General features: G+C 39.3%; 3 protein-coding genes across 4 annotated transcripts; 2 read left to right on the top strand and 1 right to left on the bottom strand.

Moving 5' to 3' along the window:
* Positions 1–4,963: 4,963 nt before the first annotated feature.
* Positions 4,964–7,212, bottom strand: LOC116412224 (TRAF2 and NCK-interacting protein kinase-like). The gene is made up of 2 exons (XM_031905967.1): positions 6,716–7,212; positions 4,964–6,176 (listed from the first exon to the last, which is right to left on the bottom strand). Exons 1-2 carry the CDS (start codon positions 6,984–6,986, stop codon positions 5,878–5,880), a joined length of 570 nt encoding a protein of 189 aa, XP_031761827.1. The 5' UTR covers positions 6,987–7,212; the 3' UTR covers positions 4,964–5,877.
* Positions 7,213–57,455: 50,243 nt separating this feature from the next.
* LOC100493805 lies at positions 57,456–94,827 on the top strand. 2 transcript variants are annotated; one of them, XM_018095992.2, is made up of 12 exons: positions 57,456–57,628; positions 63,240–63,296; positions 64,601–64,729; positions 71,966–72,028; positions 73,626–73,716; positions 75,455–75,592; positions 76,270–76,328; positions 81,948–82,128; positions 84,589–84,732; positions 89,385–89,505; positions 91,492–91,604; positions 93,872–94,827. In XM_018095992.2, the coding sequence occupies exons 2-12, from the start codon at positions 63,250–63,252 to the stop codon at positions 93,977–93,979; spliced, it is 1,194 nt and encodes a 397-aa protein (XP_017951481.2). In that variant the 5' UTR covers positions 57,456–57,628; positions 63,240–63,249; the 3' UTR covers positions 93,980–94,827. The 2 variants fall into 2 exon arrangements, with proteins under 2 accessions (XP_017951481.2, XP_031762007.1); XM_031906147.1 differs by having other exon boundaries at positions 57,456–57,596.
* A 24,192-nt stretch (positions 94,828–119,019) lies between these two features.
* Positions 119,020–121,449, top strand: LOC101735049 (the record flags this gene model as incomplete). The annotated part of the gene is made up of 1 exon (XM_004916115.3): positions 119,020–121,449. A coding segment is annotated over exon 1 (2,430 nt), but the record flags the coding sequence as incomplete, so codon positions are not given.
* Positions 121,450–129,176: the final 7,727 nt, after the last annotated feature.

Below are 129,176 nucleotides of genomic sequence, written 5' to 3' on the forward strand. Positions count from 1 at the left end.
GTGAAAAGAAATATCTAGGGAATGTTATTGTAATTAGAATCTAAATAGGAGTTTATTTGTAACATTAATTGGGTATATGAAAAAACTGCTGCACCAACACATGCCCACAAGGTGGAGCTCCTTCATCATATAATAAAAAAATATTAAAATCTGAGCAAATATGTATTTTCCAAATTGATATTTAGGAAGGCAAAAAGCTCTGCATCTTTTAGCTGTTCAGACGTGACCGCTCATCAAGTATATTTTTTTTTCTAGGCATAAGCTTATACAGTGGAAAATGTCAAATGGGATTCCATTTGACACAGATAATTAATGAGGGAAATTTACCTAATCCAAGCTTTTTGACACAAAAAGGAGCAATAAGTGATGGGATTTAGCAAGAAATTGACTAGTCAAATTATACAGAAATTAAAATGCCTTGGTGTTTTGATGCTAAAAGATTCTCTGTCTCTAAATATTAACTTCACATAAAAGATAGATGTGCAGTGCCTGGATAAAGACCCGTGGTTTAATTACCAACGCCAAAGTAAGAAAAAGGGTGTTTTTATAAATCGGCAAATATGATTGTAAGACTTCTTGCACCAGGCTTCAATTAATGTCACGGGGGATCTAGAAAAGGACGTGCAAGCTGTACCAACATCTAGGAAATCTTGAGCTTCACTGCAATATACACAGCTAGTGTTACTGTATATCTCATAATGAAGATGAAAACCAAGTCTGCAATGTGATCCCCCCAAGGAACCCTCCACCCTACTATAAAGAATGCTTCCCAGTACTGACCCACATACAGGGAGATGCTTACATTTGTATTTGAACTTACCTACGCCATCTGCTGCCCTAACACTACCCAGCATGCTGAGGGAAATGTAACTCTCAGTCTATAAATGAACCTATCTGTGAGGTGCTGTTTAGGAAAATAGGGGAACACCTAGAATATACAAAATTAATACCCCAGGAGTACATGGTAACATAAAATTACTTTTTTTGCATGCAGTTCTTACGTGCAAAGTAATAAATTAATCCTGTCAATCTTTTTTTGTAATATTTTTCCAGTGTAATAGCTGGAATAATGAAACCCAGCGCACAATGATTCCTACATTGTGCCATACTGAAGCAATTGTATACCTACAATATGGTAGTAAGATGCCAAAGATGCACTTGTTTTACAAATGGAACCAAAAGTGGGGTTCAAACACATATTTATAAAGCACCAACATATAAGAGAGCACCCTGCTCAAAAGAACTTGCAATTAAAATACAATACAGAGCAAACATGCTTGGCAGTTCTTATGTGCAGCGCTGGCTCCTTCTGAAAGCTCAGACTCTGCCTACACACCAGTATTACAACAACAACAAAAATACTTTATTTATTGGTTCAAGAATATTATTTTAAATTGTAAAATGAATTATTTGCAATGTGAACAGTGCAAAATAGTAATAAAAATGATACCATAAAATCATGACAGAAACCCTTTAAAGTGACTTTTCATACTGTTTAGGACTTCATTCTCTGCCTTCCAACCCTAAACCTCAGATTCAGGACTAAATAAAAAAAGGACAGCACAACAAGTGCAGCTACATACCAAACATAGAAGGAGTCTTTAGGCATATATAGTTTCATTTAGATTCCTCACTTGTATAGATCAAAAACTCCCAGCAGTACACTACCAAATTCCCAAAGCACTGATCAAGCCCAAAAATTCCTCTAACAGAAGGTTTACCCTAGAAATTTATAACATTTTTTGAAAGAACAGATTATGGCGAGTCCAGAATAGGTAAAATCTGTCTACTCCAAACTACCAAGTTGCAATGCTTTCCTAAAGTTATCGATTTTTATAAAAAAATTGTGACATGAAAAATCGCTTCAAAGTTTCCAGTCTATAGCATCTTATCTCCTACAGGTCATAATGTAACCAAATAAAACATCTTAAATATGAATGCCAAGGGTCAACCAAAATTGTACAAATCAATAAACTAATAACATAAGTCATACACCAGCATAATTAGTGGTCAAAATACCCGATCCAATATTGAAACTTCCAAAAAAACACAGTTTTTAGGGGAAAAACAAAATAGGCCAAAATAAGAAAAAAGAAAAAATGTTTGTGTGTGCTTGTGTATACATGTAAAAGCTAAGGAGGGATGCAGAGATCGCTTGGGGGTCCTGGAGGGTCTGTCTCTGCAGAGCACTGCGCAGCAGGAAGTGAGTGGGTGGCACTGGGGGAAGCAGGAAGTAGGAGAAGCAGCACATACAGTCAGGCTTGGACTGGGATTTCTGGGGCCCACCGGGGCTGCTACCTCAAGGGCCCCCACCTCAGTTGCACACCCTGTTCCTTACACTTGCTACCAGCAAGCCGCCATGCATGTGTGCAGGTACATAGCGCACCTCTGGCCCACGTGTGTATGAGCACACATTGCATCTCCTTACTTTTATTTCAGCACAACTTCAAGGCATGGAGCAGACCTGGGCCGGCGGGGCCCACCAGCTGTTCAACCTTATATGTGGGTATATACAGTACAGGTATGGGATCCCTTATCCCGAAACCCATTATCCAGAAAGCTCTGAATTACAGAAAGTCCATCTCCAATAAACTCCATTTTAATCAAATAATTCAGAACTTTAAAAATGATTTCTTTTTTCTCTGTATTAATAAAACAGAACAATCCTATTGGGTTTATTTAATGGTTAAATGATTCCCTTTTCTCTGTAATAATAAAACAGTACCTGTACTTGATCCCAACTAAGATATAATTACCCCTTATTGGGGGCAGAACAATCCTATTGGGTTTATTTCATGGTTAATTGATTTCCTTTTCTCTGTAATAATAAAACAGTACCTGTACTTGATCCCAACTAAGATATAATTAATCCTTATTGGAAGCAAAACAATCCTATTGGGTTTAGTTAATCTTTTATTGATTTTTTAGTAGACTTAAGGTAGGAGATCCAAATTATCCAGAATACCATTGGTCCCAAGCATTCTGGATAACGGGTCTTATACCTGAATATCAGTGTTGGTAAATATATTTGTTGTTGTGTATAAGTACACAAATATGTCCTCTTGTCACACAGATGCATCAGGTTGCAGTTGCAGCAGGGCGGAGAGGCAGCCAATCAACTGGCCACTGTTATTACTACTATTATTATAGAATAATGCTTTACTAACATGACAAGTCCTTAGGAACGCTGCACAGAAGCTGACCAGCACTTAAAGGAGAAGGAAAAGCTAAGTCACTTGGGGGTGCCAAAATGTTAGGCACCCCCAAGTGACTTTAATCGCTTACCTTGTACCCCGGGCTGGTGCCCCTGTTGGGAGAAAACCGTACCAGCCCGGGGTACCTGCAGCGAGCGTCTCCTCTTCCTGCTTCTGTCATTCCCTAATGACTTGTCATTTTAGTGAGTCCGAAGGAACCAAAATGAGTGAGCATTCCAGTAGGGCTGGGTGGAAGTAGTAATGTCTAAGACTTTTCTCCTACAAGTAACATCCAATGGAATGGAGACATGTATAGCTAGTTTGGGCTTTATTTACATTTATTTAATATGCCTTGCTGTGTAAGGAAAGGATCTATAGGCAACATCTTATAGCCCATAAGATGGGCTATAAGATCATCTATCATCACTGTATCATAAATAAACTGCTGTCTCACTGAGCCCCACTGCCCAACTGGTGAATAAACGATTACAAGGTATGTATCCTATTGCTTTATACTGCGGGGTAGCAGCCTCCGGCCCCTATCAGTCACTTCCCCCACAAGCTCTAGTGGTTGTTTCTCCGGCAGTAATGCACTGAAAATGCGTGCTGCTCTCTATGCTATGGACACAGTGACTGATCACCCGGGGAACATAGAGCAGGTATGGCCAGAGAATCTCACCCCAGTGGCCCCACCAAGCACATAAGCGCACCAGCTGCCGCAGCTGTCACCAACACCCATTATAGCTTTCACTCTGGTCCATATGGTGTCATTTCAGGATTATTCCTTTGTACAGAGTGCCGCCAGGGCTTCCCCATTGTCTGCTGGTTAAACTGTCATACAGCAAAAAGGGAAAGTTGTGCTCACCACTAAATTTTAAGCCATTAGGTGGGGTGATATGAGTCTTTGACCACAAAAGTCATACGGAGACAAGAGGTCCTATACACTGACCCATTATCGATATATATAGGACATTAAAACATTCTGTGCATTAAGCTACTAAAAAATGCTCTCAGCTTCATCCATATTTTACAGAGGCCCAAAATGTACTAAGCACAGTGACATACAGTATTAATAAGTCTGTACCTCCTAAGCCTCACACTGTTCTAACCCCAATGATATGTTTATATAAGCTATATATTGTTTATATAGCAATTATTATAGGTATACAGGTTTGGAATCCATTATCTGAAAACCCATTATACAGAAAGCTCCGAATTATGGAAAACCCATCTCCCATTGACTCCATTTTAATCAAATGATTCAGAATATTAAAACTGATTTCCTTTTTCTCTGTAATAATAAAACATTACCTTGTGATTGATCCCAACTAAGATAGAATTAATCCTTATTGGATGCAAAACAATCCTATTGGGTTTAATCAATGTTTTATTAATTTTTTAGTAGACTTAAGGTATGGAGATCCAAATTACGGAAATGCCCCTTATCCGGAACACCCTTGGTCCCGAGCATTCTGGATAATGGGTCCTATACCTGTATAGTGATATTTCTTAATTTTTGAAGTCTCCCTCGAGGCTTCAAGCACTGACCAAAATCCCTGCCTCAGTCAAGATCAGTAACTCTGGGCCCAGACATGACTTATTCCCTGCTTTTATTTCTTCAATATTAATATCACTTTTCACCCATTTCTCCCTCCCCTGCCCCTTGATTGCACCTTCTCTTTTCAGTTACCCTTTTCCCTTGCACTACAAGTGTCCGTCATCTCTAACACTCCCTGGCAATACTATAAAAAGGCAAAAACACCAAAAAATATGTATTAAAGCTTTATTTATAAAATAGATGTTATTTGTTTGTATTAAATTTTAGTCTAAAAGAAACCTGCCTATTTGCTAGTTGGTCCAAAGGAAGGCGAAAAACCACCATCTGAAGCCATAGCCAATTTGCCTCAGAGGGGAAAAAATTCCTTCCTGACTCCCAAAAGGGCAATCGGACAAGTCCCTGGATCAACTTGTACTAAGGGTTTATGTCAGTGTGTATGTGAGGGGATTAGAGAGGAGGTGTCGCTGGCTCTACAGTGGGAGATTTGAAGTGTGTGAGGGTGGAACAGAAGATAAATGGAAGAGACTAGCTGAAGAGAAAAAAGAGATTAGAATAAGGCAAAGAGCATGCTGGTTGAGGAGTAGACAAATAAAGGGAAGGCAGGTGGTGGAGCTAAAATTAAGAGAAGAAACCTCGGGTGGAGCTATGGTAATTTTAATCTAAGGTCCCACTGGTGGAGCTGTGGTGTTTAAAAAATGTGAATGCCACTGGTGAATCTGTAGAAATCTGTGGTGAGTATCACTGTTGCTGTGGTTGTTTGAAATGAAGATATTAAAGGAAAGACATAATTGGTAGAGCAGTGGTAGTCTGAGATATGATGACAGATAATGATGACAGATCTACAGTTAGAAAAACAGATCTGAAATGCAGATGTTAAAGGCAGAGACTGCTGGTGGAGTTACAGTTATTTAAAGAGGAGACGCCACAGTGGAGGAGCTGGGGCAGCTGCAAGGGATTGTGTTGATGAAGATACAGATGCTAGAGGTGTGGTAGTCTGAGGAAAGAGCCTAGTGGTAAAGGAGCAGTAGAAGAAGGAGAGATGGTACCTTTCTCTGCAGATGTTCTTTCTCCTTGGATGGTATACAGGAGACTCACCCTGGGCACTTGATGTTATTGGCCACAGGATCACACACAGGCAAAACCTTCCAGGGCCATTTGCTGAGCCTCCTTCTGTTCTGGCGATGTTTCAATTGCGCAGAAGTTACAGGCTCGCCGTAGATGTTCCATGGCACAGCAAGGCCGTAGATGTTTCCTGGCCTGCCGTAGCTGTTCCCTGGCCCGCCGTAGAGGTTCCATGGCCCGCCGTAGAGGTTCCATGGCCCGCTGTAGTTGTTCCCTGGCCCCGCGTAGTTGTTCCCTGGCCCGCCGTAGTTGTTCCCTGGCCCGCCGTAGCTGTTCCCTGGCCCAGCGAACTGCTCTCAATCCTATATAGATAAATAAAATCACAGTAAGGAAAAAAATTAAAATGAATCCCTGGGACGGCCTTTCATCCAACTAGTCTGAACTACTGAACCCATTTCACTACAATTACCAGCAGATTTGACATGGCGGTAGTTCCATGATTCTACTACGAGTATGCTGCGTCTGCTACTGACTTGCAGCAAGCGAATTGGATGCAAATGCTGTTACTATTGCTGCGCAGAATGAACTGCAGTTTACAAAAGCACCTACTAACTAGCGCATGAATTGCTGCAGGCACAACAGTTGCTAGAGTAATGGCAACCAACTAGCACTTGAGATTTATAACAGGAAAGCTGCAAAATAAAACTTATATGATTCAAAAGCAACATTATTTTACATTATATTATTGTACTAAAATGTAATAATAAGGTAAAGTACCCCTCTAAAAATATGTTTATTATTCCTAGCACCACTATTACAATTCCAGCTCAAGCAGCTTCTCATTTTAGTAAGTTAAGTGATGTGACAGTACAGCCATAACAAATATAATGGATTCCCTCACCTTGTTTGGCCGGCCGGTTCTGCACAGCCCGAAGGTGTTCCTCGATTTCAGCCCTGATGGTCTTCGTAGGGGGCAGTTCAGCAATGAACGGGTGCTGCAGCAGCTCTTCCGCACTCCATCTCCGGGAAGGATCCTTCTCAAGGCATGACTCCAAGAAGGACACAAAAGTTTGAGACCTGGAAAAAGGAAAAGATTTGAGCAAGAAAAACAGATTTATTGCTTTAATCGCTAATATGCCAAGGTGAGAGACACAGAGTTGCAGTATCAGCATCGCACAGTGACATGAGCTGGGAAGGACTCACCAGGTCCTTGATATGAGCCTCGGAGAGTCGTTGTTGATGATCAGGTCCGACACTAGTTCCTGATCGGCGTATGCTAAAAGTTAAAAACATATATATATGAGTCCCTTCAAACATGACGCTGAAGTATTGGGGCTTATTTGCTATTTCCACCATAATAGACATTTTGCTTTAGAATAATTATAACAAACAAACGATACCCCTGCACATAGAAACACAGGCATGGCCTGCAATTCTGAATGTAACAGATGACTAAATAAAGGCTCTTTGCCAGACTGGGTAACAATTCCTTGGTTACAATGTACAGAAACCCACAATTGTTGTGATTTACTTACGTGTTTTTCCCTCAGCCATTTCGATGGCAGTGATTCCCAGGGACCAGATGTCACACTGGAAAAGAAGACACCAAAGAGCATTAGGATAGAATTGGTTTAGCGTATAATTTAGTTACTTGTTACCGGGGGGTTCCCAATGGCTTCATGTTTAGCACTCATGTAACTGAATTAGCCTTTACTGAATGCAGCACCCATTTGTGCAGACACATAAATGCCATTGGGTCCTCCTACTGCTTCTACAACATACTTTGGTGTCGAATTCCGGTTCCCTGTCCCTCCTCCTAAAGGCCTCGGGCGCCATCCAGTGCGCAGTCCCATCAGCCTGGTTGCACTTTCCTGTCTGTGGGTCCAGGTCCCAGCAGTTTCCGAAATCGACTGAAATGACAGATTAAACATATAAATGGAAAATTCATTCATTTTAAGGGCAATAAGATAAAAACCTGTATCATGATACCCTCTGTACTTTATATCCACAGAAGCTTCCCCCCATCCATTCATCTTACAACTATAAGTTTTACTCACTGAGTTTGATGTTCCCCTTCTTGGTGAGCATCACGTTGGGGCTCTTGATGTCTCTGTGAACGGCCCGGTGGTGGTGAATGTGGTTGAGAGCCTGGGGAGATTGAGATGTAGGTTATAAGAATATAACAGACATTTGGCTAAATATTCCTAACAAAGAGCGTGTAACACAATGTAGGATAATGTAAAGTAAAATAATAGAAGAGTCTTTAAGGAGTTAATCCAAGTTTACCTTCAATACCTCCCTGCAGACATAGCCAATCCAGGTCTCCTTCAGGGATTGGCCTTCGGTGCTGTTGATCAGGTCGTACAGGGAGCCGCCGCTGCAGTACTCAAGGACAAGCTGCAATAGGAAGGAATGATTTCAGGCCGTGTATGTATTTTATTGCCTCCAATGGAGATCTCTTTGGCACATAAAGGATGAATGTGATGCAACAAACAATTTCTTACCTCCAGATACTCCGATGACTCCTCGTTTGGAGCAGGGTGGTGATAAGCTCCATAGTAAGAGGCGATGTTCCTGTGCCTGCTGAACTTCAGGAGAAAGCTTACCTCTCGGCAGACTGACTCCTCATCCTGGAGAGGGAAAATAGAAACCCTTTAGCTCACATAGGCAGCCACACAATAAGAATGATATGGAGAAAGGAACTATAAAGAAACCTTACCCGAGTGATGTTGGCCATCTTGACGGCTACCTTACCTCTTTGATGGTGATGGCCCTGTAACACACACAGAAAGGTGTAACTGACATTCAGTATTAGCTGGAAATATCAAGACTCATATTGGGAACAAACTGACAGAAATATTAAGTTATGAAGGAATGTAATCATGTGCATAGCAGGGATAGTGATAGCACTTTCAACTTGCTTTCAGCTCCCCCTGCTCTCTAGGAATTTGGTTGGTCCCTTACCATGAACACGGCTCCAGTGCCGCCCTCTCCGATTTGCGTCTCCTTGGTCAGCCGACCATCAGGAGGCTGGGAAAAACAGATAAATAGAATTAAAGGGGAATTTTATTGATAACATAATATTCAACAGGGTAAAAAATATGTATTAACTACAATGGGGGCAGATAGGAAGGAGAGGGACTTTTGGGAAGGAGGGGCATGAGAAACACATGAGAGACAGAGGCAATTGGCAGGTGTGAGGTTCATAAAACTGGGGGGGTATCACAAAACCAACACCCAAATTCCATGCTCTAGCAGCCCCTACAGGGTGTTGGTCATGGATGTCACCCTCTTTCCTACTCACCTTATAAATTTCGGAGAGGCATCCGAATTCAGCTGTTCGCTGAGGGAAAATTTAAAGATTTTGTTAGTTTAAAGGGTCATTATTAGGCCCAACACTTGCTGAGTAACGAAATGGTACTACCCCGTGTGCCCTTCCACTAAAAGTGGGGTCCCATAGCAAATTCACTTTAGGGCCTTTGAACCTTGGCCAAGAATGGGACTTTATTCACAAACCAACTTATTAGTCTTTGCCCCACTGTGCCCCCTACACCCCCTGGGCCCCCAGCAGTCACAGGGTCTCCTTTCTCTATAGTTACACCCCTGGATAGTAAAGAACTGTCTGATAAAGTGTCTGATTCTGAGATAAATTGGCCCCATATACAACCAGATATTTATTCAGGCTCATTAAAGAGCCCCATATGGGCAGAACACTGCTCTGTGTGTCACTGAATGGGTTAACAGTCTATACTTTACAGCAAAACCCGTCAAATGAAATCCATAGCAGGAGCCTTACCTTCCTCCGGGGGGCGCAGAATGGCATTGCGCCCTAGTGGTTTTGCTCTTAAAAGAGCAGTTGGGTTTAGAAAAAAAAAAAATCAGCTGATATCAATGGAAGATGTTTTTTCCAAAGAAAAGCTGAAAATTTCAGGAAAATCACTGAAAATCGCTCTGAAAAAGCTTTGAATTCGCTCAGAAATCGCTCTGTCGCACAGAATTTCACTGTATGGGGGGACAGAAATGAAAAGATATAAATTCCATGGTCCGGCCCTCTCTGCTATACAGATCAGGATACACTGCATTATATTCACATTATTATATTCACATTATTCCCCCCCTGACCAATCCTTCCATTTTACCAAAAAACTGATATTTATTCTCTATGATATTTTCATTCAAATTTCTGAAATCTGATTTCTGTGTAATGTGACATTATCTCAGGTTAGCAAAAATCATGCTGCTGGCTTCTGCAGCAATAACGGCATTAAAGGTGAAGTTCCCCTTTAAATTATGGTGAAACAGGTTGCAGCATTTCCCCGTATTTGGCTCCATCCTTCCTTCCTTCTATTAGAACATAATGCCCAGTCCCTGCTGCAATGTTATCACCACCATATAACTAAGGCCCAATGGTGGGAGAGCAGATAAGGATGCTGGGAGTTGTAGTTCTGCAGCAGCTTGGGGGCCATATGTTGGGGGACTATGGATAATACTGGGAGTATTCTATCCCTTAGGTCAGGAAAACTGGCATAGGCACCTGCCCTGTTATACTACAATTCCCAGTATCCAATGTAACCCAGTGCCGTCATGCCTGGCAATATACATAGCACCCAGGGGTAAGGAACACACATATATATACATAGCACCCAGGGGTAAGGAACACACATATATATACAACTGCAAAAATCCAAAAATAGGAAAAAAAGCTCCAGCAGATTAACTGCAAAACATTTATTATGGGTAGTGGTAACACGACATGTTTCGGGTTAATACCCTTTATCAAGTGTACAAAGACCATAACCATGTGGTTATACAAAGTTCACCAATAATTTTTCATTTTTGAACACATATATATACATAGCACCCAGGGGTAAGGAACACACATATATATACATAGCACCCAGGGGTAAGGAACGGCTGACAGTGGCAGATGCAGCCCAGTAACCACTGAAAAATCTATGCCATGTTGTACTGACCCCCTGCTTGTGTTTCTTAGTTCAGAAGGCAGCTGCAAAGGCTTTCAGGGCATGCTGGGAGCTGTAGTTCTGTGCTAAATAACTATGGGCAAAGCTCTATATAACATAAAGCCCTCAGATGTTACTAGGCATCATCACCCCCCCATCACTTGCACCAGTCCAGGTGATGCCATCATTACTAGCATAGGATACTGAGATTCTGACTGTTTAACAGGATGTACCAATACATGGGTAGGGGGATTTCAACTTGCACAGAAGGGAAATAGCAATAATGGCAGCTCTCAGAGCAGAGGGGATCCCATATAAAGGAAGGGAGAGGATTACAGGTACTTGGATTTCATGAAAGAGAACAGTAGTTGGATTGGGAATGATGGAGCACATTAATGTATCCCCTGTATGAGTGTCTGTATGCTCCACTCACCTCTATAGTAAAGATTAATATACCTAAATAGGTTGCAGCCAATCACATTTGAGTTTAAGATTTTACCTATGACTGGCTACCAAGATCCAACATGTATATAAATAATGCCGAGCTGAATGGGACCCTAGCAACCACAGGACAAGGGCCACAAGCTGCAGGTCTGATAGGGGATGATGGGAGTTGTAGGTCAGTGACAGTAACAGGACTACAGGCTGAAAGTATGATAGGGGATGCTGGGAGTTGGGACAAGCAATGGCTGCCTGTCATTAACTGCCTCAGACAGCATCAGTGGCCCATTAATGCCTGCAAAATGGCAACTCTGAAACTTTATGCTTAAAAGCTTTTTAAAGAAGGCAGTTTTATGTACAAAGTAAGAAACAGAGAGAGAAATATGGATATTAAGAGCATTGGAGGCAGAACCTGAACACCAAGTGGCCAACTGTCATCCCAAACGCTGTCAGACTTTGCCCTTAATAATTTCCAAACTTGTTTTAATACAAAGCAAAATTAAAAACAACATAAATATTAATATTAGAAGAGGAATCTGAATCCCAAATGTTATTTTATGCTTTTTGTATTTATTCTGAGAGGTCTGTAGCCTCCCTGCTCCCCTATTTATTCCCCCAACCACTACTCTCCAATAGTCATGTTTTATATGTATGTATTTATGTATTAAACTTGAAAAATTCTATGCAAACCCAAGGCTAATATCCCAGGCGGTACCTAGTGATGCAATTAAGTAGTGATTTTCTGCATTTATGTCATTATTTTCCTAAAATGTCCCCCCAGCGTGTGGCGCACTCCACTTACCTCTGATCCCAGAAATGAAAGTGAGAAAAGCCGTTAATAACGGACACTCTAGCAACCAAATGACAGTTAAAACGGTTAAACTTAAGGGCATCACAATGGTTCAGTCACGCATCAGGCTTATGGCAGTGTCACAGTGACAGTTGGTGGCTGTGAAATAGCAGCTTTGAGACTTGTAGCTTAAAATCATACAAACCAGACACTTTTAAATACAGTGTGACTTATAGTAAGCAATGGGAATATCAATATATTAAAAGAATGTGGATACCAAATGTTATTTTATACTTCCATGTATACCTGTATATGCTGAGAGGTTTGTAGGCTCCCTGTCCCCAATTCTTCCTACCAACCCAGCTCTCATAATAGAGTTTTATATTTATTAAATAAAAGAATATGTGTAAAACCAAAGCTAATACCCCAGATGCTTTATTTCATTTCTGCCATTATTTTCTGCCATTATTCGTCTCCAGCGATGGGCTCTCCCACCTGGGCTGAACATTTCCATCTTTCTCGTACCCCTGAGCAGAAACATAAAATTATAAACACCATTGGATACCCCTGTTTGAATCACAGAGATATTAGAGTTACAGTAAAGTGAAATAAACCATATTATTTATATTTGTGGTTGTGGCGATTATTTTTTTTTCTATTAAACAGACCAACTACAGTAAGGTTGCACTTTGCAAAATACTTTGGGGATGATTTACTAATCCACGAATCCGAATCTGAATGGGAAAAATTCGGATTGGAAACGAACATTTTGAGACTTTTTCTGATTTTTTGCGAATTTTTGTCGCCGTTACGACTTTTTTGTAAATTGTTGCGAGTTTTTCGTAGCCGATACGACTTGCGCAAATTGTCACAACTTTTTCGTAGCCGTTACGATTTGCTCGTATATTGTCGCGACTTTTTCGTATTGAGCGCTCGTAAACGGCGGGCAAACCTTTGCGACTTTGCATGAGTTTGGAAGCCTCCCATAGGACTCAATGGCACTCTGCAGCTCCAACCCGGCCCAAGGAAAGTCACGATACTGAAGCTTGAATGAATCCGAAACTTTCGTACTCGGCGCGGCGGCTACGAAAAAGTTGCGACAATTAGCGCTAGTCGTAACGCTACGAAAAAGTTGCAACAATTTGCGAAAAAGTCGTAACGGCTACGAAAAAGTTGCGACAATTTACGAAAAAATCGCAAAATACCGATCATTACGAAAAAAATGCATTCGGACGCTTTTCGGACGTTCGTGGATTAGTAAATGTGCCCCTTTGTGTTTATTTACAGCTACATCCCTGGTGCCCTTACCTATGAATATGATAGTTATGCAGCAATATATATTGTAACTGTGGGTATTTTGCCCTTGAATGGTTGGTGAGATAATAAATCCACCCGCCAGCATCTGAGTGTCTGTACAGCCCTATAGGGTTACATGAGACACAGTCATGGGCAGCGCCCCCAGCTTAAGGGGCTAAGGATTAAAAGCAGAAATACATCTACATTAGCCACCATGTAGGTATTTTGCCTGCCTGGCTGCTAACAGTTACCCTCTATGTCACTGTCATTAATCGGGAAGAAAGATAACACAGACAGGAAGGCTTTGTTCCTCCACCAATTACAAAGAGATGCAAAATTTGGAGTAAATGCTGGGGTAACTCAGGTAACATAGGCACATCAGAGCTTTAATACATGGAATAAATGCCAAAGGGCAGTGTTAATTAGTATAACATTTGCCTGATATGCCTTTTAAAAATCTCACGTAAAAGAAGTGTTTTAATAAATACATTTTAAGTGGTTTTATAATCTGCATTATTGGAGATTAAAAAATGCAGTAGTCTGGGACTGGCACATTCACACTATAGTAAAATGTTTGTAGTTACTATACACCACATGTCCTGGTCTTGGGCTGCTGCAATAAATCCCTGGAAATAAAGTAAAGGTGGCAACACATGACAATTTTCAGTGAAGCGAAACAGGACAGATTCACTCATCACTAATGGAAACCAATCAGATTTTTGTTTTCACTATTCAACCAGCAATTGACTGAAAAAATGCAGTCACTGATACTTTGCTACAGGTTATTGCCATATGCACATTTGCCTGGTATTTATAAATGAGCCCCGACAAGTTGTGTGTATTTGTTGTTCTAAGCCTCTATACTGAATGTGTATTTGCATGTTGTATAAAGTCACCTCACTAGATTTACTATAGCAGCAGATCACAGGGCCAAAGATGCAAAACACATTAGAAGTGATGGTTGTTTGATTGTTTAAATGGCACCCAAGTCTCCATGATTTCATAAATATCCTTATTTTATTGTGCCATAGAAGATGTATTAAAAGCCACGTCTTTCATTTTTGCTGAATCTTTTATCTTCTTAGTATTCTTGAGTTCTCACATTTGCGGATACTGGTTGGGTTTAGTAGGGCTCATTGGAAATCCCCTGTAAGCAGAGCTGCTATGATGTACAAATGGGATGAGAACATTGTTTTGAACTGAGTCTGACTGAGAGTTGGGGAAGGTAAGAGATGGGGACTGATGGCCACAATAAATTGTTGATTGATGCCACTAGGATTAAAGCCTGCAGGTTGGGTGCTGAGGAATAGGCCTTGAGGGCACAGAGAGACAAGAAGGTGGGCTACGGGCGCAGTGCTGCTCAGTGATGTGGATGGTGGGTACAAGAGTCTAGCTGGCTGTCCTGCAATGGGTGAGCCTCCTTCCAGATGTGCATGTAGGGCATTGTGGGTCAGGCTACCATGTGGAAGGGTGATTAGAAAGCGTGGGTTGTATATAAGCTGCTGCCCCATGTGTAGTCTCCATTCCTTTCCCGATGAGCAGATTCAAAACGCTGCACCTGCCAAACAACAAGGGAAAAGGTCTTTTACATTCCATATCCAGGGAACAGCAAGAGGTTCTATTCATATGCAGAGATGGGTACTATGGGAAAGAAATAAATACTGGCACAAACCGACTGCTAGCAGAATTAGGTAGTGTTTAAATTAAATCTCCACCTTTATTACATCTTCAATATAAATGTCTTAACTGCACTAAAGTTGGTCCCTTTGCCTCAGGCATATTTCCCCAGGGCAAAGGTAAATGAGCCCCATTATCATTCAGGACTGGGAAATGTATGGTTCTGTGCACAGAATACAGACCAGCGGTGTTCAACTATCTTCATTTAGCATCTTGCCCACAAGCCTCCAGGTTGGCCAACACTGATCATGAACATTTGTAGCACCCCTTCTGCACAGTGATATGTTAGGGGTTGTTATGGGCTGACTATATAAAATTGCTTTGTGGAGTCTGTGACGTCTGCTGCTCTACAGACTTGGCAACCCTATGGTTGTACTCAGCAAACACTCATAGGAACATGTATAAGAGCACTGCCCTTTATATGATTTTCAGTGCAAAACAAAAGGCACAGGAGATTTGTGTTGCACATAAATAAGTGAATATTAAAAACTCAACATTGATTCCATCTCCTGTAAAATGATGACTGACATGCTGAAGGAATATGGAAGCACCTACTTTACTATAATTCAGAGGCAGTTGATGCTGGAATGCTGATGGCAGTTTCTGGTGACGACTCCCCTATGAGTTTGGATGGTTTATCCTACCAGGCACGGACCATTGTGCAGTGTGCAGTAAAAATATATAATAAGGTCCTAGAGAAAATATTAAATACGTAATACATTCAGAGAAAAGCAACCAGATCAATGAATTTAGAAATCAATTTTTTAAAATTGGAATTTTTACTTTAAAGAGACAATGATCATTATTTATAAAAATATAAAAAGGTCAAATAAAAAAGTTTATGCTCTTCTTTTTGGACATCCAATTGAAACTAGGGGAAAGGAGATTATATGGTCAGTACAGGAAGGGTTTCTCCACTGTCAGGCCACTCACAGTCTGGAACAAACTAACAAGAGAGGAGGTAATGAGTGATTTGGGATTTACTGGTGAGAATCTGAGGTCTTTGGATGCCTTTAAAGTGGATGAAAAGTCAAAAATAATGAACACAAGGTTAGGGTATACCAGTGATTTCTCTGAGTGCTTGCTTATTGATTGCAGCTTCTACCACAATTTATTAAATAATTATTATATCATTACTACTAATACAATTAAATAATAATTATTGTGTCCAGCACCACTTTGCTTCCATTATTGGAAGATGCAAGCAATGGGGAGCTCTAAGGCACAGAAATGAGTTCTAATGGGTCAGATTTAATGTGACAGATGATTTCCTTCTATTAAATGCAAGCCTGATTAATATTTCCTGTAAATGATGTGTAAGAGACTGCCTGCATGTTAACTGCCCCTGGGTGTTTATGGGTGTCTGGTCTCTGTGACCATTTTTTCCCGTCTTGAACTCTCTATGAGTTCTTAAGTTTGGACCTTGGCCTACTACTAGCTCTGATTGGTATCCACTTGTGTAGACCTCAGTCTGTCTTTTGTGTCAGGGGTGGATTTTAAATGTATTATTTATTAAAGTATCAGACTGAAAAAGAAATACCAGTGCTATATATATAACAAATAATAAAACAGCCCCTATGCTAGGTTATGGTTACCACTGTTTTAAATGATTTTTACTGGTTGGTGGGGGGCAGGCAGTGATATAAAGGGGTGGAGCAGTAATGTAAAATGGGCAGAGCTACAGCTGTTGAACAGATGGAGAGCAGGTTATGGACAGAATCACCAAAGAAAAAAATTTGGGCAGATTGGGGTGGGTCAGGGTGACCCAGGGGCTCATCTTAACAGTATTAAAAATTTACCAGCAACTAAATTGCCAGTAAATTTTTAACACTGGCCCAGCCTTGGCAGGTTCTTTACTGGCTAGGCCGGTACAATACTGTCCAGCTGGCAAGCCTACTGCTAGTTTAAAAGAATTTGCAAAACAGGCCTTTGTATAAGACACATCCATAAGGGGCACCAGCTCAGTATTTGTTTGTGTCATTGATCTTTATTGCCCTTCAGTTGTACATTATACCCCCGTTATCACCTGAATCTATACTGATGCACAGCAAAAGCTGTTATTTTGCACAAAAGATATTCAAGCAGGTCTTAAAAATGCACTATGGGCATTTGCATTGTACAACATGCTAAACTGTCTAATGAACAATATAACAGTATGAAATTCTATTTGTTATTTTCATTTTAGCTATTTTTTCTGACTTTTATTGCATTTCATTAAAGAAAGCACACACAAGTTAACTTAAACGCACACAGCCTACAAGATATTAGAGGGAACTTTGAGCCAGACTGCAAGAAGACAGAGAACATTATGTACTAAACAAATAAGAACAATGCAGGAGACTATGGGCAGAGTCACTGTCAGAATGTTACATAATGTGCTGGGCTCACTGTTAATACATTGTGTGCAAAAGAACCTTATATTGGAACTTATACTTTTCTTTTGAGATATTATTGTCATTATTAGACCCTTTGGGAGAAATTTTTTGACGTAGGTTCTGATTAGCACCAATCAGCAGTGAGTTTTGATCAGCCAAGAAAATGAAAACAAAAATGTGATTGGTTGCTATGGACAACTGCCCTGGTAAAATTTAGCACCTATAATAATAAATTAGCCCCTCTGTTATCAGTGTGAATCATTGTTGAATAAGTGATGCTCTTTGTTGGTCTGTGTTATAGACTTATGGAGCGATTGTGGATAATGATAGGCACTTAAGGTGGCCATGCACGTTTGGATTTTAATCTTCTTCCGACGAACATTCGGATATCGGTCGTACGTTTAAATGCAACAATTTTAAACTAACATTCAGACTGAAATTGTAGGATAAAGCCCTTAAAATAACAAATGGGAGGATGTTCTAAACAAGAAATAGTTAGCAGGCACCAATCGTACGAGTAGATTCCATGGATATTTCATGGATATCATCCGATACACAATACATGCACAGATTTTATTATTATACGACACCAAATTTTATAACTTGTCCGATCGACTAAATGAACCATCACCATGGTACGAAAATTACCAGGACAATAATTTGGAGCCCACATACGGTCCAAAAATCATAGGAAACCTAGTTTCTATCAGTACGTGTATGGCTAGCTGTTCACTTGGCCAGATGCAATTCAGTGAGAAAAGGCTTATCACACTTATTGATGATATTTAATTTGAGATGCAATTCAATTCAGAAAGACATTTCTGTTTTCATGTGAAATCTTTATCACATGGAACTCTCCAGCAAGTACAGATGCAGCATAGTTCCTTTACCATTTTGTTGCATTATGTCTCTAACTGGTTGTCGTTGCACTGTAGCACCATCTAGAGCAGGGATCCCCAACCTTTTTTACCCATGAGCAACATTTAAATATAAAAAGGTTGGGAAGCAACGCATGCATTAAAAAAGATCCTGGGGAGACCAAAAAAAATCTATAATTGGTTATTGTGTAGCCCGTATGTAGACTGGCAGCCTACAGGAGGCTCTTTTGGTAGTACCCATGGTCTTTATGCCTCTAAAACTTGCCTCCAAGTTAGACATTTAAGAATGAAGACCTGCTTTGAGGCCACTGGGAGCAACATCAAAGGGGGTAGTAAGCAACATGTTGCTCGTGAGCCACTGGTTGGAGACCACTGATCTAGAGGCAGGACCTAACACCCAAAAAATGGTGTCTGGAACATGGTGAGACAAAATGAGAAAACTTGCTGGCTGCATTTGTAGGTGAACCAAAAGAGGCTATACACGTGCGCTTCCCTGTTTTTAGAATAGAACACTGACATCTACAAGCCAGTTACTGAACTGCCAGGGGAACACAGAAAACAGCTTCCCATCTAAACTGTAGGGCCACACTCTAGGGGACTAGAGAACCAGTGTCAGACTGGGCCTCCAGGGGCCCACCTTAGAGCCTAGGCCCACTCTTCAAACTTTTTTTCATCCTTTCCTCACCCAACCTCTACATTCTCCTAGTCTCTTTTATTTACATGCTAGCATCTATATTTCCATCTATTTCTCCTCTTTGTTTCCATTCAGAAATTGTGAATGTTCATGAAGCAGGCCTAATGGTCAGGCAGGAGGGCCCAATGACACCTGGGCCCACCGGGAGTTTTCCTGGTATCCTGGTGGGCCAGTCCGACATTGCATACAGTGCGATCACATCTGCTGCTTGGAAGTCCGTCATGCATCGATCGCATTGCAGAACCAACATTGCAGGACCAACAGCTTGTGTTACATTATTTCAAAAGCCAGAGCCACCATAGCAGAGAATATAAAAGAACAGACAAACACTGTGTTTAATAGCAATTATTATTCCATTGTATTTTTTTTTTTTCAACTTAAAAAAAGATAATTTTAGCAAGATTGGAGGTATTTTACTTTGTCTTTACTTTCTACTGTGCAATGGAATGAACAGGTGGCTTAGACTAAGTTTAAGGTCAAATAAAGCTGTGACCGACCTTTAGTCACATATCTGTGTCTTTTCCATTTATTTGGCTGGGGGTACACATCGTGGTCATGAGGGGGGAGGAGCAGTAAACCTCCCAGTCTCTCCCCCCCCCCCGCTGCTTACTCAAACTACGGCCTGCTCCAGCTCCCTTCTGCATCCTCAAACTACGCCTCACTCCCGCTGCATGCTCACCTCTCTCTGCTGAGTCCTCAAACTACGGCCTTCTCCTGCTGCCTGCTCCCTGCTGCATCCTCAATCTACGGGCCAATCCATGCTGCGTTCTCCCACTCCCCCGCTCTCTGCTGCGTCCTCCTGCCCCCCCGCTGAGTCTTCCCGCAACCTGCTCCCCCACTCTCTGCTGCATCCTCCTGCTCCCCCACTGAGTCCTCCCTCAACCTGCTCCCCCTCTCCCTGCTGCGTCCTCCTGCTCCCTGCTGGGTGCTCACGTCACCGTGATGAGGCAGACAGGTAGTAGCCAGGGGGGAGGACACAGCAGGGGCCAGGTAAATTACCTTGGGGGGGCCAGACTCTATGAAGTCTACTGTATTAGGCATTAGGTGTATTTGACACCCCAAGCCACATTTCAAAGCTCAATTTCTGGAGACATTTTTTTAATTATTTACCTTTCTATTCAGCCTTCTTATTTTCTTACTTCGGTCTTTGATTTAAACCACTGTCTGTTTACTAGAAGAAGTGTTACTCTAGTTTCTAGATGAGAGTTTAAATTACAAATTGGAAACCTGTAAATCCAAGCAAATGATTTAAGCAACATTAAAAATGAAGACCTATTGTAAATTGTCTTGAACTTTACCATACCACAAAATGCATTTTAAGGTAAACACAATAAATAATTCAATCTAGTGTAATAGCTTTGGCTGTCCTTTATTAAATGGGCTTTCATAATTATTTGTCAAGACACATTTGATATATGCTTTGTAGGGCTCTGTTTAATGCCTACTTTGTAATGGACCAACAGTATATGCAGACAAGAATAAATGAACCTTTGAAATCCTATGGGTTGTTTTGTTGAGTGATACCTTTAGATGGTGCAACATAATATGCATTCATTGATGGAACAAGAAGCTTTTATACCAACTTAGCTTTCCTATTTCAGTGTTCATGGGCTGTTGCACTTTAAACCATTTAATTAACATTAATAAAAACAATCTATTAGTTATAGTTTGGTGGAGACAGAATTCTGTACCCAGAAACATTGCTGAAATTCTGTTTATATTTTAGGTATATTTCTATTGGTCTTTCTTGAACTGTTTAATAGTAGGAAAAATCTCCTATTGTTTGCATATATAAATGTTGTCTTATTTTGTGTGTGTATAAATAAAGCAAACACTGCCTTAATGTTCCTCTCAGCCCATTGTTAATCCAGCAGAGCATTAGTTTTCTCTCTTGTTAATACCTTTTAGAGCCTGCAGTTTGTGCCTACTCTACTGTACCTTTATCCTTCTGTATGAATAGACATTTTATGCAGTTAAATCAGCATTTCTTAGGTCTTATTCCCTATTCAAACTTTGTGGCAGCAAACAAAAGAAGCTGAAACATTTCCTTTCCAATTACAGCTGTCATTTTTTTTCCACTATTCGCGGCAGCAATTTTAGGCAAGAAAACATTCAAATCACAAAGGTATTGTGGGTATTTAGCACACCACTGAGATCAATAGTGAGTAAAACATTGCTGTGATTACTGAAGTTGTAGGAACAAGTTACCTGCCAATGCAACTGCAGCTGTTAATCACCAACACTTTGTGTAACTTCTTTTTCTAAATACACATATTGAATGAGTCTTGCTTACATTTATTTGCTAAATTATAATCATTATCATTGTTTAATATTTTTTCTGTGTACATAACATTTTAATTTTTGTCAGTTTGAAAAAAAAGATTGGGATGCTAGGGTCCCTTTACATAGTGGATTTGGGTTGGGTCACTCTCAGGTCTTTCAGTAAAAAACAACAAATATTTTATATATTTTTAGATAGACATATAGAGGATCAGAGAACTATTTCCCTTGGTGAAAAGGGAAGGTTCTCTGGGGCAGGTAGCGCTACCTGGGGGGAGTTCTTGGGGAAGGGACTGAACTGGAAAAATGTTTTTTGTCAAAGTTGCGGCTGGGCACCTAAAGAGATTGTGGGAGGAGTGGATAGACTGCAAAGGTTTCTGAGGGCAGGATAATCAGTTATCCATAAAGTTGTTTTTATTCTATTTCAACTGTTATATAAAGTTATCCTTGCTACAAAGTGTGTTTCCTAGTGTCCACTAGGTGGAGGCACTGTGCTAAAATCCCAGTTCCCAGTACCTTTCACTATCGCAAAGAGAACTAAATCTCCGGCCTAAGGAAGTAAATACAGCCCAAAGAAGTGAGTGTGCCAAGAAAGTGTTACAGACAGATAGATAGACAGGCATATACAGAGCTATCTTTTTTATTTTTATACATGTTCAAACTATATATAAAGATACATACACTAAACAAACTTGATTTTATCAACATTGTACATCATTTGGCAGTTTGCTGCCCAGTTAACCAAATTTGCTCTCCAATGTGTCAGCAACATCCTCCATGGAGCTTATTGTTTTGCACTATTTAATATCATTATAAAAAAACAGAGACAGTACTTCCAAAGCCAATCACAAGGTCATTAATAAACAAATGAAATAGCAAAGGGCCAAAGACATACCCCTGTGGCACCCCACTAACAACATTCATCCAGTTATATAATGTTCCATTTACCACCACTCTTTGTAATCTATTCTTTAGCCAGTTCTCTATCTAAGTACAGTTATTATGATACAGGCCATATTCCTTAATTTAATCAGTAACCTTTTGTGTAGTACTGTATCAAACATTTAGCAAAATCTTAGTAGACAGACCACACGCACTGCCATCGCAGAGATTAGGTTTCTGACAAGATTTGCATACATTTCTTACTCAGTCATCCAGTCATCAATAGGGGAACAGTTAACCAAAACCTATAAATGGACATCATTAATCTATTTGTTGCACCCATAAGCTTCAAGCATATGTAAAATTTGGATAATCTGTACAGTATCTAATTAAATTTAAAAAATGAAAGGCTAAAATAAATATTGTCAAGAACAATTCTGTTATAGAATAGATTTTATCTTTTTGCCTTTTTTCCCATTTCATAAAAGAGACAAAATCCCAAGGGGCTCACAGACTGCTCCAAACACTAATATTTAATAATAATTTTTCTTTGAGACAATGCTCCAGTTGAAGATATGATATCAGCTTTCACAGCTCCTTTTATGTGATTAATGTGACATCCAGTGGCTGGATAGATTAATAGCCAACAATAAAGTCAGTGGTGTGCTGAGTCCTGCAGGTTCCTAGCTTCTCACCCCTGCTAGTAGCTTCCTTTCCTTTTTACTTGCTGTTTCAGTCTCTAGCTTTTTATGTTTTATATTTGTTTATTTACTATGAAAATTGACTTGTGTAAGGTTTTTATGAAATGAAAGCCACATTATAAAAATATATGAAATTGAAATTAGATTAGAAATAAAGTGACACATATATTTCAATCTAGGGACTCTACCCACTTACTTGCATTACTAGAGAATGGCCATTTAATAAAGCAGAAGTCCAATAATCCAATTGTTAATTTGCTGACTTTTATGGAGTCCTTGCCATGTAGTCAACTAAAGCCCTCCAAGTATTTCTGCTTCAAAAGAAAGATGCTAAATAATAATAACAATAATAATAATTATCCAAACCACTTAAATTAACAGATGGCTAGTAAAACTCCACTGCAGGAAGCCACATTTCTATTTAATTCCTTATGGCAAATAAGAAAAAAATAACTACAGGTTATATGTGTGTATGGGTCCTGCCTTTAAGGCACTGATTTATGAGGGATCAGGTAAAAAAAAACCTTAAGTGATTTCTTTGTTTCTTTTTTTACTTTTTTCCTTGCTCAGATTTTTTTATGTGTTTTTTCATCAAAAACTGAAACCTGGTGAGCTTTTCATTCATTTTAAAGAAAAGGTGCAGTCAGCAAAAAAAAAAAAAAAACCTGAGGCAAAGAAGTGTGAGTGAGATAAAGAACCAATAATTCTAACAATAGTCAATTTGACAGTATCTCTCTGTGTAGCCTACACATAGGGGGAGATTTATTAAGACACGAACGTTCCAAGCGTATTTTCACAAATTTTTTCGCGCTTGCGCATTACAAATTTGCTTTTTGAGGAGTCAAAATTAGGAAACTTCATCTGTGTATCTCAAAATATAATATATGCTTCAAACTAAAAAGTTATATTATTATGCTCTGCACTATCCAACTTTATTAAAGACTACACATTTTCTCAAGGTCCAAATACAAACTTAATTTTAATACTGTTGTTTTTAAGGAGAAGGAAAGGTAAAAACTAAGTAAGCTTTATCGGAATGTCTATGTAAATACAGCCATAAGCACTCACAGAAACGCTGCACTGAATCCTCCATCAAAAGAAACACTGGATTGCTTGAATTCTTTGGTGTAAACATGTTCTTTGGTAACAGACTTCCTCTCTCAGAAAAATCCTTCATTCCCGGGTCGTAATCTGTGCAGGTCTCTCCCTTCTCCTGCTCCCCCTTCCATGTGGGATTTGCAGCATGGAAGCTACTGAGACCAAGCTAAAATGGTAGCTGCTATCTTAAACAAACAGATGGAGATTCTAAGGCTAGTTACTCAGTTATGGTAAAGCTTTCTGCTGGATAAATATATTGTTCTAGGTGGCACTAATGTGGCTAATCTATCGGCAGTAAAATGCCAAAATGACTTTTCTTCTCCTTTAAAGGACCAGGTATTATATACACAATAGCAATATTGACCACCATGCCTTGCATTTTTAAATAAATCTACCTGAAAATGTTTGATATTTTGCAGGAATTGAGGGTTTTGATGCCCATGAATACATTAAATAGAATGCTAGAGAATGTTGATGTTGATCTATTAAAATGTTGCTTTCTGAAAATAAGTGTTCTTGCTAGTTGTTGATTCTTGCTGGGCTGCTTATTATGGGCTACTAACCTACTAGGGAATGCATGGAGACATAAATGACAAGAAACAGCATGCCATAATAGAGAAGGATTTGAACCTGCATTGTAATAGTATGTTTTCAACTTTCTGTGCCTGTGTTTTACGTAGCTATGCTGGAACATTAATTGTGTACTAAAGTTGACAGTGGATTTTTTTACCCAATTTATTTAAAGCCACATAAATGCAAATTGCTTTATTTTTGTAAGAATGGTTCCTTTTCACCAGCAGGTGTTTTATGAGTATAGTCATTATGTGTGCATTAAAAAGCTAAGTGCAGATCCACTTGTTAGAACTCTGAAAAGCAATATGATATTATGTCGAAAATGATTTAGCACTTAACCTAAAAGTGTAGCGTTGTCTAACTTTGGAGTGGAAAACACATTTGGTTCTACTTTATGAAGGTTATAGGTGACATCCTTTTATCCTAAAAATCGACTGCATTTGCACAACCTTAAGCTATGTGCGGTGGGTAATCATTGCCAATATTTCTAAAGTGAAAATAATGTGTATCTGAAAGAGGACTCTTAAGAGAGAGAGCTAAAAATGTGCAAAAGCTCTCTACAAACTGATCAGCTAAATACCTTTCTATGCTGCATGCACGCTGCCATTTATAAAGGACATTTACCTAAACATAAACTTTTAGAATGATGTAGATAGTTGCATTCAAATTAACTCCTATTGGTTTTTCTTTAAATATTTGTGCTTTTTAATCAACATTTTAACCTTAGCAACAGACTGTGGCTTGAATGAAAGACTTCAGATAAAAAGTAAAGTGCCTTATAGGCAATCAGGGATTAAGGGGGTGATTTACCAACGTTCAAGTTCAAAAATTCCTGGTACTCATTAAGTGTAAAAAAATTTTTAAACTGAAATATAAAAATTTGACATCTAAAAGCTTGCTTTCTGTAGAAGTCAGTGGGAGCTGTCCTAGGCAAAGTTTATTTAAATTTGAGGTATTCGAGTTTTCCTTATTAATATATAAGCGAATATTCGATTTGTGAATTTATTCGATTTAGAAAAACAAATTCGAATTCACAAACTCGAAAACCGACAAATAATCCCACAAAAGTCTGTTTGCAGGTTCTCCATTAGAAAATAAAGCAATATGCATTTATTTAAAAAAATCTGTACCGTTTCTATAAAAAACAATCTTCTTCCTGTATATTTAGTTTCGTTTCAGATTGAATATACTGGGGTTAGCAGCAACACAGAGAATTTCAGAATTCTGATATTGGAGAGGCTGAATAGAAAGGTCATTAAAAAGTATATAAAAAAAATAAAACTAAAGTTAATTTTGTCACTTCAATCTTTCCTTTATACTAAAATTTAATTCTAACAGCAAACTTGCCAGAATCAGAATTTAGAGTAAACATGATTTAAAACGTCTAGGGTTTTTATGTTGTTTATTGAAAATGTTACAAAATATAATTGAGGCTTGTGAAATGCAAATAACATCCCAGTCTGATAGCTCAATATACAGTATACAGGAATCATAGCTATGAACAACTTTGTTAAGTCTTAAATTGCAAAGTCTTTATATGAATGTGTAGGTCAGCTGTCTTTTTAAGACTTTTCTACTTTATCCCCCTAGTAAATGCCTTTTTCACAACCACCAAAGACTCTCCCAAGTACAGGAACATTGTAGAGACCCTGGAGCTATAAGCACAGGGGCTGCATGACAAGGGATCTGAGCAGCCAGATTATGTTTTATGTTTAGAGATTGGCAGAACTAGGTTCAACTGTGATTAGTTGAGAAGGAAAGAGTTAAGGCAGGAGAAAGCCATACTGGGGGGCAGAGAAAGAGAGGGACATGATGTCAGGAAAAGAAGCACTCACTTCATTATCTTCTGAACAAGTAGAAAGTGCCACGCGGGCTCCCCTTTTTGATCCATTATCTAGTAGAATTAAGTCTAAAACAACTGGACTTTTCTGAGTTTTTCTTGAAAACGTTTCACCACTCATCCGAGTGGCTTCTTCAGTTCAAATGACTGGTAGGGAATTCCCCGGTATTTAAACTCTTGATGGTAGTAGAGTCACAGACATCCAATCACAATGGTTCCATTGAACTTGTTCAGTTAGGTGTTAGCTGAAACTGACAGGTGTAAGAAGGTATGATCCAATCACAATGGTACCAAGATTCTCATTGATGAAGGTGTTAATCCTTCAAAGTACATGACTGGAAGTGTGAACTGTTGTGAAACTGCCGGGGTAAGGATGTCAACGCGCCATTGTATGTTGGTGACAAGCGGTGTCTCAGGCCCCCTCCTCTGTTCAGGGATGGTTTTTCCAGGTTGGCTAATGGCCTCTTTCACACCTCTTTCAAACCATCTGTCCTCTAGGTCCAAAATATGCACATTACTGTCCTCAAAAGAGTGACCTTTTTCCTTGAGGTGTAGATAGACCGCTGAGTCTTGTCCTGAGGAGTTTGCCCGCCTATGTTGGGCCATTCTCTTACAGAGAGGTTGTTTTGTCTCCCCAATGTATAAGTCTGAGCACTCTTCACTACACTGGACAGCATAGACCACATTACTTTTCATGTGCTTGGGTGTTGGGTCTTTCGGGTGCACCAGCTTTTGTCTCAGGGTGTTGCTGGGTTTGAAAAACACAGGAATGCGATGTTTGTTGAAAAGTTTTTCCGATGTTCCAGCAACATATGGGATGACTATGTTGTTTCGCCTGCTGTGTTCCTCCCTTCTGTTTGTAGGTCTGGTCTTTCTGTTGGTCTTTGATTTGGTTTTGATGAAGGCCCAGTCTGGGTACCCACAAGTTTTCAGAGCTCCTTTTAGATGTTTATATTCTTTCTCCTTAGCCTCTGCATTGGATGCCACAGTTTCGCTTTTTGATCCATGTTTCCAATCGCCATGGGGATCAGAAAATAATTTTTGAGGCATAATTGGCACTGGCTTCAGGTTGGGCTTTTTCCCTTCCTCTGGATCAAAACAGTGATATATGATAAAGTTTTTCAAGTTTTATTTGCCACAGAAGTGGTAGGACCTTGCCAGAGTACTGCACAGGAAATTTTATCAGAGGGAGAAAGGAGGTTCTCTCCTGTGACTGTGACCTATCATCGAGACTGCAGATCCAGGGCTGGCAGCAGAGCTGCTGAACTTCTCTCATGGTTGGTGATGCAGCTCCTGCTGGTAGCAGAGTTTGGGGCCATCCTCTCTGTAGGTAGAGGCATCTAATACTCAGTGGCAGATATAATGACATAGTGCTGATCTCAATGGGCAGCTATGGAAGTAAAAATTAAGTTTTTAGTGATGAACGGCAGTGCATCATAGCAATTTCTTCTGTCTTTGGTATATTGTATTGGGTTAGCCTGGCAAGGTTCTATTTATTTGATAAAATGTTAATAAATGCTGTCACCATTTTACCCGTCTCTCTCTGCTGGTGTTTCATTAAGTTATGTAACAAGGGGGGTTCTGTGGATTGGCCTATGGTGGAGGGTCAGTTGAGGGGGTCTCCTTGTCATATTTAAGTAGTGTGTAATATTCTACAAAAGTAAGGACAAAAAAACAGCCAGCCAAGAAGCATGTCTGTGTCTTGACTACTTTTATATTTATTGCATGGGATCTGCAGTAGGAACGCACAAATGTCCACTAATGAAGTAAGGTATGTAAAGAATTATTGCTTGGCCTAACTTAATCCTGTCATCCCTTCATCCCATACACACAATGAATGGGATATGCAAGTGATGGTACAGTATGATGTTGGATGTAGCTCTCCAAGGAATTTGTGCTGAGGGTTGATAGACTTCACATTATTTTATAAACTTCTCAATACAATGTTGTCAATGAATGTGGTATTTTCACATTTTCAGATGCCCGTTTGTGCATGGGCGTGCATTAATTTAGATGGAGCAGACTTGAAATAAGATCTTTATGCTCCAACTCAAGAGTGTTTGGGAGAGTGATGTATAAAATTAATAATTGATTTAAGCCTTCTCTATCTTTTGTATATACTTTAAGTAACTCTGTTTGACTGCACATTGCGGCTAAAAAATGCTTTTTTTTCTTTAATTGTTTTATAAATGTTCACGCTTGTCATCAGCATTTTACTTTAGGCTTTATGTGATCATCATTGTTTTTCTCCAGCATTCATTAACTTGTTGTGAATTTAAGTTAGAAAGGCTAATTGTTCATAAGTACTTCCTGTGGATTGTGTATGCAAAGAGCTTAATACTGTAATTATTATTATTTATTTCATGACAGTGTAATTGCTGTTTCTGTATGGGTTCTATTACTTTTTCATCAAATGCTGTAAAATAATTAATTGATCAGTCATTGAAATCATGCCACCTCAATTTTTTAAATGTGCTTTACATTTTTATTGTTTTGTTGACATAATATTTTAAAGGAGAAGGAAAGGTATAAACTAAGTAAGCTTTATTAGAAAGGTCTATGTAGATACAGCCATAAGCACTCACAGAGTCCTGAGTTCTCTATTAAAAGAAACACAGGATTTCTTGTCTCCTTTTTTGTAAACATGTTCTTCTATATCTGACTTCCTCTCTCAGAAAGATCCTTTTATTTCAGAGGCCAGAGTCTACAGTTCTCTCCTCTCTCCTGCTCCCCTCTCCCACAAGAATGCTAAGAACTCCCTCCCCCCACCCTTAGGAATGTGAAATGTAAAATGTGAGCTATAAGGGCTAAAGCTATACAGCAGGAAGCTATGACGACCAAGCTTAATGGCAGCTGCAATCTAAAGCAAACAGAGAAAGCTTCTAGGGCTGTTTACTCAGGTATAGTAAAACTTTCTGCAGAATAAATATAGTGTTCTAGGTGGCACTGATGTGGTGAATCTATTGCCAGTAAAATGCCAAAATGACTTTCCTTCTCCTTTAATCCTCTTGATAAAAAGTACTCAAAATTATCTTGCAGCTCAAAGTGAGGTTTGCTATTATAACACAAAAGGATATCATAGATTGGAATAAACTATCTGGTCTCACTTCTCCTGATGTCTGAGCATGACGCCATCAGGAGGAGCCAGACCAGAATGAATGCTAAGGGAAAAGATGCCACCTAGAGCAGTGTTTTTCAACCTTTTTTGGGCAAAGGCACACTTGTTTCATGAAAAAAATCACGAGGCACACCACCATTAGAAAATGTTAAAAAATTTAACTCTGTGCCCAGCAGCAGTGCCCCCCTAGTACACTGGTGCCCAGCAGCAGTGCCCCCCTAGTACATTGGTGCCAAGAGCAGTGCCCCCCTAGTACATTGGTGCCCAGCAGCAGTGCCCCCCTAGTACATTGGTGCCAAGAGCAGTGCCCCCCTAGTACACTGGTGCCCAGCAGCAGTGCCCCCCTAGTACATTGGTGCCCAGCAGCAGTGCCCCCTAGTACATTGGTGCCAAGAGCAGTGCCCCCCTAGTACACTGGTGTCCAGCAGCAGTGCCCCCCTAGTACATTGGTGCCCAGCAGCAGTGCCCCCTAGTACATTGGTGCCAAGAGCAGTGCCCCCCTAGTACATTGGTGCCCAGCAGCAGTGCCCCCCTAGTACATTGGTGCCAAGAGCAGTGCCCCCCTAGTACATTGGTGCCCAGCAGCAGTGCCCCCCAGTACATTGGTGCCAAGAGCCAGCCCCCCTAGTACATTGGTGCCCAGCAGCAGTGCCCCCATAAGTCAGTGTGCCCCGTGGCCCCCCCTAATACATTGGTGCCCAGCAGCATTTTACTCTTCGGCGGCTTCAGCAGCATCTTCCCCTCACGCGTGCCGCCTCTGCACTTCTGCCTACACGCGACCGCACACAGGCCCTTTTATAACGTTGCGCCCCGTGCGTACTGACGTCACCCGTACACACGGGGCGCAACCAATGACAGGGCCCGGATTTTTTTTTTTTTAGTAAAAATTGCGGCCCTGCCTACGGCACACCAGGCAACATCTCGCGGCACACTAGTGTGCCGCGGAACAGCGGTTGAAAAACGCTGACCTAGAGAACCTTTCTGTATAGATATGAATAGAGAAATTGTTTCTAGGGCTGTCTGGCACACTTCTTGGCTGTGAATTTAACCTTTTAAATGACTGACATTTCTAACTATAAATTTACAAATTTGGAGGTGAATAGTGATGAGCGAATCTGTTCCGTTTTGCTTTGGCGAAAAATTTGCGAATCTTTCAAAAGATCCGCGAAGCGGCGAAAATGTTGTGCGACAAAAAAAATTGTCGCGCGCAGCTATTGTTTCGTCGCACGCGGCTATTATTTTGTCGCGCGACTATTGTTTTGTCGCACGGCTATTGTTTCGTCGTCCGCGGCTATTGTTTTGTCGCATGCGGCTATTATTTTGTCGCGCGGCTATTGTTTCGTCGCCCGCGGCTATTGTTTTGTCGCACGGCTATTGTTTCATCGCACGCGGCTATTATTTTGTCGCGCGGCTATTGTTTCGTCGCCCGCGACTATTGTTTTGTCGCACGGCTATTGTTTCGTCGCACGTGGCTATTATTTCGTCGCCCGCGGCTATTATTTTGTCGCGCGGCTATTATTTTGTCGCCCGCAACTATTCTTTTTTGACGCCGGCGACAATTTTTGGACGTGCGGCGAATTTTTCCGCAGCGAAATTTTTCATCCGTTTCGCGAAACAATCCGCCAATGGCGAAACGCGGAAATTCGCCGCGAATCCATGCCTGCCGAAACTTTTCGCCCATCACTAGAGGTGGTGCATGTTTACTACTAAATACAACAACAAGTTATATTCTTTTGTTTGTTCAAATCCTCTTAGCTTCAGCGCTAGAAATTCACATTTTGTTCATCTTGATATCTGTGTATTATGTAGGAAGCATTGGGGAGATTACGTTTTACATATTACACATTATTATTTTTCTAAACATAGGAATGGAGCAAATTACAAAATTAGAAATATAATCTCCCAAATTCTAGGAGCACCCAGGTACTGATAAACCCTTTCTTATCCACACCCTACATCAATGAAATAAAAATTAAAAAGTCTGTTACTAGCAACTGCTACATCATTTACAGGTGTTTTCCTTTCATGTCAAAGTCAAGCTGAAATGCGTGAGCGCCAGTACCCTCATTAAAGCCATCAATTTGTTGCTATTAAAACACTGTAACTTAGCTTTTATAGACCTTTACAAAGTTACATTTACCAGAAACCTGGTTTTATACCGTGTATTCAAATAATGCAGAAAGAGGAGCTCAAAAGTATATTTCACTGTAGGATTTAGGTTGCTACCTTTTAAGAAAAATGGTAAATACAGTATATAGCCTGTACAGTTATGGCAGTGTTTTTCAACCTTTTTTGGGCAAAGGCACACTTGTTTCATGAAAAAAATCACGAGGCACACCACCATTAGAAAATGTTAAAAAATGTAACTCTGTGCCCAGCAGCAGTGCCCCCCTAGTACACTGGTGCCCAGCAGCAGTGCCCCCCTAGTACATTGGTGCCAAGAGCAGTGCCCCCCTAGTACATTGGTGCCAAGAGCAGTGCCCCCCTAGTACACTGGTGTCCAGCAGCAGTGCCCCCCTAGTACATTGGTGCCCAGCAGCAGTGCCCCCTAGTACATTGGTGCCAAGAGCAGTGCCCCCCTAGTACATTGGTGCCCAGCAGCAGTGCCCCCCTAGTACATTGGTGCCAAGAGCAGTGCCCCCCTAGTACATTGGTGCCCAGCAGCAGTGCCCCCCAGTACATTGGTGCCAAGAGCCAGCCCCCCTAGTACATTGGTGCCCAGCAGCAGTGCCCCCATAAGTCAGTGTGCCCCGTGGCCCTCCCTAATACATTGGTGCCCAGCAGCATTTTACTCTTCGGCGGCTTCAGCAGCATCTTCCCCTCACGCGCGCCGCCTCTGCACTTCTGCCTACACGCGACCGCACACAGGCCCTTTTATAACGTTGCGCCCCGTGCGTACTGACGTCACCCGTACACACGGGGCGCAACCAATGACAGGGCCCGGATTTTTTTTTTTAAAGTAAAAATTGCGGCCCTGCCTACGGCACACCAGGCAACATCTCGCGGCACACAGCGGTTGAAAAACGCTGAGTTATGGGATCTGTTAGCCAGAATGCTCAAGACCTTGCGATTTCTGGATAAGGAATTTTTTTGTAGTTTTCATCTCCATGCTTTAAGTTTACTAAAACAATCGTTTAAACATTAAATAAACCCTAATAGGATTGTTTTGCCTCCAATTAGGATTATTTATATTTTAGTTGGGATCAAGTACAAGGTACTTCTTTATTTTTACAAAGAAAAAGGAAATAATTTCTAAAAATTAGAATCATTTGTTAAAATGGAGTCTATGGGAGATGGCCTTTCTGTAATTCAGAACTTTCTGGATAATTTGTTTCCAGATAGTGGATCCTAAACCTGTACAATATACATAAATATTTATTCTCTCTATCAATCTATCTATATATGCAGTGGATAATGTACTCCCTACTGTAACTTATAAAGTTTTATGAGTTATAAAAGCACAAGTTGAATTTTGATTACATTTCAAAATTGACTATTCTCTTTGAACAGTAAAAAATGTAAAGAAAAATACCCCAAATTTACATTTAAAAAAGTAAATGCTTTGTACTAGATGTGCCATTCAACTGGTATATGTCTTTAAAATAAAGAAAAATGTAAATCCCTTCTGTGCTTCTCAGATATCCATACAGACAAGATCAATAATTCCAAAGCATCCTATCTTCTGCCCATTAATTCTTCCTTCAATCCTTCAGCATGTATTGACCAGTGTTTGTAACATCTGTGCTTTTTCAAAATAATTCCTACTGTTATTTCACCATCAAAGCCTCTTAAAAATGTATTTGCCTCTATAACGTTCTGATTTTCAGAGCCCAACACTGTTTCAACTCCCTAGTCTTTCTTTTTCAAAGCACAAATACACATTTGAATAACTCGTGATTTAGTGAACTTTCACCACAAGACAGGCAAAATTCAAAAATCCATTGATGGTAAACACACACAGCCTTGTCACAAACACACATTAATTGATAGGCAAGTACTACATTCTTAGGCATTCTTGGGAATATAGCATATGGCATTATGGACATCTGGGGAAGAGCCACAGTCATGAGCTCACCCTTCTCTGCAAGACAAATGAGTAACAGCTTTGCCTATGGTGCTGCTGTCAGATACTATTTTATGGAAGCCAGGGAACGTGTTAGTGCAATTTGTTAGTAACACAACTCCTGTACAGTATTCCGCTCCAGTTAATGCTACTGAATAAAAAAGATATTCTCATGGCAGTAAGGCCTACAATTCTCACAGACAGAAAGTCTATGCTGAGGTGCCACACACAGTACTTGACATTATAAGTAGACTTTATAATTAGAATGGAGAAATTCCTCTATGAGATTAAGGGAACTCTCTTTAGCCAAATATTTACTGAAAATGATATGTATATAAATCTCAGATAATGGTTAGAATATATTGATGAGAATCGGGATACTAACATTATGGTCAGCAAATATAAATAACCAGCACATTTAACACAGTATAGTGTCTACCTGCCAGTGTTCTATGAACAATATCATCTGTAACAATAGTAACCCCCCCCCACCCAGCCCAAATCTGTTGACTTTTTATCTTTTAGAAAAATGTGTAAGACTACTAAACACTAGGTTAGTGGAAACACTAAACCTGCCACATAGGTTTTTCATCATCTTTTCAACTTGGGGGCAATGATTACCTGCCACAAACTTAAAATAATCTTTAAAACTAGAGCTCAGTTATTCAGAAATGACATATTGCCATCTAAGTGCCATTTGACCTAAGACTATAGGACTTGTTTACAAAGTGCAAACAAAACTGCAGTCGCACAAAGATCACCACAGTCATTGCTCAAACTGATACAATCACTTGCATCCAAAACTGCTCCATTAAATCATATATACAGTAGTAGCCCTGAGCATCTGTTTATTTGTCTACCCCATTACGTCTATTGACATTGGAGAAAACAGGAGCTGCCTGTACATAACCTGAACATGGCCTTGCTCCAGGGTTCAAGGGTTTACAAAGAATCACACAGAAACACTGTTTTAACTCCACATGCCTATAGTAACACCATCCCCGTTATGAACATTTTAGCTGCAACTGGCACCTAATTTCTAAACTAATGCTGATGCAATTGCATTTGTTTGAAACACAATAGTGGTGAATGCAAGGCCGCACATAGCCACAGAGCCAATGATACTGGAGTCATGGAGGTAAAAATGTTACAGTCTGTGTAAAAATCCTGGCAAATTGTGCCCAAAATTGCAGGAGTGAGACTGGCAGATAAGAACCTATGTGCTTGGTAATGTGGTGTTTCCATGTTTGTTGCTTTGAAATGAACCAGGACTAAGCAGTAGTGATGAGCGAATCTATCCCGTTTCACTTTGCCGGAAAATTTGTGAATCTTTGAACTGATTTGCGAAATGGCAAAAAAATCACAAATTGCAGAAACTGGCAGGTTAAAAAAAATGTTGCACGTGTCAAAAAATTGACAATTTTTTTTTTTGCACTGGCAACTTTTTTTTCCATGGAAAATTTTTGTGCCTATTTCACTGCGAATTTATGCGTTTTGCCATTGGTGGATTTTCTTATCCACCAATGGCAAAACGCAGAAATTCGCAGCGAATCCATGCTTGGCGAAAAATTTTGCTCATCACTAATAAGCAGCTGTGCTCAAAAACAAAAAAAATCAAGTCCAAATGAAACAGAGAATAGGCAGTAAGTTGAAAAATGACTGTACAACTGGGCAAGAGGTTTAGATAGGCAGCAGATAAATCTGTTCCAACAGGGCAGGGGTCAAGCCAGCATCAGATATTAGCAGAAACTCATGAATGGGGGACAAAAAGGTAAATCAGGAACACAGACACAAGGGGGCTAGAACACAGAAATGAATCAGCAATAAGAGGCAGGAAGGCAACAGGCACTTGATGGCAAGATTGTTGGCACTTGGCCTTAACAAGATTATAGCTAGACACTGCAAGGACAGCAGAGGGAGAATATGCGTAGGACGATTACCAGCAGGGGACAATTCCAAAAGCCCCCTCATTAGGGAAACACATAGGCAAAATATCATTGTTCAAAACCTTACAGCTTTTATATAATGCTGCAAAACAGGCAAGGTTGGTGAATACTGTTATCTGTAATTACTTGCCACAACCAGAAAGGCAGACTACAAAAAAAATTTATAAATAAAAAAAAAGTGTATATATAATATATAATAATATAATGCTCTACTGATTTTTTTTCAGTATCATGTGAATATCTAAGTTATAGCAAGTAGCTATAGCTAGTCTAGCTAGTAATATATACAGAATTAGCCCAAATTCTTATATACTAGAAGCATTTTATGAGAAAACATAGATCTTTCATAGAATGAAATCCCAGAAGAATCAGGGCTGAAATACAAATATGTAAAGAACTGTCACCAATGTCAGAGTTTTAACCAAGTCAATTTAAATTGAGAAAATGGGCAAACAATAGATATACAGAGAAAATAAATAAGTGTAGAATCAAATAAATGCAAGATACAGTGAGATGGTTCTCCAGAGGTCATATGTGAACAGACATAATATAACTTGAAAGATACATTTAACAAGATGTTCTGTGTTCATAAACAAAGTTGAATGGTGATTTTAAAATTGGAATCTCATAAAGAGAAGGATAGGTACATTTATTAGTGGAATATTGCTTGCAAACAATATATGCGTTGCACCAAAATATGTATAGACTTATAGACAGGCAGCACAAGTAGAAAAGAATTCAAATATTTATCTGGTCAGTAACAAGACATGAGTAGGGAAATGTCTATGGAGTAAATGAAAGTTATACAGAAGATGCAACATATCTTGAGTAAGCAAGAGGAAGAAAACAAAAGATAAATTGCAGCCAACGGAAAAACATGCACTGTTTGCTTATCTACAAAAATATCTACAAAAATCTCTATAAAACAGGATCTTTTAGAAAGTTTAGCTATAGATATAAATAGATATAGACAAATAGATGTTAGATACAGAGATGAGCGATTTTTTTCGGCAGGCACGGATTTGTTGCAAAATTCAGTTTTTTTGTCGAAAGTGCTGCAAAATTTTCGCAGTAGGGTCAAAAATGTTATGTGCGTAAAAAAAAGTTGTGTGGTAACCGCATTTCACAATTGTTTTAGCAGTTTTGCAAATTTTTCCTGTTATTAGTAAGTAGTTAGTACAATACCATTTTAGTTCTCTCTTTGGTTCAATATTACGGATGAATATCCAAAGAAGTAATGTATTCGGAATTTAGAAAATTTTAATGAAAATTTATGGCAAAAAAAGTAAGTAGTTACATAACATATTTGCAAACCTTTATCCAGAAAGCTCAGAATTATGGAACGGCTTTATCTTATAAAGTCAATTTTTAAGCAAATAATTCTACATCTATTTTGAAAAAAGAAAAGATTCCACTTTGTACCTTGCAACAAAACACATGAAAAATTAAGAACATTTTGTGTACCCTTTTTATTTACAGGAATGGTAGTCATACAACTAAAGATGATTATATTGTGAAGGGCCATGATTAAGTGGGTTTATGTATAAATACAAAAAACACCAGCTTTCTCCTTTAATTGAAAAGGACCATTGATCTTGCTAGCCTTTAGCTGTAAACCTGACAATGTTTGGGTTTTAACACAACAGGTATGATAAGACATTTCCTTCTAGTACATTAGAGCTGTTTCTTTCCAAAGTCTTAGGAATGGCTATCATAGTGTTTGCTCTAGGGATACCTTAGAATTCATTTAGCACTTATTTCATGAGATGCATTCTCATAACAGCAGAACTGAAAATGTAAAACAAATGCTGATCTCTGGTTGGAGATATTACATTTTTATATTCTGGTTTATGATGAGCCCCAATAATGGCAAAGTCGGCGTCTAGTTGGAATTTAACTACTCCTATTTTGACGCATGTGCGACTGTTTTCGACGTGCAACAGATTTTTTTGCGGAAGTTGCACAAAACTATTCGCCAATGGTGAAATGTGGAATATTGCTGTGAATCCATGTCTGGTACAAAAATTCGCTCATCACTAGTAATGATTTTATCAGTTGTAAAAAGAAAAATGAATGAATACTGTAAAACAAAGAAAAAGCAAATTAAAAGGAGATGTATGAATGATTTTCTTTTAGATCTATAAAATTTCCAGTTAACAACAGAGATGTCGCAGTAATTTCCTTCTCTTACTACAGTGATAGACATTTGCTTGATGTAAGCAAACAAACCATATACAAGAATACTAACAAATACTGGTGCTCAAAATTACAGCCTGAATGGTGTGCAGTAGTTTACGTTTGAAGGTTGAAAAACAAGTATAAGAGCTAAGAGGAAGGTTGCAGGTTAAGGTTTCTTAAGCTATAAATTGTTATATTCATCATTAAAGCTTGTTTTGTATTTTATATAGTGAAGCATATAAAGAAAGAGGGGAAAAGGTTTCGACAAAAAAATTAAATAAGTATTGAATTGCCTTTGTTGATAAGCAGCTCCCATGTGTCAGGGAGAGACAGAATCCTAATTTTTCACTAGGAAAAATGTAGTAATTTTGGCACCACCCAAGGTGCTCAATAACAGGACCACCGCAATAAGGGGCAAATGTACCAAATGCCATTAGGAAAAGAAATTTGGGGGCTATATGCACAGAAATAGTGAGACACCCTAAAGGAATGCATCATCTAATTGTGTTTACAAAATAAGTCCTAATTTTAAGATCTGGTCATTTAAAAGTCACAGAGGAGTTCTCTGATTATATTAAGGTACAAGGCCACAGGCTGTGTTTTTACACAGGTTATAGAACCCCAAGTTAATATCCTCATATTTTACAACAGGAGGTGTATAATTTTTTAAGTTTTATTGAGTCATGTGACACAAATTACATCACTGAGCACCAAATATAACTGAAGATATTAAGCACTGTTTATAAGGATATAATTTTCTGAATATTCAGGAATCTTGAGGATGTAAGTTGATAAACCTGGGGATGGGGGACATCGGCAGTTACTTACCTTTTTCATTCATATGCACATATTTCATAAATATGTAGGTAAGGCCTTAGAAATAAAGCTGGTAATCAATATGATTTCAGTCCAGCAACATCCAACGGAACTACAACTTTCCAAAGCCCTTTGACAGCCCTCAGCTTTGGGGTGAGAACATATTTTTTTATTAGAATAAACCCCTCTTGTTTATCTGATGAAAGATTCTAATCTGTACATATTGCCTGCACAATGACTTTTAGACTGTAGTCTATGCTGCCTGAGCCTCTGTTAATATTGCTGTGCTTCTACAATGGCTAGGCATATAAATGACATCCTGGCTCTGTTCCAGCTGCTGAAACAAATAATTAAACTAAAAGAACTTCTATCCAACCTCTAAAATGACCGCTTACAGTGCAAGAATATTTGCTGAAACAGAATAATGTGGATGTCTGATTCATCTGTGGTAATAGCAGGTTAAACTGCTAGGGTTGTTCTTATGTCTGTAGTAATAGACAGGGCAAGGAACAGACCTGGTCTTCCTGCTTCAATGACTTTGCATAATAAAGTAGAGTTGGATTCAGTAAGTTATCTGCTTATATCTATGCTACTATTCCATGTTTAACTATTGGAGTCTGAATTGTGCTATTATGAGATTATGAGAAAGCTAGGAGCACTATACTGGTAGAAATCATGCATTAATTGGTCATAGATTTGCCTCAAGTAAGATTAAAAAAAACCTGAAACAAAGCTAATAAAACAAGGAAACTCAGCAGTACAGGCAGGGTTCAGATGCTAATCCACAGCAAATATTCAGCAAGGAGAAGAAGGCCATGCTTTTTGTACAAGATACTGGTATGGGATCCCTTATCCAGAAACAGAAAGTTCAGAATTACGGGAGGGCCATCTCCCATAGACTCCATTTTAATCAACTAATTCCCATTTTTAAAAATGTTTTCCTTCTTCTCTGTAAAAATAAAACTTTGTACTTGATCCCAACCAAGATGTAATTAATCCTTATTGGAGGCAAAACAAATATATTGGGTCTAAATGTTTTTTAAACTGACAAAGTATGGATTTCCAAATTAAGACTGCTTATCTTGAAAACTCCAGGTCCTGAGCATTCTGGATAATAGTATATATACACACCCACCCACACATACATGTATGAGCACCCTGGGTGGTGCCAAAATTACTACATTTTTCCTAGTGAAAAATTAGGATTCTGTCTCTCCCTGACACATGGGAGCTGCTTATCAACAAAGGCAATTCAATACTCATTTAATTTTTTTGTTGAAACCTTTTCCCCTTTTTCCTCTGGATCAACTAGAAGTTAGGTAGGTATATATAGGCATTGTGTTTGAAAGTGATGGACGTATGTCTTTTTTCAACCCAATTTACTATGTTACTATGTAAAGAGGGACAAAAAGGGGGGGCGGAGCCGCATGCCGAGCTAGAAGGCAGCGTGGAGAGATAGCTCCGCTAGCAATTATCCTGAACAGCCATATACAGACCCAGAAACAAATACTTCAGGCGACGTGACCCACTCCTGATATCCCCTGTATCTGAGGGAAGGCACCATGGGGAAGCACACGCAAAGAATGCGCTCAGAAACGGCCGCAAAACTAGAGCAATATGCGCGCACCACAAACCAAGATGGCGCCCGCAGCGCCCCGCCGTCTCCCGAAAGACAGGTACAGCCTGAACAAGACCCGGGGCCCCAAAGTCCCCCAGCGCCGACCACGCAGGACATCCTAACGGCAATCACTACCTGCCAATCCACCCTCACGGCCACGCTGACTGCCAAGATAGAGGAGGTGAAAGTGGAACTGTCGCTACTAAAACAAGATGTCCAAAACATCCGGGACAGAACCCGAGCGATAGAGGAGCGGGTGAGTACCCTGGAAGACTGCACAACCCCACTGCCTAACGAAATTACCCAACTCCATAAACTAATAAAGCAGGCCACAGAGCGTATGGAAGATATGGAAAATAGGCAGCGGCGCTCTAACATCAGAGTGGTGGGACTCCCAGAGAGGAGTGAGGGCCAGAACCCTGAACTGTTTGCTGAAAAGTGGCTCCAAGATATGCTGGGAGCAGAGATATTTTCCAAACAACTTGTCGCTGAAAGGGCCCACCGAGTCCCCACCCGAGCCCCACCTCCGGGAGCACCACCACGACCGTTCCTCATAAAGCTTCTCAACTATAGAGACAGAGATGCAGCACTCCAGGCAGCAAGGAAAAAGGGAGACATCCAATTCCAAGGGGTCCGTGTTTCACTGTACCCGGACTATTCAGCAGCCCTTCAGCGCCAACGCGGTACCTTCTACGGGGTCAAAAAACGCTTACGGGACCTGGGAATCAACTACAATATGCTATTTCCAGCCAAGCTGAGGATTATGGAAGGCGGTAAAGTCCATATTTTTGACCAACCGGCCGGGGCCGAAAGCTGGATCGACTCCCGCCCAGCACCTTCACGGCATAGCCCCCAGCGCGCCAGCCCTCCACGCTCCCCACAGCCACCAGATGCCCAAAACAAGCCATGAGGGTGCCGTAAGTAAATAGCCACAGGGCCCATCTTATAAAAGGGGCATCAACTCCCTGTATCGGGAGAACCAGGGGTGGGCACTACTGCCCTATACCACGGGACAAACTCTGCAAACAGGGCCCTTGCAAATCTCCACCGATCCTGGAAAATAGACTGGGCACAGTAAAGGCCAAAGAACCCCATTAAGCTCCCATATGTAGGGTCCAAAACGGAGAAAACCAGCGGAGCAAACCCGCACTCCCCCTAACAACATGCACTGTTTACGTTATCAGTTTACTAAGACAGTAAAAGGGAACACATCTCTTGTTCTAGCAAGTCACGTTGACTTGTTATATGATAAGGTTGATCGCCCGGATACAGCTCCAGGCTCTCACCCCAAGAAACCAGTTATGGGAATAATGTATCTCCAGACGTTCTCTGAAGGGATACCGGGTGGGGGGACAGTTGGGGGGGGACTTGTTCAATGTATGTCTATTTGTTATTTCTCAATCTCACTAGATAAAAACCTCTCGGTGGATGGGCGTCCACAAAATGTATTTTGTTATTTAAGTGCCAGCCTGTGGGTTACTAATACGTGCAATAGGGACATAATATACCATGGCAGGAACTAACCTAAAATTGGTCTCCTGGAATGTTAGGGGGATGAATGATAAAGTCAAAAGAGCAATAATACTAGACCACCTTAAAAAACTAAAAGCAGACATAATGCTACTCCAGGAGACCCACCTGGTAGGACAAAGAGTCCGGTCTTTAAACAGGTCCTGGCTAGGCCCCGTATTCCATGCAGAGTACTCCACATATTCAAGAGGGGTCGCCATTCTCTTTAGGAAAACAACTGCACCCAAAATTGAAAAGATAATTTCAGATAGATACGGGCGCTATATCATCCTTAAGATCACCGTGTACACAAAAACTATAATATTGGCCAATATCTACTCACCCCCTCCGGGTGATTTAACTATACTACAAACCATCTTGGGGAAAGTGGCAGAGCTGGGAGACCATCCCGTTTACTGGTTGGGGGACTTCAACGCAGTCCCGGACCCTACACTAGATAGACTTAGACCTCTCAAGGGAGACTCTAGGGCGCTAGGTGAATGGCTAAATGCCACTAACCTAACGGACATATGGAGATGGTCGCACCCCACGGCACAGCAGTATACATGCTACACGGCAGCCTCATCGGCCCTCTCTCGTATAGACTTAGCCCTTGCCTCACCACTAGCACTACAAATGGTGGCCAATATCTCCCTAGCCCCTAGAATCTGCTCTGATCATGCCCCCCTCCAGCTGGAATTGAGACTGAGAGAGGGAAAAGGGAACATGCAATGGAGACTACCTCCAAAATGGATCACACATAAATTTATACAAGAGGCCTATAAAACCCAAATCAAAGAATTCTGGGAAATTAACGCAGGGACAGCTACACAACAAGTAGTATGGGACACTAGCAAAGCCTATACAAGGGGAGCATATATATCTTTAATAAAGGAGGCCAGGCGCCTACAGGACGCTGACTTAGAATCCCTCCGTAAAGCTCAGGGAGAAGCCGAAGAGGCATATACCAATGACCCAACTGACCCACGAGGAGAGGCCCTTGAGACCGCCCAAAGAGACGTAAATTTAGCCTATGTTCATAAATATACCCAATGGGAACTCAAAAAAGCAGCCACATGGTACGAAAAAGGGGACAAATGTGGAAAACTCCTAGCCATTCTAGCCAGGGAACCCACACACATAACATCTATTCCTAGATTAATCTCTTCCCGAGGCCAAGAAGTCCTCAGACAAGACCAGATCACAGCTGAATTTGCCCACTATTATTCCACACTATATGACTCCAAAATAAACTACCCACCTGAGACCCTGACTCAATATCTAAGTGAGACACCAATACCCACTCTAAGCCAAGTAGAAGCCGAGGTGCTTAATAGGGAAATCAATCTAGAGGAAGTCACGAAGGCCATAGACAGTTTCCCTAACGGGAAATCCCCTGGACCAGATGGGCTCCCCATAGAGTGGTACAAAACTAATAAAGATATTGTGGCACCCCAACTTTGCAACCTGTACAATATGATCACACAAGGAGCCCACCTACCAGAAAGTATGAGAATGGCCACTATCACCCTGATTCTTAAACAGGGAAAGCCCCCTGAGAGATGCGAATCCTATAGGCCAATCTCACTGCTAAACTCAGATGTAAAAATACTTGCTAAAGTCTTAGCCAATAGACTCAAGACAGTCATAGAACTCCTAATCCACCCGGACCAAACCGGTTTTATGCCAAGCAAAGCCACCGACATCAACATCAGGCGCCTGTTCACAAACATATGGGCCAAGCACGATGTCACAGGGGAAAGAGTGGTTGTAGCTCTAGACACTGAAAAGGCGTTCGATACAGTGGAATGGTCCTACTTGTGGGCCCTTCTCGCACGCTATGGGCTGGGGAGCCAGTTTATTAGCTGGGTGAAAGCCCTATACGAATCACCCAGTGCAAGAATCATGGTCAACTCAGAACTGTCCCAGGCATTTCCTCTTAAAAGAGGTACAAGGCAGGGGTGCCCCTTGTCACCCTTCCTATTTGCACTGGCCATTGAGCCCCTAGCCATCAAAATACGTAACAACGCAGGCATACAAGGTCTCAAATTGCAAAGGGTTGAGGAAAAAATATCGCTTTATGCTGATGATATGTTAATCTATTTGGCCAATCCGAAACAACCCCTCACGGAACTCCTAACGGAGGTCATAAGGTTCGGAGGATTATCCGGCCTCAGAGTTAATTGGGCTAAGTCATTGGTGTTCCCCATAGACAATGAAGCGGCCAGAGACCCAACACATGGACCCCAACTACAATGGGTCACATCGTTTACATACTTGGGCATAGTAATCCATAAGGACCCTAAGAAATTTACAGAGAGGAATCTGACACCCCCACTCAAATCCCTAAGGACTAAACTACAACACTGGGCTAGCCTGCCACTTTCTTTGCCGGGCCGCATTAATATTCTAAAAATGATTTGGCTACCCAAGTTCCTTTACCTATTCCATAACGCCCCAATCCTCCCTGCCAAAAAATGGTTCAGGGAAATTGATGTCTGTGTCAGAGAATTTATCTGGGCGGGGGAACGACCCAGAATAAAAATGCCAATGCTAGAAGCCCCAGTTAAAAAAGGGGGACTTGCTCTTCCTAACTTCCTCCTGTATTTCTATGCCAGTCAACTGGTGTATGCAAATTGGTGGTTTAACCCAGACCCCAATAACCAGGCCACGGTACTAGAAGCAGCGGTGGTCTCCTCTTTTGAAGCACTGGCAAACCAAATATATAGAGGGATACCATCCATACACCCTCTAACCCCACCCATTAAAACCTTAATCCAGGTCTTTTCTAGAACGGTAAAAGCAACACACCAAAAAGCAAATAGCTGGTCCAAATGGACACCACTCTGGGGCAATAATACTTTAACGCAATTTAAGACCTTCCCAGATGCAGGGGTAAAGCGCCTACATGATGTGGTGGAAGCAGGAGGTATCAAGCGATACGCTCAATTAAAGGAGGAATTTAACCTGCAAAACCACATGCTCTTCAGGTACCTCCAGTTGAAACATGCGTTCCAGATACAGTTCCCCAGGGAACCCCCCATTATTACCGAAAGCACCCTTGAACGATACTTACATAGACCCAATCTGCTCAAGCCCCTCAGCTGGTTCTATGCTATACTACTGCAGGGGAGTTTTGACTCGGTAAATCATATTAGGCTGAAATGGGCCCAGGATTTTCCCCAGCTAGATAATGAGGTCTGGAAAGACATACTAGAACAAATAACGGAAACCAATATAGCAACAAGGGACCGCTATATACAGGTCAAATTCCTTAACAGAGTGTACCTAACCCCCCACAGGCTGGCACGTATTTACCAGGGCTACCCAGACGTGTGTGTAAAATGTAATGTAGATCAGGGCAATTACATCCATGTATTCTGGGACTGTCCTAAAATTCAGCAGTACTGGACTACTATACTCACCTTTATGGGCTCCTCGCTGGGACTCCCAAATATCAGGACACCTGAATTTTGTCTACTAGGCCATACTGAAGGTCTTACTTTGCCCTCCGGGGACAGGATATGTCTGCAGCAACTCCTACACTATGCCAAGAAAGCTATTTTGCTGACATGGAAAAATATGGAACCGCCAACCCTGGGATTCTGGATAAAATTGGTGGATGATACACTCCCAAGACAGAAACTTACCTACCTGGCCCGAGGATGCCCGGCCAAGTTTGACAAAATATGGAGCTGCTGGCTGACAGTCCCACGAACAAATAACGTAACCCACTAATACCTCAATAAACCCTAGATAAGTAGCTAGGCACTGTTACAAAGGAAAGTTCTTCAAATGTAAACGCCCACCACCGAGTATTACCATGTATGAGTATTTCTTTCTTTCCTATTCTCTTTCACTTCCTACTTTACTATCTTCTTTTTGTTTTAAAACAAATAAAGAAAAACTTTCAAAAAAAAAAAAGAGGGACAAAAAGGGTTGGTGTGTGTAGCGCAGCAATTTTTTTTTTGGCCACTCCCATTTTTGTGACCACATCCCTAAATGTGTTATTACAGTTTTGCTAATGAAGGTGAAATTGCCCTTTAAGCTTAAAATCTCAGTTCCCCCAAGAGACCTGTTAAGCTTATTAGTTACAATTGTATCTAAGTGCAGGTGCCAAAAGCCTACTTATTTAATTAAGCTTGAGAAACTTTGCATCTTTTTTAGTGTTTAGTTTAAAGAGAAATGAGGGACTTTTCAGTAAGAATCCAGGACTGTGGGCTGAGCTGTTAAAATCTGGACTATCCCGTGAAAATCGGGACAGTTGGGAGGTATGCATATATATGTGTACACACACACACACACACACATATATATATATATATATATATATATATATATATATGTCTAATCCTTAGAAAGCACTCACGGCATAAAGATCTCCAAATAAATCAAGTCCTATATTCAGACATAATAATCTACACGTTTCGATCCCCATGAGACCGTCATCAGGCTCATATGCATATACTGTATATATATATATCCATATGAGCATATGACACAGACCTCTAGGGAACCCTGGAGAGAGGGCAGGCCCGGACTGGCAATCTGTGAATTCTGGCAATTGCTAGAGGGGCTGCTATAAGATGCTATAGACAGTCACTATTTAGTGGGCTGGTGGAGGGCTGTTTGAAATGCCAGGGACTATTTTGAATTCCAGTCCAGACCTGAGAGGAGGATGGGATGGACCAAGTAGTGCCAAACACAACTATGCGGTAATTTTATCTACCACATACCTTGGGAAGAGCAGACACGTGTTAAAGGAACAGTAACACCAAAAATTGAAAGTATATAAAAGTAACTAAAATATAATGTGCTGCTGCCCTGCACTGATAAAAGTTGTGTGTTTACTTTAGAAAGTCTACTATAATTTATATAAATAAGATGCTATGTAGCCATGGAGGCAGCCATTCAAAGGAGAAAAGGCACAGGCACATAGCAGATAACAGATAAAACACTATTGTATTCTACAGAACTTATCTGTTATCTGCTATGTAACCTGTGCATTTTCTCCTTTTTTCCAGCTTGAATGGCTGCCTTTGTGGCTACACAGCAGCTTATTATATAAACTATAGTAGTGTTACTGTAGCAAACACACCAGTTTTACCAGTGCAGGGCAACAGTGCATTATATTTTTTATTACTTTAAAGCTCTTTCATTTTTTGGTGCTACTGTTCCTTTAAACAGTTGAATATTAGCCTTTTCTTTCACAAGTATATAGCCACTGAAGAGTGGAACAAGGCTACTACAAGTTAAGAGTGGCAGAAGTGCTGTAAGAAGTCCAACAGTGCAAAATCAGCAGGCAGAAAAGCAAGGTCCAGAAACAGGCAAAAGGTCAGTGCACGCAGCAAGGATTTAAATATTAAAGTCAGGCCAAGATCAAAACATCAACATCAGCACACAAGCGATGATCAGTTTGCAACACTAGGAAGCTGCAGTGTCCTTCTATTCCTAGGGCACATGCCCATTTGGACAGGAGTACTCATCACAGCATGTGTGGCAAAGTTGACACACAACAACAACAAAGCACATAACCATGGCGAAAAATGCAGAAATCAGCCCCATGACACAGCCACTTTGGAGCATGCCTGACTGTGTCAAGCTTTGGCAAGTGTTGGCAGCTGCACTCTTAAATGAGTTCTATAGTCCTAATTTGACTCATAACCAAAGGTATGACCATGCCTTGCTCACATGCCAGCCTTTCCCTCACTGGTGCCAGCTGCATCTATCTGCACAGACTTTACTAACTGGCATTATTATTATTTTTTTTTTTTGCAAAATGCATCAGGAATTCTGGAAACGAATGTTACAAAAACATGGGTAATTGAAGCAATTTTTGCACTTTCGGCTATAGGCACACATGGCTAACGATTGGCTGCAATGCACTTCAATCTGCTGCTTCTTATAAGTGCACTGACAGTAGATACACAAAGAGAGTATTTTTGCATTAAAACACTAAAGTATGTATGTTCATGCTGAAATCTGCTCCATGTCTCAGTAAACAGATTAATGATGTGTCTATCAGTCTTCTCTGTTAGCAAGAAATGATAAAGTAGAAGTACAAAAGAAGCAGGAAGTGAAAAAAGAAATAGTGGAATAAAGAAAAGAAAAAAAAGAAGAAATACAACAGGAAACCTGATTTTCCCAATTATCCAGCTTCTGCAGGGAAGGATGCACACGGATACAACATTTTACAGATATCAAAGCACCTTGACTGAAGCTTCAATTTACATTTCACAAAGGCAAGACAAGAGAGGAAAAAAGAAAAAGATTTTTCAACCTTTTTAAGAGCTAGTTGCACTGGAGAGGATTGGGATTAAGGGTTGGCCCAGCAGGAAGCCTCTGATGAAGGGAAATAGCAGGGTATCATTCTTATAATAGCATCTAAAAAGGAACATGTGCAGAAGTTTTCCCACAACATTTGTGCGTACATCTGAGTTTTGTGATGCCAACATGCAGTACCGTATAAATACTTTTTTAGATAGCCAGATAAAATATATATATATAGATTCACAGTTCTGCCACTTCTCTGCCTACACTGCTATATTTTTTACCATGCAGGATGTTGTGCTATGTTAGCCAGAATTATCAGCATAACCAAATACCCATATTCCAAACAGAGCAGTCCAAATTCAAGTTTATGCTCTAAATCAGATTTCTATAATATCCAATCAATGTGAATATATTACCACATTCTCAAAGGAGTACTGGAAGTATTTAGTAAGATCTTTGGACTCATTTATATACCATAGGTCCCAGTTATCAACATTAGTAGTCTAGTAAGTGATCACCACGCCATAACTTGCATACATATTTAGTTTCCAATATGCTTTTTTATTAAGATTTGTTTCACATCATTCATTTCTAAAGTAAAAAAAAATACCACTAGGACCAGGTAGGTCTCTGCTTACCAATATGTGTCAGATACTCATAATTTGCCAATAATCTGAATTTGTCTCTCGGGTGGGAGGTATAGGAAGGCATTGTCTATCTGGTCTTTTCATATGTATGATATGCATATATGTGTTAATTTCTCACTTATCATGATGTAATTTCTTCTGTAAACTACATTCTTAGTATCCAAGAAAGGGTATATCCAACTGGTTACAATTTCTGAAACACGTTGGATCAACTTGCGGGTAGATCTTATGTAAGGTTTTTGTTGTGAGGTAGGCCTTTATAGTACCATTATGGCCCTTTCCCTCAGGCATACTTATTTGTCACTGTGTTATGGATTGTAATGTAAACTGCCCGAACTAACCTTAGGTGTAGCAGGAGTTCCCTGCCAACCCTGGTTTTCAACGTAGCTTTTTGGGGCCCCAGAACTTTCCGCAGCAGAGTTGACAGGCCAAGGTTAATCTGAATATGCAGTACCAAAATAATCAGGCAAAGGCAAGGTCAGAGTCGAGCAAAGGGTCAGAGTTAGGTAGCGAAGATTTGTCAGCCAGGGGCAGGCAAGAGTCAAAAACCAGAAAAAAGAGTATGAAGAAAGAGAAAGTAAGAAACCCAATGCACTTCTCCTTGCACCAATCTCTCAGCCACACAGTCACTGTCCTCAATTTATTGCCTAGTTTTTTTTAAAATCATTCTTAAGGACTTCCCCCCCTCCTCTAATTTTTTCATTGGTACCTATGTGTACCAAGTCCGCTGGGTCTTCCCCAGCCCCTCCCAACAATTTGTCCACTCGTTCCACTCATTTGCTTGAGGTTTATGATATCAAATGTTTATTCCTGTTGTAAATAATTTTGGAAATTTATGTATTCTTACAGACCTTTCCAGTCCAAGCTTTCAAAAGCTTTTTCTGTATCCAATGCCACCAAGCATCCCTTAAGGCCCCTTGGTTGTACACTAGAAAAGGCAGGAAAGTGTTTAACCTGTCTGCTAATATCTTTGCCAGGATTTTCTCATCCTGGTTCATTAAGGTGCTGCATGACAATGTTTAGCTTCTGATATATTTTTATGAAGTTTTGGGAGCATTACTATGCTGACTGCATATGCCTCAGACAGCATAGTTGTTCATTTGACGTGACAAGCAAATAATGCATCAAGATGAAAAATCGTGAGTGTTAAAAGAGTGATAAACCAGTTGCCCCCAAAGGTGTGTTGTGGGCTGTTGGTGTCAGGCTGAATTTGCTTTCCAACCTCTACACATACCTTCAAGCCCCAATAGTGACTGGGCTGTGCCCCCATTTCAGAAAAGAAGTGCATTGAATGCAGGTATATACACTGGTGCACTGGGCCAGGTCAGGTGCAGGTTCTGGCAGCATGGGTTAGGGACAGGTGAGTATTGAATATTTTTTCGACCCCGCACATCTCTGGTATCAATATATCTTTGTAAGTACATGTATGCTTCCACATGGGATGTACCTATTCACTAGACCTCAAGCTGATCCTACATATTTTAGGACTTTCCACCATGCAACAACATGAACTAAAAGTAGAGCTTGGGATGACATGGACAGTGATATATGTTGCAAAAATCAAATTCAGCATTTCCATTTAAGGATGGAATAGAGCAATAGAGCCGCACTCTCAACCAATGTCCAATCGAAAAATATATATAGGGGGAGCACAAGACAAAATGCAAAATTTCTGCAAAAAAAGTGCTTTTATTTTTATGCCATACACGACATGTTTCAGGCCCCTTTCGTGCCCTTTATCAAGTGTACATAACAAAGCAGTTAGTGAGATTTAAACACAATCATACCAACCCCCTTCTTTTGGTAGCCAATCAATTCAAAGCATACTTATACTAAAGAGTTAAGCCCTTTTTTTGCAGAAATTTTGCATTTTGTCTCCTGCTCCCCCCTATATATATTTTTTTTATTGTAAATTATCTTTTTGTGATGTTTAGCTGTACAGGACCGGTCCAAGATCTGAATCAGAAAGACAATGGTCACAATTCTTGCATCTGGGAATAGACAATGGAAAAAAAGACAGCTTCAGTATATGTGGACTGTGCAGCTTGACTTTCCTTACAGCTTTGCCCAATCACAACCTCCCCTCTAGATGATCCATATATGTTTTTGTGTGGGACAGACAAATACAGCTCAGATACCACAGGACTCTACAGTGAACTTTCCTTTGTGGACTCTGGTGCCTCCAGTGTACACATATCTAACCATGGGATAGAAGGCAAGCTTTATATAACAATGAGTATATGAATGGCATTTAAAGCCTCTTTTTTATTTGACTGAATGTCGCCAATAGAAATAAATATTTCCCAATATATAGCACAATCCAGCAAAAACAATTTACAATTTAGGATTTTTTTAAGAACAAGCCTTAGTCAGACAGCACCGTAGCATAGTCAGCTTCTTTGCTTTGCAACAAAGGCCCTAGAAGTCTAACATGTTATTTTCTTCTCTGATAAAATACTCTAATCCTTTAATCAGCTATTACAGTGTCTGCAACAGAGCTGCTGTTATCCAAACTATTTTAAGCATCTGAAGCCATTATCCTTGTATTGTAATCAGCAGTTACTGTAAAGTGAGTACCTGCCTCTGCTCCTAGAGTATATCATTAATAGATTAACAGGTCCTGCCGTAACAGGGAAAGCATTCAGTAAAAGGACATCATGTTGCTGGCTGCTTCAGCCCAAAATTCAGAGCTGTACATATGCCTAGTTTGGCTTAGATTTTTTTGAAAAAAAAAATGCATTTTTTGCTCTTGAATTGTGGCAGTTGGAATCATAGAGCAAAACCTGTTACTTTAGCACTGACAAGCCCTGGAATCTCTTAACAAGAACTTTTTTTGCAGTTCTCACGCTTTCGGGACCTCTAATCTCTTGTGCGCTATATTTCTATAAATGATGTTCAGGCTTTGTGGACTACTGCTGAGCGTGATGGCGCTTTATAAATAAAACGTAATAATAATAACAGATAAAGTGTCCTGCAGTAACAGATAAAATGGTTGGTTACAGTAATGGAAGCCTATTCAAGCTGCTGAAACATCTGCTTCAATTACCGAAATTGTTGGTTGCAAAGCTGGAATTCCTAGTTTGGCTGCAGAAGCAGATGGCAAACATAACTGGACCTCTGTTCACACCAGAAAAATGGCCGATTACAGTAAATGTGGTAGGGTCAAGGTAAGCAGTTCCAAATTACAAATGGACTGTAAAGGTAATAATGCTTCTTGTTACATCTGCTAAGACAGATGGGAAAAGTAATGTCATCGCAATGGCTTTGCTGCCAGCAGAAATGGTTATTATTATATTCAGGATCATTGCCTGTTCAGCTATTAAGGGTGCCAAGGTTCCAGTTCCAACTATCAAAATGGCTTGTCAAGAAGTGAAGTTAGTCTTACTGCCCATGAAACAGATGGCTAAAATCATGTTGTGGATCACAGATAAACATTGTTAGATAAGGACCTGTGTCTCTAGATCAGTGCTGTCCAACTGGCCCGCGACCCCCCTCTGTGTGGCCCCCCACCTGTCTGGCTGCTTTGATGGCTTACTCTTGTGTAAGCTTTAAATGGTATCAGTACTGTGATTAACTGGTCCCCTGCATGGTTCTCACCTCAGATTCAGGCTGTAATCCCTCTGTATTGTTTAAACATGTAATCCCCTGTGTTGTTCACACCTTTTAATCTCTGCATTGTTCACCCCCTGCAGTGTTCACACCTCAGGCTCAGGCTGTAATCACCCACATTGTTCCCCTGTTCACACCTCAGGAGCAGTAGAAACCCACAAATAATCCCTGCACCCTACAAAAAGAACATATACTGAGGTGGTACTGCAATTAAAAAGTTTTTTAATATATAGTTATTGTGCAGACTGTAGGAGCAGTGCCAGCATTGTGTCACTGTAGGCTGCCTGTGTGTGCCATACACATAGGCAGCATAGGGCAAGCAGAGTATGGCACACACAGGCAGGGTAGGGAAGGCAGAGTATGGCACACACAGGCCAAGTTTGGCACAAACCAGCCAAGAATGGCACACACAGTGAAAGTATGGCACACGCAGGCAGGGTAGGGAAGGCAGAGTATGGCACACACAGGCAGGGTAGGGCAGGCAGAGTATGGCACACACAGCCAGGGTAGGGCAGGCAGAGTATGGCACACACAGGCCAAGTATGGCACAAACCAGCCAAGAATGGCACACACAGTAAAAGTATGGCACGCAGGCAGGGTAGGGCAGGCAGAGTATGGCACACACAGGCAGGGTATGGAAGGCAGAGTATGGCACACACAAAGGCAGGGTAGGGCAGGCAGAGTATGGCACACAGGCAGGGTAGGGCAGGCAGAGTATGGCAGGTTTTTGCTGTACTACAACCATTAATATGGGTATGGTCATGTGATAACATGGGTGTGGTTTCAAGTGGGGGCGGTTTCAAAAAGGGGAGTGGTCAAAACTGGCTTCCATTATCGGCCCTCCACCACGTAGGTCTGAAAAATTCCGGCCCTCGGTACAACAGAAGTTGGACAGCACTGCTCTAGATGATTAAACATGCTGGGGAGAGTGCTTCTCTAAGTACCTGGTAGACAAGTCTACTCTTCTCAGTCTCTTTTCTGACAGCTATATGGAAGACATATAAAATCATGGTAATCTAAAAAATCTGTTCATAAGGCACAAAGACACAAAATATATTTTTGGCAGAAACTGGCTTATACCTGTTATATGCATCTGAAATGCCAATAATACTTATTGTTCTAAGTGAAGTGATTCAAATAGCAATTTAGTTTTTTGGCAAAGTAATAAAGTCCTCAAGTTTTAGAAAACCTTTGTGAAGGGGCTGGTAATCAAACAAATATAGCAGCCAAATTCCTATTGTTTCTAACTCGAAGGCTAAATGATGGGCCCCTATAACAGAGGAGAGAAAAGCTTTGTCAACTTAAACTTAAGCTGGACAAGGTGATTTTTCTCTTTGCCACAGTGACAGCTGGAAAGCCCTGGCCTGTGTTCCAGATGCACAGTAAGTGAAGTAATAAGGTCCCTGTTCCATCTTGTGGAAAAACTGGCTGCTACAGTGTAAGTTCTGTGTCTCCAGGAGAAACCATGCCTAGGTTTCTGCTAATTGAAATGATGTTGAGCATAACAGGCCCTGGCAGCTCCACCTATGGGTAGCTAGAATTCTTTTCCAGCTGTCAAAAGGGTTGGCTTGGGTATAAGGCCCTGTGTGTCACCTGCCAAAAAGGATGTTTGTTGCACATAAGAGTGAATTTTCTTGCAACTGGACCTTTGCTCCTGCAGTCAGAATCAATGACTGGTGTAACAGAATCCATGTTCATGCTCAGTAGGAATTACTATTTAAATAATAAAACCTGTTTTCCATTTGCTGGAATAATTCTAAATAAAGTAGCTTCTTAATGGTTATGGAATGCCATTCTAAAGGTGGCAAGTCAGCAGCTAATTGGCCCTTGTATAAAAAGTGGCTTTTGAATTAAACATACAGGGTTATCTCTGGTTGTGTTGAGCCTGTCCTGCCAATTGCTTTGTCTGCTTAATTCAAAGGTCTGCCGTTCCCCTAAAACGTGCAACAGGCTGCAGCTGGAAAGGAAAGGCCAGGAAGGGCTGTAGAATCTGTTCTTACTGGTCACTGGTCCCGATAATTATGTCATCGACCTCCAGAGGGTCTTTTATCAAATGCTAAGTAGTGATGGGTGAAATAATTTAGCAGTCATGGATTTGTGGCGTATTTACGCGTTTCGCCATTGGTGGATTGTTTTGTGAAACAGGTGACAAATTTAGCGGCGGAAAAATTTGTCATGCAGCAAAAAAAGAAAAATTTGCAGCGCAACATTTTCACCATTAAGTAAATTTTCTCTGTTTCCCGAATCTTTTGCAAAATTTGCAAATTTTTCGGCAAACCGGAATGGGACAGATTCGCTCTTCCCAAATACTAAGGCCACATTTAGGGTCAGATTTATAGGAAAAGTAACACTAAAATTTTTAAAGTAAAAAATCTATTCTACTCTGCCACAATAATTGCCCTATCCTGCACACCATTTATTATTTTGAATGCTTTAGTACAAAATATCTGCTAAAACGTCTGGTCATTTGAAATAGGGCGATACGGAGATGCAGGGCAGAATCCACTATGCGACAATCGATTGATCGATCCTAGCCTTCCTTCTGTATAGGCATGTTTGTTGTTCAGCTGCGTCTTTTTTTGACGCCTCCACGACTTTTTTTGACACGCAACAAATTTTTTTGCGGCGGATTTTCACAAAAGTTTCGTAAAACAATTCGCCAATGGTGAAATGCGGAAATTAGCTGCAAACCATGCCTGGTGAAAAAATGTACTAATCTCTAGAGAACAGCCATTATCAATGTTATAAAAATATGTGAGCATCATTGAAGACAATTTAATTCAACTACATGCAGATTTTCCATATTTTTATACTGATATCTCTTAGCCAAAATGCTTTATAGGAAATATTCCCAAGGGTCATTTTATCCATTTAAGAAAATGATAGTCCATGTGAAGAAGTGTTTAACTGTTATGCTTTGTTTGGTAATAGAGGCTGCAGGGTTTTCACACACATTCATCCTGCACAATAAATCATTTGAGAGTTGTTAAAATACAAAGACTCTCATTAGTAACACTTTTTTAATCAAAAGAGAAGTAAGCCTGATGTTACATCCCATTAAAATGATGATACGTTTACTGTTTTCTACAATAAATCCGAAGGTACTTGCTGACAAACAAATTAAATGATTTTGACAAAAAAAGTACTGGTGCATATTTATAAGAAAACCTTGTGACCCAGCAAAATGAATGTTTGTTTAGTGGTTTGTAGTATATGGCTTGTTCATATAGTCCAATACATGCTAACAGGTGTATGATTTTTACTGGAAGAAGAAAAGATGTGCTAAACCTTTTATAAAAACCCTGAGCCCAGAATTTCTTAAATACTGTACCCATAATCAAATGTTCATCAATGGAACCTGATATAGCAGTAAATATTACTCAGGGACTGAGAAGAAGGTGCAAGCAAGGTAAAAATGGAGTTAGGCAGAGTTTGTGGCCACAGTCCAGGCACAGATCAGGGCAGGCAAAATTTCGCAATAGGTGAGATAACAGGCCAAAGTTGATCACCAGAAGTTTTGTAACAGTGGTATGTACACACAAAAACCTGGCTTGGAAGAACCAACAGCCTGCAACAGACCCATTAAAAAGACATGTTTTCCTTAGTAATAAATAAGCAAGCATGCAATATGTGAGTTTATTTGATTTCTAAAAATGAACTGGAATTCACAAACTTGAAAGCAAGCTGATAAATAACCCATAAGAGTTAATATTTCTGACCCCTCATCCGCTTTCAAGATAAGTACCCTTTAAAAAGAAAATAAAAAAAGTATATATATATTTTTGCATTTTAAAGAACAATATCCCTGAAGATAGAGAAGAGGTAAGGAAGTTAAAGGGAAGAGGGAAGGTGAGGGGGTGGCGAATTGGGCAGGGAAGGATGGAGCATATGCCACATATAGCATCCTAAGCACCTTAATCCCACCCCAATCAAGGACAGCTTTGAGCAAGATAGACAAGTTTTTTCTTGGGCTAGAGAGTCATTAAAGGAGAACTATACCCCCCTGGCTAAACTAGCGGCCCCCTAGCACTGCCTTGACCCCCCTCACCTCTCCCTTATTGCATAGTTTCTAACTTTTAAAACTGTCCCTATCGCTAACCCCAACTTAAAAGAGCTGAGTAGAGCAGCTTAATATAAGCAACTAATCTTCAATAGGTTTAAAGTTATTATGTTGGTTTGAAAAACCCAGCATACTGTTCTTTGACTTCAGCTTATTCTTCCACTTTTAGGGGTACAACTCCCAAACTCTCCGCAATTCTTCGCCCTATAGCAAAGCAGGTTGCTTGTGCTTTTCTAAGTGATCCCACACCCCCAATTTTTTCATTGACTTTGACAGGGAAGATATTCAAACTTCTGTCACTCTACAGCTTTGAAGCTACACCCCCCCAGACTTAAATAACATAATCATGGGGTCACCCAGAATGAAACAGTGACATTTGTTAGATGAACTAAAGTGGGAGGAAAAACAGCCAATCAAATTTCACCAATTGACTTTGATGGGAAAATTGAAACTGCTGCCAAACTTACAGCTTTGAGGCTACACTCCCCAAACTTGAATCACATAGTCATGGGGTCAGCCTGAATGAAAATATGATATTTGTCCCTAATCTTTGCAGTTAGTCACTGGGTAACTTCAGTAACAGGTTGGAAGAAGAGGGCAGAGCCACAAACCGCCAATCAGATGTCACTCATTGACTTTCAGTGGAGAAATCTAAATTGCTGTCATTCAGACACTATTAAAACCATGGTACCCAAACTTTGCACTGTGGTTTTTACTATATAGCTGTGCTCCAAGGTTGGAGAATTGGGCGGAGCCGACGACAGCCAGTCAACAACAGATGAGATTTCATTCAGTGACTTTGTTCAGTGAGTTTGTTCTCAAACTTCCCTTTCTAGTTTGTAAATGTCATTCAAGTCAAAAGCATTGTTTGTTTATGCTTGTCTATTCTCTAGGTCTGACTCTTAAAACAATGTGTCAGGAGTCTCGTTCACTTGTTTTAACCAGCTGCCTAGCAACATTGTTCCAGGAGTCAGAGGCAGGAGTGCAGGAAATTTAACCAGCCAGATACTTGTTTTAATAGCTATTACATATACAAATAACATTAACAACTAACATTGTAATTGAATTGTAAGTGTATTGGAAGGTTGAGTATGCACAAAATAGTTTTCAGGTGGAAAACATTTTCTAAACATTTCATTGTGATTCATTCATATAGCATTTAAATACAGTTGATGTCAACACAGGAAAGGATAAGCAAGCTATCATATCCACACTAAATGCACACAGACATTCTAAGCTCCACCTACTCTCAGCTGGTAAGGCACACATTCAGTGCAAGTACCTTCTGCCGTTCATGCCAATAAGCTCAGTTGTGTGAGCACAAGGCCGTGTTTGTTTAGTGGGAGAGGTGTCTCCAAGCAGCAAAGAATCTGTCTGAAACAGTATTACTATTATTACAGCTAGAGTTTGGCAATTGCATTCAACTGCAAGCACAAACCCTGAACGCCATGCAATGAATGTAAGGATATTCAAGCACTATATTCAACAAAGGTTAAGTAGAAATTTTATATACATTTTCCTAGCTGTGTAAGCGATTGCTGTAATTTTTGACAAAGACCTGGATTTATCTAGTGGCAACAAAACTGCACTGTCACAAAACATACTCCAGTCCTTGTGTTATTCCACCAAACCTTCTTATTGCAGCCTGTCGTACAAAATTACGCAGGAATTCGGTAGTTTTGGGTTGATTATCATTTTTTTTCAATGCTTTAAAATTCTAAGTTAAGCTCTGACCTTTTCAAAAATATTCTATTACTCAAAGTAGTTTATTGAAATGCTAGCTCATCGCCCATCACCTATAATGAGAATACATCCAGTGCTTCAAGCAGGCTGTCAGCACCGCAGAGCACAAAAACATTCTTGAAGAATTTAGTAATGAGGCATTTTTTTTCCATTTAGAGCAATGTTATAATTTAAAATCATTGTTTATATGAAATGTTTAGCAAATCTCTTGTGCAAAGGTACCGAAATGTCATGTCCTCCTTATCAGACTTAATAATTATAAGGAATGTTTTAATGTATTTTTGGCTATTCAGTTTTGCCATTTCTGTCTCAGCATATTCTGTGCATTATAATTCCAGTTTAACAGCTGCGGTTTTGAATTCCAAAACAGCAAATAATTCTGAGATTGCTGAGATATGAAATGCTAATCTGAATAACCAAACAGCCATTCACTCAGAGCTGATTTACTAAACTGGATAACAAGGGAAAGAAACATGTTCAAGAACAAGACTATAGCCTGGAATTTACTCTAGCAAAACATTTTCAACAAGACATTCATTTTCCTGAATGGAATTATTTAAAATCAAGAATGTAACTGCAGTAAATGATGGTTTAGTTAACAGTGAATGTAATAGATGATGAAGGCGATTTGTGTTTAGGGCATCCAATCAGGGGTGACTGCCCTTTTACAGCAGTCCTTGTAGATAGTGGGAGGGGTACAATAAGCAAGATAATGACATTAGGGCATCAAGGGTAGTAGCACATCAGCATTTTGTCACCCACTCAGTTTCTATTTTAGCAGAGAACTGATTTTCCATTAGTTTTAAAATGAATCACTTACTTTGCCTGAGTCCTTTGATTATTGATTACAAAAGATGCAGTGTGCCCCTTGGCTCCATGTGATCACCTATATAGTCAATGGAGCAGCTTAATGCTTTCTGCCCACTGAGGTACACAAAATGCTGGGAATTTCCCTAATGGGCCCCTGACTCCAACACGGATTGTGGCGGCATAAATAGTGTATGACTGCAACTGGGTGAGTGTAATTTCAAAGCTAAGCTCAGGCAGGTTCTTTAATCATATAGCAGGGTTGTCCAGCTGGACAGATCTTGCAAGTCTTGTTTTGTCTCACAGCAAAAGTCGGCTTTAGGCTAATGCCACACGAGGCATATGGCGGATATTTTCGGCAAGAGTAAAAGCCCCCTACGCCTCCTACATGTGCCTGCACCCGAATGAATAAGATATGCTTGGGTGCAGGCACATGTAGCCGATATACGCTTAAAAACGCGAGACTTTGCATTTTATCGCACCTAGTGTATCTCATTCATTCGGGTGCAGGCACATGTAGGAGGCATAGGGCGGAATTTTCAGCAAGCGATTTTACGCATGCCGAAAATATCCGCCCTACGCCTCGTGTGGCATTAGCCTTAGCCATGTAGATTTAGTAGATTTTTTTAATTCTTATGCCACATCTATAAACTAATTCGATTTATGTAAGGTTTTATAACTGAGCCACAAAAGCTCCCCTGCCATATAATTTACTCTGCCACCTCTTAAACAGCATAACTAAAACTAATCATGTAATTTCATGTAAATGAAGCTTTGCAAATTCCCGATTGTTCGAGGTTGCAGCAAGCATTCATTTAAGTGCAGCAGTGAATGTAAAAGTGTGCTGAGTTAGTTATCTTTCTTATCATACCCTCTGAATGTAATCTTTCCTCATCATAGTGGGGCAGTGCTCAGCAATGTGGCCTTGTCATTAGCACTTTGGCACTTGCACTCAGTTAATAAGCCTATTGTCTCTATGCGCTAAAAAATTATTTCTAGGTGTCTAAAATCTTAACTTGAATGTAAGGGCTCTGGCACATGGGGAGATTAGTCGCCCGCGGCAAAACTCCCTGTTCGCGGGCGACTAATCTCCCCGAGTTGCCTACCCCTGCCATCCCACCGGCGAACATGTAAGTCATGCGGGATTGCAGACGCAGCAGCGCGATTTCGCACAAATCGCCGAAAAAGACTTGTGAGTCTTTTTCAGCCATTTCCTGAAATATATATAAAATAAAACACAGCCAGCACCAAGGGTCTTATAGTTCAAAACAATCTCAAGTGTATTGCATGTATAACCAACGTTTCGGTTCCTTTTGAGACCTTTTTCAAGGTACAAATACATACAACAGTTCAGTTTAAATAGCTTTCTCCCAGGGAGTATCAGTGACATCATATGGAAATTAACCCCTTGTGACCAACAACCCCCAACAGTGACCAGTTAAAAAATTCAAATATCACTCTGATATATAAGTGCACCAAATATTCTCCCTGCTCTTAAAAGCAGCACATTCACTTGATTCCCCCATACAATATAAAGTGCAACATTTAAAGTGCAACTTTGTTGGAAAATTTGTGTAACATTGTAACAATCTCTATCTCTGTGAATATTATAAAGTGCAACATAGTTAAAACAGTTTTAAAGCGGAGCTGTCACCCTAAGAAATAAGTCCAAATTATTTTCTATATTGTTAGTTGAGCAAAATAAACTTTACTTACTCTATATAAATAATATAAATCTTATTTCCTTCCGTCTTGGAATTACTCAATCAAAGCAAGCAGGCAAGCTTTGGCATGAAGGCAAGCTTTGTATCATGCCAAAATCATGTGTATGTGCCAGAATGGGGGACCAGATTCCCAGGCCCTTGCACTGGCTACACAGATGAAGAGGAGGGAGGGGAAAGTGAGATGTGCAGTGACATCTAGGAAGTGCTGAATGGAAAGCTAAAGTTATTGTCTGTCCCGCCTCTATGCCTAAGGCATAGAGGAGGGGCAAGCAATATATGATTGACAGCTGGGATTTTTAAATGCCTTTATTATAGGTTTGGATGTGTTAAAATAAAAATGAATTTGGGTTTCATGTTTAATTTGAACAGGACTTTTATTATACAGCTTTTCATGTCTGGGTGACAGGTCCACTTTAAAACCATTCCTAGTCATACATTCTATTATATCTGAAATTCTGAACCACTTCCAATGCTAACCCATTACTTAATAAACTCTTGCGATTCCTGTAATGCAATCATTATTATCATAAATAATACATTGATACAAGTAGTAGGGTATGCATTGTAGAACCATATTTTACATCCTTATAAGCATCACTTTTCTGTCAAAAAAAATTCCCCTGGGCACAACACATCCCAATTTGTTAATATCACCTTCTCTCCTTGGGACCTTCACACAATCTATCGGCATACATTTGAATGCAGAAATAGAGTTACATATAGAGTGTTTTGCTTTTGCCCAATGTTGTGCAATTGGTTGTTTCGAAATATCCTGTTTCCCCTTCTTTTTATTGTAATTAGGGTCCAGTGCTACCCGTATTATGGATTTGTGCATACTAATTCTGTCCTTCAATTGTCTGTTTGTTTTTCCACAGTATATCAACCCACATGGGCATTTTATAATGTACACCACATTCTGTGACAAACATGTTAGTCTGTGCCTAATTGAATAAGATTTTTCAGTGTGCGGATGGTGAAATTTATCACCAAGAATTGTTGTATTGCACATCACACAATTTCCACACTTAAACACCCCACATTTTTGAGAGCTGTTTCCCGTAGTTGTTATATACTTGCCCACCGGATCCGCTGGTGTCAGTAGCTCCCTCAAATTTTGATTTTGTGTATATCCAAAATGCAGTTTCTTGTTAATCAGTTTGGACAATTCATTGTCAGTATGTATGAGCGGCCAGTACTGTAAGAGAGATTTTTTTGTCAAGGCACTACAGGGACCATACGTGCTAGTGTAAAACAGCTTATTATCCTTCTTATCCACATTTCCCTGTTCATTTTGTAATAATTTGGTTCTGTCCAAACCCTGGGCCCATTGTCTGACCTCCATAATGTCTTTCCTGGGATACCCCCTCTCCAAAAATCGTTTTGACATAATCTCAAGCCCCTTATTCCATTCATCAGCAGTTATTCTAGCTACTCTCATGCATCTGAGATTTGGGAAGTCATTTTAACAGATTCCAGTTGATGATTGCTCCCGAAATGAAGCAGAGTATTCCTGTCACCTTTTGGTAAATTTTAGTCTGAAACCTTTTATGTTCCATATCCTTGTACAGTGTGACATCTAAATAGCTGATAACCTCATAGTCATAATGCAATGTTAACTTAACAAGGGTGGGCAACGTATTAAGCTCATCGGTCAATTTTGTTAGGTCTTCCACTGTGCCAAACCAAATAAAAAACAAATCGTCTATGTAGCGTCTATAATAAGCCCCAAATTTGCGAAACAATGGGTGACTCAATATATGCACTGTTTCAAACCAATTCTCAAACTTGAAATAATTATTCTACAATATAAACCGGAGAAGAGACAGTACAAATTCAATTGGGGGACCACTGTATTGTGAACAATCACTTAAGAGCTCTCTCACAGCTTTTATTCCCTCCTCATGCTGAATGCATGTATATAAACTCTGTACATCCATAGTTACAAACTCTGTATATATACTGTATATATATATATAGAGAGAGAGAGAGAGAGAAAGAGAGAGAGAGAGAAAGACACACATGAATTGTATTTATATTTCTGTTGCTTGTGACATGCACTTATTTTCTATTTTTCCTGAATAGGCCATCAGTTGAATCTAGCAGTACAATTTCACACTGGAACATTATTATCTTAGTGAAGGCAATATTTACACTTTCTGCGGATCTAGAATGTTACCATGTACAATGGAATAATATGGATTTTATCATTATAATTGATCTTATCTAGAAAGACTTGAATTTAAGTCTGTTAAAATATATAACATATTTTTATATTTTTGATTCAGTGCATTCTTTTTTATTTATTTTTTTAACTGTGTGTCCTGTGTAACTCAATCTGACTAGCACCGTCCAGTCTCACCACTGTAATCAGTTTAGTCCTAGGTATATGTTATGGTATATCACTACCCATATTCAATATGAGGTGCTAATTTTGCCCAGTAACAGTTAGTAACCCATAGCAACCAATAAGATGTTTGCTTTAAAACAGATGACCCTTAAATTATTCCTGCTGTTTGGTTACAGCTGCTGGACAAAGGTAGGGCTTTTTATTACATAACCACCAAAAAGTGACAAAAATATGGTTTCTTACATTTGCTCCAACACTTGAAATGTTGTGGTAATGAAACTGTTGCCATATGGAGAATAAAGGTGCTGTCATATTGGAATAGAATCTATCAAGAATGTCGCCTGTGAGTTGGCTGCAAATTTGTATCTCTGCTCACTACAAATTATTTATGTAATGCCAAAGCTTGTCACACCTGCTGCCTGAAAAATCTGTTTTAACATTGACAGTCATAAATAAAATATTCCTTTTTTTGCATTTTTAGAGCCTAATTCATGGCATCAAGCAAAACGGATGGAACATGGACAGCTCTGCAGGAAAGGTAATATAATTTCACATTTATGTATGATTATGTGATGTACAGAAACATTAAATGTTACCCATTGTTAAAGAACTGAATGAACACTGACCTGAAATCTGTAGCTTGTCAAAAAAGTTTTTAAAAATTCATTATTTTTAGTTAGAACATTCAGATTTATGTTTTTTTTGTATAGGAAAAGACAATAATCACACCCCCCCCATGCCCCCAGTAGTTCTGCCCCTGGAAAAAGAACAAAGCAATCAGTTGTACTAAGTCTGTATGGCTTTGTAGCATCTTGGCTGGGATGCTTTGACAATGCATGTGTATAAGTGAGTATCTAGGGCTGTACCACAACTGCAGTTTCAGTTATGCAAAAAATGGCCGTAGTCATACTTAGAATTAATTTTGTTCATTATCTTGTATTTGAGCCTTCAACTTTCATAGTTGCACTTGCAACTGCTCAGTCTGTTCTGCACTGCCTCCTGTTGCACCCCAGTGTCCAGCATGAATAGGCACAGCGTACTTGTGCCTAACTAATAATGTAACTGAGCTGAAAAATGCATTTCCCCCTTGTGACACCAATTAAACTGAAATTTTGGGGAAAAATGCTGTATTGTGAATAAAAAAAAACATAGTGACTTGCAGCCTATATTTCCCTTGAAACACAGCACTTGTGTTTCTTACGCTGATGAAAAATTAGTGTAATACATACAAATTATAAGTCATATAAATAACTTTTTCTGGCAATACCCTAAGCCATTCCTGATTCCAAAATCTTTCCATGCAAATAAGACTGCAAACTTTTTAACCCCTAATTCTGTAAATGGTTACTATCGTCAGTGAGAAACTTGCAGTGATTATTATTTCACCCAAAAAAAATATCTGCCAGCCAGGTAATCCTTTTATGAGGTACACAGAGGACAAACGGAGACAAGAGAACAAGGTGGTGTGGCTTAGGCCATTTTACATGTAAAAGGCTAGGTATAACCTAGCAATTCAGTAACAACCCACCATATTAACTTCAAAAAGTTCCTAATTACAGAATGGCCATCTCCCATAGATTCCATTATACAAATTTAAGGCAGGTGGCATTTTAAGGGCCTGCAGTACTACAGGAGATTGGTAGATAGTTCTGCAGATTTTATCCATATTCTGCAAGAAGGCAGCTCCACAGTGAAGAATAACATAATCATTATCAAGAGCTTTCCAGCACATTTCTTATCTGTAAAAAGGGTGTACCACCATCTTGTAGTAGGTATAACAAGCAATATCTCATTTTGTATGAAATTGGACTTAAGATATTATCTTGTGTTTTTATTTCTTAGTTTAACCCGCGTGAGGGAGCAATATGGGCTTTTACCACGTGCGGAGTGGGATAATCTGATTGCTATGACCTCCTATATAAATTCAGAAAGACAGAGGAATAAAAGTAGGGTCAAGCCTTTCCTGCCAAGGTATGAGTAAACACCAGTATTTTATTATTATATGCTAGTTTTCTACCTTATTTTTTGGAACTGAGTTATGGTATCTTCATGTTTTAACTGCATGTTTTGATCACATTTTTACTTCTCCATTAGCCAGACCCTTATAATTTGTAAATCACATGCTTTTAAAGAACAATTTGTGCCTATAATGAATAACTTGCTATACAGTAGCAGGGCTGCATTTCCCTTTGTTCCAGTGAACTATATTCTGATGATTCACTGGCTATCACGTTGTTTTTATATGCTATTTAGCCTTTTGAGATACTTTTTAGATGATATTCCCATTTTTAGGCCTTTACTGAAGATCCCTGGATTTATTCAATGTCATGTAAATACCATTATTAAATCATCATCACTAAAAGTACAGCATCAATTACACCACCTGCGTGTATACATACAATCCTTTACAATGCAAGTGCAATCTGCAAATATTTACACTAATCTCATTTTTTTACTTACAACGTAGCATTTCTTCTTAGTATTTCAGCATAATAGCAGGTAAAACTGTACACAGTGCAATTTGCCATTTCAGATGTTAACTGTCAGGACCAGAACTAAGGATATTCAGAATAGACAGGGATCAGAAATTTTTTTTTTAAAAATGCATAGACTGCAGCGACTGGGTATGAATTGGGATGCTGACTTAGAGGTTGCTGTTGCCACACCATGTCACAAGCTGAGGTGGAGGAGGTCGAGTGGGAGTTGGGACAAAAGATACTTGCTTTGTGTGTTGTGCCAAGTACATCTTTGCCCAGCGCTGGTCTCTGTTGGTAAATTCCGTTGGAGTGCATGGAGAATTGGACCTAGGTGCAAGTTGAACTTGCTTTGGCGCATTGCATTTACTTTTGTATATGACCCTTTATTTGTGCAGGATGTTGAGGGATATGAGTATGAATAACTAACCTCTGATTTAATGTACTCCCAAGTGAGTGCTTCCTCCACGAATAAAGAGATAAATGCAACAAGGGTTTCTTCATATCTAACCTTGTATCAGTTGGATTAAACCATTTACTTTCACTGCTTCAATATCAAAAAATGGCATGTACATCAGACTTGGAACCATGCCAAATTTGCAGCAAAAAAGTCCAAAACTTTACAGAAGACCAGTTTCAGTTTTCTATTACATAGCTACATGTGCAGTTCTCTTATGATGTGTGCATTTAAATAAAAATGAAGTGTGATGGTGTTCAGTTCCACGGTATATATGTATGTATTTATAAATTTACAATGTACAATTTTACAAAGTAGGAAAGTATGCATAGGGAGGTCAAGCATCATAATAAACAGTTAATAAGTAACAAACATAGTAATAAATAAGTATAAATACACTGAGATTAAAGGGGTGGTTTGCCTTCACGTTCCCTTTTAGTATATTGTAGAACTGACCAGTTCTTAGCAATTTTTCAGTTGGTCTTCATTGGCATTTTTTAATTATTTGCTTTCCTCTTATGACTATTTCCAGCTTTCAAATGGGGGTCACTGACCCTGGCAGCCAAACACTATTCAACTACATGTAGGGACCCATAGGGTTAAGCTCCCTATGGCTTTACTTCCCTATTTTTCCTTATCTGTACTGTTATAGGGTAGACCCCTTTATACTCAGGTTACAGTTTCTTAAGCTATCCCTTACAGGTTTAGCTCATTTAACCACTCCCCTTGTGCAGGCTATATAGTGTCTTGCACAAGGAAGTGTTTTCCTCTTTGGCTGCTGATCTGCTACCTGAAGCAGAGCTCCATCGAGCCTGGGTACAGATCTGGCCCAGTAAGCCACTATCCATCCAAATTAAGTCGGGGACAGGGCCCCGTGAATGAGGAAAAGACAGTATAGCAGCATATTTCATAGCACCCTCTAGAAGTGGTGAGTTCAGACAGAATTATACAGAAAGAGCAGCCATTTGCTCCATCCAGGATAATAGCAAAGGAGTAGTCTTCCTAACAGGCATTACTGGCCTTAGATTAGGGACACAGAAGTGCTAGGGAAATAGGTTAGCAAATATGCCTTGCCCTAACCTCCAAAAGAGCATGGGACTATGCTGGTGAGCTTTCCTACCTATCACGCTGTTGTTGTTCTACCTGCCCAACCTCTTGATGAGAAGGGATACACAGGGGAACATCATACTTCTGCTATTGATCCGAATTACATCATCTGTATAACTGCATACTGTTCTGCATTTATGAAGTGAGTATTGAAATACCCTGAATACCTTTGTCTTGGACAAATAAAGTACTATCCAGTTAATCTATAAGAATCCTCTGGCGTCCATTTCTATCTATTGCACCACACTACTGCAGCTAGTTGTAGTTCAACAACCCCTCAGCTCCATTATATACCTCCCACGTAGTGGAGGCCCACTCCTGTGCATTAAGGTCGCATGTAACACATGCTCTACAGCACGCTACTAGCCTGGGTTGGCCATTTTATAGCCAAATAGGTGTTACATACATTTTAATTGTTAATGTTATTTTTATAGCTTATCTTTCTATTCAGACCTACTCTTTTTCATATTCCAGTTTCTCATTTGAAGTACTGCCTGGTTACTAGGATAATTTGGACCCTAGCAACCATATAGCTGCTAAAATTCCAAACTGGAGAGTTGCTGAATAAAAAGCTAAATAATTCAAAAACCATAAATATTGAAAAATTAAACCAATTGCAAATTGTTTCTGAATAGCGCTCTCTACAACATACTAAAAGTTTTTTTTTAAAGGTGAACAGCCCCTTTAAGTAACATGTGCCCTTACAGCTTACTGGCCCATAGAGCTTACAATCTATGGGGGTTACAATCCAACCTTTTGGGGAATAATTACTACTATATGCACCTGATCAGGCACTGTATAATACTCCAAAAACCTTGTAACTAAAGAATGCCTTCAGTAAATGATAATTATGGGTCTTTCTTTACTCCCTCCACAGTAAGCAAGCTGCCCTGCTTCCAATCCCACCCTTTCTGCCTCATTTAATTGGACAGTATTGTCATGCACTTAACTAGGGCCACAGGTAGTAGGCAAGTTTGAGGCATTTTAATAAATATATATGTATATTTTTCTTAAAAACTATTATTAAAACAAAATTTTAATATGAGCTTCTAAATATAATCAATTAAAAAAATTACTCTTCACTGTCCTCTCAGCAATCTGTCTCTTCATGCAGGATTTCGAGTCTGATTATGGCAGTTAGTCAGATACATTGGTTTGTGGTAATCCACAAAAGGAAAAGACAGAAAAGAAAAGGAAAAAATAAAGGCCAAACCACAGCAACTCACAGGTCAATATTTGATAATAATCCTCTCTTAGGTAGAAAAAGAAAAATATTAGGTCTTTTGTACAGTCAATAGTCAAATGTTATAAATACATAAAAAATGTATTAATGTAGGTTAAAAAAACCCTGCATCCCTCAAAAATTGCACACAATATATGTAGATATAATAAACTGGGGGCCACCAACACACCTCTGCATGAAAAAATGTCCCACTAACATACAGTGGAGGAAATAATTATTTGACCCCTCACTGATTTTGTAAGTTTGTCCAATGACAAAGAAATGAAAAGTCTCAGAACAGTATCATTTCAATGGTAGGTTTATTTTAACAGTGGCAGATAGCACATCAAAAGGAAAATCGAAAAAATAACTTTAAATAAAAGATAGCAACTGATTTGCATTTCATTGAGTGAAATAAGTTTTTGAACCCTCTAACAAAAAAAGACTTAATACTTAGTGGAAAAACCCTTGTTTGCAAGCACAGAGGTCAAACGTTTCTTGTAATTGATGACCAAGTTTGCGCACATTTTAGGAGGAATGTTGGTCCACTCCTCTTTGCAGATCATCTCTAAATCCCTAAGGTTTCGAGGCTGTCTCTGTGCAACTCTGAGCTTGAGCTCCCTCCATAGGTTTTCTATTGGATTAAGGTCCGGAGACTGACTAGGCCACTCCATGACCTTAATGTGCTTCTTCTTGAGCCACTCCTTTGTTGCCTTTGCTGTATGTTTTGGGTCATTGTCGTGCTGGAACACCCATCCACGACCCATTTTCAGTTTCCTGGCAGAGGGAAGGAGGTTGTCGTTCAGGATTTCACGATACATGGCTCCGTCCATTTTCCCGTTAATGCGAATAAGTTGTCCTGTGCCCTTAGCAGAAAAACACCCCCAAAGCAAAATGTTTCCACCCCCATGCTTGACGGTGGGGACGGTGTTTTGGGGGTCATAGGCAGCATTTTTCTTCCTCCAAACACAGCGAGTTGAGTTAATGCCAAAGAGCTCTATTTTGGTCTCATCAGACCACAGCACCTTCTCACAGTCACTCACAGAATCATTCAGGTGTTCATTGGCAAACTTCAGACGGGCCTGCACATGTGCCTTCTTGAGCAGGGGGACCTTGCGAGCCCTGCAGGATTTTAATCCATTGCGGTGTAATGTGTTTCCAATGGTTTTCTTGGTGACTGTGGTCCCTGCTAATTTGAGGTCATTAACTAACTCCTCCCGTGTAGTTCTAGGATGCTTTTTCACCTTTCTCAGAATCATTGACACCCCACGAGGTGAGATCTTGCGTGGAGCCCCAGAGCGAGGTCGATTGATGGTCATTTTGTGCTCCTTCCATTTTCGAACAATCGCACCAACAGTTGTCACCTTCTCTCCCAGCTTCTTGCTAATGGTTTTGTAGCCCATTCCAGCCTTGTGCAGGTCTACAATTTTGTCTCTGACATCCTTGGACAGCTCTTTGGTCTTTCCCATGTTGGAGAGTTTGGAGTCTGCTTGATTGATTGATTCTGTGGACAGGTGTCTTTTATACAGGTGACTAGTTAAGACAGGTGTCCTTAATGAGGTTGACTAATTGAGTAGAAGTGTCTAACCACTCTGTGGGAGCCAGAACTCTTAATGGTTGGTAGGGGTTCAAAAACTTATTTCACTCAATGAAATGCAAATCAGTTGCTATCTTTTATTTAAAGTTATTTTTTCGATTTTCCTTTTGATGTGCTATCTGCCACTGTTAAAATAAACCTACCATTGAAATGATACTGTTCTGAGACTTTTCATTTCTTTGTCATTGGACAAACTTACAAAATCAGTGAGGGGTCAAATAATTATTTCCTCCACTGTATCTGTGAGAATCCTCTACTGCCAATGACTAAAGTGGTCATGGTGCATTGTTATAAAAAGTTCATGTAAGGCATCATCCCAACAGGATCCCAGCATTTTATCCACATATATAGCTGCTCACATCCTCAATGAAAGCACACACTAGAAAATGTGCAGCTACCTATATAGTTCACTCAGCTCGCTAGGCATAAAAATCTGTATAGATGCCATGGGGAAAGAGCCACTACCAATAACAGTGTTACTGCCTTATCTGGATCCTGCGTTCTGCATTACCCATAATTCCTCATTTAATCCCCCAGGCAACAGAGTTCCTATATTATAGATCCATTGTGCTTTAACCTGTAGCAATAATTAATGAAAGTCTTCCCCACCAGGTTTTGGCAGATATACTCTCTGTAATCCCCAACAGCAGAGAATTTGTCTAGCCACAGAGCTCTTAAAATTTCTCTATAAGATATCACCCCAACCTTCTTCAGGTCTTCCCCACATCTAATACCACATCCGCACTGCAAGAGATAAATGGCCCCATTTGTATCACATGTGATTAACAACTTTTATTGTATCATTAACACCATTTTCAATTTCCCTACAATGTAACATATATAGTTGCCACAGGGGATGTTGCCATATAACGTCCCCCTATGGCAGGCTATGGGTTGTTAGTCAATCCTGTTTTTTGTGGATTATTGCCCATTACCAACAGTGCACTGTCTCAATTTACAATTGTAATTGTGAATGGAATAATGGTTATTAGTGATTAGAGGTGTGGGCCCTTCTTGCTTGCTTTACTACAATGGTTTGTGCTCACTTTGCCTAGGCAATATCTTTTAAAATAATTACTGACCTGGACACAATAGTTCCCCTAAAAGGGATCATTTACTTTTAAAGGGATACTGTCATGATTTTTATGGTTTCCTTTATTCCAAATTACACTGTTTAAATTGCAAATAATTCACTCTACCATTTAAAATGTTATTCTTGAACCAACAAATATATTTTTTTTGTTGTAATATTGGTGTGTAGGCAGCCATCGCCAGCTAGCGCTACACATTAGAACTGCTTTCAGGTAACCTATTGTTTCTCCTACTCACATGTAACTGGAGGGGTCCTAAGCTGGACTTGGATTTCTTACTATAGCTATACTGCTATTCTGATATCTACTGGTATCTTACTCCCTTTCCATTGTTCTGCTGATCAGTTGCTGGGGGGGGGGGGGGGTGATATCACTCCAACTTGCAGCTCAGCAGTAAAGTGTGACTGAAGTTTATCAAAGCACAGGTCATATGGCTGTAGCACCCTGGGAAATGAAGGATATGGCTAGCCCCATGTGAAATTTCAAAATAAAATATTAACAAATTGATTTCAAGCCGGGATTCTCCTGGGAATCTCGATTTTTGAAAAAAACATGTTTTCCCATGACAGTATTCCTTTAAGATAACTTTTACACTGGTATAGAATGTTGCGTAGCAACATAAGTCTTCACTTATTTTTTAAAGTTTTTGAATTATTTGCCTCCTCTTCTGTCTCTTTCCAGCTTTCAAATGGGGGTCAGTGATCCCACCAAGCAAAAAGCTATTGCTCTGTGAAACTACACTTTAATTGTTATTGTTACATTTTATTTCTCATCTTTCTTTTCAGGTTTTTTCCTATTTATATTCCAGTTTCTCATTCAAACCACTGCTTGGTTGCCAGGGTAAACCTAGATTGAACCCTAGCAACCAGATAAATATTATAATTCCAAACTAAAAGCTGCTGAACAAAATGCTAAATAATTCAAGAACTTTAGAAAGTAAAACATAAAGACCTGTTGCAAATTGTGCAAAGTACCCCTTAAAAGGAAATGAGCTTCATTAAAAAAAAGTCTGTAATAAATTAGAATCAAGGAAACTTGTTGCCTGCCAGTAGCTATAGTGTCAGGTCAGAATTGAAAGTGAATTTTGAATTTGAATTCATATTCTTGACTCTTGTATTAATAATGAAGAACATATTTAATTGGATGCCTGGATACCATTAAGAACAAAGGCACATAAAAAGTAAATGTAACAATAAATCACCCTGCCTTCATATTATGAACTGCATATTATGATCATTTACAACCTGTATTTACTCCAGTATTCAGTTTAAAGAAGAAAGCAATCCATATTTGGAAAACCTGGTTCAGAAACAACAGGCCAGGTAAGCCTTTTATTATGACTTTTTTTGATTTTAATCACTTAGGATGTAAGACATAGCAACAGAAGGCAAAAGTAGAAATGTGGCTACTGGTATGACCCACAAGTACTGAGGGAGGGTCTTGTTATCTCAAATACATATTGGTTCAAAGGACAATCCTGTTTTTCAAGTCCATGCATTATTATTCTGTCAAGTGTTCTTATCTACATCTGCATATGCATAATAAGCGCTACAGTGCATTGAATACTAAGTTGAAGAAAGGTGTCAGTGGGGTATTTATAAAAACCTTTTATCCAGAATGCTCAGGTTCTGTGTTCTTCCAGATAATGGGTTTTTCCATAATTTGGATCTCCATACTCCAAGGGGTCTATTCATCACAGTACGAGTTCGAATCCCGAATTGGGAAAAATTCGGATTAAATACGATAATTTCTGATGATCGCAAATATCCCGAAAATGCTTACGAAAAAATAGTTTTGGCGATCCGAAAGTCACTAAATTTTCGTATCCAAACGATCGTAAACAGCGGGAAAACCTTTCCGTCTTTGATCCTTCTGTGCATGATTTTGGAAGCCTCCCAAAGGACTCAATGGCACTCTGCAGCTCCAACCTGGCCCAAGGAAAGTCACGATACCAAAGCTTGAATGAATCTGAAACTTTTGTACTCGCCGGGACAATAGGATTTTGTTGCACAAATTTTGCCGCAAAGTACGAAAAAGTCGCGCAAAATACAAAAAAGTCACAGAAAATACGCACAGTACGATCAAATACGATTTTTTTGTAATTCGTACCTGTACTTTAATAACTAGGCCCCCAAGTCTACTAAAAAAGTTTTTTAAACATTACATGAACCCTCAAGGATACCTTCAATAAGGATTCATTATATCTTAGTCAGGATCAAGTACGAACAAGATACTGATTTATTATTACAGAAAAAAGGAAATCGATTTAAGCAACATTATTTATTTTAGTAAAATGAAGTCTATGGGAGATGGGCATTTCATAATTTGGAGCTTTCTGGATAGCAGGTTTCCAGATAAGGGATCCCATATCTGTACTGCAGAACAATAAAAAAAAAACTATTTGAAAAGAAAAGAAAGAATAGGAAAACCTTATATTGGATACTAAATTTTACTACATAATCTGATCAAGGCCCCTGTCCTCCACTGTTTTGGGATTTGTTTTGCACACCTTGCTGGGTTGTACACTTGTAGCTTTTCGCAGCAACAGCCAAATGTATTGGCTCCATTATTATTAGTACACCTCAAACACAAACAAACAAAATACCCTGAAGTAATGTTTCTTCTCTTCACCCAATGTTAAGTAAATTCACAAGCTGTTCCAGAAAACAGTTTACTTAGCAGACAGGGAGCCGCGGAGAAGACATTCTATTTCGTATATGCCTTTCCCCACACTATTCTGCTGATGTTAAATTATACTGCAAACATCTCAGACAAGTTCTCTTCAATACGGGAAGTACATTAATACACATGATGCATTATTCTTGTAACCAGCCGTATATTGGAGAACGCTGCCAAAATGGAACATCAGCTTTTTAGCTTATTTTAAATGCTAGCTTCATGTTTTTTTCTATTGAGCAGGAGAGAAAAAAATAAAGAAGACAAATCAGTTTTCTGTGAAAATGTACCTGTAATGAAAAGGGGACAGCATGACAAAACAAAGCCCAAATTGGTAAGGACTTCACAGCATACAGACACCTGACCTGAATGCAAATGCACTTTTTATTATATAGTAAAGTCGCTTAGCATTGCCTTTTATTGGATTCCACATCTGAAGTAAATTGACATCCAATTTGAATGTTTTTTTCGTTTTGTTAAGGCAAATATTTTGCCCTCAGACTGTAAAATACAGAACAGAGTTTCTTTCACTATATATTTCTTTTACATAGTGATCTATTTTGCAGTAGAAGGCAATTATTATCATTTACACAACATAGGGGCAGATTTACTAATCCACGAACGGTCCGAAGGTGTCTGAATGTGTTTTTTTCATAATGATCGGTATTTTGCGACTTTTTCATCGCTGTTGCGACTTTTTCATATGTTCCGCGACTTTTTCGTCGCCGCTGCGACTTTTTGCGTATATTTTCAAAAAAATTGAATTCGTTTTTCCGCTGTTTACAATCGCTCAATCCGAAAAAATCGCATCGGCAACGAAATTGTTGCGCCAAATACGATAAAGTCGCGGCAGCAACGAAAAAGTCGTGACAAAGGCAACGAAAAGACGGCAAAATTTTCATTTCCAATCCAAATTTTTGCCATTTGGGATTCGAATTCGTGCTTTGGTAAATCTGCCCCATAGTGTGTCTATTTGAAGCACACCAGAAGGAAGTCTAAGGCCTCCCTTTAGAGATTTCAGGTGCTCTTAGCAATGTTGTAGGACATTGGCCACCCCTCATCACCACAGCATTACCTTCCAAGCACTCACTCTCTAAGTAGATCCAAATATATGAGTCCACCAGTTACTTACAGTAAAAATAATTTGTTTTATTTAATGTAGTTTGTATTTTGGTGAACAGCCAAACGGCAAAGTATGATTATTTGATTATGTATATTTGTGTGTTAATTTATTTCTGCAATCTGGAGACTATCCAAATCTAATTTCATCTCTTAAATAAAGATTTTAAAAGGCTGTTTTGGGTCACCCTGGGGCTGTAGCTGTAGATGTTTCTCTCTGCTTAGCCACTCAAATTGTTTTTTGTATACTATTGAAATTTAGTGGACTATTCACTGTAGCAAATTACATAGGGCCATATTGGCAACTTAGTCACCATTTTCAGAAGTAACCTCTGAAAAACCAGAGTGATTAGTAACCCATCTAGCAGGAAAGGTGCTGCAAGGGGTTGTGGTAAATGTAACACAACAGGTGATTGGCTTAAATAAATAAAAGGGGGGCTAGCCTCTGGGTTTGAATATCATAGGGGCACAGGGGATATCATTAAAAGCAGCCATTAGCAGCTTGTCATAGAGATCCAGTTGGTCTATTATAAAGTTTATTATATGATGTTGACTTACTTCAACTCATAAAAAGAGGTGTTTGCTTGAGTTCTTCAGTTCAGAGGGTGATAATAGTGGTGGGAAAAAGGGTTTCAAGACTTGACACCATGTCATGGTGTTCCCTCACAACATCATACCTACACTGGTTTATTAACAGATTTTAGATTGTAGGAATGAGGAATGAGTGTAGGGATGAGATGGTTTATTGGCGGGCATATGTTTAAAATGCTAAAGCTTGTAATAAGTTTCGATGTGCCTTTTGACTTTGTAATATGTACACTACAGCTCGTGGGTCATTCACTTGATGATGCTGTTGATGCTGTCAGTCACAACTGCGTAATACGTATAAACGCTAACCCTTATGATTTGTGTTAAAATAAGAAACAAGGATTGCCTTTGCTCTTGTCTATTAGGAACAAGAGGCAGTTAGAGTCTTCTTAAACAGTCAACATTTTGCCTGGACCTTTATTGATTCATTTATGACTGAAGTTTTGCTGGAAGGCATTCTCCTAGATGTGGTGATTGAAGCCCTAACTCAGAAGTCTACAGTGGTATGATTTATTAGCTTATGTACAACATCAGTTGAAAGCAAGTGCAAATGCTATGACTAACATTATAGTGCACAGAATGGTAAAAAGAAAACTGTTGGTTTCAGCTTGAAGAAAATTGTTTTCCCTCTTCGCCTCTCCCTTGACACATCAAACATGCCCAGTTCCCAGAAGTATATACAGAGTTGTTGCTTTCTACTTGACCTGGGCTTCTTCGTGTGATTCATTATTCTGCCTTCCAAAGTAATCCCTTTTCTGCTTATGATACATGAAATGATATGCAAGTCTTTATTCCCTTTGCATCTTTTCACAGGAGGGATTTGTCTCTATTTCCTGTGAATAAATGATCAATGCATTTTATTCATAAAAAATAAATAAGCCTGTGTAGAAGATATAACCCAATAATAGCAGCCCAAATATGAATGGGGCTTAATTATTAGCAGTATGTTGAACTGGGAAATCATTATTCCTTTCCAAATGACATATTTCTTACATTAAAAAGTAAGTCACCCTGACATATTTTAGAAGGCGCAATGTACGTAATGTCATAAAAACTTCCACTACTGTGATTTAAATCAGTCCCACAGGGCATCAGGAAGTAACTTTTTCAAATACCATGCGTTTTAAGGAAAAGAGCATGCATTATTCCTATTAATGTGTATTTCTTCACACATTTACAGGTTCACCTGAAACCATGGAAATCTTCTGCCAAAGAACTCACAAGACAAATAAATTCAAAGTAAGTTTTTTACATCAAATATTGTTTCTATTCAACTTGATTTAGAAGTACAGAGTATAGTATATATCAGTAATAATGCATTTAGCAGTCCAAAATGGTAAATGCATAGGAAAAGATAAAAAAGAGCTGAAAAATGACCATGCCTCTGCTGTCAGTACCTTAGTCAAAACTTCTTTCATCCCAAGGTAAGGATGTCAGTATTGGCTAGGCAAAGTAAGAGGAGAGCTCTGTCATAGGTGTGTATGCTATTATGATATATGTTGCATTTATAACTTGATTTGATGATTCAGCATCAGTTTATAATGGTTTAAATTAATCTAAAATGTAGCTGCCTTACAGGCATTGGTGCCATTCAGTTTGCTAAAATGTAATATCCTTCAATATGAAATTGTGATCCTCTGAGCATGGCTTCACACATACAGCCCAGAATGGGGATTAGAACATGGGAATGAACAAAAAGAGCGGAACAACAAGGCATAAGGTAGGAAGAATATTCTAAGATAGTTGTGTGAGGGCAGACAGAGGATGGAAACAACTAGGACAATAGAAGCAGGACAAAAGAATTGAAACCCATGTTATTCCCCTTTAATGTAAAAGGAACCATTTTCCACTACTGAAGGGGGGCCCAGAAACCAACATTGATCCCATAATTGCTCTTTGGACTCTTAAGGAGTCATCTGTGGGGTATTTTTGGGACTTTGTAAATCCAGCCAGTTGACACTAGCTGTAATGAACTGATGGCTTAAAATGGCACCAACATAATGTGCTAATTAAATTACTAAACTATTATATCCCTGGTCTTAGTTCCCATGCCTGATAAATATTTATGGCCAATATGTTGAGTCAACCTGTTACAAGCTCCATTTAAAACTGGTGTCTAATTGCCTACATACAAGGAAGAACACAGATTAACCTAACAGGTCAATCATGTACACTAATTATTTAAATGCTCCAGCATTAACACATTTACATGAATTGTTTTGTTTCTGAGCGCAAGACTGATACAGTACCTCACAGAAGGTTAATGATCAAATTGAGGAGTGTTGGCCTAGAACATAATATTTGTAATTGGATAGAGAACTGGCTGAAGGATAGAGTACAAAGAGTGGTGGTAAATGGAACATTTTCTAATTGGACCAGTGTGGTTAGTGGAGTACCGCAGGGGTCAGTCCTTGGTCCTTTGCTTTTTAACTTGTTTATTAATGACCTGGAGATGGGCATAGACAGTACTGTTTCTATTTTTGCTGATGACACTAAATTGTGCAAATCTATAAGTTCCATGCAGGATGCTGCTGCTTTACAGAGCGATTTGACAAAATTAGAAAACTGGGCAGCAAACTGGAAAATGAGGTTCAATGTTGATAAGTGCAAAGTTATGCATTTTGGTAGAAATAATATAAACGCGAACTATCTACTAAATGGTAGTGTGTTGGGGGTATCCTTAATGGAGAAGGATCTAGGGGTTTTTGTTGATAACAAGTTGTCTAATTCCAGGCAGTGTGATTCTGTGGCTACTAAAGCAAATAAAGTGCTGTCTTGTATAAAAAAGGGCATTGACTCAAGGGATGAAAACATAATTTTGCCCCTTTATAGGTCCCTGGTAAGGCCTCACCTTGAGTATACAGTGCAGTTTTGGGCTCCAGTCCTTAAGAAGGATATTAATGAGCTGGAGAGAGTGCAGAGACGTGCAACTAAACTGGTTAAGGGGATGGAAGATTTAAACTATGAGGTGAGACTGTTGGTAGGTGTGGGTTAGGTGTGCTAGGTTTACTTGGATGGGTTGAACTTGATGGACACTGGTCTTTTTTCAACCCTATGTAACTATGTAACTATGTAAGACATTTTTTTAGGATAATCTTTGCATAAGTTACATTACCAACATTTTACCAACACTTTACTACATTGAGATTAAACGTAAGGACTAAGGAAAGACAGTCTGAGGGCATGGATTGTGTCACTTAAAAAGTGCTACACAATCAAATCCATCCTTAAAACTGTTTCACTTAAGTAACATGGGAAAATGTTTTGACAAGTTCAAGAGCTATGGGCTCAAAGTGCAAATTTTTATATATCCAGCATGGTCAAAAGAGTCAGTTGTTTGTGTTTTTTTCAGCAAAGTATTGTGAGTGACCCAAATTATCTTTGTGCAGAATCAGAGTCCCCTACATGGCAGCCAATTGGGTGCTATGTCAAGTGTCATGTGTTCCTCAACATCAAAAGAGACTCAATAGACAACCCTCTCTTGGACCAGATCCTATATAAATTAAATCAAGCAAGATTTGGAAAACTGCCTTCATCCTTCTGCTATGTGGTACACTTTAGAAATTGCCAGTTTGCTGGGTATAAGTAGCAATGAGCACATTTTTTCATGAAACGGTGGCAAAAATTCGCCCCAACAAAAAATTTGGCAAGAAAAAACACCCATTGACTTTAATGTATTAGGAAAAAAAGTTGCATGCGTAAAAAAATGTGGAGTGAGAAAAAAAAGTTGCGCAGGTTAAAATTGTCATACGTGTAAAAAAAATTGCACACGCATTTCATTAATTTTTCACTGTCTTTCAATGTTTTCTGGGACAGATTTGCTCATTACTAGATATAAACATCCTTGTACATGCTGAAATATGTAAGAGATTTACTGCACAACAGCTTATGGGTCAGTTATAGTTAACGGTAAAGTGAGTATGGGATCCGTTATCCAAAAACCCATTATCCAGAAAGCTCCAAATTATGAAGAGGCCATCTCCCATAGACTTCATTTTAATCAAATAATTCCAGTTTTTAAAAATGCTTTCCTTTTTTTTGTAATTATAAAACAGTACCTTGTCCTTGAGCCCCACTAAGATTTAATTAATATTGGAGGCAAAACAATCTGTTTGGGTTTATTTAATGTTTTTTAGTAGACTGAGGATATGGAGATCCAAATATCTGGAAAACCCCTGGTACAGAGCATTCTGGATAACAGGTCCCATACCTGTAAAAGTACAAGGTCCCTGACTGCCACATTCTTTTCTAAGATAAAGGTACTGGAACATCAATAGATCTTTTTCTCATATTCCAAAATTCCATATAAATAATTTGTGCTTCTTTTGGTAATTTCTATCAGTGAACAGGGCAAATATATTGTTATGGCAAATGCCTGTTAAGAGAATGGGAAAATTTGCAGTTTGATTGCTTCTCTACACCATCACTCTGCAAGATCTATTACCTTTATTTTGATGAGATTCAGAGCTTTAGGGCTTAGAAACAAAATGATGTCCATGTCAGTTTGGAGGTGGAACCATCCAATATGCCCAACAGGCTACATCTTACTAAAAGATGACCATCACACTCAATCAACAGATCTTTCAACTATCTCCAAGGAACAGCTAAATGAATGCACAATTAACTTCCATATTTTTATCTATAAAAGTTAATCATGAACAATATCATGTTACGATTCCATGGGTGCTTCTGTATGTGTTGTTGGGTGTATGTGTGTGTGTACACAATGTCCATTTGTGGTCCAATATAGAAATATGAAAAGTGATACAGTGTCTACCAGTTGAAATTTTTATATTTTGTATACAGTTCACTCTGCCCATGCATATTGGGATATTGGGCAATGTTTCAGAGCACTATGGCTTTTTTATCAAGCCATAGGCAAAAAGGATATAATACAGTCTATAAAACAGATACAAGAGGTAACAATGGAAATGACACAAAATAAATATTATCATTGTTCCAAGCCAATAAACCTCCCATGCAAACATCCAGTTGCTTAGCAGCCCATCAAATCCTAAAAAACCCAGAAATAAGAAAAAAGGGGAACATTCTAATTAAGTCATATTAAGGAGATAATGACCACAGTTTATTATCCCCCCCACAGGATAGGTTCATGTACCAATCCCACATAATTCAATTCCAAATTTAAAAGCATTCCAAAGTGTCTCAACAATGGTACCTTCTAACAGTTGATCAATGTTGTGATATTCAGTATGTGTCTTGAAGTATTAGTTACAAAAACAAGGCAAGAATACATCCCCTGGGACTTTTCACCCCAATTTTTATTTTACTCAGCCCCAGAACGTTTACAATCACCACTGACTTCAGATAGGGGGGATATGCTGTGTTTAACCCTCTCCAATGTCCAATGCAGTATGGATGTCACTTGATGCATGACATACAGCACCATTTCTGGCCTTACTGCTTATGGGTTTAAAGGAACAGTAACACCAAAAAATGAAAGTGTATAAAAGTAACTAAAATGTAATGTGCTGCTGCCCTGCACTGGTAAAAGTTCTGTGTTTGCTTCAGAAAGACTACTATAATTTATATAAATAAGCTGCTATGTAGCCATGGAGGCAGCCATTCAAAGGAGAAAAGGCACAGGCACATAGCAGATAACAGATAAAACACTATTGTATTCTACAGAACGTATCTGTTATCTGCTATGTAACCTGTGCCTTTTCTCCTTTTTTCCAGCTTGAATGGCTGCCCCCGTGGCTACACAGCAGCTTATTATATAAATTATAGTAGTGTTACTGTAGCAAACACACCAGTTTTACCAGTGCAGGGCAACAGTACATTATATTTTTATTACTTTAAAGCTCTTTCATTTTTTGGAGTTACTGTTCCTTTAAATTGCTCTTGTGCCCCTTCCAGAGATTTTTGGATTTGGATGACCCAGTACGACAATATTCTGATACGTATTTGTAATTGTTTCCCTATGTCTCTTAGGATCACTTACTAAATGTACAACCCTAGAGAATTTGCTAACAGGAATAGAATTTCTAATGTGGGCAGTACAAAAATGCTATAAGAAGTTGATTACTGTCTTATGGCCTTGCTAAAAAGGACTCAAAAATGATTTCGGCACTGTCTAACCACACAAGATACCTATACAAGGAAATGGATGTGCTGACCTCCCAAACACCCTCTTAACATTATCTTGAGCACTTGTAGAGAGAAATTAAAACTAAACATTTAATTTAAAACGCATGTACGATGAGCAGCAAAAATTAAAACATTTATCATGGGGTATGGTTGTGTACAATGAAGTCACATCTGTGGTGCCTAACATCCCAGATTGTCACATCCATCCCATATAAATTCTCCAAAAAATGATATGCCCTGCTGCACCAATGCAGCAAGGACTCAACTAGGCAGAAAACAGAACCTATCCCTCCACTGTTGGACACCCTGGAAGTTGGACAAGGCCCTAGTTAATTTTCGACAGTGTATAAATTGCAGACATAACTGGTTTCTCTACTACCAAAAAATCTAGTGAGCATGAAAATGAAAAAACATAATCATATCTTCTAAGGGCCCACTAAAATAAATTTAGTATTGGAGCTGGTCTACAGCTATGAGATTTTAAACTAAGAGTGAGTAGACATGGATTTGAAGAGATTAATATTGGAAAGTCAGGTATGAGAAAGTACATATTATTTGTATTGTGGATGTGATGGAGAGCTAAGAAAGTATTTTCTTTGTTGTTTTTCCCACTATATACTAATATAACCTATTTATATATTCCAAAAACAAGCACAAACAAATTGAAGGTAGTCCAGTTACTAAATTTTTGATGTTGAACATTAACTGAAAGGTTCATTGATCTTTTTCCAATTCATTATGACACAGAGAAACATTGTCAGTGTCACTCAGGGATGAAGTGCTGGTTGAAACCTTGAGAGACCTGTCTGTTGATGTAATCAGAAGTGTAATCCAGGAGTTTGTGGATGATCACCTCTTGAAGGCTGCCCTTTATGATTTCATGGATGAATTAATTACAGAAGTGACCCGCAAAGAATTATCATCTGTGGTGAGTTAATGCATAATTTTGCATTTCTGAATTTGTAATTGACATATTTACATAAAAAAGAGATGTGTCCTATTGCATGTTATTGTAACTGCGGTTCCAGTTCCAATCCATTAACTCTTTCTGCTTCTGGGAATCGATGTTCACAATAGAACATGTACTGAATAAGCCTGTATGTAAGGTTAGGTTTTCCAGTGGGTTTTATGAAACGAATTGCTACTAGTCAGCAAGTAATTCTGATCTGGTGTTTAAAAGAAAAATATCGGACTCTTTATTGTGCACATGAAGCAACTTACAGAGTAATGTAGTCAATTTCTAAATGTGCATTCAGGATCTTCTCGCCAGGTCTACATTGGATAAAGATATCAACAGAATCAGCATTTAAATCCTAATTAAATGTAGCACCTTGGGCATGTATTACCTGTTATCTAAATATGGTAAAACGTAGCCATGCATGCAGTTAAAGGTTTTATATACAAGAAATACATTTTAAGTAAAAAATGAAAATATAAGTGTCCAGATAAAATTCACAGTTCATTGCTTTCTAGTGACTGTTAGTTATAGGGAACCAGAGCAAAAATAAAAGCTTTATCTAAGCTTAATCTTATTATAATAGGGAACTTTTGAAATATCGTCAATGAAAAATTCTGCACTGTTTCCAATAATGATAATCTTCATTCTCTCTTCAAACTCTGTCAGATTTTGACAGACAGTTCTAATACATCATTGGTGTGTGCCTAGACAATGCAAGCTTAATGAGGGTCATTTAAAAATTGTGCACATTCATGCAGTGAACATATTTGCCATAAATTTATCAAGCTACACAAGATTGGTGCATTTAATATGCAAACATAATAAAAGCTTTTTAAATATGGCATAATCACAAATTAGGAATATTTATGTCCAAGTGAGTTATGCCACAAATTTGGTGGCAGAAAAAATATTTGCTGAACTGATTTTGCACAACACATCAGTGCCCAATAAACACACACAAAGTGGCACACTCATGCAACCACAATCTCATTTACAAATTTTTGTGCAAAATTTACATTTCACTGTGATTCGTAAAAAAAAAAAAAAAACACGGGACCAGCAGTGCAAGTGTCTATCTGACTCTATCTCCTGCATAAGGAGAGAATGAAGAGAGACTTTTGCTGAGAGGGGGAGTATATCTTGCTAATTTCTTATTTCCGTGAGATGAGTTTCACTTTTAAATAACATGAGCAGGATGAAATAGTCCAAGACCCAGGAAAAACAATGCCTTCATGCCAGTTAGTTAAGTCAGTTTTGTAAGAAGGATACAGTCACTTTTGGAAAGCAATTAGACAATGGTACTGGTTAGAATAGCAGGTGTGAAAAAGAACCCTGCATAGAATCGTAAATGGTAGTAGTTTATCACCTATCTTGTAAAGAAATGCCAATCTGGTATAGCTGTGCAACTATGGCATGCGCAATGGAATCAATGGAAATTTGGGATACATTTCTATTTGGACCAGCTCAGCTTTGGACCAGCCTCCCAAACGTAATACCCAGGGCTTTAATTGTGGTGGAGATCCATGGGAAGCTCACCATTTGAAAGGTCGGCTCCAAGTCCGAAACCAAAAATGCTACCGGGTTGTGACCATAGAGGCATGAAAACATAGAGTAGTGGACTGATCTGGCAAGCCCTCAAGAAGCTGGCATCCCCACAGTCACTGATTACTAAGAATTACACTATTTCCAGTACTGCATCTATAGCCAGTTGTTAAGTTGGCCAAGTATGCTGTCAAAGGCCTTGACCTGGTCTACTTCTAAGAAGTAATTGTAAGTAATTACAATTGGTCAGTTTGTATTTTTTACAGTCTCCAGTGGCAGCCGCTTGGAGGATCAAGCACAGTACTGATCAAGATAGAACAGCTGGTCGGAGATAGCAAATAGTCTGTTGAACAGAACTTTAGCCAGTGTTTTAGGGTTAGTGTGGGAGAAAACGGTAAGAGAAATAGTGGAACAAATATATACAGATTGAAAAAATGGGAGAGGAGACAAAGGAGTAAAGGGATGGATAAAATTGTATATATCTAGAAAATCTATAGGCATTCTCAAAGATTCATGTTTGTGCACATGTAATGATACCTGCTCATTATACAAAGCAACTAGTTCAAAAGAGTTTTCCTCCTGAACATTTTCCCCTCAACAGTACAGTAAATATATATAAACTGTATATATATATATATATATATATATATATATATATATATATATATATATTACAAAACGAGATCACTGCTTCTTAAATGTCAGATTTTATCATATGTCAGTCGTACGTCCCATTTCAAGGTTTAAATTTCTGAAACATTATTTCTATTGTTTACTGTGACCTTAATGTAAATGGTTATAATACATGTACTTAATACTGAAGGTCACTTTTTACTTGGTACTTGGTGTTTATGTGTTGTGGAAACTAAAATTTACTGCTTTTTTCAGATAGAGGAAGTTGTGGAAGACTCTGAATTTGAACGTTTCCTTGAAGATATTATTCACCCAGTTGTTGATAAAGAAGTAAAAGTCACAGTAACTGCTGTCCTTAGCGAATATAATGAGCAGATTTCGGAACGGCAGCAGAACCAGGTAATCAATGTCAATCTATATATTTAAATGTTTGTGGCACATCTGGCTATCTATTTATCTATATATCTATTGATCTATCTGTCCATATACATCCCCCTAACAAGTGTGACATTCCACAGACTCAATATTGAGCACTTGTCCATGCAAGGCACTTCAGGAACTGTGAAATTAATACCTGCTTAAGGCAGATGTTTTAGGAGAAAATTTAACACATTGTCCTCATTAAAAGTACTGTTCGTGGCTCCTTTTAGCAACCAGGTAGTGGTTTAAACAAGAGATGGAAATATAAATAATTAAAGGGCCTGCATGGAAAAATAAGTAATAATAAATGACAATAATAATAAAATTATAGCCTTGCAGAGCAATAATTTTTGGCCCCCATTTGAAAGCTGGAAAAAGGCAGAAGAGAAAGGCAATTATTCAAGAACTATAAAAAAGACCAATTGCAAAGTTGCTAGGAATAGGCCATTCTGTAACATACTAAAAGTTAACTTAAAAGTGAACTCCCCCTTTAGATGTGTTTATGTTAGTTTTATAGCAAGAAAGGCAGTGGGTACTGACACCCCAGGAAAATTATATACAGTGAGACACAGTCTGTATTTACAAAACCAGCACATTATATACAGTGAGAAGCAGTGGGTACTGATGGCAGATATTCAGACCCTGGCACTATAACACTGGCACTGATAACTGGTAACTAACTAGAAATGAACAAAACAATGACAAAAGTAAGAAAAAAAACAACAACAAATATATAAAAGCACAATGAGCTTTTTCAGGGGGAAAGAGTTAACTTACCCTCCATCTGTTAGGATAGGTGATAGGGATATTATAGATGTCAGGTCAGGCAAAAAAACAATTTAATTTCAGCTAATGATTCAGCCTTTAGAACTGTATAGTACCTGTGTATAGCACCTGTGTATAGTACCTGGGTATAGAACCTGTGTATAGCACCTGTATATAGTACCTGGGTATAGCACCTGTGTATAATACCTGTGTATAGTACCTGTGTAAAGTACCTGTTTATAGCACCTGTATATAGTACCTGGGTATAGCACCTGTGTATAATACCTGTGTAAAGTACCTGTTTATAGCACCTGTGTAAAGTACCTGTTTATAGAACCTGTGTATAGTACCTGTGCATAGCACCTGTGTATAGTACCTGTGCATAGCACCTGTGTATAGTACCTGTGTGTAGCACCTGTATATAGTACCTCTGCATAGCACCTGTGTATAGTACCTGGGTATAGTACCTGGGTATAGTACCTGTATATAGTACCTGTGCATAGCACCTGTGTATAGTAGCTGGGTATAGTACCTGGGTATAGTACCTGTATATAGTACCTGGGTATAGCGCCTGTGTATAGTACCTGGGTATAGTACCTGTGTAAAGTACCTGGGTATAGTACCTGTATATAGTACCTGTGCATAGCACATGTGTATAGTACCTTGGTATAGTACCTGTGTATAGTACCTGTGTATAGTACCTGTGTATAGTACCTGTGTATAGTACCTGGGTATAGTACCTGGGTATAGCACCTGTGGAAGTGGGACGAAATCTGCAGCAAAAGTTCAGAGTTGGTGAGGTTTTTAGGTAAAGTTACAGCCTGTAGATTTTTCTTCTCAGTCTTCATTTCTGCACTGCCTTTAGTTTGTAATATCTCCTGAGCCCTGTCTGCATCTGTGTTTTGATTGGTCAATTTTACTGTCTGTCAAGAAAACTGTGCTCTGATTGGAGAATCCACAAGAAGAAAGATCCAATCAGAGCACAGCAGAACCTAGTAGGAACAGAAGATTTCCAGGACAGTGCACAAATGGAGTGAGGTTTTTTTTTCGTCTTTTTAAGGTGCCAAGCAGGTTTAGGGAGGCTTAGCTTCCCCTAGCCTTACTGAAAATCTGCCTATGAATATATGGCAAACAACCCCCGTTTTGCTTAAAGGGGAGGACATTTCTTGGTAGCTTAAAAAAAAATGAATAGTGCACACCTAGTGCTCTTGCACTTCTGTCTGTAGTCTAAGGAAATGACCTTTAATATCTGATTAGACAATGTTAAATCTGCAAACTGAGCCAGTAATATTTCCACAGATGCTTGGAAAATAAATGAAGGCTACAATATAATGCAAAAAATCAGGGGCTCTTCCAGAAAATGTAGTTAAAGGTGCGGCACTGATTGCATTTCATTTAAATGCAATCACTGGGCAATCAGCGCAGCCCAAATGTTCTGGGACTAAAATATTTGCAGCTCCTGATTTTTCCTTAAGCAAATCCATAGGACTATATTGTACTTTTGTATTCCTATATATTATAGCAACAAAGAGTTTTGCCACAACAGGCTGGCGTGCTGCTAGTATTAGCATTCACCATATGAACAACAAAAGCATTGCATTTTTTTTTATGTTTAAACAATCAAAGATCCCTAATGCACAAAAGAATACTTACCCCTAGTATTTATCTTCTATTAAAACAATTTAGAGGGATCAAAAATCCTTCAAAGGTAATGCAACTTGCAATCAACTTGTCACAGAACAGAATTTAGAACTGCTTATTGAAATATTAACGTGAAGAGCGGGATAATAATGCATTTATGTGAGAGAAGCCACAAACCCGAAATACCAAATGGGAAAATAGAGATGGGGAAAAGGTTCTCATAGCTTTGATCTTTGCGGACATGCATGGCAGCTCAAAGAGAAATGGAAAAAACAATATGGCATAAAACCATTTTAATGCGTAATAAAAGCAGAAATAATGGCACAAGAGAAACGTGTCAAACACTAATGCATATTTAGAAAAGAGCAGAATTACATCCCAAACTGAATTAGGTTCTGCGGATATATGTCAACTGCTGGGACATGTAGAAGTGTGAGCCAGTGCAGAAAACTGAGAGATATATTTATTAAAGGGTCCATTCACCATTTCATTTGCTGAAAAAAGACAAGTGGTGCAACAAATGTGCTGTAAAGCAATGAATGTTTATGAGGTTTAAAGGAGACATAAACTTTCTCGAAATCTCTCATTTGCATTCCTCGGCTCTTGAGAGTAAGTTTTCCAAACTAAAATAAAGATATAAGCGTTTCCTTCATTGAGAATGTGCCTCCCCAACATTATGTGAGTCACCTCGCTACTACTTAAAGGAGAACTAAACCCTAAACTCAAATATGGCTATAAATTTAGGAGTTGATATACTTACTGCACCAGCCTAAAGCTTTACTCAAAAGTCAAAAATGTAGTGTAAACGTATTACCATTTAATGACCAAGACATGAAAATCACTTTTACTGGGCATTTAACTTGGATATTTCCCTGCCAGTCTTACAGAAGTGATTTCACAATGGTCCTAAATCTATTGGGCAGATTTATCAACATTCAAGTGTGATTTTTTTCACCTTTTGTTTTTTGCACTAAAACAAAAATCGACATTCGAATTATCTTTTAAAAACTCAAATGTCTGGTATTTATTAAGTGCAAAACCCCCGAAAACTTGTGTAACCCCTTTTTGGCTAAAATAGACAAATTCCAGCTATGGGTAGAGCATGGGGTACATTGGATTCCTCTTCAGCAGGATGGGCCTTCGCTAAGGGGAAGTTATACATACGGAGGGTGTTTATAATGATTATATGGATGCCAGGAGCTCTGCAAACAAAGGATAACTGTTTATTTGTTCCAGGCAAATGATGGTAATGCAGGGTTAACAATACTTACTCTCTTAGGAGGTAATACAGCAGTACAATTGATGATATTGTAGAATTAGCAGTGAAGTGTGGTGTCCACCGGTTTATTCCTCTCATATAGAGTATGGGCATGGTAAAGACTAACTTAGTCCCTGGCACTACTGTGTCCCTATACTAAAGCACAAGCCTGAGACTCCTTGACTCTCCTATCCTGGGTGGAGCAAGAAATCTGCACTTTCTAGATAAGTACTATCTAACTCACTTTCCTAGAAAGTGCTTTAGATGTGGCTAACCTGTTCTTTCCTTACCTCGATCCTGGGGTCCCTGCTCCCCAACTTCACTAAGGGTGCTGATACCCATAGGGCCTAAACTTCTGGGCTGGTGTGGACCCAGGCTTCATGGAGCATCCACACAGATCAAATGCCGCAGGCCAAGAAGGAAGAACCACCCCTCAATGGGAGTTGTCCCAGGCAATATCAAGCCATATTTTCAAACACAAGTTTTTTGAGTATTTGAGTTTGTAAACTTGAAAAATTCAATTGAGTTTTCCTTATAAATAAGTAAGCATTCAATATGCGAGTTTATTTGATTTAGAAAAACAAACTCAAATTCACAAACTCGAAAAATGATAAATGAGCCTGTGTAGGGATGTAGAGGAGTTTTTAATCTGTAGACCTGTTTTTCGGCCAACATGCACTCACATAGATTTAGGACCATTGTGAAATCCCCTCTGTAGGACTGGCAGGTCTTTTAAGAGATAATGATAATGAAAAGAAAATTACTTTTCAAATATAAAATTTGGAATTACTATATTTTAGAAAGTTGTGTTGTATCACACTTGCTTTAATTATACAAAATGTTATATATAGCCCCATTAATGAGCATCTTTCTGTGAGCAATTAGCAACTGGGAGCAATTAAATTGTATTTTTTTTTTTTTTCAGAAAAAAGCAACACAATAATACAGGTTTTATTTTGTATTTCAGATTACAGTCAGTGCAAATAAATATCTAACTGATATGTTTATTTTGCATCATTTAATTGGAATGATTGGAACCAATAAATTGGTGCTTTTTGAAAAGGATTCATCTTCAGTTCTGATGGACAGTAAGTGCCAATTATCATATCCTGTATATTTCACTGATCTCTGTCTTACAACACATCTGCCCCTGTATCTGCCTTCCATATATTGATATTTCATCGTGAAGATCAGCTCTATACAAGATTCTGGCAGTTAAGACTCTCACAGTAGGTATCTGTGGGTTTGTCTATGCTTAGTTAGTGCCCCCTGTTGTAAAATATGAGGATATTAGATGTCACCTGTATGACTATGACTTGATAAATATGATACTGCATACGTGTGACTACATATTCCTAGAAAATAAAACAGCTATATAATTTTAAAGACCCATTTTTTTTAAAAAAAGACCCACACAACATAGAATTCCCTAATGTGGACAGTCGACTACTGTTACTTTTTTTTTTGAGCCTCACAGTAGTCAGCCAGATCAGCAGGAGAGCAGGGGGCCAGGCTTAGGTAACTGTTCCAAACCATATTATTACATTAAGAATCAGAAAAAGGCTGCATATTTTTAATTGATGTACTGTATATTGCAAAGTTGATTTAAACAATGTAAACTTTTCAAAAACTATAAATTGCTTTTGTGAACATCTGGAGGAAATAAAATACACTTAATGCTTCTAAAATTTAAACAATGTTAACAACCACTGGTTGTCACACCAGTACTGAGGGTACCGTTCCCGGTCCAGGCCCCCCCGGCAGAGAAACAAATGTGGGTGCCCCTGCCAGGGTCATTTATAAACTCTTTGCCCATGATCCGCCATGGTGAGGTGTCACTCTCAGCTCTCAAAGAACTAGGCTTGGGAGTATAAGAGGTCTGTAATAAAAGGCATGAAAAGAACAAAAACAAGAATAAAATTATAATCTTTCCCAGTGTAATACTGTCCATTAGGGAATACTTTTGCATGGGGGATTTTAATTGTGAACTGCATATTCTCTAGACTAGCTTGTAAATGGCATACTTTTTTTGGATGCAAAATAACTGCTTTGTCAGTTAGACGTTATATTGCATACAATCTGCACTGCCGCCAACAACTAAATACACAAAATACAGTCTCTTTTTTCCATTGGAGACTGAGTTGCTAGGTGCACTCAAAACATATATCAATTATGTGCCAAAAAATCCCATTTTATCACATCACCAATCATATTTCTTTCTGGCCTCTGACTCTCAGGCTTAGGTTGCACCAGAAAATTTCACAACTTTTCTTCAAAAAATATAGTGGTACAGGTATGGGATCTGTAATCTGGAAACCAGTTATCCAGAAAGTTCTAAATTAAGGATGAGACATCTCCCATAGACTCCATTTTATTCAAATAAGTAAAATTTTACTTATTAAACTTATTAAACTTTTTCCCTGTAATAGTAAAACAGTACCTTGTACTTGATCCAAACTAAGATATAATTAACACTAAAGGTCCCCATACATGGCAGCTAATCGGCACGTGTATGGGCACTTCCGATGGGCCTGCCCGACCAAAATCGACCAGATCTCGATCGGGCAGGTTAGAAAATCTAGTCGGATCGGGGACCTCATCGGCTCGTCGATACGGTCCCCGGACCGACTTTACCTATGCCCGTCATTATAATTCGATCGTTTGGGCCCAGGGCCAAACAATCGAAATTAACCTGGATTTTCCCGATATCGTCCACCCATAAGTGGGGGATATCAGGAGAAGATCCGCTCGCTTGGCGTGTATGGGGACCTTTATTCGAGACTTATGGTACAAAGATCCAAATTACAGAAAGAATCCTTATCTGGAAAACTCCAAGTCCTGAGCATTCTATATACAGTATCAGGTCCCATATCTGTAACCAAATGCATTGTTATGGAATAAATCCAAGGACCATTGTGAGTCAGCCTTAGTAATATTATTTTTTATTCTGTATAAATGCTTACACGCACACACACAGACACATGTCCCTGCACAAACACACGCACAGGCGCATATACGCAGATATCAAGCTCGAAGGAAATACTCTAATCTTCTAACTGGTGTTGTATTTTCAGGTTTCATTCTGGATGTTCTTTTAAGACAGCATGTCACAATTCATCAGGAACAGCAAGCAACCTTTCAGAATTATCCCATGAGGCACTTTCATCAAAAAGCCTTTAGCAGAGTGGTATGTGCCTTCAAATATGCCATGCTCTAGCAAATACAAACACTACTATTTTGTCAGGCTAACAATCGCAAAGCATTACTTAATACAATACAATAAATATAAAGTAGTATATTGTTTATATATATATATATATATGTAGCTTCTATGTATTACGGAGTTTTAAACAAGTTCAGGCACCAGTCACAACATGGTGAATGAGTAAGTGTGTAGAACTTTAATGGATTGTATGGCTGGATGTAGGAGATCGGGAAGATGGTCCAAAAACTGGGTAACTCCCAAATAAAAAGGGGGAGTTGGCGCATATATACTTGCTGTTTGGTCCAAGCAACAAGGAAAATGAATTTACACAAACACAATCAGCTTACAGAATGCAAGCCTCCCAGTGTGGCTCAGTGTGACTATTAGAGTGTCAGCATCCTGCATAGTGGAGCCTTTTAAAAATATAGATTTCACTTGTAAAAATCAGGCAGCGCCAGCTAGAATAGCTTTAACGCATGGGGTACATATGACTCAATCCCTCAGATGGGCTTTCGCAAAGTGGAAATATAGTAGTGCAACTACAACTCGCTGTCAGTGTGTGCAGAATAAAATAACAAATAATGGACACCAGAAGGTTCTTGCTGATGAACAAATAATAAATTGGTTTATTGTCAAAGACAATTAGCTCACTCGGTTAATGGTATACTCACAAATATGCTGATAATGACAGTAGTGCACTCTGACGACAACAAGAGAGGGTGCCCACCGGTTTATCCCACCTCTTTGGGAGACTGGGCAGGGTAAAGGCACCTGGTCAGCTCGGCACCACTATGGAGGGCAGTCTGGATAGATACCTCAGTCCTCAGGTTGAATACCTTTAGGTTTAAAGAGTCCTACAGCCGACTATGGATCAGGGTTAGGCACTAGCCTGTATCCTGTGTCTTAATCGTGGCCCTTTGCTAAGGCAACAGTGCCTGTATGGAAGGGTACTTCCAGCTAAACTCCTGGTTGGAGCCAAAAGCAGCTCTTGCTTCCTTGCGTAGTGTAAGTGTATAACTGGTCCTCATTCACAGGGTCCCTGTCCCCGACTTCTCTAGAGTGTAGATGGGTACTCTAGGGTAGAGATGGCTTTACTGGGGCCCTATTGATCCCAGGCTCATTGGACCTTCCACCTGACACACCAGAGGCAGCCAAAGAGGAAGACCCACCTCTTTGCTAAACACTATGGGGCGATTCACTAAAGATCGATAACACTTATCACATGCTTTTTTGCGTTAAAAAGCATGCGATAAATAAGTACCGATTCATCAAAGTCATTTTGCATGTGTTAATCCGCATATCGCATGCACAAAAAACACATCATCGTAAAGCGTTATTTCTAACACATTGCATTAATTAGTGAATAGAAATAGTACTAACGCATGATTCACAAAAACATATGAAGCGCTAAACGTGCAAAATATCGCTTTAATCTGTGCAAATATTAACACCTACTTGGGGTAGGCGGTACTTAAAGAACATTGCGGTTTGTGAGCGTTTGGCAACATAACATGGAGTTTGCAGTTGGATTTTTTAGTACTGTATGTGATCCTAGAGTGATGCATCCTCCACTTTTCGGGGAAATGGTAATTTTCAGAACAGTAGCTTTCAGAAAGTAATGGTTACGTGCGTAATATTGTGCGTTAATATCGCACGCGGCAAAATATATCACATCTCTTAATTGTGACAAGTGAATCGAGCGTTAAGTCGCAAAAAATTTTTTAACGCATGTGAGAGAAGGATGTGCTTTTGGCAGGACCTGGGAGCGCACTTATATACTTTTTATCTGCATGTGATTTAGCTGATGCAACATCAAGTGCCTATAGGCACAACAGGCCTGCTGCCTGCTGGATACTGTCGGTGCCCCCTCCAAGGCCAATCGCAGGCGCAAGGAGAAGGTAAAACATACACGCAGGGGCGGGCAAGTTGGCATCAGGTTTGACTTTGGGAGGAGCTCATGACTGAGGTGGTGGGGCTTGTGGCTGGAGTGGGGGGCCTGTGGGGGGGGGACCCCGAGGTGACAGCCTTGGACAGCCCCGGAGACCACAGTCCTGATGTGTACACGTGTTTGTACCTCCATATTTTTTTGCACTCTGCGTGCTGCTGCAAAGCTTAAAGCTCCATTGTCATGTCTATGCAGTATGCTGTGTATGAGGCTTGTTCACCATCCAACTCTACTCAATACAATAAAAACAAAGGGTGTATTACAGGACTGAAGGAAATAACAACATTGCTTCTCTTTGTTTTAGGCACTGGAGGTTCTGTTATCAGAGCTAACTATGGAGATGGATGAAGATATGGAGGATATTCTAGAATATGAGAAATATATTGAGCTGGGAACCAGTGAGAACATTTAACAAGAGGATTCCATTTATGACAATCTCCTACCATTAACTGCCAATTTGCAAATGTTTTAGATATGAGATACTGTAAATAAAAAAATCTAGTTTGGGACAGAAGTAGATGTTTAAGAGCCCAGCTATGCAGATATTTCACTCTGTACCAACCTCCCATCATGTTGCGTCATTATTTTGCCACCCAATGATTAGTGAGAGCTTGGGTAGGGCATGCTAACTTAATGGGGTGCTGACACAGGGGGGTCACAGTACTTTACTAAAAAGGCAGCATCTTGTACCACTTTGCTCCATTTGGCAATTACAGCAGTCAAGTCTCGTGTCCCAATATTAGCGTTAGAGGAAGAAGTCTGGCCACGTGAGTTTTTACTTATGCTGAGATGGGATTGGAGGTTTAGGAGCATAATAAGGACCAGACAGACAGGGGAAATGTTGTCAATGGAAAAAAAATATGCGAGAATACTACAATTGTTCTGATGAATAATTTTATTTCCTGCTAAAATTGTAAGCACAATACTTTTGCTTAAATAAATGCCGATGTAGTTTTACACAATGCAAGCACTTCCCTTCTGTAATACTTATTTGTAGATTTCTATCTGTTTGGGACCAGCAGCGGTAGCACCCCATCTGAGCCATTAAATTACTTGGAGCATTTGGACTTTGGTTTTTCTTTATAACAGCAGTAAAAGCCCTTTAGAGTATACATCATTTTTGCATGAATTTAAGTTAGCTTTAGTGAGTCTGAAAATTTATTTAGCAAACATTCTGACAGTGAAAGTCATTTTTGTATTCCAATGTATTCACCAGATCTAAGCCATGCCCAATAAAACCACAGTGTAATATCTGTCTAATTGGTCCTATTTCTGCAAATTGTTTTTCTGTTTAAAAAAATTATGTATCAAAAGGAGATGGTAGTTTTCTCCAAAAGTTCTAAATGACCCGTCATAAATCTAAATAAAAATGATTTTATGGCACAGACCCTCTACATGTAACTACCCCCCAGTTATGGCTGGATGATTGAAAGAAACACACAAGAGCACTGGAGGGAAGGCTATGCCCTTAAAATCCACCCTATACTTGTGGTAACTGTAAGCAAATATTGGCACTGCACAGGGGTAACCATATGAGCTCAGGGAGTGTATTCAAAAAATTCTCAATACTTCACTTTTATAGTGACTAAATGTACTACAATAAATGTTTACAAAGATAAGTAAAGGATATCCATTGTGACTCACACAGTGGATTACTTAACCAAAATAGCCACCATATAGATATCATGTTAAACTGAAATTTTTATTCAGTCAATGTCCACAAGATGGCAGCAAACCCCCAAAAGTGCACCTTTTTTTGCCACGAATATAAAAAATACTTTTTATGTTGAGTTTCTTTGCTTTCCAAAGGCACTTTAGCAAATTCATGGCAACCCTTATATGAACTTATATATCTAAATAAATACATTAAAAATCTTATAAAAAGGGTTAAGAAAAAGTCTTGGTATTGACAAAATTATTATACAGAAGAACCCTGATTTTCATTGAGCCTGCTGTCACACATCTATTATTCTCACTATCTCAGTATATCACAGAGCTTAGTGTCCCTTCAATACATTACAGACTTCATGGAGCCTATATAAATATAGATATATATGTGTGTGTAAAAATGATTTTCTCCAGGTGTAAAAAGTGCTGTAAAATAAATAGTGCATTTCTAAAGCTGTTCTTTCTTACACATGATTTTATGCAATCTCTGAAATCATCTGTTAAAATTAACTAGTTCCGGGAATGGTATAAAGATATGGATTTTCTTTTATGTAGTGTGAATGCTGTGATTATGCCAGTAAATTACACCACCTCGGATCTTGTGTTACCCTTTTAGTCAATTAATTCAGGTGATGATATCTGTGTAGACATTGTAAAAAATACCCTATCAACCCTCATGTCCCTAGCTGTGCGTCATTACATTTCACTGCCCCAATTCCCCTTACAGCACATCAGCCCCATTGCCACACACTCAGAGATGTCAACTAACCACATCACTAGGGTAATAATAAGGCTCATTTAAGTCTGCAAGTGTAGTAAGCGACTTAAGCGTGTAGTAGTAGTAATAGTGTAGTAAGCATGTTTTTTTTCCAGCAGTTAGTTTCACCTAAACCACTTTCATTAAAGGTTGCATCAAAATGGGCTCTTTACATTTCTGTATAGTTGCACCACTCAGTCCTTCCTACCTCCAAATTAGATGCTACTGCGCCTATTGATGTTGGGGAAACCTGGTGCTACAGCCACCTCCTGACCAGGCGTTACCTCCAGGTTCCCCTTAGTGCCCTGCATCAATAAGTGCAGCACACTTGCAGCGAAAGAATAGACACAATTGCTTTAGGCACATTTGCATCTGCAATGATGCCGGAAATCAGGGAAAAACCAATGCCTTGTGGGAAAAACATTGTGATTGCGTTCACAATTGCTTTGTATGCTGTGATTTACATCACTCCTTTCCATTGCCCCTGACAATGTATCAGAGTTCATTGCCTCCAACAGTGTATCTCCATTACAGGGCAATCATTACACATAAATAGTATAAATAGTTTTATGCTAAAACCACTTAATTCCCAGACTTTCCTCACTCCACAGCCTTCCACTGCAATCACCCAAAGCCAGTTTAGGTGTATGCTGCATGGCTGCACAGAAATCAGAGTAGGCTGCAGCATGCATCTAGATTACATACTGAACAGGCAAGATGTTGATTTAATACATGTCCATAGTTAAATAGATTAGGGAGCAACACAGCATGTCTATGGTCACACTGTATTGTGCAGAATTTGCAATATATACAAACACATTGGTTCAAATAAATATTTGGCCAGTAGTTCCCATTGCCCCTACAGGCAGATCATTCAAATTTACACACTGCCATCATGCTAAGGTTATGTTTGCCTTACTTTGGTTCAATTTGGAGATAAAAGTGTACAAGAAAAAAAGTGTATTACACAAATCAAAACAACATTAAAACTGCACTGAAAGTAAGCATTCAAACACAGAATAAGAATAGCAATTTGTACGCATGACACTTACAGATTGTCGATCAGGATTTTTGTTCCCCAGACTGCTCTAGAGCTCAGCCAACCTGTTGAATAACATCATCATTTAATTATGTTCTTGCACAAAAACATGCAGTATAGTGAATACCTGACCAGATTAGATAGATAGATAGATAGATAGATAGATAGATAGATGAATAGATAGACAGATATAGATAGATAGATAGATAGATATGGATGATAAATAGCTAGACAGTTGTTATAAAACCTCCAGTAACTGTATGTGTCTCTACCACAATACTACAGTATATAGGTTGTAGGGTTTTAATAGACAGAGGCCCTTGTTTGGGCTTCCCCCAAACATTTGACTTTTGGTTGTTCACTGCCATCTTGTGGATATTGGATAAATAACAGCACCTAAACTCATTGTGCTTATTGCGTCTGATTAATTATAGGGCTGATGTTAATTGTGGAACAGTTTGTAATTATTTTATGTCATAGATGGGGTTATTTAAGTCTCTGCATTGTTGATGTGTTTAGTAAATGAGGAAAACTTTGCAGCTGGTAATTAGCTAATAAATTATGCTTGATGCATCGTACTAGGAGTGCTATTTTACCTTGACACTTATATGAAATTAATATGAATAAAACGGCTCGACCATATGGCATACACCAGATGGGATACACCCAAGGGTCCTTAGATTCTGAGTTGTCTGCTTTGGTGCCAGTTGAAGGAAATCATATATAATTTCAGTACAGGCGTGGGATCTATTATGCTAAAAACTGTTATTCAAAAAGCTCTGAAACACAGGAATGCCATTTCCCATGGTGTCCACTGAAACAGAAAATCTTCACTTTGCTTTTTTCCTCTGTAGTAATAATAATAATAATAAATCCATTTAGATGTCAAAACAACCCTATTGGGTTTTTTTTTTACAATGTATATTTGTTTTGTTGCCTTATGGCATGCTGCCCTTATTAAGGAAAGCCCCCCATCCACAAAACCACATCTCAAGGATTTTTAACAGATCCCATGCTTCTGTTAATGGAATAAGAGAAAGCAATCTCTGCCTGTAGAGTTCTGTGTGTTTGTCTTCTGAATAGATTAGTGAGACAAAACCATAAATTTTGCCTTTTGCAGAATTGCTGGTGAATTGATTTGCACATGTACAGCACAGGTTTTGCTATAGAAGGAGAGGAACGAGAAGTAGGAAGTTATATGTTGTGGGCTTTACTTTCATTATCCCTTAGATCTACTTCCTTATGGTGTCTGACTCCTCTTTCACTATTGTAGCTGTGGGCCCCTATTGCTTGGTCTTGTTGGAGCCCTGTGGGGTAATATGTATTAAACATGGTGGCATTTATTTATACATAAGGGTCATAGGAAGAAAACAATGCCAAACCTAGTTTGTCAGGACGGAAATAGTGTGAAAACTAGATTATCAGGAAGGAAATGATTCCAAAACTAGATTCACAGGAAGGAAACAATGCCAAAACTAGATTGACAGGAAGGAAACAATGTCAAAACTAGATTGACAGGAAGGAAACAATGTCAAAACTAGATTCACAGAAGGATACAATGCCAAAACTAGATTCACAGAAGGAAATAATGCCAAAACTAGATTCACAGAAGGAAACAATGCCAAAACTAGATTCACAGAAGGAAATAATGCCAAAACTAGATTCACAGAAGGAAACAATGCCAAAACTAGATTCACAGAAGGAAACAATGCCAAAACTAGATTCATAGGAAGCAAACAATGCCAAAACTAGATTCACAGGAAGGAAACAATGCCAAAACTAGATTCATAGGAAGCAAACAATGCCAAAACTAGATTCACAGGAAGGAAACAATGCCAAAACTAGATTCATAGGAAGCAAACAATGCCAAAACTACATTGACAGGAAGGAAACAATGCCAAAACTAGATTCATAGAAGGAAACAATGTAAAAACTAGATTCACAGGAAGGAAACAATGTCAAAACTAGATTCACAGGAAGCAAACAATGCCAAAACTAGATTCACAGGAAGGAAATAATGTCAAAACTAGATTCACAGAAGGAAACAATGTCAAAACTAGATTCACAGAAGGAAACAATGTCAAAACTAGATTCACAGAAGGAAACAATGCCAAAACTAGATTCACAGAAGGAAACAATGCCAAAACTAGATTCACAGAAGGAAACAATGCCAAAACTAGATTCACAGGAAGCAAACAATGCCAAAACTAGATGCATTTTAAAAAAAAAAAACCTATCTCAGTTAAAGTAGCAGGCGACTGAGAATGATAAATTAAGAACAATAGTTATGGGGAATTCTACATATGCAGGGATGGATGAAGCATCACTTTCAGTTACAAAAGGTTTGACCAGAGTTAAAAATATGCTCACAAAGCTGAAAAAGAGCAGAAAGATGGTGAATTAGCCCATATTGCCAGGCTGTTTGAGTTTTGTATGTAGAGTTAAAGGGGCTATATGACCATGGACAAATAAAACACAGAGTCTTTCATTAATCAGATCTACATTATTAATAGATATGCGACTGACGTTTTATGACCCCTGTGACAGTACATATGTAGCAGACAGAAGCACAGCAGTCTAGTGTTGCAAAGGTCAATAAAAAGATGGCTCATGCCCAACCATAACGTGTCCTGTTTTAACCCTCTTCCAACCTAACCTAGCACTCTGCCATTACTTATAAATCTGTGCCTTCCCTGCCCACCTCTGATTGTAAGCTCCTCTGGGGCAGGAACTGATGTGAATGATGAATAATCTCTGTAATTGCTGCAGAAATGTGTCTGCACTATATAAATTATTAAATCACAATCAAAATAGACAGAGTTCAACTGGCCAACTGCCAATCACTAACAGCACAACACTACAGGAGTCCACTTGCAGTGAAAGGTGGAGGTGGAAAGGTGGTGCTGTGCAGCCTGAAAGTTGGTCTTTGCTAAATGATCCAGCTATATCTATATAACTTTAGTTGTATCAAATGCAAATAAAATATCTAGATGAGGGCACCAACTCCCATATGTAATAAAAAGGCACAACATTTGCCAGGTGCAGTATCAACAACAACCAATATGAGGTTTGCTTATTAACAGTGGATCAAGGAGTGCTGATCCTGCTAATTATTTGCTATGGGTAATGAGAACTGCAGCAAGGAGCAGTGTGCAAAGCACAATTTTTTTTTATTTTTTTTTACCTACGATGAAGCATTTTCTCAGAGAATTCCATTGTAATAACCTGCAGGAACTGAAAAATAAATCTGCACGTTTTCATAAATTGGGTGCAAGTTATCAATACCATCAAAATTCCAATATTTTCCTCTTGGCCCTTGCATTAGTATAGCATTATTATGATAGTATAGGACTGAATAGGGTTAACCCTTGGTATGCCAAGCTAGGGTAACGCACGGGCCGCTCTGAGCTGGCCTGGGCCCTCAGTTTGTTTGCCAAAACTATGTGATGTTTAAAAGATGCATTAATGAATGGGCACCAGGAATTCTTCAGTGAAAATTGAGTGCAACTGAAGGTCACATGTCACATATACTGTTTAATTAATTATGTGCAAAGTATTCAGATATTTTGGCAACAGATATAGACACTAGGCCTGGGCTTGCAATTATTATTTTCCCACCCAGATTGTTCCCCCTGTGTTACACCATCTTTATTTTATTGTATTCCTACCAGAACAGGTGGGAGCAGCAGAGCAGAACAATGAGCCTGTGAACAACGCAACACTGTGTTGGAAAAGGAAATTCCTCTTAATTATCAACTAACCCAGAGTCATCAAATGTTTGCAGTAAGAATCATTATAGTTAAGAAAAGCAATTTCACTAATCACACGAGCATGATAATGGATTTTGCTAGGTTTAGATTATTGTTCAAAAGCATTATATGGTACCACACGATTCGATTGGCATCTGCCAAGTGACATGCAAATATCTGGAGGCAAATGAGATGTTCCAACTCTGAATGCCAGCACTATTCTTCTACAGAGCTAATACGAATGCTTAGTGTTTCACAATGTACAATGCTTATCATTCAGTTTCCTACTGAATGTGCCTAGGAACACAGAACGTTTACCTGGTAGCCAGCCATTACTGTAGTTTGCCCTTTTCTTGTTATTAGTCAAATCAATAATGTGGCTGTAACTAGACTATAATGCCACTATGAGCTAGTTAAGGCTTTGTAAAGTCAATAGGAGCTTGAGATGTGACTCCTGTTATTGGAACTATCAATGAACAATGAACATATTTGGGGCGCAGCATTTCTGTCGTGAAAGGATCAGTTCCATAGTAAATTTTGAACAAAAATCAGGGGCTAAAAGATCTATTATAAACATGTATCTTTGGGTCAGTTACCAAAGAAAAATTTTAGCAGTAAAGATGATGGGCTTTATCAATTTGGCAAAAGCCTATAGCACCTCCTGATGGATTCATTGACTGATGGGAGAATGCAGATGGATGGCCTATTTTAGGCCAGTAGTTTGCATGGGACTGCAGCTGGGTAGCTGGTTGCTAAGGGGTTAAGCAACAGAGCAAGGGGCCCATTATAAGAAATTTGTGCAGGTAATATGTTGGTTGGGTAGAATAGGTCATATGATACTCACCTGCAGATTATAAATTGCAAGCCTGCAGGGCAAGGGGTCTTTGGCTAGGGACCAGTCTTGCGACCTTAAGGTAATTATTGGGAAAATTAAACTTTTAATTAAAAAAAAGAAAAGATAAGATTGTCACAGCTTAGAGGCTTTTGAGTTATTTAAAAAAAATTATTTGAGTAAGTATTTTCATGGCCAGGTATTAAGGCAGAGCAAAAGATAATAAATATGGCAGCCGGATAAGTTTATATTCTGGCTGGCTAAGCAAATCTACAGTTATGAAATGTTCATGTCAGTTTATATAGTGAACTAGAAAGGGAAGTTTGAGAACAAACTTCATGTTGGGTTGAAAAACGTAAAGTCACTGAATAAAATCTGATCTGTTGTTTTCTAACCTTGGACCACAGTTATATAGTAAAAACCACTGTGCAGGTTTGGGGACCTTGGTTTTAATAGTGTCTGAATGGCAGCAATTCAAATTTTCCCACTGAAAGACAAAGATTGACATCTGATTGGTAGTTGGTGGCTCTGCCCACTTTTTATTATTGGTGGTTGGTGGGTGTGCCCACTTTTTGTAACCTTGAGTCAAAGTCACGCAGTGACAAACAGTGGGCACCCTGGCATAAATAGTGTGAGAATGACAGCATTTTAAATTTAAACCAATAAAATTCAATGGATGAAATCTGATTGGCCCAAACAGATAGATAGCAACGGCACTCAGGAGCTTAATACGGGACTATGCCCTTCAAATATTTTATTGCGGAAAATGCAACGTTTCGAGGCAAAGACAGCCTCTTTGTCAAGCATCATGTCATGTCATGCTTGACAAAGAGGCTGTCTTTGCCTCGAAACGTTGCATTTTCCGCAATAAAATATTTGAAGGGCATAGTCCCGTATTAAGCTCCTGAGTGCCGTTGCTATCTATCTGTTTGGAAGTTGTGGGGAGGGTGCCGATCCCTCTGAGCACTGTGCACCGAGCGGTGAGTGGATTTTGGAGAGCGGAGGGAGTGCGGGTGAAGGTTCATTTTGCATCTGATTGGCCCAACCCACTATTCCTATTTTTGAACTGCAGTCCCCAGTGACCAATTTTGCAAAGTTTGGGGACTCAGGTATAAACACTTCAGCATTTTACACTTCACCATTAAAAGTAAATTGGTGAAATGTGATTGGCTGTTGTGGCTCCGCCCACTTTTTCTAACCCTGAATACGTAGTCAGCTAGTGACTGACTGTGCAAAGTTTGGGAACCCTGACATAAATAGTGTGAGAAAGGCAGCATTTTAAATGTAAACAAAAAAAAATCAATAGGTAAAGTCTGATTGACTGTTGGTGGCTCCATCCACTCTTTAAAACCTTAAAATGTAGTCCCCTAGTGACCCTGGTGTTAATATTGTGAGAATGGCAGCAGGTTGAATTTACCCACTGAAAATCAATAGTTAAAATCTGATTGGTTGTATGTGGCTCCACCCACTTTTTCTAACTCTGAACCGCAGTTACCTGGTGACTAGCTCTGCAAAGTTTGGGGACCTTATTATTAATGTTTAAAGAATGGCAGCAGTTTAAATTTAAACATATGAAGTCTATAGGTGAAATCTGATTGGCTGTTGTTGGCCCCGCCCACTTTTCTAAACTTGGAACATAGTCACCCAGTGACAAATTGCAAAGTTTGGGGACCCTGACATTAAACATGTGAGAATGGCAGCAGTTAAAATTTTCCCACTGAAAACAATGAAAGAAATGGGATTGGCTTTTGGTGGCCCAGTGACTGACTGTGCAAAGTTTGGGAACCCTGGCATCAAAGCAATAAAATTCAATAGGTGAAATCTGATTGGCTGTTGGTGGCTCCACACACTTTTCAAAACTAAAACTGCAGTCCCCTAGTGACCAACTGTGAAAAGTTTGGGAACCCTGGTGTTAAAGAAAAAGTAACACTAAAAAGTTTTAAGCAAAAAATCTATTCAACCCTGCCCCAGTAATTGCCTATCCTGCACATCATTTAGTATTTTGAATGCTTTATTAGAAAATACCTGTTAAAACTTGGCTTCCGGTCATTTGAGAAAAAAGGCAATACAGCGATGCCGGGAAGCATCCAGTATGCAGCGATCGATTGATCAATGCTAGCCTTCCACACACACAAACATATATCTATATATATATATTATAATTATTATTAATAAGCTCAATGTCTAAACTTTTGCCAGGAACCCCATTACTTCATAACAAGGATAAGTTTACATGAAACCACTGCAACACTGAGCACTGAATATCTAAAACAGAGATGTTCATCTTGATTGTTTTCCAGGAACAAATGAACTTTCTCTATAATGCACACCTTAACTAGCCTTTAAGATTGGCCCCATGTAAAAATATTTGTCTACTTGTTCTAAAACTCATATTTAATTGGTGGTCAAAGCTGGCACTTACCACAGGCATATCCTTAACTATGTACAATTGCACTGACCAGCAATCCAGTTTATACAGTGTACAACTATATAATGACACACACAGTACATAAATTATTGTTTACATCAATTGGATTTTATCATTTTATTATTTGGCATTGTAACATTTATATGACTTATTATGATCTTTAACTGTTTCCAAAATGTCATGTGACAGGAAAATGATATATGCGTATATATATATATACAAATACTTGACTTGACTATTTTGTTACATTGTCTTGTTTGTATATACTTCAGTACAGTGTTTGAAACAAATTTGAAGGGGTGGAATTCAAATGCATTTTATAACTGTATCTGTGACATTTGTCACATTTCACTCATTTCACTTGAGTACTGGTTACACTGGCTCTGTCATGAGACATGAAAACGACCTGATGATATCACAATAGCCATGAAGCGTTTGTAAACAACACAGGTACAGACACTCATGTCATGTGACATGATAATGACATCCCAATACCCAAGCAGGGCTTACCAACTTCACAGCCACAATTTACTCAGTCTACTTTCAGACTAAGTGACTGGCAGAGGTGAGTACAAGTTGTTGTCAAAGATGTTTCTTTTTAATTTATTAATTAATTTTTATTGTTAATTAGAAAGTATGTTATTCATACGTAAAAAAGCAAACCTGAGTATACTATCCAAAATTATATTTACTAAAAAACATAATATATCTAAATAAATGTATAATGACACAAGGATTTACAATTTGCATTAAAAGCTGTATTAAAGCATCTGAATTAGACACTGCAACAAAGAATACACAGTGGTCCCTAAATGCCACATTTTCAAATTTTGCTTTAATATAGATTTGAATGCAAATTAGTAATTTAAGTCTAGTAATACAGTTCATATTTGTATTCATGGCCAATGTTCAACACATTTCATTTAATATTCTTGAGTCATAATTACACTGGAAATGTTTATATGTGTGTGTGTATGTGTGTTTGTGTGCATATACTTAAAATGCATTTGTATGTAATATAATTAAAGATCATAAGGAGTCAACAAAATCTGCTTGAAAACTTGAACTTGATATTCAGATTGTATTACTCTTATGATCTATAACTTCATTACCCAAATACTTTGTTATGTGACATCACCATTCACTACTTATGGTAAAATCAATCAATTTATTTCCACAATTAATGAATGGTAAAAAACACAATTCATTGATTGTGGAAATAAATTGATTGATTTTACCATAAGTAGTGATTTGTGAGCGCCAACTCTTAGGGGTTAATATTGGAAGCACTTCACGGATTAGATAGAGGAAGGCAGCTCGGAGACACATAATTCTTTTTTCACAACTGAGAAGTTAAGTGGTGGAGTTTTTCACCTTTTTTTTTTTTTTCTTTTTCTCACTGGTCTTCTAACAGTAGTAAATTCACTTTGACACTTTTAGAGCGCGGATAAGGTTTGCACACATGTGACATCACCATGATCATGTCACATTACCCATTAAAGGTTTACACACTTTACAGCCTCAATTTGATTCAGCCTTAGTGACTGGCAGAGGTGATTGCAATTTGTGATCCAAAATGTTTAGTTTTAATGTATTAAAAAAGTTTGTTTTATATAAACAATGAACCTGTATACACTAGCAGAGAAAAGTTTTAGAAGGATTGTACTTCAGAACTCTTATATTTCTTGTTCATACACATATAATTCCTTGCATTGGAGATCTATATACAAATGTGTAAGTGCATGTGATGACATCATGAAGTTTAGTTTGACACTGCAGTGCATTAACAGGTCATTTATATATCACAATTCATTATATTTAGATTTGGTAACTATCAAACAGGAGTAGAGGTTTAGAAATCCCAAGATATTGGAATTTCTTTTATGTGACTTATTGCACATTAGGGGGCTGATTTACTAACCCACGAATCCGACCCGAATTGGAAAAGTTCCGACTTGAAAACGAACATTTTGCGACTTTTTCGTATGTTTTGCGATTTTTTCGGATTCTTTACGAATTTTTCGTTACCAATACGATTTTTGCGTAAAAACGCGAGTTTTTCGTATCCATTACGAAAGTTGCGTAAAAAGTTGCGTATTTTTCGTAGCGTTAAAACTTACGCGCAAAATGCGCAACTTTTCGCGTAAGTTTTAACGCTACGAAAAATACGCAACTTTTTACGCAACTTTCGTAATGGATACGAAAAACTCGCGTTTTTACGCAAAAATCGTATTGGTAACGAAAAATTCGTAAAGAATCCGAAAAAATCGCAAAACATACGAAAAAATCGCAAAATACCGATCATTACGAAAAAAACGCAATCGGACTCATTTCGACCCGTTCGTGGGTAAGTAAATCAGCCCCTAGGTGTTTATTGTTTGAGTGCATAGTAATTATTGTTATATTACACTGGGGATCATGAGAATTAGCAGATTTTGCTTTTTTACCATTTATTTTTTCCCTGTCAGACTTTGGTTATACCATAGCCTCTGTTAGGAACTTTTTTAGACAACTTCTTAAACCATTTACCTGACTATGTCACATCAAAATAGAAAACTCATCTAACGATAACAGTACAAAGCTTTTTATGAAACCGCAGAAAATTGCAGCGAATCCATGCCTGCCAACAAATTTTGCCCACCATCACTAGTACTTATTGTTTCATTACACTGGGGATCATGAAAATTTGTAGATTCTGTAAGAACTTGCTTTTTGTAATGTAATTACATTTTTTATTATTTATTTTGTTCGTCTTTAGACTTTGGTTATACCATGGCCTCTGCTAGGAAATTTTTCAAACAACTTTTTATTCCATTTACCCGAGTATGTAACATCAAATGTAGAAGACCAAATTTATCTAATGAAAACATTCCAAGTATTCCCACAAAAAACTGTCCCAGGGAAGAAACTGTGGAAAAAACAGGAACATGTTATGGATTTTTTTCAAAGCTTTTCAAGAAACGAAACAGAAAGACAAATATATTAGAATCAGAGGAAAATCCACAAATTTACACCAGTAATGAAGAGCAAAACAAGGCCTTAAGCACCTATATAACAGAGGAAGAGAGAAATGAGGTTTCAGTTCCCTGCAAAGCAGAGCAAGAAAGAAGCAAAGACTTCAGTGCCTGCGCAATTGAGGAACAGCTAAGTGAGTTCTCCACACTCTGCTTAAAAGAGGAATATGCTGAAAAGGCAGAGAATGTGGAATGTGAATCAAAAACAGAATCCAGTAACAAAGAAGAAATATACAGCTTAATAGAGGAAAATCAAAATGACGCCTCTTGCAAAACAGAGCAAGAGACAAGCAATGATGCCACCCTTTGCAAAAATGAACAGGAAACCAAATCAGAACCAGAAAAGCCAAATCCCTGTCCCAATGAGGAACAGAGAAATGAGGCATCTACTCCTTGCTTAAAGGAGAAAAAGACCAGAAAGGTGGCAAGGAAAGGGAAGAGAAATAAGAAGCCAATCCCCAAGGTGGAACTAAAAGAAAAACCCTCTACTCTTTGCCAAAAGGAGGAAAATACTAAAAAGATGGCGAGAAAAGAGGAAAAATAAGAAACGACTTATCAAGGCAGAAATACACAAAAACGTGCCAACCGACTATGAAGGATTATACAGTCCCCTATATGACTGTATAAATAAAGAAGAGAGAAATAAGGCAACTTACAAAATAGAGGAGTGGAAAACAGAACCTGATTCCACTCCTTGGATAAATGAGAAAAGTATACCTTTCACTGACTGCTTACATGAGAGAAGAGCCAAAAAAGAGGAAAGGAAAGGTAGAAAATATAATAGACAGGCTATCAAGGCCGAGGAAAATAAAAAGAGAGAAAAGTCAATGGATGGATTGAAATCACACACCAGATACTACGCAGATGAAGAGAATGAATTATCTGACGATTCTTGTGCGCATGTTGAGGTTACGGGCCAGCCCTTCCCAATGGGGACTGATGACTGGATCCCTGAACTCAACCTGACACAGCAACATAAACTCGACCTGCGAGGTAGGGAATGTCTGGATGACAGAATCATCGATGCAGCTCAGTCCTTGCTGAAAATCCAGTTTGAGGCAGAGGGGCTTCAAAGCTGCCTCCTTTCCCAACTTGGATTTAATCCAGTTAAAGGACCCTCTGTACAGATTCATTATGACAGCTTAGAGAAACATTGGTTGACAAGCTGCTTTACAATGGATCATGTAGAGATTGCAGACAGTACTAAGATAAAAAATCATTGTACCTCACTAAGGAAACAGATAAATGATTGTTATAATGCACTAGTGAGTGATCCTGAAGGAACTATGGAGATACTTGATGTCGATGAACAAGAAAACACTTATGACTGTGGGGTTTATGCAATTGCTAATGCATATGAGTTCCTGTCCAGTGGAAACCCCATCTGCAAATATGATCGCAAGAAAATGAGAGGACATCTCATTCATTGTTTTGAGAGAAGGAAGTTTAGTGCATTCCCTAAAAAAGCAGATGCCTGTGTGGTTGACTTGGAGCCCACACTTAATTTTACATGGCAGGATAGAAAATGAGCTGCTATGTAATGAATGGCTGCATGGCAGAATCAGCATCTGTACGTAACTTCTACTGAAGGCCAGCCAATCAATATATTCTCCCAGTGACGTTTATATTGGAATACTGAAGTAATGATGGGAGGGAGAGGAGGTGTAAGTATTCCAGTGGGAGGAAGAGGAGGCAGAAGGCTGGAAGATATTGATTAAAACCTGCTTTCGAAACTATGAGCAGGTCAGAAGAAACATGTAAAGAAAAGAAAAAAGATGCAGGACCCTTGCCCTTACAAAACTCTGTCACAAGATGGAGTTGAAGATGAAGCACATATAAATAATTAAAAATTCATTTAACTGGTAATCAGATTGGATAAGGTGAAAAAAGAAGTGGATGACTTCCAGCCAGTTTTGAAATGACCCTGTATCTCTAGTGTCTGAATGGCAGCAACTAAAATTTCCCAAGTGAAAGTCAACGAGTGACATCTGATTGGCGGTTGGTGGCTCCACTCCCTCATTCTAACCTGGAACTGCAGTTACCCAGTGACTAACTCTGCCAAGTTTAGTGACCCTAGGATTAATAGTTAAAGAACGCCAGCAGTTAAAATTGAAACCAATAAAAGTAAATAGGTAATTGGTGGTTGGTGACCCCGCCCCCTTTTTGTAACTCAGTGACAAACAGTGGGCACACTGGCATAAATAGTGTGAGAATGACAGCATTTTAAATTTAGACCAATAAAATTCAATGTATGAAATCTGATTGGCTGTTAGTGGCCCAACCCACTTTTCCTATTTTTGAACTGCAGTCCCCAGTGACCAACTTTGCACATTTTGGGCACTCAGGCATAAAAATTGTGGGACTGACAGCATTTTACACTTCACCATTGGAAGTGAATAGGTGAAATGTACGAAGTCACGCAGTGACTGACTGTTTAAAGCCTGCTAACCCTGGCATCAAACCAATAAAATTCAATTGGTGAAATCTTATTGGCTGTTGGTGGCTCCGCCACTAAAACTGCAGTCCTTTAGTGACCAACTGTGAAAAGTTTGGGGGCCCTGGGGTTAATACTGTGAGAATGGCAGCAGGTTGAATTTCCCCATTAAAAGTTAATAGGTAAAATCTGATTGGTTGTTAGTGGCTCCGCCCACTTTTCAAAACTAAGACTGCAGTCCCCAACTAGAATTATATATAAGGTTGCAGCCTCAGGGACATCTTAATAATAAAACTGTTGCTTTTGCATTGTTCCCAGGTTCAATCTTGTGTCCATTATTTACTGAATTATTTCAATTTGCAGGATGTAAAAACTGCAAAATAAAACAGAAGTACAAAAGCACTGAAGGGAACAAAATAACTTATTTAGAGAGCAATTCTGTCTCGGGTCTGGCTGAACTCTGGTGCTTAGGGAAGAGCGCAGTCTCATAGGGCAAGTGGTATGTACAGGATGTTATAGCGGACTGCATCTGACACTGCTCCATAATGCCTTCACTCATCATACACTGGTGATCAAGGTATGGGATGGGGGAAACCTCTATATGCCTCCCCTCTCATTAATATAGTGCTGCTGAATGCAGGCAGCTATGTATTCAAGGGGTGGCCGCAGGTCTCTGTGCTCCAAAACAGGGAGCAGAGACCGACAGCAATTTAGTTAGAATGCAAGGCTGTAAATGTCCTGCCTTCCTTGCATGCTGTAAATGACCTGCCTTTGGGTAATGATTTGGATATCAGCATACAGACCAGTCATTAACAATGAAACACTAAATCATATGTATTACATAATGGGCCTTGCTGGTGTATTCTGATTAAGGATAATTCAAAATAGTTTATGGGGAGGAATGGGGATCACTTTGTAGACTGTGCCTTGGTCAATTGAAAGTAAGGCACAGACCACAGATTATACTTATTGTGGGGGATACTGAATGGCCTTGGTGCTTTGTTGAGAATTGATTTTCAGTGTTATATTGTGAATGGATATGATAATAATCAATGCATGGTAATAAAGGTTAAGGCTTCATTTTCTTTCCATTTATTGGTACTACTAATTTTTTTTTTTAGCTCTTGGGTTTAACTTTTCTTGTTGATTTTTCTTCTATATTATTTTTAGTTAGGCTGCCAAATCAATGCATCTTTGGTAATTATGGCACCCATGTGATGGGCTAAACTGAGCTGAAATGATAATTTGGCTACCACCAATTGTTAGCTAGGCACTGTCTGCCTGGTGTGGTGCTAAGCTGGAGGATTTTGTACCTAACCCAACTGACATCTGAATAGGTCCCAAGCAGATATTCATTGCACAGCGCTCTATATTCAGCCCATACACAGGTCAATAGTCAGCAGACTGAGGGCAGGTGTATTGGAGTTAATAACCAAGTACATAGCCAGCTTAAAGGGACAATAAACCCTCCTGTAAATCTGTCCCACTGCACCCCCTAGATCTCTATAGAAGTTGATGAATAACGTAATCATACATGAAAAACAATTTACCATCGAGAATTCTACTGGCATTACAGATCACAGAAAATTCATGAGTGAGAATGCTGATTGCCAGCACTATGTCAGCCATCTTGCTGTTATTTTACATTCACAGATTATAATGTCATTTTGCTGAATGGATTATATTACACTATAATCACACTGCACTTATGTAAGGACATATTTATTCAGTGCTAGGAAAACTGTGCTTAATGCTTCCAACTACCAATACAGGAACGAAGAGCATGGAGAAAGGTTTAGATCAGGTGGGATTCTCACTGGAGGATTATTTTGTATTTTGATGGGGCAGATGGCTGTGGGAAGTTGAGGAAAAGTTTAATTGAGCAATATTGCTTCAAGAACACAACTTTGATGTTACTGGACTACAGCTCGGACAGGATGGAAAATTTTTATCAACAAAATTTTAATGGTCGCGTAAAGGATTGTATTTGTAACTTTTTTTTTTTAACCTTTAGGTATTAGTAGGAAAGTCTGCTTTCTCCTTTTTCCCTTCAGTGAATGTGAATTTGATATGCAGGCAGCACTGCATACTGTAGTAAATCGTTCAATGGACTTTGCAGAATTGCAGTTTTACATTAAACATATTTGGTGTTTGTAGCTCCTTGATATCTGTCACTGGTAAAACTAATGTGAAATATAGATAGCTTGTATGTATGTAGCTTCAACTGGCCTCTAGGTGGCAAGATAATCCTATCATCTCTCCGTAGCCAAGTACATCCACAAGTGCAGTGAGCAAAGTGTAATATCAAGTGCAATCACCAACAGCATTTTTTCCCAAATTTCCGGTGTCATAGCGATCACAAAGGGACAATGCTATTGACACACTTGCAATGTATTTACCACAATTGCATTTGATTTTTTAAAATGAATGCACCTGCACATATGCATTGTCACAAATCGAGCACAGTTGTGGCAAGTATTTTTGAAGTCTGCCTGGTGTAATTTCTCTACGTGTGCTACGCTATACATGTGCTCCCTATTTTTTTGTGCAACTGAACTGTGGCAATTGATGCAAAGCTCCAAGGGAACCCTGGAGCTACTTCCTGGTCCAGAGGTGGTGGTAGCTCCAGTGTTCCCCTATGGGTGCAGCAGCGCTCAATTCGGAACAGAAGGCAGGAAGGGCTGAGGGCACCAAGTGTGGACGTACATGAGCCTTTATGTCACTAAAATTATTCTTTTTAGCACAGGAGTAAAACCGTTAACCAGGCGAAGTAAAAAAAATATTGTACATAATACCAGTAGATGAAAACTGAGCTTTATATGTCATGTTCATTTAAAGATTGTTTTCTGTCCAAACATGAATTTCTGTTTAGAAAATTTGTATGGCTTCTTTGTCAAAAATTTGCTGTGCCGTGCCACAATTTAAAAATATAGAAACATTTCACAATAAAACAGGGGAGGAGGGTGAAATTGTTGTTTGGGGAGGCTACCAATAGAAGGACATATAACAGACTAATTATATATGACTATATAGCAGTTGGTCCATTTTTCTGTGGGGGTGGGGTAAGCCTCCTTAAATCTTCATTTATAATTTTCCAGTTCAGTAACGTTCTGTAATTAATCACCAATTAGATTTGTTTACTGCAAAACAGATTCGGTTTGACATCATACACATATGCCCCATCTACAAGTGCTAGAGAGTAGGGGTGTAACTGCAAAATTGTGCTCTTTAGTGGTCATTCAGTACACACCTGCATTCGGGCATACCTGTGCTCTGCACCTCGCACCATAGGGCAGGCAGCAAGGCCAGGGCTATTTTTTCCCCAGCGAATTTTCGTGGACGTTTCGCAAAACAATTCGCCAATGGCAAAATTCACTGCGAATCCATACCTGGGGCAAAAAAAAATGTTCTTATTGTTTCACCACATTTGAACCTTTTTAAATTGTAATAATGTTGCAAGTGAAATCAATTTTTTTTTTGTAGGCAGAATGATACTGCATATAGGAATGTTATCTTGAGGTCAACACTCAAAATAATAATTTTTGTAATTGTGATCCCTCCATTTGAAGAGGTTAAAGGGCAGGTGTATTTTATTGCTGGTAATTAATTTATATCTGTTTTTCAGTGGCCCCATTCTATTCTTTCTAGAGGGTGGATGTTTTTGCCAATGATCTTGCTAATTCAGAAATATAGAAGCATGTCATTTTATACTAGTAATATTCAGCGAAACGTCAAGGAAATGTGCAAAACTGCGACAAATCCATGAAATGCATTAGTCACACGACTTTTTTGTCACCAACGTCTTTTTTTGTCACTTGGTTCTCTTTTTGCCGCGGCCATTTTGACGCGACCATGCTTATTTTGACACGACCGCACCCAATATGACGCAACCGCAACTTTATTTTGAAGCACAGTAAATTTTTCCGCAGCAAATTTTCACAGAAGTGTAACACCTATTTGGCTATAATATGGCCAACCCAGGCTAGTAGCGTGCTGTAGAGCATGTGTTACATGCGACCTTAATGCACAGGAGTGGGCCTCCGCTACGTGGGAGGTATATAATGGAGCTGAGGGGTTGTTGAACTACAACTAGCTGAAGTAGTGTGGTGCAATAGATAGAAATGGACGCCAGAGGATTCTTATGGATGAACTGGATAATACTTTATTTGTCCAAGACAAAGGTATTCAGGGTATTTCAATACTCACTTAATAGATGGTACACAGTATGCAGTTATACAATTGATGTAAAATAGATGAATAGCAGAAGTATGATGCTCCCCTGGATATCCCTTCTCATCAAGAGGTTGGGCAACAGTGTGGTAGGTAGGAAAAGCTCACCGGCATAGTCCCATGCTCTTTTGGAGGTTAGGGCAAGGCATATTTGCTAACCTAATTCCCTAGCACTTCTGTGTCCCTAATCTAAGGCCAGTAATGCCTGTTAGGAAGACTACTCCTTTGCTATTATCCTTGATGGAGCAAATGGCTGCTCTTTCTGTATAATTCTTTCTGTACTCACCACTTCTAGAGGGTGCTATGAAATATGCTGCTATACTGTCTTCTCCACATTCACGGGGCCCCGTCCCCGACTTAATTTGGATGGATATGTGGCTACTGGGCCGGATCTGTACCCAGGCTCAATGGAGTTCTGCTTCAGGTAGCAGACCGGCAGCCAAAGAGAAAGACGCTTCCTTGTGCAAGACACCATATAGTCTGCCAAGGGGAGTGGTCAACAGGACTAAACCTGTAAGGGAAAGCTTTAGAAACTGTAACCTGAGTATAGAGGGCTCTGCCCTATAACAGTACAGATAAGGAAAAGTAGGGAAGTAAAGCCATAGGGAGCTTAACCCTATGGGTCCCTACAGAAGGTTTCGCAAAACAATTCTCCAGTGGCGGAATGCGTTTCGCTGTGAATCCATGCCTGGCAAAAAAAATCGCTCATCACTACTTACTACACAATGTATGCAATCATTTTTTATCAATACGTGAGTTGGAGAATTATTATTATTTTTAATTTTTATACTCATGTATTTTGTTTTTCATCTCATTTTGTACAATTTTGTTTTTAGTTCTGATTGATGCATATTTGACAATCTCATTTTGAGAAGGTATTCTCTGAGTTGAAAGTGATTGTGTGTTGTTCCCTGCCCACAGAACTACAAAACTCCCTGGAAACAAACCTCTTTAAAACGCCATTGCCTTTTGTAAGGATTTGGCTGCTCAGACATAAAAAAAATAGATGCAGGGGAGCTTTGACCGGTTAGGCAGGCTTAGGAAGAAGAGGATTAATCCAGTCGAGTGAGCATTGGGTTGCAGAGCTAGTGAACGGGGAAGAAGGGGAGCTTAGCCATAGTGGGGAATGGAGGAGCTATTCCCCTATTCTGTAGCGTTGGTTGTTACCTCCCTTGGTAATGGTCCCGTGAGGTAAAGATTTGAGTGAAAATTTAAACAAGGAAAACAACAAAATTATAAATCAAAAATTATATCAAACGAACAGAAACAGCTACTAATTGTGTTGGTTCGTACCAATTGAGAAAGGAGACCTAGGTGTATAAACCCCAGGTCTATCACCTAGTGGCACAGGGTCAGAATCCCCAGCAAGGTCAATGCTAGCTCGAGTAAAAAAAATCACCATGTTCCAAAGGTGGTCTGGGTGCTTGAAGCCCCGAACCCGTAGCTAGAGGAGATAAAAGATATATCAGAAGACAACTCCAAACTCACTGGACAGCAAGGATATCCATTTAATCCATTAAGAACATGTATTTAAATAAGGCTTACTAGCCTTTACTTGCCCACTTAAGTGCTGCAGCACCGAATCTGACAATTCACCTGCTAAAACTTGTTGAGATCATGTAGAAGGCAATGGCAGATGTCCCTTCTTTCCCCTGGAGGATCCTCCTTTGCTTCTAAACTGTTGAGGAATTTGTTTTTTGTCCAAAAAGTAGAAAAAATCAAGGTTATAATTCAAAAAGTCGAAAAAGTTGCAACTTTTTCCCGGACATGCCTTTTCATTTTGATAAATGTCCGATATTCAGGGAAATGGGTTACTTGTGGTTTCAACCAGCCTCCCAGACCTCTCTCCCCAGCAATCAATCTTAAATTCTGCTGCCAGGATCCTCCTGCTCTCTCCTCAGAGGGAACCTGTTCAGCCCAAATGATATCTTTAGCATTGGTGCCTGTTAAGCAAAGGATAGCATATAAAATCCTTCTGCAAACATTCAAAGCCCCTCACTGCTTTGCTCCTCACTGCATTTCTTCACTGGTCTCTCTGCACGTTCCTGGTTGTCTCCTCCGCTCCTCTCAGAGTCTTTGTCTGTTTATACGATCCACACTAGTAATGAGCAAATTTTTTCTCCAGGCATTCACAAAACTATTGTGAAAAAAATTTAGCCACAAGACAAATTGGGCACAGTCGTGCAAATAGGGCGCGGTCTCATCAAAAAGGGTGCGGTCGCGTAAAAAAAGCATGGGCAACAAAATAAAAAGACGTGGGCGACCAAAAAACGACACAGGTGACCAAAAAGACACAGGCAACAAAAAAAAAATGTGTTTCGCAAATTTTTCCCCATTTAGCGAATTTTCTTGCCGTTTCACGAATTTTCACACTGCTCTCTCTCGTCTTAAACCTTTCTATCTCGCTGCTCCTTACCTCTGGAACTCTATCCCTGAATCCCTCCGTAGGGAAAACTCACCCACTCTCTTTAACAAAAAAAACTCAGATGCCTTCAGGAGCACTAAAACATTATTTTGTCCAGTTTTGCGCTTCAGAGCAAATGCCCATACCGAGTGCACTCTTACCTTCCAATTTGTGCCTGTTACCCAACCACTTAGATTGTAAGCTCTACAGAGCAGGGAGCTCCTTCCTACTGTGTCTCATACTACATGGCACTTAATTCTGTGTATTCATACTTATTTATTGTATTTTTTTAACACTTGTCCTCCCTGTGTGTGATTGTGTATATTGTAAGACTGTACATCACTGCGTATCGTTGTAGCACTTTATAAATAAAGTTATACATACCAAAGTATAAAAATGCTATAAATTTGAGTCTAGTAATATGTATTTATTTCAACATATGCACTTATTTAACCCCCCATACATATAAGTTGAATAAAATAATTATTACCAATATTTTAATACAGTATGAAGATTATTATGGCGAGTTCAGCAGAATAAATAGGCATAAGAAAACCAGACCAAAATTTTGGTGTAAAATCCAAGAAATATATGCATTGCCATGCATTAAAAATTGACTGGACTGCAAAAAAAATACTGTAAAAGAGAAAACTTAAAACAAGGAAATATAACATAGAGGTTAGACTGTATTTCATATGACATTTAGTATAATCACTTAATTCATTTATATGTATCATTCTTTCCCAATTAGAATCAGACAGGCGACTGATGTTTAAAGCTGACATCACTTCTCACTCACTAGATAAGCTTGGGAGTTATTTCACATAACACCACTCTCCTTATGGTTACAGAAACTGTTAACATTTAAGGAATGAAAATTATCATTTTAATTTAATTAAACTTTAGCAAACTTTGCTATGTAAAACTTTCATACCATGGATGTGATAATAGGCTAAAGCATTAATGAGCATCAATAGAATCAGCAATTAGTGTTGTGTATTAAATTAGCTGTGCTGATCTTTTGAGGATTATTTGGACTCATCATTAATATGTTGCATTGCATCGAGACATCACATAGGGTGAATGGAGTACAAAATATCCTAAAAACTGCAAAGTGTGTGAGTGACGTAACTTGGGACAATTACAACTATTACCAAAACTCATTTGTAACCTTCTATGTACAACACATTTAGGGCTTCTTAATCAATGCTTGCAGCTGGAGGAACAAAGCTAATCGCTGATAGGTTGCTATGGGTTACTGTCCAAGTGCATATTTGTCCAGTGTTGATAGATTAGACCTACTGTTTGCATATTTTCTTAGTGTTTCTCTAATTTACCACCCCCTTGTTTTATTACCCCAACATTAATTATTAGCTCCGTGTTTCAAATTTACTGTCCTTCCCTTTCTGTGCCAGTGAATATGATGACATGTATTTGTATGGCTAAAGGTAGACTCCCACTTTGCACTATATAGAAATGTTTTTTTTTTTGTGCATTTTTTTATCCATATTAAATTTGTTATCCAATATATTTATCTCTGTCTCAATGCAATTTTGATTTGCAGTTCTTGGCATCAAACTGTAGATTCCAAACATTCTTAAATATTTCTCTAAAATTCTTATCTTATCACTCATTTGCATTTGCCTGTGAATATCACTCAGCAAAAAAAAGCCATAAGCTATCATTGGTAAGACCTTAGAAGACCTCTATTAAACAGCAATAAGATAACTAAGTTACTTGGCTCCCCACTTTAGGAAAGTCTATGAAGATTCTCATTCATCCAGGTCATGATATACAGTATCTAGTAGAATTAAGTCTAAAACAACTGGACTTTTCTGAGTTTTTTCTTGAAAACGTTTCACCACTCATCCGAGTGGCTTCTTCAGTTCAAATGACTGGTAGGGAATTCCCCGGTATTTAAACTCTTGATGGTAGTAGAGTCACAGACATCCAATCACAATGGTTCCATTGAACTTGTTCAGTTAGGTGTTAGCTGAAACTGACAGGTGTAAGAAGGTATGATCCAATCACAATGGTACCAAGATTCTCATTGATGAAGGTGTTAATCCTTCAAAGTACATGACTGGAAGTGTGAACTGTTGTGAAACTGCCGGGGTAAGGATGTCAACGCGCCATTGTATGTTGGTGACAAGCGGTGTCTCAGGCCCCCTCCTCTGTTCAGGGATGGTTTTTCCAGGTTGGCATAAATGGCCTCTTTCACACCTCTTTCAAACCATCTGTCCTCTCGGTCCAAAATATGCACGGTACTGTCCTCAAAAGAGTGACCTTTTTCTTTGAGGTGTAGATAGACCGCTGAGTCTTGTCCTGAGGAGTTTGCCCGCCTATGTTGGGCCATTCTCTTACAGAGAGGTTGTTTTGTCTCCCCAATGTATAAGTCTGAGCACTCTTCACTACACTGGACAGCATAGACCACATTACTTTTCATGTGCTTGGGTGTTGGGTCTTTCGGGTGCACCAGCTTCTGTCTCAGGGTGTTGCTGGGTTTGAAAAACACAGGAATGCGATGTGACTGGAAGTGTGAACTGTTGTGAAACTGCCGGGGTAAGGATGTCCCGGCAGTTTCACAACAGTTCACACTTCCAGTCATGTACTTTGAAGGATTAACACCTTCATCAATGAGAATCTTGGTACCATTGTGATTGGATCATACCTTCTTACACCTGTCAGTTTCAGCTAACACCTAACTGAACAAGTTCAATGGAACCATTGTGATTGGATGTCTGTGACTCTACTACCATCAAGAGTTTAAATACCAGGGAATTCCCTACCAGTCATTTGAACTGAAGAAGCCACTCGGATGAGTGGTGAAACGTTTTCAAGAAAAACTCAGAAAAGTCCAGTTGTTTTAGACTTAATTCTACTAGATACTGTATATCATGACCTGGATGAATGAGAATCTTCATAGACATATTGCTACTCAATTTGGGGAGAATACCCTAAAATTGGTACGGGAATATGAGAGGACGGCCAGAAAACTTGCGGATTACAGAAACCATCTTCGTTTTAACCTACGATGCCGATATCAGGGAATCACACCATGCAGCCTACGTCTGGGTTCTTCGGTTAAAGGTCACAGGGCCAAGGTGATCCTTCAGAAAGCCCAGAAACAACTGTTAAATGAACGGGTGAGGCAGACTAACTTCTCAATTGAGGTCCTGGTTCATAAATTTGATAATGCAAAACAGAGACTGACAGCAAAACTACCGGTGCTGACGTTGCAAAGAGTGGTTGAATTCACAGAGCGGGCGCAACTTGCACAACATGCCAAGGGCAAGGAGAGGCAAATAAACAAATTCACCAGTTTATTATCACGTACCAACAACACCCAGCGAACAGACAAATCAACAGGGAGGAAGGAAGATGAAAACAAGACATGCCAGAACATCAAGGATCTGTGGGTAAAGAATTTATCAGACAGGGAACTCACAGAACCAGAGAAGGATGTCTTAGCCAAGGGACTGAACTTTGCAGTGGCCCCACGGTATGTACCAGTGGTAGACTTCATCACAGCCACAGAATCATCCATCCACAACAATAAGATACCAGTGGATGAGGCTGAAAACATCCGGTTAAAAGTATCAGCAGCCCTAGCTAATGCTAAAGCTCCCCCTTCCAATCTAAGTCTGCAAGAGAGGAGGGCTCTGACATCACTTGCCAAGGACTCAAGTGTCACCATCCTGCCAGCAGATAAAGGAAGGTGTACAGTGGTACTGAATACATCAGACTACCATGCCAAAGTGTCCACACTGCTCAACGATTCAGACACATATGAGCAACTCAAGAGAGATCCAACAAGCAACTACAAGAAGAAGGTTATAGACTGCTTGCAGCACCTTGAGAAGGAAAAGGTCATCAGTCCAGCTTTGTACCGTCGCCTTTACCCAGGCGAAGCCACTCCATGCCTATATGGACTCCCAAAAATACACAAAGAAGGAGCCCCTTTGAGGCCAATTGTCAGCAGCATTAACTGTGTGACTTATAACATTGCTAAATACGTGGCCAACATCTTAGCCCCCTTAGTTGGAAACACAGTACACCACATTCAGAACTCCATGGACTTTGTCAAAAAAGTGAAGGAGTTAAAGCTGGAGATCGATGATACAATGGTGTCCTATGACGTAACATCTCTGTTCACATGCATACCCACTGCCGAGGCAATTGATACTGTGAGGAAACGGCTGAAACAAGACACCACCCTCAGCAGCAGAACAAAGCTGACCCCAGAACAAGTTTGTTCCTTACTGGACCTATGTCTCAATACCACTTACTTCAAGCACAAGGACGTTTTCTATAGACAAAAACATGGCTGTGCCATGGGTTCGCCTGTGTCTCCAATTGTAGCGAACCTTTACATGGAAGAAGTGGAAAAGAAAGCCCTGGACACCTTCAAGGGAACAACACCAAGTCATTGGTTCAGATATGTGGATGACACATGGGTCAAAATTAAAGAACGCGAGGTTCCAGCCTTCACCAAACACATAAACTCGGTGGACAAAAACATCACGTTCACAAGGGAAGATGTGAAAGACAGCAAACTGGCTTTTTTGGACTGTGCTATAGTTATCAAAGAGGGGAGGGACCTGGATATTGAAGTATACAGGAAACCCACCCACACAGACCAGTACTTGCTGTTTGATTCCCACCACCCTTTGGAACATAAACTGGGTGTAATTAGGACTCTACATCATCGGGCTGAAACTGTGGCATCCAATGCAGAGGCCAAGGAGAAAGAATATAAACATCTAAAAGGAGCTCTGAAAACTTGTGGGTACCCAGACTGGGCCTTCATCAAAACCAAATCAAAGACCAACAGAAAGACCAGACCTACAAACAGAAGGGAGGAACACAGCAGGCGAAACAACATAGTCATTCCATATGTTGCTGGAACATCAGAAAAACTTAGGAGAATTTTCAACAAACATCGCATTCCTGTGTTTTTCAAACCCAGCAACACCCTGAGACAGAAGCTGGTGCACCCGAAAGACCCAACACCCAAGCACATGAAAAGTAATGTGGTCTATGCTGTCCAGTGTAGTGAAGAGTGCTCAGACTTATACATTGGGGAGACAAAACAACCTCTCTGTAAGAGAATGGCCCAACATAGGCGGGCAAACTCCTCAGGACAAGACTCAGCGGTCTATCTACACCTCAAAGAAAAAGGTCACTCTTTTGAGGACAGTACCGTGCATATTTTGGACCGAGAGGACAGATGGTTTGAAAGAGGTGTGAAAGAGGCCATTTATGCCAACCTGGAAAAACCATCCCTGAACAGAGGAGGGGGCCTGAGACACCGCTTGTCACCAACATACAATGGCGCGTTGACATCCTTACCCCGGCAGTTTCACAACAGTTCACACTTCCAGTCATGTACTTTGAAGGATTAACACCTTCATCAATGAGAATCTTGGTACCATTGTGATTGGATCATACCTTCTTACACCTGTCAGTTTCAGCTAACACCTAACTGAACAAGTTCAATGGAACCATTGTGATTGGATGTCTGTGACTCTACTACCATCAAGAGTTTAAATACCGGGGAATTCCCTACCAGTCATTTGAACTGAAGAAGCCACTTTAGGAAAGATAACCCATTTCACAAAAGGCTTCTTTTTGAGGGAAAAAGATGGTGGAATTGGGAGAGCTTATATTTGTCACTTTGTAAAAAAAAGACTGAAAAAATATTGGCATATATTTTAACATGAATTGTGCTTTTGGTTGCCATTCAGGACTGTGAACCAAGGTTAGATTCTGACCAGGGCATTGTCTGCAAGGATACTGTATATGTTCTCCTCATTCCTGGGTGTGCTGTTTCATCCCATACTCCAAAATTGGCCATATTGTGTGAATGTTACAAGGACCTTAAATTGTAAGCTCCTTTGGGGCAGGGACTGATGTGAATGATGTATAATTTCTGAATAGTGAATGGCCCAGCAGTACAGGATTAGGGTGATGATTATAATAACAAATGTATAATTTGTAGTAATAAATAATTTATATGAATAGTTTTTCAAAATATCAATTTGTAAACTTTAAGAACTAGTAAAACCCAGTGTAGAAATTAATATAAATATTGACGTAACCCCAGTGAAAAAGTATCTAAAAAGTAATCTTAGCATTTATCAGTTTATTCATTTACCAGTTATTCAGTGGTGGATTGTACTGGGCCCCTTCTCACCTTGTTCAGTCCTAGTGATGTGTTTTAAACTAACCAATCACACACAGAATGACACATCACTGTGTCCAGCCTTCTGTCAGACTCACCTGTCAGACTCACCCAACTTCTAGCACTCCAAGACCAGGGAACAAAACACTTTGTAAGACTTACTTTAAAATTAGTGATGAATGAAGTTTTCAGCAGGTATGGATTCATTGCATTCCGCATTTCACCCTCAGTGAATGGTTTTGCAAAGCCACCAAAAAAAAATTGCAGTGAGAATTTTTGCTGTGCAAAAAGTTGCTGCGAAAAACCTATAGACTCCGATGTATTCTGCACAGAAAAAGTTGCTGCGGAAAACGTTGCCACAAAAAGGTGCTCTGAGAAACATAAAGCCATAAAGTCCCACTGACAATGCAAATTTTTCGCCATTTTGCAAATTTTTGCTGTAGTTCTGCTCATCACTATATATACAACAATGAAGAATGAAGGCGGGGACTTTAAAATATATTTAAATAGAAAATATATTGAAAAGGAGGATGTTTTGTTAAAATAGAAGTTTTTTGTTTTGTTTTATAAATAAGAGAATATGCAAAACAGTTTTGATTTTGAAAGCTTATAAACTGAGCCCTATGTTGGAGATGAATACCATTGCCGCCTATGAATTAAAGTTACTGTCATTGAAGAATATGAAATCCCTGCAGGAACTGCAAGTCCCACCAATCTCATGCAGGATTAAACCTTTCCCTGCCTATGGTGTAGATTCTACATCCTCAGCTAGGTAACAGCCTGTCAGCTGCATAAAATCTACATTTATGTTAAGGGATACACTACAGGAAAAGAGTGTTGCCTAGCAATGTGCTTCTTCTAAAGTGACCTTATACTGGTTAAAAGCCGACAAGGAAAGGGTTAAAATTAGTACAGGTATCGGACCCCTTATCCGGAAACCCATTATCCAGAAAGCTCCGAATTACGGAATGCCCATCTCCCATAGACTCCATTTTAATCAAATAATTCAGAATTTTAAAACTGATTTCCTTTTTCTATGTAGAAATAAAACAGAACCTTGTAATTGATTCCAACTAAGATATAATTAATCCTTATTGGATGCAAAACATGGCAAGGGGACTCCTCAATTGACCCTTCGCCTTGAGGCACCCCACTGAACCCCCTTCTTACATATCTCAATGAAACACCAGGAGACAGAGGTGGAGAAAATGGCCACAGCATTTATTCACATTTTATCAAATAAATAGGACCTTGCCAGCCTAACCCAAGGCAATATTCTAAAGCCATAATTCCATAAGAGGTCGCTACTATGCTCTGCCGTTCCTCGCTGAAGACTTGAATGAGTATTAGACTGCCTCTACCTACAGAGAGGATGGCCCCAAACTCTGCTACCAGCAGGAGCTGCATTACCGACCATGAGAGAAGTTCAGCAGCCCTGCTGCCGGTCCTGGATCTGCAGTGTCTCGATGATAGGAAATCCAAGCAGGCTGTCACCTAGCACAAGCAGTAGTAGCGTCTGTATCTATCAATCCACCGTGCAGTTACAGGAGAGAACCTCCTTTCTCCCTCTGCTAAAATGACCTGTGCAGTACCCTGGCAAGGTCCTACCGCTGCTGTGACAAATGAAACTTAAAATATATTATCATATATCCACTATTTTGATCCAGAGGAAGGCAAAAAACCCAACCTGAAGCTAGTGCCAATTATGCCTCAAGAGGGAAAAAATTCCTTCCTGACCCCCTGGGCGATCGGAAACATTCCCTGGATCAAGAAATCGTTGTTAACATGAATTAAACACAAAGCTGACTCTCAAGTTTATACCATATAAAGATACAGAAAGCACAATATAAAATGCATTCAGGTAAAATTCCACATTCAGTTATTAATAGATAATATGAAAACCAAAAGAAGAGAAACTCCTGACATTTCTCAAAATATGCAAAAAGAGGGAGGGTGGGTGGGATGTTTCTACCTGCTCAGAAGATAAGGAAGTGAGTGCTTTTCTGACATCACATCCCTCTCTTTCTCCGCCCCTCCCCAGGCCAGCCTTCTCCTGCCTTAACTCTTTCCTTCTCACCTAATCACAGTTGCACCTGGTTCTGCCAATCTCTAAATATAAACCAGTGTAATCTGGCTGCTGGTTATTCGGATCCCTTGTCATGCAGCCCCTACGCTTATATCTCCAGGGCTTTCCTATCCTATTGGGTTTAATTAATGTTTTATTGATTTTTTAGTAGACTTAAGTAGAGATGTAGCGAACTGTTCGCCGGCGAACTAATTCGCGCGAACATCGGGTGTTCGCAAGTCCGCAAATTCGCGAACTTTTCGTGATGTTCGCAATTTGGGTTCGCCGGCACCGAAAAAATCTCAAAACTTACGATAACGGTACGAATTCTCCGAAAAAATCGCAAAACTTACGATAACGGTACGAAAAAGTCGCAAAACTTACGATAACGTTACGAATGATCCGAAAAAGTCGCAAAACTTACGATAACGGTACGAATGATCCGAAAAAGTCGCAAAACTTACGATAACGTTACGAGTGATCCGAAAAAGTCGCAAAACTTACGATAACGGTACGAATGATCCGAAAAAGTCGCAAAACTTACGATAACGTTACGAAAGCTCCGAAAAAGTCGCAAAACTTACGATAACGTTACGAAAGCTCCGAAAAAGCCGCAAAACTTACGATAACTTTACGAAAGCGCCGGAAAATACGAAAAATTCGCAAAATTACCGATCATTTCGAAAAACGGCGTGTGTCAATTTTTCAGAGGTTTTTGCCCTTGATCCCCCTCCTGCATGCCACTGTCCAGGTCGTGGCACCCTTTAAACAACTTTAAAATCAGTTTTCTGGGCAGAAATGGCTTTTCTATTTTTTAAAGTTCGCCTTCCCATTGAAGTCTATGGGGTTCGCAAAGTTCGCGAATATTCGCAATTTTCGGCGGAAGTTCGCGAACAGGTTCGCGAACTTTTTTTTTGAGGTTCGCTACATCCCTAGACTTAAGGTATTGAGATCCAAATTACGGAAAGACCCCTTATCTGGAATACCCTTGGTCCCGAGCATTCTGGATAATGGGTCCTATACCTGTATAAAACAATATAAAAGAAACACTACTACCCAGATTCTAACAAATCAATATTATGTATTAGGTCTATGTAGATTATAGGTTACTACAGAAACAACATAAGTCTAGTAACTCGTGTTGAAAACAGAAAATGACTAGACTTGCTTCCGCTAGATGCAGTAGCCTTCTCACACACTTCAACTGACTGCAGTTTATTTCAGTGTATCATTTTGGACTATATTTTAGGGGAACTCTGGCACAGCTTTATTTATAAAAAGTCTATAAGACATGGAAAATAAATACTGCCCCCAAAGTCTTTACATACAGAATTTACAGCATATGGAACACTCAGGGGCCCATTTACTTACTCACGAACAGGCGAATGCGTCCGATTGCGTTTTTTTCGTAATGATCGGTATTTGGCGATTTTTCGGAAAATTGTCGCGACTTTTTCGTTGCCATTCCGAATGTTGCGCAAAATCTGGTGATTTTTTCGTAGCGTTACTACTTGCGCGAAAAGTAGCAACTTTTTCGTAGCCTTCGCGCCGAGTACGAAAGATTCGGATTCATTCAAGCTTCAGTATGGTGACTTTTCTTGGGCCAGGTTGGAGCTGCAGGGTGCCATTGAGTCCTATGGGAGGCTTCCAAAATCATGCGAAGTCTGAAAGTTTCGCCCGCCGCTTACGAGCGATCAATACGAAAAAGTTGCGACAAGATACGAGCGAATCGTAATGTCTACGAAAAACTCACTTTTTTTCGCGCAAATCGTATTGGTAACGAAAAAGTCGCGACAATTTCCGAAAAGTCGTAAAGGCGCCGAAAAAATCGCAAAAAATACAAAAAAGTCGCAAAATGTTCGTTTTCCAATCTGAATTTTTCCAATTCGGATTCGTGGGTTAGTAAATGTGCCCCTCAGTGTTTGTTTAAACACCATGAAGCACTATTTTAACATGATTGCATTTGCATGTTGCATTTGAGCTGTTAAGAGAGTGTTGCTGTCAATGTGCCAAAACACATGCAATAATTAGTGCACTGTGCCTACTGACACAGGGCGCTGGTGGAATCCTGGAGTTACCACCACAAGTAGGGTTTAAAATAGACCCTCATATATGCATTTTTATAAATGGGAATTTAATTATATGCCATTAGTGATGTAGCAAACAGTCCGTTCGCGGACTTTCGCCAAAACTCGCGAATATTCGCGAACTTTGCGAACCCCATAGACTTCAATGGGAAGGCGAACTTTAAAACCTAGAAAAGCCATTTCTGGCCAGAAAACTGATTTTAAAGTTGTTTAAAGGGTGCCACGACCTGGACAGTGGCATGCAGGAGGGGGATCAAGCAAAAATTTCTCTGAAAAATACTTTGTAAAAAAAAAACGCCAAAAAATAACGCCAAAAAAAACCCGCAAGCTATTCCTATGTATATACATAGGCGATAAAACGAAGCGAAAAAACGCGGCGGAAAAACCAAGGCGAAAAAACGCGGCGCCAAAAAAAACCCAAAGTGGCGAATATCGGCAAAAGTCCGCGAACACCCGATGTTCGCGCGAATTAGTTCGCCGGCGAACAGTTCGCTACATCTCTATATGCCAGGGGTCAGGAACCTTTTTGGCCGAGTGAGCCATAAACACCACATATTTTAAAATGTAATTCCGTGAGAGCCATACAATATGTTTGGCCACGGATGCTGCGGGGCAAGGTAGGGTGGGTCCCAAGGATGCCGGATGTGATGCAGAGGAGGGCGTGGCCTGTGCTCGGCCGATAGAAGACGTGTTCTAAGGCTTAGAACACGTCTTCTATCCGCCAAGTGCAGGGGCAAGGTAGGGTGGGTGCGAAGGATACCGGATGTGATGTGGAGGAGAGCTTGGCCTGCGCTCAGCGGATAGAAGACGTGTTCAAGAGCTTAGAACACGTCTTAGAACGTCTTAGAAAACGTCCTCTATCCACCAAGAGCAGGCCACGCCCCCCGTTATTTTTTTTATTAAAGATTTGGCAGCGAGCCAGATGCAGCCATCAAAAGAGCCACATCTGGCTCCCGAGCCATAGGTTCCCTACCCCTGCTATATGCCATCAAATTTGGAATTTGTTTTTGTGGCATACATGAAATTAACTAATAAGACGTCAGACGTGCCCACTGGCCTGTAAACCCCTGCTCCCCACCCACTCTCCTACCTAGCGGAGATTTACCTGTTAAATGGAGGGGTTTGCTCCCTCTGATTTTATTCTATTGACAGTTTATTTTTGTAACTTCATTGAAGCAGAAATAGGATCCAAACTCATGACCTTGCCAGAGTTTCATGGGGTTGTTTTGTGTGCAAGATGCTCTCACAAAAGATAACTACAAGTTATTAGCAAGTGATTTGATTTTATCCCAGAAAGGGAAAATTATTTTTTGTTCTAGATTTCTTTCTTTATTTTACTTTGGGGAATACCTCACTGTACAAAAAACTCCCTTTTGACTTATTGGATTGTTTAAAGACACCTAAAAGTAAATAGATAAATCATGCAGTAAACTTGAAAGCCATGCACCAAACACTGATTTCCAACAGTTGAAAAAAATATTTGCATAGAGGATTGTTTTAGAGTCATCCAACCATAATAACTACCCCCCCTTCACATTTCCAGTGTATTGACATGGCCTGCAGGGTATACACAGGCATGAGCCATTGGTTAAGGTCTATTTAAACAGTATGTAATAGCATGGACTAGCTAAACATTATATTGAACAGACGAGACTTCAGATGATTCTTGCAGATAGATGGAAAATGGGGCTGACCCTGCCTATCTTTGGAGCTTTATGCAAAGCAAAGGATTACCTCCAACAGAAACTCATTTAAGACATTGAGATGAGTAATTATAGACAGATGGGGGTATGTAGGAAAGGGCATGACTGTAAAAAAAAAAAAAAAGGAGTGCTAAAGCAAGAACTCAGCAAGGCTTGTAAATATTTTTTGCACTTGCTAGGGTTCTTGTTTTACTTTACTGAGGCATCAAAACAGTACAAAATATGCAAGAAATATTTATTCCAATTTTGTGCTAATGCTTTATAAATCACTTCATTTACTTGTTCAAATATTTTACATTGAGGTATAATTATTAAAAATTAATGGAAATTGCTGCATAAAGGAAAATTTGTTTTATATATATATATATATATATATATATATATATATATATATATATATATATATATATATATATATATATATATATATATATTGTGACAAAAAGGCTTGTCTCAGTGAGACTTGTCTGTTGGATGGCAGGTATATAGCGCCCAGGCTGAGGTACTGGCTCCTTTAAATCTCCAGGGCAGGAGAGGCTAGTGCCCTGCAGTATGGTTAGGGAATGCTGGAGCCAATTAGGGAATGCTGGAGCCAATTAGGCAACAGCTGAAGCATTTAAGGTGAGCCTGGGTGTGCAGCAGGGCGTCAGTTTTTCTGAGAGACTTGGAGGTTGAGCCTGGTCTAATTGAAGGTCACTCTCAGAGCAGGGCAAAGTGCAGGGGCGCTGCCTGTGTTGGGAAACCCCAGAGGAGCTGGGGGTGCCACCTGCCACTGCAAGGGAGCAGTGGGAGTCGCGACCAGATAGTTCAGTTTCTGAGAGAGACTGAGAGGGGCAGGCTGGACTGACGACAAGCTCCCCTGATTCTGGGACGCCAGAAAAGAACTGCCGGGCATTGGCAGTGAGGATTTGGGTATCCCGTGTGTTGAAACTACAGTCTGGTGAGACTTATGTTTTCTTGAACTGTTTACTTGCAAATACCCAGTTGTGATATACTGCTTTACTGTGGAAAATAA

Source organism: Xenopus tropicalis, chromosome 7 (assembly GCF_000004195.4).
Source record: "Xenopus tropicalis strain Nigerian chromosome 7, UCB_Xtro_10.0, whole genome shotgun sequence".
Lineage (NCBI taxonomy): Eukaryota > Metazoa > Chordata > Amphibia > Anura > Pipidae > Xenopus > Xenopus tropicalis.

Coding starts and splice junctions, on each gene's coding strand:
- LOC116412224 (XM_031905967.1), bottom strand. CDS start 6,986: ATGCTGATACTGCAACTCTGTGTCTCTCACCTTGGCATATTAGCGATT. Junction 6,177..6,715: donor GAACCGGCCGGCCAAACAAG/GTGAGGGAATCC, acceptor TTATCTATATAG/GATTGAGAGCAGTTCGCTGG.
- LOC100493805 (XM_018095992.2), top strand. CDS start 63,250: ATGGCATCAAGCAAAACGGATGGAACATGGACAGCTCTGCAGGAAAG. Junction 84,733..89,384: donor CGGAACGGCAGCAGAACCAG/GTAATCAATGTC, acceptor TTTGTATTTCAG/ATTACAGTCAGTGCAAATAA. Junction 89,506..91,491: donor ATCTTCAGTTCTGATGGACA/GTAAGTGCCAAT, acceptor TTGTATTTTCAG/GTTTCATTCTGGATGTTCTT.